General features: G+C 44.2%; 3 protein-coding genes across 6 annotated transcripts; all 3 read left to right on the top strand.

Annotated features, from left to right (window-relative positions):
• Window positions 1-41,264: 41,264 nt before the first annotated feature.
• On the top strand, window positions 41,265-54,514 carry LOC138677313 (2-acylglycerol O-acyltransferase 2-B-like). The gene is made up of 6 exons (XM_069767354.1): window positions 41,265-41,532; window positions 48,790-48,968; window positions 49,290-49,494; window positions 49,644-49,818; window positions 49,895-50,094; window positions 52,543-54,514. Exons 1-6 carry the CDS (start codon window positions 41,382-41,384, stop codon window positions 52,695-52,697), a joined length of 1,065 nt encoding a protein of 354 aa, XP_069623455.1. The 5' UTR covers window positions 41,265-41,381; the 3' UTR covers window positions 52,698-54,514.
• Window positions 54,515-60,110: 5,596 nt separating this feature from the next.
• On the top strand, window positions 60,111-107,881 carry LOC138677312 (diacylglycerol O-acyltransferase 2-like). Of its 4 annotated transcripts, XM_069767352.1 has the most exons (10): window positions 60,111-60,244; window positions 70,563-70,639; window positions 75,348-75,484; window positions 83,630-83,725; window positions 84,132-84,239; window positions 84,910-84,980; window positions 85,928-86,132; window positions 89,673-89,847; window positions 91,597-91,799; window positions 106,955-107,881. In XM_069767352.1, the coding sequence occupies exons 4-10, from the start codon at window positions 83,653-83,655 to the stop codon at window positions 107,107-107,109; spliced, it is 990 nt and encodes a 329-aa protein (XP_069623453.1). In that variant the 5' UTR covers window positions 60,111-60,244; window positions 70,563-70,639; window positions 75,348-75,484; window positions 83,630-83,652; the 3' UTR covers window positions 107,110-107,881. The 4 variants fall into 4 exon arrangements, with proteins under 4 accessions (XP_069623453.1, XP_069623452.1, XP_069623454.1 ...); XM_069767351.1 differs by lacking the exon at window positions 75,348-75,484; XM_069767353.1 differs by lacking the exons at window positions 70,563-70,639; window positions 75,348-75,484 and having other exon boundaries at window positions 60,124-60,244.
• A 1,029-nt stretch (window positions 107,882-108,910) lies between these two features.
• LOC138674686 (uncharacterized) lies at window positions 108,911-111,102 on the top strand. Its single transcript, XM_069762502.1, has 3 exons — window positions 108,911-108,964; window positions 110,030-110,298; window positions 110,568-111,102. Exons 1-3 carry the CDS (start codon window positions 108,911-108,913, stop codon window positions 111,100-111,102), a joined length of 858 nt encoding a protein of 285 aa, XP_069618603.1.
• Window positions 111,103-128,747: the final 17,645 nt, after the last annotated feature.

The following is a 128,747-nucleotide window of genomic DNA, read 5'->3' as shown; positions in this document are numbered from 1 at the left end:
TATCCACAGTGTCCCATAATAACAGTGATATCCACAGTGCCCCCATAATAACAGCGATATCCACAGTGCCCCCATAATAACAGTGATTTCCACAGTGTCCCCATAATAACAGTGATATCCACAGTGCCCCATAATAACAGTGATATCCACAGTGCCCCATAATAACAGTGATATCCACAGTGCCCCCATAATAACAGTGATATCCACAGTGCCCCATAATAACAGCGATATCCACAGTGCCCCCATAATAACAGTGATATCCACAGTGCCCCCATAATAACAGTGATATCCACAGTGCCCCATAATAACAGTGATATCCACAGTGCCCCATAATAACAGTGATACCCACAGTGTCTCCATAATAACAGTGATATCCACAGTGCCCCATAATAACAGCGATATCCACAGTGTCCCATAATAACAGTGATATCCACAGTGTCCCATAATAACAGTGATATCCACAGTGCCCCATAATAACAGCGATATCCACAGTGCCCCCATAATAACAGTGATATCCACAGTGCCCCATAATAACAGTGATATGCACAGTGCCCCCATAATAACAGTGATATCCACAGTGCCCCCATAATAACAGTGATATCCACAGTGTCCCCATAATAACAGTGATATCCACAGTGCCCCATAATAACAGTGATATCCACAGTGTCCCCATAATAACAGTGATATCCACAGTGCCCCATAACAACAGTGATATCCACAGTGCCCCATAACAACAGTGATATCCACAGTGCCCCCATAATAACAGTGATATCCACAGTGCCCCATAATAACAGTGATATCCACAGTGCCCCCATAATAACAGTGATATCCACAGTGCCCCATAATAACAGTGATATGCACAGTGCCCCCATAATAACAGTGATATCCACAGTGCCCCCATAATAACAGTGATATCCACAGTGTCCCCATAATAACAGTGATATCCACAGTGCCCCATAATAACAGTGATATCCACAGTGCCCCATAACAACAGTGATATCCACAGTGCCCCCATAATAACAGTGATATCCACAGTGCCCCATAATAACAGTGATATCCACAGTGCCCCCATAATAACAGTGATATCCACAGTGCCCCATAATAACAGTGATATGCACAGTGCCCCCATAATAACAGTGATATCCACAGTGCCCCCATAATAACAGTGATATCCACAGTGTCCCCATAATAACAGTGATATCCACAGTGCCCCATAATAACAGTGATATCCACAGTGCCCCATAACAACAGTGATATCCACAGTGCCCCCATAATAACAGTGATACCCACAGTGCCCCCATAATAACAGTGATATCCACAGTGCCCCATAATAACAGTGATATCCACAGTGCCCCATAACAACAGTGATATCCACAGTGCCCCCATAATAACAGTGATATCCACAGTGTCCCCATAATAACAGCGATATCCACAGTGCCCCCATAATAACAGTGATATCCACAGTGCCCCATAATAACAGTGATATCCACAGTGCCCCCATAATAACAGTGATATCCACAGTGCCCCCATAATAACAGTGATATCCACAGTGCCCCCATAATAACAGTGATATCCACAGTGCCCCATAATAACAGTGATATCCACAGTGCCCCCATAATAACAGCGATATCCACAGTGCCCCATAATAACAGTGATATGCACAGTGCCCCCATAATAACAGTGATATCCACAGTGCCCCCATAATAACAGTGATATCCACAGTGCCCCATAATAACAGTGATATCCACAGTGCCCCATAATAACAGTGATATCCACAGTGCCCCATAACAACAGTGATATCCACAGTGCCCCCATAATAACAGTGATATCCACAGTGTCCCCATAATAACAGCGATATCCACAGTGCCCCCATAATAACAGTGATATCCACAGTGCCCCCATAATAACAGTGATATCCACAGTGTCCCCATAATAACAGTGATATCCACAGTGCCCCATAATAACAGTGATATCCACAGTGCCCCATAATAACAGTGATATCCACAGTGCCCCATAACAACAGTGATATCCACAGTGCCCCCATAATAACAGTGATATCCACAGTGTCCCCATAATAACAGCGATATCCACAGTGCCCCCATAATAACAGTGATATCCACAGTGCCCCCATAATAACAGTGATATCCACAGTGCCCCCATAATAACAGCGATATCCACAGTGCCCCATAATAACAGTGATATCCACAGTGTCCCCATAATAACAGTGATATCCACAGTGCCCCCATAATAACAGTGATATCCACAGTGCCCCATAATAACAGTGATATCCACAGTGCCCCCATAATAACAGTGATATCCACAGTGCCCCCATAATAACAGTGATATCCACAGTGCCCCCATAATAACAGCGATATCCACAGTGCCCCCATAATAACAGTGATATCCACAGTGCCCCCATAATAACAGTGATATCCACAGTGTCCCCATAATAACAGTGATATCCACAGTGTCCCCATAATAACAGTGATATCCACAGTGCCCCCATAATAACAGTGATATCCACAGTGTCCCCATAATAACAGTGATATCCACAGTGCCCCCATAACAGTGATATCCACAGTGCCCCCATAACAACAGCGATATCCACAGTGTCCCCATAACAACAGTGATATCCACAGTGCCCCCATAACAACAGCGATATCCACAGTGCCCCCATAATAACAGTGATATCCACAGTGCCCCATAACAACAGCGATACCCACAGTGCCCCCATAACAACAGCGATACCCACAGTGCCCCCATAACAACAGTGATATCCACAGTGCCTCCATAATAACAGCGATATCCACAGTGCCCCATAATAACAGCGATATCCACAGTGCCCCCATAACAACAGTGATATCCACAGTGTCCCCATAATAACAGTGATATCCACAGTGTCTCCATAATAACAGCGATATCCACAGTGCCCCCATAATAACAGCGATATCCACAGTGCCCCCATAATAACAGTGATATCCACAGTGTCCCCATAATAACAGTGATATCCACAGTGTCCCCATAATAACAGCGATATCCACAGTGCCCCCATAATAACAGTGATATCCACAGTGCCCCCATAATAACAGTGATATCCACAGTGCCCCCATAATAACAGTGATATCCACAGTGCCCCATAATAACAGCGATACCCACAGTGCCCCCATAACAACAGTGATATCCACAGTGCCCCCATAACAACAGCGATATCCACAGTGTCCCCATAACAACAGTGATATCCACAGTGCCCCCATAACAACAGCGATATCCACAGTGTCCCCATAACAACAGTGATATCCACAGTGCCCCCATAATAACAGCGATATCCACAGTGTCCCCATAACAACAGTGATATCCACAGTGCCCCCATAATAACAGCGATATCCACAGTGTCCCCATAACAACAGCGATATCCACAGTGTCCCCATAACAACAGTGATATCCACAGTGCCCCCATAATAACAGTGATATCCACAGTGTCCCCATAATAACAGTGATATCCACAGTGCCCCCATAATAACAGTGATATCCACAGTGTCTCCATAATAACAGCGATATCCACAGTGTCCCCATAATAACAGCGATATCCACAGTGTCCCCATAATAACAGCGATATCCACAGTGCCCCCATAATAACAGCGATATCCACAGTGTCCCCATAATAACAGTGATATCCACAGTGCCCCCATAATAACAGTGATATCCACAGTGCCCCCATAATAACAGTGATATCCACAGTGCCCCATAATAACAGTGATATCCACAGTGCCCCCATAATAACAGTGACATCCACAGTGTCCCCATAATAACAGCGATATCCACAGTGTCCCCATAATAACAGTGATATCCACAGTGCCCCCATAATAACAGCGATATCCACAGTGTCCCCATAATAACAGCGATATCCACAGTGCCCCCATAATAACAGCGATATCCACAGTGTCCCCATAATAACAGTGATATCCACAGTGCCCCCATAATAACAGTGATATCCACAGTGCCCCATAATAACAGTGATATCCACAGTGCCCCCATAATAACAGTGATATCCACAGTGCCCCATAATAACAGTGATATCCACAGTGTCCCCATAATAACAGTGATATCCACAGTGTCCCCATAATAACAGTGATATCCACAGTGTCCCCATAATAACAGAGATATCCACAGTGCCCCCATAATAACAGTGATATCCACAGTGCCTCCATAATAACAGCGATATCCACAGTGCCCCATAATAACAGTGATATGCACAGTGCCCCCATAATAACAGTGATATCCACAGTGCCCCCATAATAACAGTGATATCCACAGTGCCCCATAATAACAGTGATATCCACAGTGCCCCATAATAACAGTGATATCCACAGTGCCCCATAACAACAGTGATATCCACAGTGCCCCCATAATAACAGCGATATCCACAGTGCCCCCATAATAACAGTGATATCCACAGTGCCCCATAATAACAGTGATATCCACAGTGCCCCATAATAACAGTGATATCCACAGTGCCCCATAACAACAGTGATATCCACAGTGTCCCCATAATAACAGTGATATCCACAGTGCCCCATAATAACAGCGATACCCACAGTGCCCCCATAACAACAGTGATATCCACAGTGCCCCCATAACAACAGCGATATCCACAGTGTCCCCATAACAACAGTGATATCCACAGTGCCCCCATAACAACAGCGATATCCACAGTGTCCCCATAATAACAGGGATATCCACAGTGTCCCATAATAACAGCGATATCCACAGTGTCCCCATAACAACAGTGATATCCACAGTGCCCCCATAATAACAGCGATATCCACAGTGTCCCCATAACAACAGCGATATCCACAGTGTCCCCATAACAACAGTGATATCCACAGTGCCCCCATAATAACAGTGATATCCACAGTGTCCCCATAATAACAGTGATATCCACAGTGCCCCCATAATAACAGTGATATCCACAGTGTCTCCATAATAACAGCGATATCCACAGTGTCCCCATAATAACAGTGATATCCACAGTGCCCCCATAATAACAGCGATATCCACAGTGTCCCCATAATAACAGCGATATCCACAGTGCCCCCATAATAACAGCGATATCCACAGTGTCCCCATAATAACAGTGATATCCACAGTGCCCCCATAATAACAGTGATATCCACAGTGCCCCATAATAACAGTGATATCCACAGTGCCCCATAATAACAGCGATATCCACAGTGCCCCATAATAACAGTGATATGGACAGTGCCCCCATAATAACAGTGATATCCACAGTGCCCCCATAATAACAGTGATATCCACAGTGCCCCATAATAACAGTGATATCCACAGTGCCCCATAATAACAGTGATATCCACAGTGTCCCCATAACAGCGATATCCATAGTGCCCCATAATAACAGTGATATCCACAGTGCCCCATAACAACAGTGATATCCACAGTGCCCCCATAATAACAGTGATATCCACAGTGTCCCCATAATAACAGCGATATCCACAGTGCCCCCATAATAACAGTGATATCCACAGTGTCCCCATAACAACAGTGATATCCACAGTGCCCCCATAATAACAGTGATATCCACAGTGCCCCCATAATAACAGTGATATCCACAGTGCCCCCATAATAACAGTGATATCCACAGTGCCCCATAATAACAGTGATATCCACAGTGCCCCATAATAACAGCGATATCCACAGTGCCCCATAATAACAGTGATATGCACAGTGCCCCCATAATAACAGTGATATCCACAGTGCCCCATAATAACAGTGATATCCACAGTGCCCCCATAATAACAGTGATATCCACAGTGTCCCCATAATAACAGTGATATCCACAGTGTCCCCATAATAACAGTGATATCCACAGTGCCCCCATAACAACAGTGATATCCACAGTGCCCCCATAATAACAGTGATATCCACAGTGTCCCCATAATAACAGTGATATCCACAGTGTCCCCATAATAACAGTGATATCCACAGTGCCCCCATAACAACAGTGATATCCACAGTGCCCCCATAATAACAGCGATATCCACAGTGCCCCCATAATAACAGTGATATCCACAGTGCCCCATAATAACAGTGATATCCACAGTGTCCCCATAATAACAGTGATATCCACAGTGCCCCATAATAACAGTGATATCCACAGTGCCCCCATAATAACAGTGATATCCACAGTGCCCCCATAACAGCGATATCCACAGTGCCCCCATAATAACAGTGATATCCACAGTGCCCCCATAATAACAGTGATATCCACAGTGTCCCCATAATAACAGTGATATCCACAGTGCCCCCATAACAGTGATATCCACAGTGCCCCCATAACAACAGCGATATCCACAGTGTCCCCATAATAACAGTGATATCCACAGTGCCCCCATAATAACAGTGATATCCACAGTGCCCCCATAATAACAGCGATATCCACAGTGTCCCCATAATAACAGTGATATCCACAGTGTCCCCATAATAACAGTGATATCCACAGTGCCCCCATAATAACAGCGATATCCACAGTGTCCCCATAATAACAGCGATATCCACAGTGTCCCCATAATAACAGTGATATCCACAGTGCCCCCATAATAACAGTGCTATCCACAGTGCCCCATAATAACAGTGCTATCCACAGTGTCCCCATAATAACAGCGATATCCACAGTGTCCCCATAATAACAGCGATATCCACAGTGTCCCCATAATAACAGTGATATCCACAGTGCCCCCATAATAACAGTGCTATCCACAGTGCCCCATAATAACAGTGATATCCACAGTGCCCCCATAATAACAGCGATATCCACAGTGTCCCCATAATAACAGCGATATCCACAGTGTCCCCATAATAACAGTGATATCCACAGTGCCCCCATAATAACAGTGATATCCACAGTGTCCCCATAATAACAGTGATATCCACAGTGCCCCATAATAACAGTGATATCCACAGTGCCCCCATAATAACAGTGATATCCACAGTGCCCCCATAATAACAGTGATATCCACAGTGTCTCCATAATAACAGTGATATCCACAGTGTCCCCATAATAACAGTGATATCCACAGTGCCCCCATAATAACAGTGATATCCACAGTGCCCCCATAATAACAGTGATATCCACAGTGTTCCCATAATAACAGTGATATCCACAGTGCCCCCATAATAACAGCGATATCCACAGTGCCCCCATAATAACAGTGATATCCACAGTGCCCCCATAATAACAGCGATATCCACAGTGCCCCCATAATAACAGCGATATCCACAGTGCCCCCATAATAACAGTGATATCCACAGTGCCCCCATAATAACAGCGATATCCACAGTGCCCCCATAATAACAGTGATATCCACAGTGTCACCATAATAACAGCGATATCCACAGTGCCCCCATAATAACAGTGATATCCACAGTGCCCCCATAATAACAGTGATATCCACAGTGCCCCATAATAACAGTGATATCCACAGTGCCCCATAATAACAGTGATATCCACAGTGCCCCCATAATAACAGTGATATCCACAGTGTCCCCATAATAACAGTGATATCCACAGTGCCCCCATAATAACAGTGATATCCACAGTGCCCCCATAATAACAGTGATATCCACAGTGCCCCATAATAACAGTGATATCCACAGTGCCCCCATAATAACAGTGATATCCACAGTGTCCCCATAATAACAGTGATATCCACAGTGCCCCCATAATAACAGTGATATCCACAGTGCCCCCATAATAACAGCGATATCCACAGTGTCCCCATAATAACAGTGATATCCACAGTGCCCCCATAATAACAGCGATATCCACAGTGCCCCCATAATAACAGTGATATCCACAGTGCCCCCATAATAACAGCGATATCCACAGTGCCCCCATAATAACAGTGATATCCACAGTGTCACCATAATAACAGCGATATCCACAGTGCCCCCATAATAACAGTGATATCCACAGTGCCCCCATAATAACAGTGATATCCACAGTGCCCCCATAATAACAGTGATATCCACAGTGCCCCCATAATAACAGTGATATCCACAGTGTCACCATAATAACAGCGATATCCACAGTGCCCCCATAATAACAGTGATATCCACAGTGCCCCCATAATAACAGTGATATCCACAGTGCCCCCATAATAACAGTGATATCCACAGTGCCCCCATAATAACAGTGATATCCACAGTGTCCCATAATAACAGTGATATCCACAGTGTCCCCATAATAACAGTGATATCCACAGTGCCCCCATAACAGTGATATCCACAGTGCCCCCATAATAACAGTGATATCCACAGTGCCCCCATAATAACAGTGATATCCACAGTGTCCCCATAATAACAGTGATATCCACAGTGCCCCCATAACAGTGATATCCACAGTGCCCCCATAATAACAGTGATATCCACAGTGTCCCCATAATAACAGTGATATCCACAGTGCCCCCATAACAGTGATATCCACAGTGCCCCCATAATAACAGTGATATCCACAGTGCCCCATAATAACAGTGATATCCACAGTGTCCCCATAATAACAGTGATATCCACAGTGTCCCCATAATAACAGTGATATCCACAGTGCCCCCATAACAGTGATATCCACAGTGCCCCATAATAACAGTGATATCCACAGTGTCCCCATAATAACAGTGATATCCACAGTGCCCCCATAACAGTGATATCCACAGTGCCCCATAATAACAGTGATATCCACAGTGCCCCCATAATAACAGTGATATCCACAGTGTCCCCATAATAACAGTGATATCCACAGTGTCCCCATAATAACAGCGATATCCACAGTGCCCCCATAACAGTGATATCCACAGTGCCCCCATAATAACAGCGATATCCACAGTGCCTCCATAATAACAGTGATATCCACAGTGCCCCCATAATAACAGTGATATCCACAGTGCCCCCATAATAACAGTGATATCCACAGTGCCCCATAATAACAGTGATATCCACAGTGCCCCCATAATAACAGTGATATCCACAGTGCCCCCATAATAACAGTGATATCCACAGTGCCCCCATAATAACAGCGATATCCACAGTGCCCCCATAATAACAGTGATATCCACAGTGTCCCCATAATAACAGTGATATCCACAGTGCCCCATAATAACAGTGATATCCACAGTGCCCCCATAATAACAGTGATATCCACAGTGCCCCCATAACAGTGATATCCACAGTGCCCCATAATAACAGTGATATCCACAGTGCCCCCATAATAACAGTGATATCCACAGTGTCCCCATAATAACAGTGATATCCACAGTGCCCCATAATAACAGTGATATCCACAGTGTCCCCATAATAACAGTGATATCCACAGTGCCCCCATAACAGTGATATCCACAGTGCCCCATAATAACAGTGATATCCACAGTGCCCCCATAATAACAGTGATATCCACAGTGTCCCCATAATAACAGTGATATCCACAGTGTCCCCATAATAACAGCGATATCCACAGTGCCCCCATAACAGTGATATCCACAGTGCCCCCATAATAACAGCGATATCCACAGTGCCTCCATAATAACAGTGATATCCACAGTGCCCCCATAATAACAGTGATATCCACAGTGCCCCCATAATAACAGTGATATCCACAGTGCCCCATAATAACAGTGATATCCACAGTGCCCCCATAATAACAGTGATATCCACAGTGCCCCCATAATAACAGTGATATCCACAGTGCCCCCATAATAACAGCGATATCCACAGTGCCCCCATAATAACAGTGATATCCACAGTGTCCCCATAATAACAGTGATATCCACAGTGTCCCCATAACAACAGTGATATCCACAGTGCCCCCATAATAACAGCGATATCCACAGTGCCCCCATAATAACAGTGATATCCACAGTGCCCCCATAATAACAGCGATATCCACAGTGCCCCCATAATAACAGTGATATCCACAGTGCCCCCATAATAACAGTGATATCCACAGTGTCTCCATAATAACAGCAATATCCACAGTGTCCCCATAATAACAGCGATATCCACAGTGTCCCCATAATAACAGCGATATCCACAGTGCCCCCATAATAACAGTGATATCCACAGTGCCCCCATAATAACAGTGATATCCACAGTGTCTCCATAATAACAGTGATATCCACAGTGCCCCCATAATAACAGTGATATCCACAGTGCCCCCATAATAACAGCGATATCCACAGTGCCCCCATAATAACAGTGATATCCACAGTGTCCCCATAATAACAGTGATATCCACAGTGCCCCCATAATAACAGTGATATCCACAGTGCCCCATAATAACAGTGATATCCACAGTGTCCCCATAATAACAGTGATATCCACAGTGCCCCCATAATAACAGTGATATCCACAGTGCCCCCATAACAACAGCGATATCCACAGTGCCCCCATAATAACAGTGATATCCACAGTGCCCCATAATAACAGTGATATCCACAGTGCCCCCATAATAACAGTGATATCCACAGTGCCCCCATAATAACAGTGATATCCACAGTGCCCCCATAACAACAGCGATATCCACAGTGTCCCCATAATAACAGCGATATCCACAGTGCCCCATAATAACAGTGATATCCACAGTGTCCCCATAATAACAGTGATATCCACAGTGTCCCCATAATAACAGTGATATCCACAGTGCCCCATAATAACAGCGATATCCACAGTGCCCCCATAATAACAGCGATATCCACAGTGCCTCCATAATAACAGTGATATCCACAGTGCCCCCATAATAACAGTGATATCCACAGTGCCCCCATAATAACAGTGATATCCACAGTGTCCCCATAATAACAGTGATATCCACAGTGCCCCCATAATAACAGCGATATCCACAGTGCCCCCATAATAACAGTGATATCCACAGTGCCCCCATAATAACAGTGATATCCACAGTGTCCCCATAATAACAGTGATATCCACAGTGCCCCATAATAACAGTGATATCCACAGTGCCCCATAATAACAGTGATATCCACAGTGCCCCATAATAACAGTGATATCCACAGTGCCCCCATAATAACAGTGATATCCACAGTGCCCCCATAACAACAGCGATATCCACAGTGTCCCCATAATAACAGCGATATCCACAGTGCCCCATAATAACAGTGATATCCACAGTGTCCCCATAATAACAGTGATATCCACAGTGTCCCCATAATAACAGTGATATCCACAGTGCCCCATAATAACAGCGATATCCACAGTGCCCCCATAATAACAGCGATATCCACAGTGCCTCCATAATAACAGTGATATCCACAGTGCCCCCATAATAACAGTGATATCCACAGTGCCCCCATAATAACAGTGATATCCACAGTGCCCCCATAACAACAGCGATATCCACAGTGTCCCCATAATAACAGCGATATCCACAGTGCCCCATAATAACAGTGATATCCACAGTGTCCCCATAATAACAGTGATATCCACAGTGTCCCCATAATAACAGTGATATCCACAGTGCCCCATAATAACAGCGATATCCACAGTGCCCCCATAATAACAGCGATATCCACAGTGCCTCCATAATAACAGTGATATCCACAGTGCCCCCATAATAACAGTGATATCCACAGTGCCCCCATAATAACAGTGATATCCACAGTGTCCCCATAATAACAGTGATATCCACAGTGCCCCCATAATAACAGCGATATCCACAGTGCCCCCATAATAACAGTGATATCCACAGTGCCCCCATAATAACAGTGATATCCACAGTGTCCCCATAATAACAGTGATATCCACAGTGCCCCATAATAACAGTGATATCCACAGTGCCCCATAATAACAGTGATATCCACAGTGCCCCATAATAACAGTGATATCCACAGTGCCCCCATAATAACAGTGATATCCACAGTGCCCCCATAACAACAGCGATATCCACAGTGTCCCCATAATAACAGCGATATCCACAGTGCCCCATAATAACAGTGATATCCACAGTGTCCCCATAATAACAGTGATATCCACAGTGTCCCCATAATAACAGTGATATCCACAGTGCCCCATAATAACAGCGATATCCACAGTGCCCCCATAATAACAGCGATATCCACAGTGCCTCCATAATAACAGTGATATCCACAGTGCCCCCATAATAATACTGACATTGTCTCTGCCGTCTGCGCTCGCGGTGACGTATAACGTGATATTAGTCTCCATACACAGATGTAGCTGACTGACTTTATTCTGTGACTGATCTGTTTGAGCTTTATAATGTTCTAGTGCTGCCTGCAGTCCCATGTAAAGTGTGATTGTGCTGTCATTATTTGATGTGACACATCTGTAGATCGGAGCTCTATCTCTCTCCCACGCTCGCTGCTATTTTTTGCATCATCGCTTCATGACTTCCTTTCTATTTAACTTTGCTCTCACTGCATTCCCTCCCCTCCCCTCTCACTGCACCCCCTCCCCTCTCACTGCACCCCATCCCCTCTCACTGCACCCCCTCCCCTCCCCTCTCACTGCATTCCCTCCCATCCCCTCTCACTACACCCCATCCCCTCTCACTGCACCCCATCCCCTCCCACTGCACCCCATCCCCTCTCACTGCACCCCCTCCCATCCCCTCTCATTGCACCCCCTCCCCTCTCACTGCACCCCCTCCCCTCCCCTCTCACTGCACCCCCTCCCATCCCCTCTCACTGCATTCCCCTCCCCTCTCACTGCACCCCATCCCCTCTCACTGCACCCCATCCCCTCTCACTGCACCCCATCCCCTCTCACTGCACCCCTCCCTTCTGCTGTCACTGCACCCCCTCCCTTCTCACTGCACCCCCTCCCATCCCCTCTCACTGCATTCCCCTCCCATCCCCTCTCACTGCATTCCCTCCCATCCCCTCTCACTACACCCCATCCCCTCTCACTGCACCCCCTCCCCTCCCCTCTCACTGCATTCCCTCCCATCCCCTCTCACTACACCCCATCCCCTCTCACTGCACCCCATCCCCTCCCACTGCACCCCCTCCCATCCCCTCTCATTGCACCCCATCCCCTCTCACTGCACCCCCTCCCATCCCCTCTCATTGCACCCCCTCCCCTCTCACTGCACCCCATCCCCTCTCACTGCACCCCATCCCCTCTCACTGCACCCCTCCCTTCTGCTGTCACTGCACCCCCTCCCTTCTCACTGCACCCCCTCCCATCCCCTCTCACTGCATTCCCCTCCCATCCCCTCTCACTGCATTCCCTCCCATCCCCTCTCACTACACCCCATCCCCTCTCACTGCACCCCATCCCCTCTCACTGCACCCCATCCCCTCTCACTGCACCCCCTCCCCTCCCCTCTCACTGCATTCCCTCCCATCCCCTCTCACTACACCCCATCCCCTCTCACTGCACCCCTCCCTTCTGCTGTCACTGCACCCCCTCCCTTCTCACTGCACCCCCTCCCATCCCCTCTCACTGCATTCCCCTCCCATCCCCTCTCACTGCATTCCCTCCCATCCCCTCTCACTACACCCCATCCCCTCTCACTGCACCCCATCCCCTCTCACTGCACCCCCTCCCCTCCCCTCTCACTGCATTCCCTCCCATCCCCTCTCACTACACCCCATCCCCTCTCACTGCACCCCATCCCCTCCCACTGCACCCCATCCCCTCTCACTGCACCCCCTCCCATCCCCTCTCATTGCACCCCCTCCCCTCTCACTGCACCCCCTCCCCTCCCCTCTCACTGCACCCCCTCCCATCCCCTCTCACTGCATTCCCCTCCCCTCTCACTGCACCCCATCCCCTCTCACTGCACCCCTCCCTTCTGCTGTCACTGCACCCCCTCCCTTCTCACTGCACCCCCTCCCATCCCCTCTCACTGCATTCCCCTCCCATCCCCTCTCACTGCATTCCCTCCCATCCCCTCTCACTACACCCCATCCCCTCTCACTGCACCCCATCCCCTCTCACTGCACCCCATCCCCTCTCACTGCACCCCTCCCTTCTGCTGTCACTGCATTCCCTCCCATCCCCTCTCACTGCACCCCCTCCCCTCCATAGTGGTGCTATTTAGGCATCATGTAGTAGTATTTAGTCATAGTATGGTTTTTTTTCAGTCACTGTTTGGTGGTACTATATGTCATTGGATTGTGACATTATTTTGTCACTATTTAGTGGTTTTATTTGGTCTGTAGTGCACACAGTACGACAGATAGGCAGGGACCACAGAAAGTTCAACATTCCAAAAAACTCACATAAACAGGTAAGCGATATCTTCTGGTTTGCAGCCGGGTCCTCCAAACAGTCCGTGTTTCAACCCGTTGCCGAGGGCAATGGCACCGCTGTAACTCCTGGGTGCGTCAGCTGCTATGTAGTCCCTGGCTCTGTGTTAGCTCCACCCAGGCCTGGGTTGCACAGAGCCTCCTGCTCTGCAGCTTGCAAAAACCAAACTGACACACCCAAGACAAACCTGGGAGATTAATTGGGAATCGTGGACATAGAGCCACTTCCAAAACCTGGAGTGTAGGGAGGGATTAACCCCACTACCAAACATGCAGATCCCTCCTAAAATCTGACTTGGTTAACTACTTTGACTAAATCCACACTCACACGGTATGGCTTCATTCGTCCACTTTCCTGAAGCTCGGTGACAATATCATGCTGGATTACAGAGATTCCGCCGGGTAGTCCCGACAGGGCCGCCATCAGGGCATTACTGCCCTGACTGGCGTATGGGGCCTGGTGGGCAGAGGGGGTCCGCATCGGGCCCCATCTCATCTGCTCACCGGGCCCCTACTGGCAGGTTAGACCGGGCCCTTAACGGCGCTGCGGCAACACTATTGCACCCGCACATCAATAGTTAACAGCTGCAAGCCAATCGGAGACTGGCAGCTGATGTCAGCCACAGCACGCACATTGCCGGCGTCTGATGTCAGTGTCAGTCGCCGGCAAGTGCGTGCTTCAGCTGAGTGGAGGGAGCTGGGGGCAGAATGCTGGAGACACTGGGGTCAGAATGCTGGAGAAACGGGGCGGGGGGCAGAATGCTGGACACACTGGGGGTAGAATGCTGGAGACACTGGGGCAGAATTCTGGAGACACTGGGACAGAATGCTGGAGGCACTGGGGCAGAATGCTGGAGACACTGGGGGCAGAATGCTGGAGACACGGGGGGCAGAATGCTGGAGACACTGGGGCAGAATGCTGGATACACTGGGACAGAATGTTGGAGGCACTGGGGGCAGAATGCTGGAGACACTGGGGGCAGAATGCTGGACACACTGGGGCAGAATGCTGGAGACACTGGGGGCAGAATGCTGGAGACACTGGGGCAGAATGCTGGAGGCACTGGGGGCAGAATGCTGGAGACACTGGGGGCAGAATGCTGGACACACTGGGGGCAGAATGCTGGAGACACTGGGGCAGAATGCTGGAGACACTGGGGGCAGAATGCTGGACACACTGGGGCAGAATGCTGGAGACACTGGGGGCAGAATGCTGGAGACACTGGGGGCAGAATGCTGGAGACACTGGGGGCAGAATGCTGGAGACACTGGGGGAAGAATGCTGGACACACTGGGGGCAGAATGCTGGAGACACTGGGGGCAGAATGCTGGAGACACTGGGGGCAGAATGCTGGAGACACTGGGGGCAGAATGCTGGAGACACTGGGGGCAGAATGCTGGAGGCACTGGGGGTAGAATGCTGGACGCACTGGGGCAGAATGCTGGAGACACTGGGGGCAGAATGCTGGACACACTGGGGGCAGAATGCTGGACACACTGGGGGCAGAATGCTGGACACACTGGGGGCAGAATGCTGGAGACATTGGGGGCAGAATGCTGGACACACTGGGGGAAGAATGCTGGACACACTGGGGGCAGAATGCTGGACACACTGGGGGCAGAATGCTGGACACACTGGGGGCAGAATGCTGGACACACTGGGGGCAGAATGCTGGACACACTGGGGGCAGAATTCTGGAGCACTGGGGGCAGAATGCTGGAAACACTGGAGGCAGAATGCTGGAGACACTGGGGGCAGAATGCTGGAGACACTGGGGGCTGAATCCTGGACACACTGGGGGAAGAATGCTGGACACACTGGGGGCAGAATGCTGGACACACTGGGGGCAAAATGCTGGAGACACTGGGGGCAGAATGCTGGACACACTGGGGGCAGAATTCTGGAGCACTGGGGGCAGAATGCTGGACACACTGGGGGCAGAATTCTGGAGCACTGGGGGCAGAATGCTGGAAACACTGGAGGCAGAATGCTGGAGACACTGGGGGCAGAATGCTGGAGACACTCAGGGTAGAATGCTGGAGACACTGGGGGCAGAATGCTGGAGACACTCAGGGTAGAATGCTGGAGACATTGGGGGCAGAATGCTGTACACACTGGGGCAGGACTGGAGACAGGTGGGGGCAAGAATGGAGATACGTGGCAGAATGATAGACATGGGGGCAGGATTGGATCATGGAGCAGGATGGATACGATGGAGACAGATAGGGCAGGATGGGGAGATATGGGGCAGAATGGATACTCATGAGGGCAGGATGGGAGAACATATGGCTGACGCCAGGAATGAGACACACAGGGCCCAGGAAGGGGAATATTATTACCATAGGGGCTAATTAAGGCTCGGTTCACACTGCGTTAGTGTGACCCGTTTAATGGACTACGTTACACCGCAGCATAACGCGGTGTAACATAGTCCGTTAACACCGCCATTACTTTCAATGGCACAATGGGCGTGCGCTAGTGATGTGCCATCATCGAGTGACGGACCCAAGACACAGACTGCAGCGTTTCCGAGTCCATCACTGCTAGTGCAGATGGAGCTAGCAGATGCTCCATCTGCGCTAGCGCAGTGCCAAAGTCGGCACTTGCATTAGTGCAGTCCATTTAACGGATTTGTTGAACGGACTGCACTACGCAAGTGTGAACCTAGCCTAAGCAGTCATGTATTCATTTTATTTTTTGAGGATACTGTTTTAAATGGGGGGGTCCTGTTACTGTGTAGAGTGACACTATATCGCCTTTTTTTCTTCATGTGGTGTAATGTAGAAGTTGGGAAAAATTAAGTAATGTATTCTGCAAGCGGAGCTTGAGATAACTGTGTTATTTCCTGCAGAGACGAGCTCTGGCTGGAAAAAGTGATGGCGGTCTGTGCTGGATGAAAGATGAAAAACAAAGATGAAGGACTTCACCTAGAGACGTCACTGGTGAGTCAGTGTGTTGCCTATACATTGACACTATACACTGTACACTATATACAGAGCTCCTCTGTATAATGTCACCAGTGATCACTATTACCTGTACACAGACGCTGCATACTAAGTACAGATCTCCTGTGCATAATGGCACTTATGGTGATAGTATTGTGTTTTTTTTATTACTGATTAGTATTGCAGTATTAGGTCATTAAGTGGTGGTAATATGTGGTCTGCACATGGTGTTGTGGTATTTTTTTCCCTGTATGTGATATTATTCGATCACTGTGGTGGTAATATGGTGTCTGGACATGGTGCGGTTGTATTTGTTCGCTGTATGTGATATTATTGGTCATTTTAATAATTGAAAAATAAATAAAAATATACCTAAATTGTATTGCATATTTTAACAAATATTTAGTAGTTTACAGTAGAGTAGGGCCTGGTGAAAAGTGTCTACCGTGTTATGGTGGCGGCTTAAAATTTTTTTGGCCAAATCAAAAGCTGCCGGCTATATGTGTGATCTAGTGATGGGAACTGTCAATGTGTGATAGGTGAGAAGTGGAGATTTTCCAAGAGAGAGCGGTGGGACTGTGGACAGTTCGAGGGGTGGAGGCGGGGCTGGGGTGGAGCCTGGGCGGAGTCTCATGGGGGCCCCACAATTTCTAGTGGCAGCCCTGAGTCCCGAGAATACATCTGTATTCTCTTACACTAATTTCCGAGTCTCTCGTCGCTGCTGTTTGAGAGGGTGTCTCCTATCTTTACCTCTCTCTTGGCCTCTGTCCGGGCAGAGTCCCCAGATGAATTGTTTGGAGTGGCATCAGTAAACATACACTCCCGATCCTTCCAGACTTTTAACAGATTGATATGATACAACTGTTCGGGTTTTTTTTTTCCCGGGCTGGTAAACTCGGTAGTTCACCTTCCCAACCTTGTCCCAAATCTCATACGACCCTTGCCACTTGGCCATAAGCTTGCTTTCGGTGGTGGGCACCAAGACTAAAACCCGATCTTTTTTAAAGGAGCGTACCGTGGCCTTTTTATTATATACGTGGCCCTGCGCTGCCTGAGCCTCCACCAAATGCTCCTTTATGATAGGCATCACCGCTTCGCTCTGGCCCTACATACTAGCCACGCGCTCAATGACACTATTATGTGGCGTAGGTTCCCGCCTCCACATCTCTTTTGACGCTCAGGACACGTCTCACAAAACCTCAGTACCTCGGCATAAATCCAAGGCCCAAAGAACCGTTGTAAAATAGGTGCTTGTGTCTTTTTAACCCCTAAGTGCCCACCCAACATGTGTGTGTGAGCCATTTCGAGCACCGCCCGACGGTAGGATCGGGGCACTTCCAGCTGTTCCACTACTTGTCAACCCTATAAAGTAACTCCTGGTTGGCCGCTATGCGTGGAAAAAATGCCACCGCGCCCGAATGTTGTGCCACCCCATTTACCTCTATCACCCTTTCCCGTGCCCGGGCCGGAGTGGGATCCTGGAGCTGAGCTGTCCCAAAATTCCCCATTGTCACATCCAGCTCTGGAATTGTCATGGTCTTCTCAACCTCTCCTGCCATCACTTCTAGTAGAAACCTATCGGGTTCACACTTTTTCCCTATGGGCTCTGACCTTACTGACCCCAGTAGAGGGTCATGTCCCTTTCCCCGGCTCCTGGTCTGGCTGGCCACGGTCTGATAACCGCAGTGGAGCAGAGTCTCATATGGAGTCCTGAGTGGCCATATACCACTCGATCAGGCTAACCACCTGGTCTAGGGTGCCCGATTCCCCTTGCCCCTTTAAATACTGTATAGCTGCTGGCCGAGTTATCACCAGCCAATTGACCACCACCATCTGGGAACAAGTCAAAGTCTCAGGTTGGAGTACCATAATTTTTTTTACTAGCTGCAGCAAGTTATATACCTGAAACCTGGCCTCCACAAAGGACCACGGAAACACTTGTTGAGCCCGTACATATGTGTTATCCCCGTACATATGTGTTATCCTAGTCGGGCAAGGATCTCAACTTTCTGTTTCCCATAGTCCAGGGCATAATCCCGACTGAGGTCAAAATAGGCCTTCTGGGCATCTCCCATCAGGAATGGGGCCACCATTTCAGCCCACTGGGAAATTGTCAAACTTTCCCGCTTTGGTCATGATATGGTGGTCTTGCTAAGGCTTCTTTCACACTTCAGTTGTTTGGCGTCAGTCACTTCCGACATAGTGACGGATCGACGGATCCGTCACAATTGTTGAGAAAACGGTTCTAACGGATCCGGTTTTTTGACGGATCCGTTTCTTGGGGGCTGTCTGGGAAAAGTATCTACTTTTTTGTGCATGCGCAATTGAAAAAGCGGATTGGGGTGATGGATCTGCTGAAATGACGGTCGCGACGGATCCGTCACCCATAGGCGGCCATTCTATGGAATGGCGGACGCGACGGATCCGTCGCGATCCGCCATTTTGGCGTTGACAAAAAACATTATAATGTCGGTCTATGTCTAGATGACGTCTGCCAAATTTCGACGGAACCGTCGCATGGCTGATGGAACGGACGACCATCCGTCACAATCCGTCGCTAATGCAAGTCTATGGGAAAATAACGGATCCGTCAAAAAAAATGACGGATCCGTTATTTGAGGAAAATGGCGGTTTTAGACTGACGCCAAACAACTGAAGTGTGAAAGAGGCCTAAGACACCTTGTAGTGCTACTACAAAAAGAGAAAAGTGCCTTAAAAAAAATAAACCCCGCCAATGATGAATCGTACCTTTCATATTGTGGCATCTCATAGGTACTATGTAAATCTGATTGCTGACCATGATATGGTGCAGTCATTGAGCAACTATATAGTCACTGTATGGTAGTACTATGTAGTTATGGTACTGCGGTATTATTGCATGGTCACTGTATGGGGGTACTATGCGATCATGGTATTGTAATGTTATTGCTTGGTCACTGGTGGTACTATGTGGTCATGGTATTGCGGTGTTATTAGTTGGTCACTGTATGGTGGTACTATGGGATCATGGTATTGCAGTGTTATTGCTTAGTCATTGTTCGGTGGTACTATGTGATCATGGTAAAGTGGTGTTATTGCTTTGTCATTGTATGGTGGTTCTATGTGGTCACGGTATTGTGGTGTTATTAGTTGGTCACTGTATGGTGGTACTATGTGATCATGGTAATGTGGTGTTATTGCTTGGTCACTGTTTGGTGGTACTATGTGGTCACGGTATTGCAGTGTTATTAGTTGGTCACTGTATGATGGTACTATGTGATCATGGTAATGTGGTGTTATTGCTTGGTCACTGGTGGTACTATGTGGTCATGGTATTGCGGTGTTATTAGTTGGTCACTGTATGGTGGTACTATGTAATCATGGTATTGCATGGTAATGGTTATTTTGGTACTCTGCGGTTATAATAATTGGACGTGGTAAGGTAGTGACATTCTGGATACTTATGAATAAGCATAGACCCAGATATATAAGGTGTATGGGAAGTAACAACACCAGTGGGCGCATGTGAACCACACACTCTAGAAAACTCGCTCCATACAAATGTGTGAAAAAACTGGAGGAAAAGGAGCTTACGAGTGAACATACAACATTTTAATTAGTATGCATATTATAATGACACCTAGTGATGCAAAAGGTATAAGAAGCAGCACAACAAAGATAGACTAAATACCAGCCATGAGTCATCCCATCAGCCCTGAAAGAGTAACAAATAGGTTTAACGGGTTGAAAAATGAGGTACAACCATATAAAGTGAAAATGAATATGAAAGCCAGGTGGACCTGCTAGTGTGTGATTGCTATGAAGGATAAGCCTCTTACTCGACAGGTGAGGGAGGATTCAGGCTGATACAAGGCCAAGAAAAAGACTGCAACGCGCGTTTCGCATGTGTTGTACGTTGCTTTTTCAAAGGGATGACTGTGGGTAGTCAGAAAGGACCATAATATCCCCCGGCCGCCGGGTCACGTGTGTAACTGTCAGTGAACAGCAGCACTATGTTGGGCGCATGATCACTGCACCTACTGCACCCGATAAGAGCACCTTGGCAGTCATGCCCAAATGCGCATGCACAGGAGAGCGTGCGACACAAAGCTCCCGCTCATGCGCAGTGGACATAGAGACGCCGAGATGGCAGCCAAGTCACAACAGGGTGGCTCTCATGGAGAGGAGAAACTTAGGGACTCATTCAAGCCATTGGAGGTCATTGTGCCAAAGTGACGATCCACTTAGTTTCGAACTGAGCAAGAAGGTTTTTATCGTCTCCCCCCCGAATGCCAGTGTGAACGGCATCAATGCCTCTGACCATGAAAAATCTTGCATCACAGTCATGATGGGTCTTGTAGTGCCAGGGGATCGTTTTGAGCTTAGACAGATCATCCACTGTCTTGACTGGTTATCAAAAATGGGGGGACCCCACACCGTTTTTTTTAAATTATTTAAATAATTAAAAAAGGTCAAGGTCAAGATAATGTCTGGAAAACCAACAAGAATTTCAGTGAGAGCTGCTCGTAGGATTGCTAGAGAGGTAAATCAGAAACCCCACTTGACTGCAAAATAACTTCAGAAAGATTTAGCAGACTCTGGAGTTGTGGTACATTGTTCTACTGTTCAGAGACACCCGTAGAAATATGGCTTTCATGGAAGAGTCATCAGAAGAAAACCTCTCCTGCATCCTCACCACAATGATCAAAGGTATGTGTGGAGAAAAAAGGGAAAAGAATTTTAGGAAAAGAACATCTCACCAACCATTGACATGGGGGTGGGTGGATCAATCATCCTTTGTGGTTGTGTTGCAGCAAATGGCATGGGGAACATTCCATGAGTAGAGGGAAGAATGGATTCAACAAGACTTCAACAAATTCTTGATGCAAACATAACACCATCTGTAAAAAAAAAAAGCTGAAGATGAAAAGAGGATGGCTTCTACAAATGGATAATGATCCTAAACCCATGTCAAAATCCACAATAGACTACCAGAAAAGGCGCAAGCTGAAGGTTTTACAATGGCCCTCACAGTCCCCTGATCTGAACATCATTGAAAATCTGTGGTTAGACCTCAAAATAGCAGAGGATGCAACAGGAATCTCACAACTGGAAGAATTATTCAAGGAAGAATGGATGAAAATGCCTCAAACAAGAATTGAAAGACTTTTGTGTGGGTACAAAAAGTGTTTACAAGCTTTGATACTTTCAAAAGGGGGTGCTACTAGGTACTAACCATGCAGGGTGCCCAAACTTTTACATCAGGCCATTTTCGTTTCTGTAATTTTTAAAAATGTAAAAGATATATATATATCTATATGTGTATATGGTCATGGTTTAGCAGTATTATTTACTATACAGTGGCATTATTTAGCAGTATTATTTCACCATATAGGGGTCATATTTAGTTTTAATTGGAGGTACTTTGTACTCATGGTATAGAGGTATTACTTGGTTGCTATATGAATGTATTATTTATTGGTAAACACGGATTCATGTTTCAGATAGAGTTAATTATTTATTGATAGGGCGTATGTGGGTAATATACGGGACACTGATGAGCACCCCGCTCTTTTTCAGCAGTCTCATAAAGCTTTGTGATCTCACATTCTAGTGCACAGCTTACAAGACAGGGACCCGCTCTGCTGCCTGACATCGATCCTAAAGTGCTGTTTGTCCACTGATTATCCCAAGGGCAGGAGCTAATGGACGGTTCCATCACATGAGGATTACCATGGATTTGACACATTATAATGCAGATGATCTTCCACTGACCCTGACAAAGCCGCAGCTAAACTGTGATATTCACTCACACGGACACGGGAAAAACAAAAAGGAAAAAGAGACCCGGAAATAAAGGAACTTACTGATGAAAATGTGCACATGTCAGATCCAGACCTGAGATCCACTAACAAAAAGAGGAATGATACTCTCAGGAAAATCGGTAACACAAAAGTGTAAAAGAGTATTATTACAGATATATTCCTGTATATACAAGCAGTATTATAGGAGTTATATTCTTGTATATAGGGGCAGTATTATTATCGTAGTTATATTCTTGTACATAGGGGGCAGTATTATAGTAGTTATATTCTTGTACATAGGGGGCAGTATTATAGTAGTTATATTCTTGTACATAGGGGCAGTATTATTATCGTAGTTATATTCTTGTACATAGGAGCAGTATTATAGTAGTTATATTCTTGTACATAGGAGCAGTATTATAGTAGTTATATTCTTGTACATAGGGGCAGTATTATTATCGTAGTTATATTCTTGTACATAGGGGGCAGTATTATAGTAGTTATATTCTTGTACATAGGGGGCAGTATTATAGTAGTTATATTCTTGTTCATAGGGGGCAGTATTATAGTAGTTATATTCTTGTACATAAGGGCAGTATTATAGTAGTTATATTCTTGTACATAGGGGCAGTATTATAGTAGTTATATTCTTGTTCATAGGGGGCTGTATTATAGTAGTTATATTCTTGTACATAAGGGCAGTATTATAGTAGTTATATTCTTGTACATAGGGGCAGTATTATAGTAGTTATATTCTTGTACATAAGGGCAGTATTATAGTAGTTATATTCTTGTACATAAGGGCAGTATTATAGTAGTTATATTCTTGTACATAGGGGCAGTATTATAGTAGTTATATTCTTGTTCATAGGGGGCAGTATTATAGTAGTTATATTCTTGTACATAAGGGCAGTATTATAGTAGTTATATTCTTGTACATAGGGGCAGTATTATAGTAGTTATATTCTTGTACATAAGGGCAGTATTATAGTAGTTATATTCTTGTACATAGGGGCAGTATTATAGTAGTTATATTCTTGTACATAGGGGCAGTATTATAGTAGTTATATTCTTGTACATAGGGGGCAGTATTATAGTAGTTATATTCTTGCACATAGGGGGCAGTATTATAGTAGTTATATTCTTGTACATAGGGGCAGTATTATAGCAGTTATATTCTTGTATATAGGGGCAGTATTATAGTAGGTATATTCTTGTACATAGGAGCAGTATTATAGTAGTTATATTCTTGTACATAATAAATAATAATAATAATCTTTATTTTTATATAGCGCTAACATATTCCGCAGCGCTTTACAGTTTGCACACATTATCATCGCTGTCCCCGATTGGGCTCACAATCTAGAATTCCTATCAGTATGTCTTTGGAATGTGGGAGGAAACCGGAGAACCCGGAGGAAACCCACGCAAACACGGAGAGAACATACAAACTCTTTGCAGATGTTGTCCTGGGTGGGATTAGAACCCAGGACCCCAGCGCTGCAAGGCTGCTGTGCTAACCACTGCGCCACCGTGCCGCCCGTCTTGTACATAGGAGCAGTATTATAGTAGTTATATTCTCGTACATAGAGGCAGTATTATAGTAGTTATATTCTTGTACATAGGGAGCAGTATTATAGTAGTTATATTCTTGTACATAGGGGCAGTATTATAGTAGTTATATTCTTGTACATAGGGGCAGTATTATAGTAGTTATATTCTTGGACATAGGAGCAGTATTATAGTAGTTATATTCTTGTACATAGGGGCAGTATTATAGTAGTTATATTCTTGTACATAGGGGCAGTATTATAGTAGTTATATTCTTGTACATAGGAGCAGTTTTATAGTAATTATATTCTTGGACATAGGAGCAGTATTATAGTAGTTATATTCTGGTACATAGGAGCAGTATTATAGTAGTTATATTCTTGTACATAGGGGCAGTATTATAGTAGTTATATTCTTGTACATAGGAGCAGTATTATAGTAGTTATATTCTTGGACATAGGAGCAGTATTATAGTAGTTATATTCTTGGACATAGAAGCAGTATTATAGTAGTTATATTCTGGTACATAGGGGCAGTATTATAGTAGTTATATTCTTGTACATAGGGGCAGTATTATAGTAGTTATATTCTGGTACATAGGGGCAGTATTATAGTAGTTATATTCTTGGACATAGAAGCAGTATTATAGCAGTTATATTCTGGTACATAGGAACAGCATTATAGTAGTTATATTCTTGGACATAGGGGCAGTATTATAGTAGTTATATTCTGGTACATATGAACAGCATTTTACTAGTTACATTCTTGTACATAGGGGCAGTATTATAGTAGTTATATTCTTGCACATAGGGGGCATTATTATAGTAGTTATATTCTTGTACATAGTGGGCAGTAATATAGTAGTTATATTCTTGTACATAGGAGCAGCATTATAGTAGTTATATTCTTGTACATAGGAGCAGCATTATAGTAGATATATTCTTGTACATAGGAGCAGTATTATAGTAGTTATATTCTTGTACATAGGGGCAGTATTATAGTAGCTATATTCTTGTACATAGGGGCAGTATTATAGTAGCTATATTCTTGTACATAGGGGCAGTATTATAGTAGTTATATTCTTGTACATAGGAGCAGTATTATAGTAGTTATATTCTTGTACATAGGGGCAGTATTATAGTAGCTATATTCTTGTACATAGGGGCAGTATTATAGTAGTTATATTCTTGTACAAAGGAGCAATATTGTAGTAGTTATATTCTTGTACATAGGGGCAGTATTATAGTAGTTATATTTTTGTACATAGGGGACAGTATTATAGTAGTTATATTCTTGTACATAGGGGCAATATTATAGTAGCTATATTCTTGTACATAGGGGCAGTATTATAGTAGTTATATTCTTGCACATAGGAGAAGTATTATAGCAGTTATATTCTTGGACATAGGGGCAGTATTATAGTAGTTATATGCTTGTACATGGGGCAGTATTATAGTAGTTATATTCTTGTACATAGGGGCAGTATTATAGTAGTTATATTCTTGTACATAGAGGCAGTATTATAACAGTTATATTCTTGTACATAGGGAACAGTATTATAGTAGTTATATTCTTGTACATAGGGGCAGTATTATAGTAGTTATATTCTTGTACATAGGGGACAGTATTATAGTAGTTATATTCTTGTACATAGGGGCAGTATTATAGTAGTTATATGCTTGTACATGGGGCAGTATTATAGTAGTTATATTCTTGTACATAGGGGCAGTATTATAGTAGTTATATTCTTGTACATAGAGGCAGTATTATAACAGTTATATTCTTGTACATAGGGAACAGTATTATAGTAGTTATATTCTTGTACATAGGGGCAGTATTATAGTAGTTATATTCTTGTACATAGGGGGCAGTATTATAGTAGTTATATTCTTGTACATAGGGGCAGTATTATGCTAGTTATATTCTTGTACATAGAGGACAGTATTATAGTCGTTATATTCTTGTACATAGGGGCAGTATTATAGTAGTTATATTCTTGTACAAAGGAGCAATATTGTAGTAGTTATATTCTTGTACATAGGGGCAGTATTATAGTAGTTATATTTTTGTACATAGGGGACAGTATTATAGTAGTTATATTCTTGTACATAGGGGCAATATTATAGTAGCTATATTCTTGTACATAGGGGCAGTATTATAGTAGTTATATTCTTGCACATAGGAGAAGTATTATAGCAGTTATATTCTTGGACATAGGGGCAGTATTATAGTAGTTATATGCTTGTACATGGGGCAGTATTATAGTAGTTATATTCTTGTACATAGGAGCAGTATTATAGTAGTTATATTCTTGTACATAGGAGCAGTATTATAGTAGTTATATTCTTGTACATAGGAGCAGTATTATAGTAGTTATATTCTTGTACATAGGAGCAGTATTATAGTAGTTATATTCTTGTACATAGGGGCAGTATTATAGTAGTTATATTCTTGTACATAGGAGCAGTATTATAGTAGTTATATTCTTGTACATAGGAGCAGTATTATAGTAGTTATATTCTTGTACATAGGAGCAGTATTATAGTAGTTATATTCTTGTACATAGGGGCAGTATTATAGTAGTTACATTCTTGTACATAGGAGCAGTATTATAGTAGTTATATTCTTGTACATAGGGGCAGTATTATAGTAGTTATATTCTTGTACATAGAGGCAGTATTATAACAGTTATATTCTTGTACATAGGGAACAGTATTATAGTAGTTATATTCTTGTACATAGGGGCAGTATTATAGTAGTTATATTCTTGTACATAGGGGACAGTGTTATAGTAGTTATATTCTTGTACATAGGGGCAGTATTATAGTAGTTATATGCTTGTACATGGGGCAGTATTATAGTAGTTATATTCTTGTACATAGGGGCAGTATTATAGTAGTTATATTCTTGTACATAGAGGCAGTATTATAACAGTTATATTCTTGTACATAGGGAACAGTATTATAGTAGTTATATTCTTGTACATAGGGGCAGTATTATAGTAGTTATATTCTTGTACATAGGGGGCAGTATTATAGTAGTTATATTCTTGTACATAGGGGCAGTATTATGCTAGTTATATTCTTGTACATAGAGGACAGTATTATAGTCGTTATATTCTTGTACATAGGAGCAGTATTATAGCAGTTATATTCTTGTACATAGGGGGTAGTATTATAGCAGTTATATTCTTGTACATAGGGGCAGTATTATAGTAGTTATATTCTAGTACATAGGAGCAGTATTATAGTAGTTATATTCTTGTACATAGGAGCAGTATTATAGTAGTTATATTCTTGTACATAGGGGCAGTATTATAGTAGTTATATACTTGTACATAGGGGGTAGTATTATAGTAGCTAATTGTTTGTAAAGTACCAGTCAAAATTTTAGACACAAATAATCTTGCAATATTTTCCTTATTCCTTTTGGAATGTACACATTGTAGAATCAATCTGAAGGCAGTAAAATTAGGAAGGATCACATAAGACGACAAGCAGTAAAGAAACAAGTGTGAAAAAAATACAGAATTTGTGTTAAATCTCGGATTCCTCACCGGACTCCCTTTTACTGTAATGATAGTTTTAGACCTCCCTGTTATTTTTTCTAGCACCTTCATCAGGTCTTCACCTGGAATGACTTCCAACAGTCCTGTATGCGTTCCATGAGGTTCCTTGAACTTGCTGGCTGCTTTGCCTTCTTTTTGCATCCAACCCACCCCAGACCATCTAGTTTGGGTTTAGGTTGGTTGATTATGGAGGCCATATTATCTGACGCAGCCTTTATCCCTCTCCTCGTTGGTCACACATCCCCGATATACCCCAGAGACAAGTTTTGGGTCATGGTCCTGTTGCAACACAAATGATGGTGTCACTAAGCGCAGACCAGATGGGATGACATGTAGTTGCAGAACGCTGTGGTCACCATGCTGGGTAAGTGTACACCTCCACGTCCACTTTCATGGTGGGCCCCACACATGTAGGAACCATCCGCTCATCTTTTCTGTGTTTCAATAAGACATAACTGTTGGTACCAGAAATCTCAATTTTTGTCTCATCAGAGCTCAGTACAGATTTCCACTGATCTGACGTGCAGTCTTTGTGTTAGCCAAAAAAGACACGGTGTTTTCTTTGTGGCAATTCAACCAAAAACATCGCTTCTTGCATTCCTCTCGGGACAGTTGATGTTGAGACGCCTCTGCTACTTGATGATTGTGCATTTATAAGGATTGTCCTCTGAAGTGCTGTCAATTTGTCAATAAGACTTGTATTTGATGAACTTATCCTCTGCAGCAGAGGTAATTATTGGTTTCACTTTTCTGGGGTGGTCCCCATGAGAACCAGTTTCTTCATAGCAATTCATTGTTTCATGATTGTACCTGTGGACACCTTCAAGGTTCTACCAATTTTCTGAATTGACTGGCCACCGTCTTTTTTAAAGTAATGGTGGATTGTCATTTTTCTTTACTTAGCTGAGTGGTTCTTGCTGCACTTTGGCTTAGAACAATTGTGGAATATGGCATAGCACTGTATGGAGCTGTGAACCAATACTGCCTCTGCAAAACACACCCGATGATCAAGTGCAATTTCCAGTGATTCTACAAATGACGAGGCGACCTGTTCTTTGGAAATTATTCCATGTGATGACCTGATGAAGGTGCTGGAGAGAAAGCCAAGGGGTGTGACGTGTCATCAGAGTAATAGGGGGTAACGCATATTCTGCTTTGTTTCTTTACTTCTTGCTTCCATATTTGTTCCTTTGTGACTTTGCCGCCTTCAGTCTGAATCTACAATGTGCACATTCCAATAAGAACAAGGGAAGCCATTGCATGATCTGGCGAGTCCAGACCTTTAACTGGTACTGAAGATTGAAAGCTATATTATAATTGTACCAGTACATAATAAAAAAAAATACTCAGTTTAGTTCTTTCTTTTATTTTGGGCTACATTGATTTTCTTTCCTTTGTTCGTCTGAAGCAGAGTTTATTTTTAATCATGACGATTTGTAATCTTACGCTCTGATGGATTCCTGTGAGTCATACTTGAATGTTACTTACATATAATTACGGACACATTTCTCAAGACGAAAAAAAAAAAGAGTAATTCGCTCCTTGTTTCCTGCTGATTTTGTAGGATTACTGTATAGTCCGTCATATGAGTAACCACTTGTATCCTAAAGTTGATAATGATTATTGTTATCATATCTAGGTTGTAAAACTGAAACAGAAACTGCTGTGTAGGAGGCTTAAAACTGGACTTAAAGCTGCTGCAAGGGTGAGGTTGTGGAAGACAGTTTCATTTCACGGGTCAAACACTATGACAAGACTGAGCACAGCATCGAGACACAAGGTAGTTATACTGCATCAGCGTGGTGTCTCCCAGGGAAAGATTTCAAAGCAGACTGGAGTTTCAACATGAGGCCGTTCAACCTTTTTTTTAAGGAAACACCAAAATATGGGCAACTCTGAGAACCGTAGATGCAAGTGTCGGCCAAGGAAACGTAGAAAGGCATATCAGGATTCCTTACCTTCAAAATCAGAAGATGTCCAGCAGTGCCATCAGTTCAGAACTGGTAGCAACCAGTGGTTCCCAGTTACAGTCATCTACTGTTCGAAGAAGTCTAGTCAGAAGCGGTCATCATGGAAGAATTGGACCCAAAAAGGAGTAACTACGACGTGGAAACAAAGCCAAGAGATAGTAACCCCTTCACCACTTTGGGTTTTTCTGTTCTTGAGTTTTTGTTTTTTTTTGCTCCCCTTCTTCCCAAAGCAAACACTTTTGTTTTATTTTTTTGTCAATATGGCCATGTGAGGGCTTGTTTTTTTATGGGATGAGCTGTACGTTTGAACAATACGTTTGGTTTGGCCATATAAAGTACTACAAAATGGTTAAATAAAACCAAAGTCGGGTGAAATTGCAATTAATGTTCATGCTCACTAAATGCTAAAAAAAAGTACATGTTCACTAAATGCTAAAACCGACCTGCCGTTATGATTCTTCAAGTCAGTATGAGTTTGCAGATACCAAACATGTCCCAGGCTCGAGATCATAAGAGGCGCCCTTTGCTGGTTGTCCTCATATGAACTCGAGCCAGGGAGCTTTCTAGGAAAGTTCCCACGATCTAGGAACAACCAGCAGAGGGCGCCTCACCGCAAATGCAGGTAAATATAGGTCAATGACCTACTTTACCTACATTCACCGGGGTTTTGCAGACATGAGCAACGTTGCATTAGCAAAGCTCGTGGCTTCAAAATATTTTAACCCCTTCAGATGGATTTACATCGTTGGACGTTACAGATCTGCGGAAGGTAAGGATATTGTTGTTTTATTATGTTTTTTTTTGTTACAGATCGAGGGTCTTCAGTGATTGGATTGGGCGTTCAATAAAATATTACAACAACCTTTGTTTTTATTTCATTAAAATAATTTTTAATAATGTGTTTGTGTATTTTTTTTAACCCTTTACTACTATTGGATTAATAATGGATAGGTGTCATAATTGACGCCTCTCCATTATTAATATGGCTTAATGTCACTTTACAATAGCAAGGTGGCATTAACCCTTCATTACCCCATATCCCACCGCTACACGGGAATGGGAAGAGTGGCCTAGTGCCAGAATAGGCGCATCTTCCAGATGTGCCTTTTCTGGGGTGGCTGGGGGCAGATGTTTTTAGCCAGGGGGGGGGGGCAATAACCGTGGACCCTCTCCAGGCTATTAATATCTGCCCTCAGTCACTGGCTTTACCACTCTGGCGGAGAAAATTGTGCGGGAGCCCACGCCAATTTTTTCCGCCATTTAACCCCTTAATTTACTAGCTAGAACGGCCAAATTTTGCATATACACACTACTAACATTAGTAGTGTGGAATATGCCAAAAAAATGGTGATATGAGATGGTTTACTGTATGTAAACCAGGTCTCATATCATGTCGGGTTTAGGAAGAAGAAAGCAGAAGCCGACAATTGAATTACCGGCTTTTTGCTATCTCGCGCTGGAAGAAATATTAATATATATACATATATGTGTCTACTGATATATATATATAGACAGTATATATGTTTTTTTTTTTTTTTACACATGGATCCCTTGTATAGCCCTAAGTTGGTTTTGCAAGCCTGCGATAAAAACACGCAGTACGGATGCCATACGGATTACATACGGAGGATGCCATGCACAAAATACGCTGACACACCCTGGCTACGGAGGAGCTACGGACCACTATTTTCGGGACTTTTCAGCGTATTACGGCTGTAATATACGGACCGTATTTTCATACGCTGAGTGTGACGCCTTAAAATGAAGGAGAAGTGCTTCTTCTCGGTGCCAGAGTAGGAGCAATCAGACGCTGCGGTCTTCTGGCTCCACACTGTTGCGGTAACCCATGACAGCAGCACAGCCATTTATGTGAAGGAGTTTCAAAGTTTGTACAGTAGCACAGCCAGTTATGTGAAGGTTTTGCACAGACTATACAGCAGCACAGCCAGTTATATGAAGGAGTTACACAGACTGTGCAGATTCAGAATGGTAAGAAAATTGATAAATATTGCACTTAGGAAGCAAAAAATTCAGTACAAAGAAGAACATATCTTTGAAAGAAGAACTCAACCTTTGAAGGAGAACCCACAGATGCAATTCTCTTCACCATGCATCTAAAAATTACCATTAACATACCAGCTGGCTTGTCAAGGTAAGGAGGCTTATTCGCCGTGCAATGCTCCTCTGGGAAATATAATATGCAAATTGCCTCTTATGAGAAAAAGAGGACTTAAACTCTATAGCGCCACCTGTTGGAAGTAGTGATCCTACAAGTCACAATCAACCCTTTGACGAGTCGTGCAACATTACTTAGGATAAAAGCCAAATCAGTATCTCAATTGTCTGCGAATTGAGATACTGATTTGGCTTCTATCCTAAGTCATATTGCGCGACTCGTTAAATTAAAGGGTTGATTGTGACTTGTAGGATCGCTACTTCCAACAGGTGGCGCTATAGAGTTTAAGTCCTCTTTTTCTCATAAGAGGCAATTTGCATATTAGATTGTAGACGTCATGTTTTCTAATATTAAGTTACATGACTGCTATTTGGTTTGAGTATACTCCGCAGCTTTATAGCACTGAAAGTACAGGACAAGCCCCTGTACAATCTCTCATTCCCTTTCCTTTAAACTCAGTTCCCATCCTCAAAAAATAGCAGGGAAATAAGTTTTGCAAAATTGCTTAATTGCTGGCAGCTTTGGCCCGGCCAGGGGCCCATATACTGGTCTGTCTGTGTCCGCCTCTAACGTAAGCCCATAATCTGGGTGTAAAAGCAGACGAAGGAAAGAGTCTGGAAGTTTGGAAATGTAAGCGGGTGATGAAATGAAGTTCATGGCACCAAGGCGCTGTGATGAAACAAGTAATACTGAAAACAATGGAGCAATACTGAACCGCAGAGAGAGTCTGGTTCCTGCAGATGGTGACACACAAGCTGATGCCTGCTCTAACATAAGCGTCAATCAACCTCTGGCATTTCACAAACTAACACATGCTGACCTAGAATCTTCAAGGTGCGATCATGTGGGCGGCGGAGGTGGGGGGCGATATTTCCTGATTACGGGGGACCGCCGTATTGCCCGGTGGGGAGGGGTCTCATGACCTAAAAATGTTATCTTGCTAGAGACTGATTCTGGGCCTCTGTACAGTCAGAGCAGATCATGCGGACTACCCGGGTTATATCATTTCTTCTCTCAGGTGAACTTATACTAGGCATTATCACTTTCTAAGAAGTCATTATGTGTATATTCTTGTATGTAGAGATATGGAGCATGCTGGTATAACCTGGGCATCTCCTGTATGTAATTACATATGTACAGCTGGTATAACCTGGGCATCTCCTGTATATAATTATATAATTACATATCTACAGCTGGTATAACCTGGGCATCTCCTGTATATAATTATATATGAACAGCCGGTATAACCTGGGCATCTCCTGTATATAATTATATATGTACAGCCGGTATAACCTGGGTATCTCCTGTATATAATTATATATGTACAGCCGGTATAACCTGGGTATCTCCTGTATGTAATTACATATGTACAGCTGGTATAACCTGGGCATCTCCTGTATATAATTATATAATTACATATCTACAGCTGGTATAACCTGGGCATCTCCTGTATATAATTATATATGAACAGCTGGTATAACCTGGGCATCTCCTGTATATAATTATATATGTACAGCCGGTATAACCTGGGCATCTCCTGTATATAATTATATATGTACAGCCGGTATAACCTGGGTATCTCCTGCATATAATTATATATGTACAGCTGGTATAACCTGAGCATCTCCTGTATATGATTTATATATGTACAGCTGATATAACCTGGGGATCTCCTGTAAATAATTATATCTGTACAGCTGGTATAACCTGGGCATCTCTTATATATAATTATATATGTACAGCTGGTATAACTTGGGCATCTTATGTACATAATTATATATGCACAGCTGGTGTAACCTGGGTGTCTTCTGTATATAGTTATATATGTACAGCCGGTATAACCTGGGTATCTTCTATATAGAGATATACAGTTGTGCTCAAAAGTTTACATACCCCAGCAGAATTTTTGGTTTCTTTGTCTTTTTTCTAAGAATATGAATGATAACACCAAAACTTTTTCTCCACTTGTGGTTAGTGGTTGGGTGAAGCCATTTATTGTCAGACTACTGTGTTTTCTCTTTTTCCATCATAATGACCCTAATCAAAAGTTCACATACCCCATTTCTTAATACCGTGTATTGCCCCCTCTAACATCAATGACAACTTGAAGTCTTTTGTGGTAGTTGTGGATGAGGTTCTTTATTTTCTCAGATGGTAAAGCTGCCCACTCTTCCTGGCAAAGAGCCTCCAGTTCCTGTAAATTCCTGGGCTGTCTAACATGAACTGTGCGCTTGAGATCTCCCCAGAGTGGCTCAATGATATTGAGGTCAGGAGACTGAGATGGCCACTCCAGAAGCTTCACTTTGTTCTGCTGTAGCCAATGACAGGTTGACTTGGCCTTGTGTTTTGGATCGTTGTCATGTTGGAACGTCCAAGTACGTCCCATGTGCAGCTTCTGGGCTGATGAGTGCAAATTTACCTCCAGTATTTGCTAATAAGGTGCTGCATTCATCTTTCCTTCAACTTTGACTAAGTTTCCTGTGCTTTTGTAACTCATACATCCCCAAAACATCAACAATCCACATCCGTGCTTTACAGTAGGAATGGTGTTCCTTTCATCATAGGCCTTGTTGGCTTCTCTCCAAATGTAACGTTTATGGTTGTGGCCAAAAAGTTAAATTTTGGTCTCTTCACTCCAAATTACCTTATTCCAGAAGTTTTGAGGCTTGTCTCTGTGCTGTTTTGTGTCTTGTAGGTGAGATACTTTGAGGCATTTGCGCAGTAATGTCTTTCATCTGGCGACTCGACCATGCAGCTCAGTTTTCTTCAAGCGACTACTTTTCAGAGTCCTGTATTCCAGCTGATGTTATTTGTGTGTGGGTTTTTCTTTGCATCCTGAACAATTTTCTTGGCAGTTGTGGACGACATTTTTATTGGTCTACCTGACCATAGTTTTGTTTTTACAGAGCCCCTGGTTTTCCATTTGATAATCACAGTGTGAACGCTGCTGACTGGCATTATCAAATCCTCGGATATCTTTTTGTATCCCTTTCCTGTTTTATACAGTTCAACTACCTTTTCCTGTAGATCCATTGACAATTCTTTTGCTTTCCCCATGACTCACAATCCAGAAACGACAGTGGCTGGCTGGATGAAAGATGGAAGAGTCTATCTGTATCCCAGAAACTCACTCAGCTTTTATGCACACACACTGATTATAAGCAAACAGGTCACAGGTGAGGATGTTACCTTTAGTAGCCATTCAAACCCATTTCTGTCAACGTCTGTGCATGTTATCAGGCCAATATCACCAGGGTATGTGATCAGGGTCATTTGGATGTTTCGGGTTGTCATTATGATTTAAAAAGAGAGAACACAGTAGGTTGACAATAAATGGCTTCATCCAACCACTAACCATGAGTGGAGAAAAAGGTTTGGTGTTGTCATTCATATTGTCTAAAAAAAAGGCCAAGAAAGCAAAAATTCTGCTGGGGTATGTAAACTTTTGAGCACACCTGCATATGCACAGCCTTTTTCAAGCACATTGGTCATTACCTTAGAGGCACGTCACCCAGGTATGCTTTTGCCTGTTGTGGCTTTTCGTTTTTTTCTCTTTAGATAATAGATAAATAATAGACAGATAATAGATAGATAGATAATAGATAAATAGATAATAGACAGATGATAGATAATAGATTGATAAATGATAGATTGATGATATTGGATAGATATTCACACTCTTTTTCTTTCACAGTAGATCTTCTCTCAAGATCGGTGTCGTCCTGGATGGTCTTTCAGTGGCCAGAATCCATCCATGTGCATGATGGAGAGCCGGTTGTTCTTCGATGTTCTTTTACCCTTCCTGTGTCTCCTCCGTCTGCGGCCTCCTTCTTGTGGTCTTGGAAGGATGTCATTATCTATGAGTTTATGAATATAGAGGGGGCCAAGGAGAACAACATAACACATCTGGGTGACCCTCGTGTGTCCCTCAAAACTGATTTATCGGGAAGAAGCCTCCTGACTATTGATGATGTAACTCCTGAGGACAGCGCCCTTTATATCTGTGCGGTGACCATTCACAGTCCTCTTCCAATAATCAGCAGGAGGGGTAACGGGACCCTAGTCAAAGTGAAGAAAAGTCCCATCACAGGTGGGTGTCATTGTAGCATTTGTACTTTGTGATGGAGGACATCTAGTATGATCTTCCAACCTGGTCTGTCAACTTCTCTAATTCCTTCCATAGCTCAACACCACCATCAACGGTGAGCATGGTAATGCTGGCATCCCTTGTGATCTAAGGCAGTAAAAAAGTTCATGGTTACTTTGCTGATCGTCTAGGGTAGTAGAAACATTAAAATACTTGTCAAAGAATTACAACTTTGCTGCTTATGCCCACTTTAGGTGGTTTCCCCTACATTTTTTTTTCTTTTTTTTTTACCAAACTCAAACCACTAACCATGGTGTCAGATTGTGTTGGCTAGATCAATGAAGATGTTTTTTGGTTGAATTAAGTACGAACTTCTGTTCATTTGAAAGTCACAGATTGAAGACTCCTTGTTCCCCAGTATCTTCCAAACACCAACACGACCACCAACAATGAACATTTGTGTGGTCTTCAGACACCCCAAAACCGCTACCTCTGTGATATCTAACTTAACGCTCCAGGGATCACCAGTCTCTCGCCTCCTCTTCAGTTCCTCCACACGTTAAAGGATTAAAGACCTTTGGTTATTTGACCCTGATGTCACCAAAGATCCTTTTACCCTTCCAACCTTTGAAACTGTGCAGATATAGGACAACCTTTATCAGTGCAGTTTCTGTTTTTTAGGATTGGTAGCCAAGGGACTAACTAGCCCACTAACCTTGCAGAACTACAGCACCTCAAAGGCTGTCCTATTGGGAATGAGGACTCTGGGCAATTGCCCAGTTTGTTTCCCTGTCTGCCCTTGAGTAGTGGGAGCACTGGACCTTTTAAGGTTGCCAACTTCGCATTGGTGATCCAGAGTAATATCCTCAGGAAAAATCATGCTGGTGGTGACTACTCTGGATCATGAATGAATGGATTGTCTACTGGCTATAGCAGAGTCTGGTGGGAGAACTGGAATGCCAGTGGATGTCACCTTCTCATTGGATGTCTAGAGTAATGATGTTCAGAAAAATCATTCCGGTTGTGTTGTCGTGACTACTTTTGATCATCGATGAATGGAACATCTACTGGCCATGGCAGGGTCTAGCGGGAGAACTTGACCTCCAGTGGATGCCAACTTCTTATTGATGATCTAGAGCAGTGTTTCCCAATCTCCAGTTCTCCCGGACCCCACGGGTCATGTTTTCAGGATTTCCATAGTGTTGCACAGGTGAGACAATTCCTGATGCCTTGATGATACTTCCACTACTTATGCAATACTAAGGAAATCCTGAAAACATGACCCATGGGGTCCGTGAGGACTGGAGTTTGGGAAACATTGATCTAGAGTAATGACCATCAAAAAAATCATTCTAGTTGTGACTACTCTGGATCATCAATGAATGGAACATCTACTGGCCATGGCAGGGTCTAATGGAAGCAATGGACCTCCACTGTGTGCCAATTTTGAATTGGTGGTTTAGAGTAATCACTTCCTGAGATATCACCACTGGTAGTGTCCACTCTCGATCACAGATGAATGGAACCAGGCATCTTCTGATCCAGCCCGATTCTAGTGTGAGCCCTGGACCTCCAATAGCCATTAGTGATCCAGAATAGACATCTCCAGAACAGTTACCTACTGACTGCACAAACAGGTGCTACACATTGGCATATTTGATCCTCTGGTATCAAATAGACCTCTTGAAAAAGATGACCCTAACTGGTTAAAAGTGTCCCGATTCTGGTTGTTTTTCCGGAAATATCCTCCAAAATATACAACGGGGCTTGGGTTTAGCCAGGTATGTGTTTGTGTATGCCTATATGCCATCCTCTTCTGATATGCACCCATCACACACAATGGAGGGTACCGGGCTACATGCCAGTCACGGCTGATTGAATGCATTAGGCTGGCACAAGCCTTTCCTGTTGATCTGACCCCGGGTGGCATGATGAGAGATGATTCTCTAATAACTTGTTTATGAGGCTGAATTATACGAAAAAAGACATGTAGAGTGCAAAACACGAATATAACATAAAAATTCTGGTATTAACACATTAACGTTCACCATCTTGGCATTAGAGAAAGTTCCTATAATGTTAAGGAGGATACAAACTTGGGCTTCCTCCTAAAAGATGTGATGGAATTAAAGAAACATCACCAACTTTATGAGGAGCTCCCCCTACGACCCCTTGTAAATTGTGAAAAAAAAATAGAAGAGGATTGACGGGACAGAATTGCACAATTGTGTTCCAGCTTTCTCTGAGAGTATTTACTGCGAGAGGGGATAGTGAGCTGCTTCTTCAAAAGTCTGGATCACTAGAAAAAAAGTGAGAAAAGAGAATATGGGTGTTCTATTTACCTGTCACCCCTCACCCCAATAACCATCGTCACCCGTGTCTGTAGATAGAAGCATGTAATATACAGTCATAGCCCAAAGTGTTGGCACCCTTTAAGTTGCTCCAGAAAATGAAGTATTTCTTCCAGAAAATTATTGCAATTACACATATTTTGTTATACACACGTTTATTTTTTGGTGTGTATTGGAGCAACACAAAAAAACTGAGAAAAAAAGGCAAATTGGACATAATTTCACACAAAACTACAAAAATGGGCCTACAAAATTGTTGGCTCCTTTCAAAAACTGGGGGTAAACAACTTTGTTTCAAGCATGTCATGCTTGTACAAACTCACCTGTGGCAAGTAACAAGTGTGGGCAATATGAAAATCACACCTGAAACCAGATAGAAAGGGGAGAAGTTGACTCAATCTTTGCATTGTGAGTCTGTGTGTGACACGCTAAGCATGGAGAACAGAAAGAGGAGAAGAGAACTGTCTGAGGACTTGAGAACCAAAATTGTTGAAAATATCAACAATCTCAAGGTTACAAGTCCGTCTCCAGAGATCTTGATGTTTCTTTGTCCATTTGTGTGCACTATAATCAAGAAGTTTCCAACCCATGGCACTACAGCTAATCTCCGTGGAGTTGGACGTCAGAGAGTAATTGATGTAAGGTTGCAACAGAGGATAGTCCGGATGGTGGATAATCAAGCTCCAAAGAAATTCAAGCTGTTCTGCACATTCAGGGTGCATGAGTGTCAGCGCAAGCTATCAGTCGACATTTGCATGAAATTAAATGCTATGGTGGGAGACCCAGGAGGACATCACTGCTGATGTTGGACTGCAGTTTGCCAAAATATAGATGAGTAAGCCAAAATCCTTCTGGGAAAGTGTCTTGAGGACAGATGAGACCAAGATTGAGCTTTTTTATTAAATAACATCATTGTGCTGTTTAGCGGAAATGGAATGAGGCCTACAAAATACACAGTACCTACAGTGAAAAATAGTGGAGGTTCAAAAATGTTTTGGGGTTGTTTTGCTGCCTCTCACCCTAGGTTCCTTGACTGTGTGCAATACATCATAAGATCTGAAGATTGTCAAAGGATTTTTGGTCGCAATGTAGTGCCCAGTATCAGAAAGCTAGATCATGTATCTTCCAGCAGGACAATGACCCCAAACATACTTCAAGAAGCCCCCAGAAATGGACGAGAAAAGTGCTGTAGAGTTCCAATACACACAAAGGAAATAAACATGTGTATAAGAAAATATGAGTGAATGCACTAATTTTCTGGGAGAAATACTCCATTTTCTAGAACAATTTCAAGGGTGCCAACACTTTTGGCCATGACTGTGTCATGAATACTTTAATTACTGATCTCTCATTTTAGGTTCCTCATCATCTCACCTGGAGAATTCTACCTTTCCATCACCGGACCCCACTGTAACATCACTCCCTGCCCCCATCTGTCTCATTCTCTTTCCCACCTTTGTGTTCTTTGTCACATGTATAGTCGGGGGCAGCTGGATTTATGTGAACTTTGGGTTGTACTAAAAAAAAACCGAAAAAAAACCTTCCACCGTTACTGAATTTTTTTTTTACATTTTATTTCATTCCCAGTTTCCATTACTCTTTTCTTTGCTGATGTTTTTAGTTTGATGTAAAAAAAAATGGTCTATAGAAACAATTAGCAAAAAGGCCAGTGCTGCTGACAAATCTTCTGTCAATATTTTGACTGTTCAGGCCATTAACACAGGTCATAATAACCACAAAACAGCTGCTGCATTCCCTGCCTCAGCTTTTATTCAGGCTCTAACATTCCTCTCTGATTGGCTGGGCTGTACCATGTGATGCAATAGCTGCAAGGCTTTACAGAGAAGCTCTTCCAGCCTCTCACAAGCTTTTTCTGGCAGATGTCATCTTCTGTAATGGGTAAAATGGAGGCCGTTTTGGGCAATTTGCCCAAATTCATCAGATTCTCCAAAATTCGACCAAATTGAATTTGCGTAAAATTTTTGGGCTCATCTCTTTTAGATACCAAATACTTCTACTAGGTATTAATGAGCGTTTTGGACCCATAGCCATCATAGGACTTCATGTCTAAGCAAGGACACATATTTCGAAAATGTATTTTAAAAAAAAAGGTGGCGCTCTCCCATCACAGTACACTTAATATGTACTTCCCAAGTCCCCTCCTGAAAAAAGGAAAGCGGCAAATGTCCTCCGAGCCACCAGAGCCTACTGGCTATCGCTTCTGGAAATTTTCCATTTTTAGCCAAAAAGTGGGGTGGAAAACGGGTTTTGGATGGGACAAGGAAGAGGGTGAGGGCCGTACATTTTTATTTATGGAATTAGCGCTCGTTCGGTTGAGAATTATGCCCCATCGGCCCTTTGTGGCTCCATGCTGGATTGTCGAGGCCTCCGGAGTAGTAGAAGTTTCCTGTACACATTATTTCATGACCTTTTCTGTTACTTTCTTCCTTGTGAGTCTGTGCAATCTCTTACATACTTTCTGTCTGCACTTATCCCTCCGTTGGCTCGGCCTCGTCTCCTTCTTTATATCTTGTGCCAATCGTTTCTCAAACCCTCACTGATGGCCGCAGCCAATGCGGCGGTGGTGTCGGGAGGAGGTGACCTTGCTGTCTTTGGCCCTTGGGGAGTGGTGCTCAGCTATATACTGGCAGGATGAGACTGCTCGTCCTCTCTGATTCCTCCTCCATTGCTCCCTGTGGTCTCCTCATCATGTGGATCCAGTTTGCTCCTCTACATGTTCCCCTGGACCGGAGGCTGCAGACGGCGGCGGTGCTGCAGTGGACCTTCTCCTTCCTGGCTCTGGGTGAGTTCTCCATCACACGGCTCCTCTGCTCATCCCTGAATTGTGCTGTAGTCACATCCAGAGCTGCATTCACAATTCTCCACTGGGGTCTGAGGAGGGGCACGCCGGTAACAGCAATGCATTATGGGTCTAAAATTATCTAATGTCCATTACAGAGTGGCCCATCCTGAACATCGGGATATCTCACGCTAAGATAACGCCAGACCTGCTATATACAGAAGAACGGACAGCGCCACCGACCACAGCGCACGCTCTGCTCTCTCACATCTCTTTCATTTTTCATACTCTCTCATTCTATCACAATTCTCTTATCTCTATCCCTCCCTTCATCTCTTCTCTCTCATCTCTATCCCTTACTTTCCCTCATCTCCATCCCTCTCTTCTTTATTATCTATCCCTCTTTTTCTCTCTCCTCTCTCACTTATATCCCTTTCTCTCTCATCTTTATCCCTCTCTTTCATCTATATCCCTCTCTTCTTTCTCATCCCTATCTCTCTCATCTCTATCTCTCTTCTTTCACCTCTATCCCTCTCATCTTTATCCCTCTCTTCTCTATCCCTCTCTTTCATCTCTATCCCTCTCATCTCTATCTCTTTCTTCTCTCTCATCTCTATCCCTCTCTTTTCTCTCACCTCTATCCCTCTCTCTTCTCTCATCTCTATCCCTCTCTTCTCTCTCACCTCTATACCTCAATTCAATTCAATTCAATTCAAATGAGCTTTATTGGCAGGACTAAGTACATGTTAGCATTGCCAAAGCATATGGTAAAAATACGGGGGTGGGGGAGGGGGGCATATAGAGGTCCAGGGTATATCAGACTCCTTTTAGAGGATAGGGGATGTTTCCAGGGTGGGGTACAGGAGTCCATGACATATCAGGCTCCTATTAGTCTGTGGCAGGCACTGACATATTCCGCTGCTACGGCCACTGCACTTTCCTCTTCCCCCAGTATTATCGGCAGTTTCTCTTCCTCCTCCTTGGAGGTGAAGTCTGGGAGGAGATCAGTCTCTTGAAGTGAGTGTCCCTCACTGCGAAGTATTTGGGGCACCTCAGCAGGAAGTGGGCCTCATCCTCCACGGCCTCCTGGGGGCACTGCTGGCAGAGTCTGCTCTCTCGGGGCTTCCTCTCTATTTCTCTCATCTCTATCCCTCTCTTCTCTCTCACCTCCATCCCTCTCTTCTCTCTCACCTCTATCCCTCTCTTCTCTCTCACCTCTATCCCTCTCTTCTCTCTCATCTCTATCCCTCTCTTCTCTCTCACCTCTATCCCTCTCTTCTCTCTCACCTCTATATCTCTTCTCTCTCACCTCTATCTCTCTCTTCTCTTTCACTTCTCTCACCTCCATCCCTCTCTTCTCTCTCACCTCTATCCCTCTCTTCTCTCTCATGTCACTCTCTGATATCTAACTTATGTCACGCTCACTTCTCTCCTCTCTTTTCATATCCCTCTCATACACTTACTCTCTACCTCATTCTTCATCTCTCTTAGCCCTCCATCTATATCTTTTATCTCTTTCATCTCTTTCTCTCTGACATCTGTGTAATCTCTCTCTGCCTCTTTTCTTCACATCTGCCCCATCTTACTCTATCTCACTTTTTTCTCTCTCTGTCCTTTTTTCTTTCTTTCCCTTGCTCTCGTGGCTCACTGTCATCTTTCTCCACATCCCTCTTTCTTCCTCCTTTTCCCTCCCTTATGTCTCTCTCTCTTGTATCCCTCCATCAGTCTCACTGTGTCTTGTTCTCACGTCTCATCTCTTTTTTACATCTCCTCTCTCCGTCTCTCACTCACTCTCATTTCTTTTTCTCATCCCTCCTTTGTGTGACTCCCTTCCTTTCATGTCTCACTCATTCTCCCATCCTTCTCTTTCTCATCCTATCCTCCACAATATCTCAATTTCATCCCCTTGTTCGTCTCGCTCATCTCTCACTTTCGCTCTCATCTCTCTTCTCTCATCTCTAGCCCTCTCTTCTTTCACCTCTATCCCTCTTTCTCTCTCATCTTTATCCCTCTCTTGTCTATCCCTCTCTTTCATCTCTATCCCTCTCTTCTCTCTCACTTCTCTCATCTCTATCCCTCTCTTTTCTCTCACCTTTATCCTTCTCTTCTCTCATCTCTATCTCTCTCTTCTCTCTCACCTCCATTCCTCTCTTCTCTATCTCTCTCATCTCTATCTCTCTCTTCTCTCACCTCTTCACTCTCACCTCTATCCCTCTCCTCTCTCATCTCTAGCTCTCTTCTCTCATCTCTATCCCTCTCTTCTCTCTCATCTCCATCCCTCTCCTCTCTCATCTCTATCTCTCTCTAATCTCTATCTCTCTTCTCTCATCTTTATCCCTCACATCTCTCTCATCTCTATCCCTCTTCTCCCTCTTCTCTCTCACCTCTATCCCTCTCTTCTATCATCTCTATCCCTCTCTTCTCTTTCACCTCCTTCTTTTCTTTCACCTCTATCCCTCTCATCTCCATCCCTCTCTTCTCTCTCATCTCTCTCTCACCTCTATATCTCTCTTCTCTCTCATCTCCATCCCTCTCTTCTCTCTCACCTCTATATCTCTCTTCTCTCTCATCTCTCTCCCTCTCTTCTTTCATCTCTATCCCTCTTCTCTCTCACCTCTCGCTCTATTTTCTCATCTCTATCCCTCTCTTCTCTCTCATCTCTATCTCTCTCATCTCTATCCCTCTTCTCCCTCTTCTCTCTCACCTCTATCCCTCTCTTCTATCATCTCTATCCCTCTCTTCTCTCTCACCTCTTTCTTTTCTTTCACCTCTATCCCTCTCATCTCCATCCCTCTCTTCTCTCTCATCTCTCTCTCACCTCTATATCTCTCTTCTCTCTCATCTCTCTCCCTCTCTTCTTTCATCTCTATCCCTCTTCTCTCTCACCTCTCGCTCTATTTTCTCATCTCTATCCCTCACTTCTCTTTCATCTCTATCCCTCTCACCTCTATCCCTCTCTTCTCTCATCTCTATCTCTCTCACCTCTATCCCTCTCTCTCATCTCTATCCCTCTCTTCTCTCTCATCTCTATCCCTCTCTTTTCTCTCACCTCTATCTCTCTCTTCTCTCTCATCTCACTCTCTGATATCTAACTTATGTCACGCTCACTTCTCTCCTCTCTTTTCATATCCCTCTCATACACTTACTCTCTACCTCATTCTTCATCTCTCTTAGCCCTCCATCTATATCTTTTATCTCTTTCATCTCTTTCTCTCTGACATCTGTGTAATCTCTGCCTCTTTTCTTCACATCTGCCCCATCTTACTCTATCTCACTCTTTTTTTCTCTCTCTGTCCTTTTTTCTTTCTTTCCCTTGCTCTCGTTGCTCACTGTCATCTTTCTCCACATCCCTCTTTCTTCCTCCTTTTCCCTCCCTTATGTCTCTCTCTCTCTTGTATCCCTCCATCAGTCTCACTGTGTCTTGTTCTCACGTCTCATCTCTTTTTTTACATCTCCTCTCTCCGTCTCTCACTCTCTCTCATTTCTTTTTCTCATCCCTCCTTTGTGAGACTCCCTTCCTTTCATGTCTCACTTATTCTCCCATCCTTCTTTTTCTCATCCTATCCTCCAAAATATCTCAATTTCATCCTCTTGTTCGTCTCGCTCATCTCTCACTTTCGCTCTCATCTCTCTTCTCTCATCTCTAGCCCTCTCTTCTTTCACCTCTATCCCTCTTTCTCTCTCATCTTTATCCCTCTCTTGTCTATCCCTCTCTTTCATCTCTATCCCTCTCTTCTCTCTCACTTCTCTCATCTCTATCCCTCTCTTTTCTCTCACCTTTATCCTTCTCTTCTCTCATCTCTATCTCTCTCTTCTCTCTCACCTTTATCCTTCTCTTCTCTCATCTCTATCTCTCTCTTCTCTCTCACCTCCATTCCTCTCTTCTCTATCTCTCTCACCTCTATCCCTCTCCTCTCTCATCTCTATCTCTCTCTCATCTCTATCCCTCTCTCTTCTCTCATCTCTTCTCTCTCACCTCTATCCCTCTCCTCTCTCATCTCTAGCTCTCTTCTCTCATCTCTATCCCTCTCTTCTCTCTCATCTCCATCCCTCTTCTCTCTCACCTCTATCCCTCTCCTCTCTCATCTCTATCTCTCTCTAATCTCTATCTCTCTTATCTCATCTTTATCCCTCTTTTCTCTCATCTCTTCTTTCTCACCTCTATCCCTCTCTTCTCTCATCTCTAGCTCTCTTCTCTCATCTCTATCCCTCACATCTCTCTCATTTCTATCCCTCTTCTCTCTCACTTCTATCCCTCTCTTCTATCATCTCTATCCCTCTCTTCTCTCTCACCTCTTTCTTTTCTTTCACCTCTATCCCTCTCATCTCCATCCCTCTCTTCTCTCTCATCTCTCTCTCACCTCTATATCTCTCTTCTCTATCATCTCTATCTCTCTCATCTCTATCCCTCTCTTCTTTCATCTCTATCCCTCTCTTCTCTCATCTCTATCTCTCATCTCTCTCCCTCTCTTCTTTCATCTCTATCCCGATTCTCTCTCACCTCTCGCTCTATTTTCTCATCTCTATCCCTCTTTTCTCTTACCTCTATCCCTCTCTTCTCTCTCATCTCTATCACTCTCACCTCTATCCCTCTCCTTTCTCATCTCTCTCTCATCTCTATCCCTCTCTCTTCTCTCATCTCTTCTCTCTCAAATTCAAATTCAAATGAGCTTTATTGGCAGGACTAAGTACATGTTAGCATTGCCAAAGCATATGGTAAAAATACGGGGGTGGGGGAGGGGGGGCATATAGAGGTCCAGGGAATATCAAATTCCTTTTAGAGGATAGGGGATGTTTCCAGGGTGGTCTCACCTCTATCCCTCTCCTCTCTCATCTCTAGCTCTCTTCTCTCATCTCTATCCCTCTCTTCTCTCATCTCTATCTCTCATCTCTATCCCTCTCTTTTCTCTCACCTTTATTCTTCTCTTCTCTCATTTCTATCCCTCTCTTCTCTCACCTTTATCCTTCTCTTCTGTCATCTCTATCTCTCTCTTCTCTCTCACCTCCATTCTTCTCTTCTCTGTCTCTCTCACCTCTATCCCTCTCCTCTCTCATCTCTATCTCTCTTCTCTCATCTCTATCCCTCTCCTCTCTCATCTCTATCTCTCTCTAATCTCTATCTCTCTTCTCTCATCTTTATCCCTCTTTTCTCTCATCTCTTCTTTCTCACCTCTATCCCTCTCTTCTCTCATCTCTATCCCTCACATCTCTCTCATCTCCATCCCTCTTCTCTCTCACCTCTATCCCTCTCTTCTCTCTCACCTCTTTTTTTTCTTTCACCTCTATCCCTCTCATCTCCATCCCTTTCTTCTCTCTCATCTCTCTTTCACCTCTATATCTCTCTTCTCTCTCATCTCTATCTCTCTCATCTCTATCCCTCTATTCTTTCATCTCTATCCCTCTTCTCTCTCACCTCTCGCTCTATTTTCTCATCTCTATCCCTCTCTTCTCTCTCACCTCTATCCCTCTCCTTTCTCATCTCTCTCTCATCTCTATCCCTCTCTCTTCTCTCATCTCTTCTCTCTCACCTCTATCCCTCTCCTTTCTCATCTCTCTCTCATCTCTATCTCTCTCTCTTCTCTCATCTGTTCTCTCTCACCTCTATCCCTCTCCTCTCTCATCTCTAGCTCTCTTCTCTCATCTCTATCCCTCTCTTCTCTCATCTCTATCTCTCATCTCTATCCCTCTCCTCTCTCATTTCTATCTCTCTCTCATCTCTTCTCTCTCACCTCTATCCCTCTCCTCTCTCATCTCTATCTCTCTCTAATCTCTATCTCTCTTCTCTCATCTTTATCCCTCTCTTTTCTCTCATCTCTTCTTTCTCACCTCTATCCCTCTCTTCTCTCATCTCTAGCTCTCTTCTCTCATCTCTATCCCTCACATCTCTCTCATTTCTATCCCTCTTCTCTCTCACTTCTATCCCTCTCTTCTATCATCTCTATCCCTCTCTTCTCTCTCACCTCTTTCTTTTCTTTCACCTCTATCCCTCTCATCTCCATCCCTCTCTTCTCTCTCATCTCTCTCTCACCTCTATATCTCTCTTCTCTCTCATCTCTCTCCCTCTCTTCTTTCATCTCTATCCCTCTTCTCTCTCAGCTCTCGCTCTATTTTGTCATCTCTATCCCTCACTTTTCTTTCACCTCTATCCCTCTCTCATCTCTATCTCTCTCACCTCTATCCCTCTCTTCTCTCATCTCTATCTCTCTCACCTCTATCCCTCTCTTCTCTCATCTCTATCTCTCTCACCTCTATCCCTCTCTCTCATCTCTATCCCTCTCTTCTCTCTCACCTCTATATCTCTTCTCTCACCTCTATCTCTCTCTTCTCTCTCATGTCACTCTCTGATATCTAACTTATGTCACGCTCACTTCTCTCCTCTCTCTTTTCATATCCCTCTCATACACTTACTCTCTACATCATTCTTCATTTCTCTTAGCCCTCCATCTATATCACTTTTCCTCACTCTCTCTTTTATCTTTCATCTCTTTCTCTCTGACATCTGTGTAATCTCTCTCTGTCTCTTTTCTTCACATCTGCCCCATCTTACTCTATCTCACTCTTTTTCTCTCTCTGTGTCCTTTTTTCTTTCTTTCCCTTGCTCTCGTGGCTCACTGTCATCTTTCTCCACATCCCCCTTTCTTCCTCCTTTTCCCTCCCTTATGTCTCTCTCTCTTGTATCCCTCCATCAGTCTCACTGTGTCTTGTTCTCACGTCTCATCTTTTTTTACATCTCCGTCTCTCACTCACTCTCATTTCTTTTTCTCATCCCTCCTTTGTGTGACTCCCTTCCTTTCATGTCTCACTCATTCTCCCATCCTTCTCTTTCTCATCCTATCCTCCACAATATCTCGCTTTCATCCTCTTGTTCGTCTCGCTCATCTCTCACTTTCGCTCTCATCTCTATCGGTATCTCTTTCTCTCATTCCTCAGTTTTCTTTTCCACATCTCACAATTTCTGTCATCATTTCTTTATTTCCCCATGTCTTTATTTCTTCTTTCTCTTTTTCATCCTGCTTTCATCAATCCTTCTCATCGCTCTCACCCTTCTGTGATGCCTCTCTTTTTTACCTGCAGTACCCCTCCTGCCCTCATGGAGTGCTGGTAAAATATTATTCCCACAATCTACAGCAGGCGCTCTCCTCCAGTTGTGTGCAGCACATTAATGAGACCCTTGGGTTGTTCTCCTTTGCTCTGTATATGTGTGGTGGATGCAGACACCGGGCGGTGGGCGCCTCTTATGTCTTCTCTCCTGCTTTTCAGCGCAGTGCTGTCTGGTCCTCTATGTCCTCCTGGTCTGCTCCCAGTACTGGGCACTGGCCGTCCTCTACTCTGCGTGGCTGTACATAGACTGGGACACCCCATCCACCGGCGGCCGGAGGTCGGAGTGGGTGCGGAGCTGGACGGTGTGGAAGTATTTTGCCAATTACTTCCCTATCAAAGTAAGAAAATAGCTGTGGATATTTCCATTATTAAGTAAAAATCAGCACATATATCAGATATCTGAGTATTGCTCAGACACGTTCCATTTGGTGGAGATATCAGGGTGGTCCTTGTAGCTTCTTCTACGAGGGTTTGGTGACCACGTGACAAAACACAACCTCTGTAGCACTTCAAATGTCACTTCCTGTCTCCAGTTTCCGTAGGAAGAGCTGCTCTGGAGCACAGACTGCTGCTCTAACATGTGAAAATGTTGACAACACTTCATCTACAAGGAATAACTAACATTCGTCTGACTTTCTTCTCTGCGACCTGTCTTACAGCTGGTCCGGACAGCCCCTCTCGACCCTGGTCACAATTATATCTTTGGATTCCACCCTCACGGTGTTCTTGTGGTTGGAGCTTTTGGAAATTTTTGCACTGAAGGAACAGGATTTTCCAGTCTGTTCCCGGGCCTCACTCCACATCTCCTCATGCTGCCAGCCTGGTTCCGAGTGCCGTTTTTTCGGGAGTATATCATGAGTGGGAGTAAGTAAAGAACCGCAGTCATCTGCAGCCCCCCGATCATCTCATCTCATATCTGCCGCCAATCCCCGTCCATCTCAACCTCCTCCGATATCTTTCTCTCTCTTCGCTGTCTCTTGAGGTTGTTTCTCTACATTTCACCAACTTTTTAGGTCTCGTGTCCTCTGACAAGAGAAGCGCCTCCTACCTCCTCTCAAAGAAGGGTGGTGGGCAAGCTTTGGTCATAGCAGTTGGGGGTCCTCCTGAAGCTCTTGATGCGAAACCTGGAAAACTGACCCTACAAATCCTGAAGAGAACGGGTTTCATTAAGCTGGCCTTGACCCATGGGTGAGACACCACGGCCATTACTTTAGAGGGTCATCCTTGTGTTTCGCGTACTCATACCCCTTGTTTTTTTATACAGGGCTCATCTGGTTCCGGTTTTATCCTTCGGAGAGAATAACCTCTACTATCAGGTCAGCAATCCTCGGGGGTCTCTGCTGCGAAGCACCCAAGAAAAACTGCAAAGAATTATGGGACTAGCGATACCCCTGTTCCATGGCCGAGGGGTGTTCCAGTACAGCTTGGGGCTACTTCCCCACAGGAGACCAGTCTATACAGTGGGTAAGCGGCACATTTACCTCTCCTTACCGGAAAAGGTCCAGTTATCAATGAGATCTTGCCTGAGATCCAAAACCCATCACTGTTCTAGAACTGCAGAGATCCATAGTATGTTGTTCTGGAATGTCAGCATGGTATTTTGAGTGTCCCACTGGCACCTGTACCCAGAAATTAATGTGACACCATATGTCTCCCGCATACCATATATAAATACTATGCTGCCATGTATGCCCTAAAAAGTACCGTACATGCTCCGAGAGATAACTACTGTGCTGCGATATGTGCCCCAGAAATAGATATTGTGCTCTCATATGTGTCCCAGAGATAAATACTGTACCACTATGTGCCCCAGGTAAATACTGTGCCAGTCACCAACCAGAAAATAACTACGGTAAATATTCAGACAAACAAACCCTAAAATTTTAGGATCTGTTTGGATGTCTACATTTATAGTTAGGTCCATATATATTTGGACAGAGACAACATTTTTCTAATTTTGGTTACAGACATTACCACAATGAATTCTAGACAAAACAATTCAGATGCAGTTGAAGTTCAGACTTTCAGCTTTCATTTGAGGGTATTCACATTAAAATTGGATGAAGGGTTTAGGAGTTTCAGCTCCTTAGCATGCGCCATCCTGTTTTTAAAGGGACCAAAAGTAATTGGACAATTGACTCCAAGGCTATTTTATGGATAGGTGTGGGCAATCCCTTCATTATGTCATTCTCAATTAAGCAGATAAAAGGTCTGGAGTTGATTTGAGGTGTAGTGCTGCATTTGGAAGGTTTTGATGTGAAGTAAACATGCGGTCAAAGGAGCTCTCCATGCAGGTGAAACAAGCCATCCTTAAGCTGCGAAAACAGAAAAAAACCCATCCGAGAAATTGGTACAATATTAGGAGTGGCAAAATCTACAGTTTGGTACATCCTGAGAATAAAGAAAGAAAGCACTGGTGAACTCATCAATGCAAAAAGAACCTGGGCGCCCACAGAAGACAACAGTGGTGGATGATCGCAGAATAATCTCCATGGTGAAGAGAAACCCCTTCACAACAGCCGACCAAGTGACCAACACTCTCCAGGAGGTCGGCGTATCAATATCCAAATCTACCATAAAGAGAAGACTGCATGAAAGTAAATACAGAGGGTTCACTGCACGGTGCAGCCACTCATAAGCATCAAGAATAAAAAGGCTAGACTGGACTATGCTAAAAAACATCTAAAAAAGCCAGCACAGTTCGGGAAGAACATTATTTGGACAGATTAAACCAAGATCAATATCTACCAGAATGATGGAAAGAGAAAAGTATGGCGAAGGCGTGGTACAGCTCATGGTCCAAAGCATAGCACATCATCTGTAAAACACGGCGGAGGCAGTGTGATGGCTTGGGCATGCATGGCTGCCAGTGGCACTGGGTCACTAGTGTTTATTGATGATGTGACACAGGACAGAAGCAGCCGAATGAATTCTGAGGTATTCAGAGCCATACTGTGTGCTCAGATCCAGCCAAATGCAGCCAAACTGATTGGTCGTCGTTTCATACTACAGATGGACAATGACCCAAAACATAAAGCCAAAGCAACCCAGGAGTTTATTAAAGCAAAGAAGTGGAATATTCTACAATGGACAAGTCAGTCACCTGATCTCAACCCAATTGAGCAGCATTTCACTTGTTAAAAACTAAACTTCAGACAGAAAGGCCACAAACAAACAGCAACAGAAAACCACTGTAGTGTAGGCCTGGCAGAGCATCAAAAAGGAGGAAACACAGCGTCTGGTGATGTCCATGAGTTCAAGACTTCAGGCAGTCATTGCCAACAAAGGGTTTTCAACCAAGTACTAAAAATGAACATTTTATTTAAAATTATTGAATCTGTCCAATTACTTTTGGTCCCTTTAAAAACAGGGTGGCACATGTTAAGGAGCTGAAACGCCTAAACCCTTCTTCCAATTTTAATGTGGATACCCTCAAATGAAAGCTGAAAGTCTGAATTTCAACTGCATCTGAATTGTTTTGTTTAAAATTCATTGTGGTAATGTCTATAAATAAAATTAGAAAAATGTTGTCTCTGTCCAAATATATATGGACCTAACTGTATTTTTGGGTCCAGTCACAGTGTATAGGCATATGGCGGAACAGTAGTTATCTGAAGGCCCATATGGCAGCACATTTTCACATATGTGGCTGATAGTACAATTGTCCCAGTATCCTCTGGTCATTCGTGAAGCCAAACCGTGAGTTGCACTGTTACAGAAGTTGTGTTTTTTTTTTTTAAATAAGGACCTGGCTGGCTTTCAATCTCCTCCTGCCCTCCTCCCACAGATCTTGTGAGAGCTGTTGCTCTGTTTCAGTGTAAAAGGGCAGCTTGGTTTAGCTGGTGGTTTGGTCTCAGCTTATGAGTATTTCTAGCTCTGCTCATATCTCCTCATTACTTCTCTCTCTTTCAGTGGGGTCTCCTATCCCGGTGGTGAAGAACCCTTCTCCTTCTCCCGAAGACATCTTGTCCCTCCATGCTCTCTATGTACAAAAGCTGAAGGAACTTTTTGAGACCCACAAGATAAAATATGGAATTGAACAAGATCGTCAACTCGTGCTCCTTTGAGACACCAATGAAGATCACAAGATGATACATAAATATTATGGAGTGAATCTATGAAGGGGAGATACTTGGAAGATCCCAACGTTTACTTTTCTAGAAGAAGACTATTCTTCAGTTAAGATGATAACCAATAACTGTTGTCTGGAAGCCAAGAGCTTTTATCTCAAAGTCTCTCGTTAAAACTCTTGTCTAGAAGTCTCTCAAGAATTTTTGTCTGGAACTCTAATTTTCAACTAGAAGTCTCACAAGACCTCTCCTCTGAGTTTCTGAAGACCTCTCATTCAGAAGACTCTCAAGAACTCGTGTCTAGAACTTGTCAAGATCTTTCTTCTAGAAGTCTCTCACGAACTCTGGTCTAGAACTCAAGAATTCTTATCTAGAAGTCTGTCAAGACCTTTCCTCTGAGATTGTCAAGACCTCCCATCTAAAAGTCTGTGAAGAACTCTTGCCTAGAACTTAAAAACTATCATCTAGAAGTTTCTCAAGACCTCTCATCTGAGCTTGCCAAGACCGTTCATATAGAAGTCTCTCATGAACTCTTGTCCTAGAACTCAAGAACTCTCAATGAGAAGTTTTCAAGACCTCTCCTCTGAGCTTATGTTGATCACAAAGAGATAGACAAGGAAACAAGGAGTTAAAAAACATGTGTGAAACAAGCCAGAATATGTGTTATACCTTAGATTCCTCACAGTACTCCTTTTACTATGATGTCAGCTTTACACCCCCTTGACCTTGACTCGAGCAGCTTCATCAGGTCTCACCTGGAATGGCTTCAAATGGACAGGTATGCCTTGTCCAGAGTTCATTTGGGAAATCAACAGCCTTCAGAAAGTGGTAGTGACCTTCAGGTGGGTTTGGCAGAGGCAGTGTTGGGTTCACAGGTACATATAGTCCTGAGTGCTATTCCACAACTGTTCTAAGCCCGAATACGGAAAGAACCACTCAACAAAGTAAATAGAAATTACCGTCCATTGTAATATGGAGATCAGTCAATCCAGAAAATGGCAAGAACCTTAAAAGTATCAAAAGTGCTGTCACGAAAACTCTCAATTATGATGATGAAACTGGTCTTTATGAGGAGCACCCCAGGAAAGGAAGACCAAGAACTTATCTAAGTTCATCGGTTACTAGCCTTAGAATCCACAAATTGACAGCACCTCAGATAACAGCCCTCCTAAATGATGCACAGACACAGCATGCTGCAATGACATACCGGCCCACCTGGTTTGCCCTTAGTTGGACTATCACTTATGTTGTTAAAGGACATTGACCTAAAACACCTAGAGGACATGTAATGGTGAGGTGACCAAGGAGGAGAGGGATGGAAGCTGCCTCGGAGGACATGGCCTCCACCGTCACCCAACCTCAGTCCAAGTGAGGTAGTTTGGGATGAGTCGGAGGCCGAAAGAAGGCAAAGTAGAAACATCTGAGAACTTCTTCAGGACTGTCTTAGGCCGTTCAGGGTGACTGATGAAGCTGTTGGAGAGAATGACAGTGGGGGTGTAAAGCGGTCATCAGGGACCTAAGATATAACACACATTCAGGTTTGTTTCACCTGTGTTTCTTTACTCTTTGGGGTTTTGCTGTCCGAATCTGCTAAGGAAATTAATGAACTCTTCCTGGGAGTGTAACTCTAAGGGTGCCCAGGTAGTGTTGGCACCAGAACGCCTGAGTGGGTCCAAAAGAAGCCACTAAAGAAGTAAGAAGAATCAACTTATTTTTTTAATGTTTTTTTTTTTTGGGGGTTAATTCTTGTAAATAAATAAAAAAAAAAAGATATTTTTCAGTGGTGACGAAAATAAAGCGTCGCAGAAGCAATAGTCAGATGTGTTTGTGAATTTTTTAATTTTTAGTTTTATAATTGTCGTCACATTAAGGGTCTGTTCACATTAACCAGAACGACCGCCGATAGGTGACTATCTACCGGTCTCGTAGTGGCCCCATTTACACAAGCCGGTCGCTCTGAACGCTCTCTTACATCGCTCAGTGTGCATTGGTTGCTTTTGTTCTCGGCAGCACGAGTCCTGTTTACACAGGACGATGCGCTGCCGAGGACGATGCAGCTCAGAAGATCATTTTACCCCCAAATCGAGAGTTTTGCCTGTTCATCGGGTGCTTTGGAAGGTTATCGTGAAACGCTGGATTCTCTTTTGGTGAGAATGGCTCTTTAAACAGAGCGTTAGGGCAAAATGTTCTTCACGTAATCTGGGGCCAGAGGTAAGAATCGATCAAGGGGAAGGACGACGATGAAGGACACCAGCAAAATACAAAGTGCAGGAGGCGAGATAGGAAAGGAGTCAAATCAATGGAAACTCAGTAGTGATGAGCGAGCGTGCTCCTATGAAGTGTTATCTGAGCATGCTCGTGTCTTAATCGAGTAAAAGTATATGGCTGTATGTCTGTTAGATAGAAACAACACATGCAGGCATTGCCTGTAATCTTCTTATCTGTGCGCGCTGGCTCATCACTAAAACTCAGCCGTTGGGTCAAGGTCGGGGCAAAAGGATAATTTTCGCAGGTCGTAGGAGTACAGTCAATGTCCAATGCGACTATGACATAAGAGACAGGAAGAAATGATAGCCCTTCAGCTCTACGGCAGGTTTCTGGCCTCCTTGGGCTCACACTGGGACTTCTGCTTATCTTGGCTCAACCTACTGCCTCAGTCAAGACGAGCAGCCTCAACACTGACCGAAGCAAAGGGACAAACACAGATTTCTACTAAGGAAGTATCTGCAGGGTATTCAGGAGAGAGAATGTCGTTGGAGAACCCAGTATAGTGGTCCCTTCCCATTTTTTAGTGCTGCCTACATGTGATATGGAGATGGTGTAATTTTCATATAGTTCTCAAATAATACGACCATAGCTAATAATTAACCACAATTGTGCCAAAGTGACAATATCACATGATGCCCAAATAACATCCCCACAAAAAAATGAATCTACAATGCACAAAAATAAAACTAAAATTCAGTCATCAAATAATACCGCCACACAATGCACAAATAATCCTAGATAGCGTTAACAAAATAATACCCCCATATCATCGACAATTGTAAAGTGCTGCGCAATAGGTTAGCGCTATATAAATAAAAAATGTCATTAAAAATTATTAGCACTGTGCAAATAACACCAAAATAGTAATTACATAATACCGTAATGCAATGCATAAATGGCACTGTCTGAATAACAGTAACACACGTTTTACCAGCATATAATGAATTAATAACACTGACAAAATATTAATAAAAACAATAAATAAATTATACCGCCATACAGTGCACAAAAACCACCATCCAAATAATGCTGGAAAATAGTAAAGACATAATGATGCCATATAATGCAGAAGCACTGTACAAATAATACCAAAACAGTAATTAAATAATACTGTAATACAATGCGTTATACACTGTGTTCCAAATTATTATGCAGATGATATTTTTCTCGGATTTTCCTAAATGGTCGGTGCAAATCACAGTCAGTCTAATAAAAGTCATCGCCCGTTAGATTATACATCGAATTATTTATTGAAGAAACCTCCCAATGATAACAGTATAATCTCCAAAATGAATAAAACCTCACACTGCACTGTTCCAAATTATTAGGCACAGTAGAATTTCTATACATTTGATGTAAAGAACTGAAAAGTCTCATTTGTGGAATTTGCAGCATTAGGAGGTCACATTCACTGAACAAAAAAGCTATTTAACTCCAAAACATCCTAACAGGCCAAGTTACAGGTTAACATAGGACCCTTCTTTGATATCACCTTCACAATTCTCGCATCCATTGAACTTGTGAGTTTTTGGAGAGTTTCTGCTTGTATTTCATCCCTCCCAGAGCCGCTGTTTTGATGTGAACGGCCTCCCACCCTCATAGATCTTTTGCTTGATGATACTCCAAAGGTTCTCTGTAAGGTTGAGGTCAGGTGAAGATGGTGGCCGCACCATGAGTTTATCTCCTTTTATGCCCATAGCAGCCAATGACTCAGAGGTTTCTTTGCAGCATGAATTGGGGCATTGTCATGCATGAAGATGATTTTGCTCCTGAAGGCACGTTTCTGCTTTTTAGACCATGGAAGAAAGTTGTCAGTCAGAAACTCTAAATACTTTGCAGAGGTCATTTTCACACCTTCAGGAACCGTAAAGGGCCCTACCAGCTGTTTCCCCGTGATTCCGGCCCAAAACATGACTCCTCCACCTCCTTGCTGACATCGCAGCCTTGTTGGGACATGGTGGCCATCCACCAACCATCCACTACTCCATCCATCTGGACCATCCAGGGTTGCTCGACACTCATCAGTAAACAAGACTGTTTGGAAATTAGTGTTCATGTATGTCTGGGCCCACTGCAACCATTTCTGCTCATGAACACTGTTTAGGGGTGGCTGAATATTAGGTTTATGCACCACAGCAAGCCTTTGAAGGATCCTACACCTTGAGGTTCAAGGGACTCCAGAGGCACGAGCAGCTTCAAATAACTGTTTGCTGCTTTGTAATGGTATTTTGGCAGCTGCTCTCTTAATCCAATGAACCTGCCTGGCAGAAACCTTCCTCATTATGCCTTTATCTGCATGAACTCTGTCTGTGCTCTGTTTGTCACAAATCTCTTCACAGTATGATGATCACAAAGTTTTTGTGAAGTATCTAATTTTTTCATCCCTTGACCAAGGCATTGCACTATTTAACGCTTTTCGGCAGCAGAGATATCTTTCTTATTTCCCATAATGCTTGAAACCTTTGGCCTGCCTAATAATGTGGAACATCATTTTTAAGTAGTTTTCCTTTAATTAGAATCACCTGGAAAACTAATTATCACATATGTTTAAGATTGATTTCAGTGATCCATTGATCCCTGAGACACAAACCATCCACGAGTTTATTTTAAAAACCAAACAATTACATCTTTGACACTTAAAGCCAATTTGCATAATAATTTGGAACACAGTGTAAGGACTGACCAAATAATAGTGAAATATAGTAATCGAATTTTAATACCGTATATTGAATAAGGCTGGTTTCACATTTGTGGTTTTTTTTTTTGCGTTTTTGCGGTAAAAAAGGCAAAAAAGCATGCGTTTTCCCCCCCTATATTTAGCATTAAAAACGCATGCATTTTTTTGCATGCGTTTTGACGCGTTTTTGCAACGCATGCGTGGTGTTGCAGAAATGCAACATGTAGTAATTTTTGCGGCTTTTTTTTGCCGCAAAAAAACGCATGCGTTTTTTCGCGGCAAAAAAACCTATTGATGTCTATGTAAACGCATGCGTTTTTAAGCACATGCGTTTGTTTGCGTTAAAAACGCTTGCGTTTTTTTTTAAATAAGCAGAAAACACACTAATATGCCACCCCCCACCATAAAGGTGATAAAGGGATCCTAACCCTAAAGGGATCCTAACCCTAACCCTAACCCTAAAGGGATCCTAACCCTAACCCTAAAGGGATCCTAACCCTATCCCTATCCCTAACCCTACCCCTAACCCTAACCCTAAAGGGATCCTAACCCTACCCCTAACCCTAACCCTAAAGGGATCCTATCCCTACCCCTAACCCTAAGGGTTAGGATCCCTTTAGGCTTAGGGTTAGGGGTAGGGTTAGGGTTAGGATCCCTTTAGGGTTAGGGTTATGATCCCTACCCCTAACCCTACCCCTAACCCTAAAGGGATCCTAACCCTAACCCTAAAGGGATTAGGGTTAGGGGTAGGGTTAGGTTTAGGATCCCTTTAGGCTTAGGGTTAGGGGTAGGGTTAGGGTTAGGGTTATGATCCCTACCCCTAACCCTAACCCTACCCCTAACCCTAACTATTTCTGTTTATAGTGGGTTTTTTACTTTATTTTGATGATTGGCAGCTGTCACACTTTTCTCAGCATGCGTTTAAAAAACGCAAATGCATGAAAAAACGCATGTAAACGCGTCAAAACGCCGCATTTTTTTCACCACATGCAAAAACGCATGCGTAAAAAAAAACGCAGCGTTTGCACGCATTTACATGCGTTCTTTCACCATGCGTTTTTTTAAAAAACGCATGCGTTTTGAAACGCAAGTGTGAAACCAGCCTTACACTGTCAAAATAATACTAAAAACAATAATTAAATAATGCCACCATACAATGCACATAAACACTGTCCAATTAATTCTAGAAAACAGTAAGCAAATAATACCACTGTCCATATAATACTAAACAATAGCAATAAAAAATATAATTACCCAGTTTACTATAAATAATAGTAAAAACAGTAATGAGATAATACCACATCATAATGCACTCATAGCACTGTCCAAATAATACTAAGAAAAGTAATAAAATAATACTGCCATACAATGCACTATTAGCACTACTCAAATAATACTAAACAACGGTAATCATAAAATACCGCCAAACAATGCAAACATAGCAGTGTCCAAATAATACTGAAAAGCAGTAACAAAATAACACTGCCATGCAATGCACAAACAGCACTACGCAAGTAATACTAAGCTACTGTAATTAAACGACACCGCCAAACAATGCACAAATATCAATTTCCAAATATAAAAAAATAGTACTGTACAATATAACACTGAAAAACAGCCACCCAAGAATGCCGCCATAAAATGCACAAATAATGCTAAAAACAATAAAGAAATAATACTGCCATGTATTGCGCACATAATACTAAAAACAAATAATACCGCCATACAATGCACAAATAAGTAAAAAAAAGTCAAAACAATCATTAAATAGTGTCACCATATAGTGCACAAATAGCAGTATCTAATTGCTGCAAAAAAGTAAAAAAAATAATACCGCCATACAATGCACAAAAGCACCGTTTAAGTAAAAAAAAGCTAAATAGTAATTATTAAATAGTGCCGCCAAACAAGGCACAATATAGAATGATAGATAGTATAAAATGCTCTTCCATTGTGATTGTAGAATTTAGGGCCCTGCAGTGGATCCCTGCGGTAATCTGTGTTATAATACTGCGGTGATCACCAGGGAGCAGACGGCCAAAGATTATATGAGCCGGGCAGAGTTCAACAGTGCAGCCTTTAAATCCATAGAAAACATCAGAGGACAAAAATGAAAACTGTGGCCCAAGGAGGAAGATAAAGGATCAACTCCAAGACTACCTGGGTCTTAAAGGGCCACCGACCCTAAAAATGGTCAAATCACAGAAGTGAGCAGCCATTCAATAAAACGACATAGCTGATAACAGAGAAATACAGATTGTATGCAAATACATGGAAAAATGAGAGAAACAGTAGTGTCCCTTTAAATTGCTGGGAACAGATCCTCTGGGTCATGCATGATTGGCAGCAGCGGTCTACAAGCAATAGTGACCAACAGAGACTCTCTGGCAGATAATGAGTTAAATATGAGATATATAGAGGGTTAAATCTCAGGGTGTTCCCGGGCACAGTCCTTGTGTTGCATCAGTAACATGAGCAAAGTTCAGCGCATCCGATAGTGAGAGAGCGACGGACGCCGCAGGGCACCGTACACACTCAGCGCTGCCGTACATCACATCATGCAGGACGCAGGGCACCGGGGGCACTGACACGGGCACAGGTGAGAGGGCGGCTGGGAGATACAGAAAGGACCGGGCAACCGGCACCAACGAGAGAGGAGGTGGCGACCGACGCAGGTGATGTCTGTATATACAGGTGATAATAATTGTGTACAGGTGATGTCTGTATATACAGGTGATAATGATTGTATACAGGTGATGTCTGTATATACAGGTGATAATAATTGTGTACAGGTGATGTCTGTATATACAGGTGATAATGATTGTATACAGGTGATGTCTGTATATACAGGTGATAATGATTGTATACAGGTGATGTCTGTATATACAGGTGATAATAATTGTATACAGGTGATGTCTGTATATACAGGTGATAATAATTGTGTACAGGTGATGTCTGTATATACAGGTGATAATGATTGTATACAGGTGATGTCTGTATATACAGGTGATAATAATTGTGTACAGGTGACGTCTGTATATACAGGTGTTAATAATTGTATACAGGTGATGTCTGTATATACAGGTGATAATAATTGTGTACAGGTGATGTCTGTGTATACAGGTGATAATCACTGTGTCCAGGTGACGTCTGTATATACAAGTGATAATAATTGTATACAGGTGATGTCTGTATATACAGGTGATAACTGTGTACAGGTGATGTCTGTATATACAGGTGATAATAATTGTGTACAGGTGATGTCTGTATATACAGGTGATAATCACTGTGTACAGGTGACGTCTGTATATACAGGTGATAATAATTGTATACAGGTGACGTCTGTATATACAGGTGATAATCACTGTGTACAGGTGACGTCTGTATATACAGGTGATAATAATTGTATACAGGTGATGTCTGTATATACAGGTGATAATCACTGTGTACAGGTGATGTCTGTATATACAGGTGATAATGATTGTATACAGGTGATGTCTGTATATACAGGTGATAATGATTGTATACAGGTGATGTCTGTATATACAGGTGATAATGATTGCATACAGGTGATGTCTGTATATACAGGTGATAATAATTGTGTACAGGTGATGTCTGTATATACAGGTGATAATAATTGTGTACAGGTGATGTCTGTATATACAGGTGATAATAATTGTATACAGGTGATGTCTGTATATACAGGTGATAATAATTGTATACAGGTGATGTCTGTATATACAGGTGATAATCACCGTGTACAGGTGATGTCTGTATATACAGGTGATAATGATTGTATACAGGTGATGTCTGTATATACAGGTGATAACTGTGTACAGGTGATGTCTGTATATACAGGTGATAACTGTGTACAGATGATGTCTGTATATACAGGTGATAATCACCGTGTACAGGTGATGTCTGTATATACAGGTGATAATCACCGTGTACAGGTGACGTCTGTATATACAGGTGATAATCACCGTGTACTGTTGACGTCTGTATATACAGGTGATAATGATTGTATACAGGTGATGTCTGTATATACAGGTGATAATGATTGTATACAGGTGATGTCTGTATATACAGGTGATAATGATTGTATACAGGTGATGTCTGTATATACAGGTGATAATGATTGTATACAGGTGATGTCTGTATATACAGGTGATAATGATTGTATACAAGTGATGTCTGTATATACAGGTGATAATGATTGTATACAGGTGATGTCTGTATATACAGGTGATAACTGTGTACAGGTGACGTCTGTATATACAGGTGATAATCACTGTGTACAGGTGACGTCTGTATATACAGGTGACAATCACTGTGTACAGGTGATGTCTGTATATACAGGTGATAATCACCGTGTCCAGGTGATGTCTGTATATACAGGTGGTAATCACTGTGTACAGGTGACGTCTGTATATACAGGTGATAATCACCGTGTACAGGTGACGTCTGTATATACAGGTGATAATGATTGTATACAGGTGATGTCTGTATATACAGGTGATAACTGTGTACAGGTGACGTCTGTATATACAGGTGATAATCACCGTGTCCAGGTGATGTCTGTATATACAGGTGATAATGATTGTATACAGGTGATGTCTGTATATACAGGTGATAATGATTGTATACAGGTGATGTCTGTATATACAGGTGATAATGATTGTATACAGGTGATGTCTGTATATACAGGTGATAATGATTGTATACAGGTGATGTCTGTATATACAGATGATAATAATTGTGTACAGGTGATGTCTGTATATACAGGTGATAATCACTGTGCACAGGTGTGTACGGGCAGCACGGTGGCTCAGTGGTTAGCACTGCAGCCTTGCAGCGCTGAAGTCCTGGGTTCAAACCCCACCAAGGACAATATCTGCAAAGAGTTTGTATGTTCTCTCCGTGTTTGCATGGGTTTCCTCCGGGCACTCCGGTTTCCTCCCACATTCCAAAGACATACTGATAGGGAATGTAAATTGTGAGCCCCATCAGGGACAGTGATGATAATGTGTGCAAAATGTAAAGCGCTGCGGAATATGTTAGCGCTATATAAAAATAAAGATTATTATTATTACAGGTGACGTCTGTATATACAGATGATAATGATTGTGTCCAGGTGATGTCTGTATATACAGGTGATAATAATTGTGTACAGGTGATGTCTGTATATACAGGTGATAATAATTGTATACAGGTGATGTCTGTATATACAGGTGATAATAATTGTATACAGGTGATGTCTGTATATACAGGTGATAATAATTGTATACAGGTGATGTCTGTATATACAGGTGATAATCACTGTGTACAGGTGACGTCTGTATATACAGGTGATAATAATTGTATACAGGTGATGTCTGTGTATACAGGTGATAATAACTGTGTACAGGTGATGTCTGTATATACAGTCATGGCCAAAAGTATTTCAAAAACCTGACCTGCACATCCAAACATAGACTAAGTGTGAACAGGTGCTGAACCCAGAGTCGCCAACTCGTATATAGTTAAGTAAATAGGGCAGCACACTGCAGCGCCAAAACATGCAAACTTGAAAACACAAAATTTGAACTGCATTACTGCACTAGAAATATGAAAAATGAGAGCTTTTAGCGCATAAAAATGGCCAATTTTATGTGTACCTCGTAGCCACTTTACGGCATCTCTCTTATACGAGGTCCTACGCTTGACCTACCTCGCTGAGAATAAACGTCTCCATCTGAATGGGTACATGTGAAACCTCTTCTTGGACTCAAATTCTCTCTCTCTGTGGAGGGGTATTGGACCTACTATAATTAAAACACCTGAAGCTAGGAGGCGGGGAGTGCACGATCAGAAGGCTAGAGAATACATTTCAAAAACCTGACCTGCACATCCAAACATAGACTAAGTGTGAACAGGTGCTGAACCCAGAGTCGCCAACTCGTATATAGTTAAGTAAATAGGGCAGCACACTGCAGCGCCAAAACATGCAAACTTGAAAACACAAAATTTGAACTGCATTACTGCACTAGAAATATGAAAAATGAGAGCTTTTAGCGCATAAAAATGGCCAATTTTATGTGTACCTCGTAGCCACTTTACGGCATCTCTCTTATACGAGGTCCTACGCTTGACCTACCTCGCTGAGAATAAACGTCTCCATCTGAATGGGTACATGTGAAACCTCTTCTTGGACTCAAATTCTCTCTCTCTGTGGAGGGGTATTGGACCTACTATAATTAAAACACCTGAAGCTAGGAGGCGGGGAGTGCACGATCAGAAGGCTAGAGAATACATTTCAAAAACCTGACCTGCACATCCAAACATAGACTAAGTGTGAACAGGTGCTGAACCCAGAGTCGCCAACTCGTATATAGTTAAGTAAATAGGGCAGCACACTGCAGCGCCAAAACATGCAAACTTGAAAACACAAAATTTGAACTGCATTACTGCACTAGAAATATGAAAAATGAGAGCTTTTAGCGCATAAAAATGGCCAATTTTATGTGTACCTCGTAGCCACTTTACGGCATCTCTCTTATACGAGGTCCTACGCTTGACCTACCTCGCTGAGAATAAACGTCTCCATCTGAATGGGTACATGTGAAAATGTTTTTGAAATGTATTCTCTAGCCTTCTGATCGTGCACTCCCCGCCTCCTAGCTTCAGGTGTTTTAATTATAGTAGGTCCAATACCCCTCCACAGAGAGAGAGAATTTGAGTCCAAGAAGAGGTTTCACATGTACCCATTCAGATGGAGACGTTTATTCTCAGCGAGGTAGGTCAAGCGTAGGACCTCGTATAAGAGAGATGCCGTAAAGTGGCTACGAGGTACACATAAAATTGGCCATTTTTATGCGCTAAAAGCTCTCATTTTTCATATTTCTAGTGCAGTAATGCAGTTCAAATTTTGTGTTTTCAAGTTTGCATGTTTTGGCGCTGCAGTGTGCTGCCCTATTTACTTAACTATATACGAGTTGGCGACTCTGGGTTCAGCACCTGTTCACACTTAGTCTATGTTTGGATGTGCAGGTCAGGTTTTTGAAATGTATTCTCTAGCCTTCTGATCGTGCACTCCCCGCCTCCTAGCTTCAGGTGTTTTAATTATAGTAGGTCCAATACCCCTCCACAGAGAGAGAGAATTTGAGTCCAAGAAGAGGTTTCACATATACCCATTCAGATGGAGACGTTTATTCTCAGCGAGGTAGGTCAAGCGTAGGACCTCGTATAAGAGAGATGCCGTAAAGTGGCTACGAGGTACACATAAAATTGGCCATTTTTATGCGCTAAAAGCTCTCATTTTTCATATTTCTAGTGCAGTAATGCAGTTCAAATTTTGTGTTTTCAAGTTTGCATGTTTTGGCGCTGCAGTGTGCTGCCCTATTTACTTAACTATATACGAGTTGGCGACTCTGGGTTCAGCACCTGTTCACACTTAGTCTATGTTTGGATGTGCAGGTCAGGTTTTTGAAATGTATTCTCTAGCCTTCTGATCGTGCACTCCCCGCCTCCTAGCTTCAGGTGTTTTAATTATAGTAGGTCCAATACCCCTCCACAGAGAGAGAGAATTTGAGTCCAAGAAGAGGTTTCACATGTACCCATTCAGATGGAGACGTTTATTCTCAGCGAGGTAGGTCAAGCGTAGGACCTCGTATAAGAGAGATGCCGTAAAGTGGCTACGAGGTACACATAAAATTGGCCATTTTTATGCGCTAAAAGCTCTCATTTTTCATATTTCTAGTGCAGTAATGCAGTTCAAATTTTGTGTTTTCAAGTTTGCATGTTTTGGCGCTGCAGTGTGCTGCCCTATTTACTTAACTATATACGAGTTGGCGACTCTGGGTTCAGCACCTGTTCACACTTAGTCTATGTTTGGATGTGCAGGTCAGGTTTTTGAAATGTATTCTCTAGCCTTCTGATCGTGCACTCCCCGCCTCCTAGCTTCAGGTGTTTTAATTATAGTAGGTCCAATACCCCTCCACAGAGAGAGAGAATTTGAGTCCAAGAAGAGGTTTCACATGTACCCATTCAGATGGAGACGTTTATTCTCAGCGAGGTAGGTCAAGCGTAGGACCTCGTATAAGAGAGATGCCGTAAAGTGGCTACGAGGTACACATAAAATTGGCCATTTTTATGCGCTAAAAGCTCTCATTTTTCATATTTCTAGTGCAGTAATGCAGTTCAAATTTTGTGTTTTCAAGTTTGCATGTTTTGGCGCTGCAGTGTGCTGCCCTATTTACTTAACTATGGCCAAAAGTATTGACACCCCTGCAATTGTCAGATAATACTCCGTTTCTTCCTGAAAATGATTGCAAACACAAATTATTTGGTATTATTATCTTCATTTAATTTGTCTTAAATGAAAAAACACAAAAGAGAATGAAGCAAAAAGCAAAACATTGATCATTTCACACAAAACTCCAAAAATGGGCCAGACAAAAGTATTGGCACCCTCAGCCTAATACTTGGTTGCACAACCTTTAGCCAAAATAACTGCGACCAACCGCTTCCGGTAACCATCAATGAGTTTCTTACAATGCTCTGCTGGAATTTTAGACCATTGTTGTTTGGCAAACTGCTCCAGGTCCCTGACATTTGAAGGCTGCCTTCTACAAACTGCCATTTTTAGATCTCTCCACAGGTGATCTATGGGATTCAGGTGTGGACTCATTGCTGGCCACCTTAGAAGTCTCCAGTGCTTTCTCTCAAACCATTTTCTAGTGCTTTTTGAAGTGTGTTTTGGGTCATTGTCCTGCTGGAAGACCCATGACCTCTGAGGGAGACCCGGCTTTCTCACACTGGACCCTACATTATGCTGCAAAATGTGTTGGTAGTCTTCAGACTTCATAATGCCATGCACACGGTCAAGCAGTCCAGTGCCAGAGGCAGCAAAGCAACCCCAAAACATCAGGGAACCTCCGCCATGTTTGACTGTAGGGACCGTGTTCTTTTCTTTGAATGCCTCTTTTTTCTCCTGTAAACTCTATGTTGATGCCTTTGCCCAAAAAGCTCTACTTTTGTCTCATCTGACCAGAGAACATTCTTCCAAAACGTTTTAGGCTTTTTCAGGTAAGTTTTGGCAAACTCCAGCCTGGCTTTTTTTTGTCTCGGGGTAAGAAGTGGGTTCCTGGGTCTCCTTCCATACAGTCCCTTTTCATTCAGATGCCGACGGATAGTACGGGTTGACACTGTTGTACCCTCGGACTGCAGGGCAGCTTGAACTTGTTTGGATGTTAGTCGAGGTTCTTTATCCAATATCCGCACAATCTTGCGTTGAAATCTCTTGTCAATTTTTCTTTTCCGTCCACATCTAGGGAGGTTAGCCACAGTGCCATGGGCTTTACACTTCTTGATGACACTGCGCACGGTACACACAGGAACATTCAGGTCTTTGGAGATGGACTTGTAGCCTTGAGATTGCTCATGCTTCCTCACAATTTGGTTTCTCAAGTCCTCAGACAGTTCTTTGGTCTTCTTTCTTTTCTCCATGCTCAATGTGGTACACACAAGGACACAGGACAGAGGTTGAGTCAACTTTAATCCATGTCAACTGGCTGCAAGTGTGAGTTAGTTATTGCCAACACCTGTTAGGTGCCACAGGTAAGTTACAGGTGCTGTTAATTACACAAATTAGAGAAGCATCACATGATTTTTCCAACAGTGCCAATACTTTTCTCCAGCCCCTTTTTTATGTTTAGTGTGCAATTATATCCAGTTTGGCTTTAGGACAATTCTTTATGTGTTTTTTCATTTAAGACAAATTAAATGAAGATAATAATAACAAAGAATTTGTGTTTGCAATCATTTTCAGGAAGAAACTGAGTATTATCTGACAGAATTGCAGGGGTGTCAATACTTTTGGCCATGACTGTACAGGTGATAATCACTGTGTACAGGTGATGTCTGTATATACAGGTGATAACTGTGTAAAGGTGATGTCTTTATATATAGGTGATAATAATTGTATACAAATGATGTCTGTATATACAGGCAATAATAATTGTGTCCAGGTGATGTCTGTATATACAGGTAATAATAACTGTGTACAGACAATGTCCGTATATACAGGTGATAATCACTGTGTACAGGTGACGTCTGTATATACAGGTGATAATCACTGTATACAGGTTATGTCTGTATATACAGGTGATAATAATTGTGCACAGGTGATGTCTGTATATACAGGTGATAATCACTGTGTACAGGTGATGTCTGTATATACAGCTGATAATTGCATACAAGTGATGTCTGTATATACAGGTGATAATAATTATGTACAGGTGATGTCTGTATATACAGGTGATAATAATTGTATACAAATGATGTCTGTATATACAGGTGATAATAATTGCATACAAGTGATATCTGTATACAAAGGTGATAATAATTGTGTTCAGGTGATGTCTGTATATACAGGTGATAATAACTGTGTACAGGTGATGTCTGTATACACAGGTCACCCAATCATCCTGATCAGCAGACACAAAGCATCTCAAATAAGTCTCCAGAGTCTGATTAGTTCGCTCGGTCTGGCCATTTGTCTGAGGATGAAATACTAAGCGGTCAGTATTAAAACCCTTCCAAAAAATATCCACAGCAGATGATACAAAAAAATTCCACAGCATGTGTGCCACAGAAACAAAAACCAGACACTTATCTTTGCTGAATTGGCAGCAAGGCAGGGGGAACCAGACAAAGATCCAAAACCTCCCTGAACCATGGACAACTGGCAAGGACTAATTAATCCTGCACACCTAAATACCCCAGTCAGAACTGCAATCAGCAGATACACCTGACCAGGACAGCAACTCAGGGACAACTGCATTACCACCTACAACCACCAGAGGGAACCCAAAAGCAGAATTCACAACAATAATCACTGTGTCCAGGTGATGTCTGTATATACAGGTGATAATCACTGTGTACAGGTGATGTCTGTATATACAGGTGATAATAACTGTGTACAGATAATGTCTGTATATACAGGTAATAATAACTGTGTACAGATAATGTCTGTATATACAGGTGATAATCACTGTGTACAGGTGACGACTGTATATACAGGTGATAATCACTGTGTACAGGTGACGACTGTATATACAGGCGATAATCACTATGTCCAGGTGATGTCTGTATATACAGGTGATAATCACTGTGTACAGGTGATGTCTGTATATATAGGTGATAATAACCATGTACAGGTGATGTTTGTATATACAGGTGATAATCACTGTGTACAGGTGACGTCTGTATATACAGGTGATAATCACTGTGTACAGGTGATGTCTGTATATACAGGTAATAATCACCGTGTACAGGTGACGTCTGTATATACAGGTGATAATCACTGTGTACAGGTGACCTCTGTATATACAGGTGATAATCACTGTATACAGGTGATGTCTGTATATACAGGTGATAATCACCGTGTACAGGTGACGTCTGTATATACAGGTGTGTTGTGAATTCTGCTCTTGGGCTCCCTCCGGTGGTTATGAGTGGTAGTGCTGCTGTCTTTGGATCGCAGCATTTATCAGGTGTATCCACTTTTTGCAATTTGGGCTGGGCTATTTAGTCCTGCCTTATCCTTTAGTCAGTGCCAGTTGTCCATTGTTTTTGGAGGATTCACATCCATACCTGGTCTCTCCTGTTTGTTGTTCATTTCTACAAAGATAAGTTCTGGCTTTGTTTTTGCTATCCACCTGCTGTGGACCTTATAGTTCTGTGCATTTTCATGTTTTGTCTTGTCCAGCTTTGTCTGTGAAGGATTTTTTGCAGCCAAGCTGTGTCTCTGGAGATGCAGATATACCCTCCATGTCTTTAGTCAGATGTGGAGATTTGTATGTTCTGTGGTGGATATTTTCTAGAGTTTTAATACTGACCGCATAGTACTCTGTCCTATCCTTTCTTTTTAGTTAGAATGGCCTCCTATGCTAAATCCTGATTTCAAGTCTGCGTATGTTATTTCCCTCTCCTCTCACAGTCTATATTTGTGGGGGGCTGTCTATCCTTTGGGGATTTTCTCTGAGGCAAGATAGTTTTCCCGTTTCTGTCTTTAGGGGAAGTTAGTTCTTAGGCTGTGTCGAGGGGTCTAGGGAGTGTTTGGTACTCCCCACGGCTACTTCTAATTGCGGTGCTAAGTTCCGGGTTTGCGGTCAGTACAGGTACCACCTTCTCCAGAGTACATCTCATGCTGCTCCTAGGCCACCAGATCATAACACAGGTGATAATCACTGTGTACAGGTGATGTTTGTATATACAGGTGATAATCACTGTATACAGGTGATGTCTGTATACACAGGTGATAATAACTGTGTACAGATAATGTCTGTATATACAGGTGATAATCACTGTGTACAGGTGACGTCTGTATATACAGGTGATAATCACTGTGTACAGGTGACGTCTGTATAAACAGGTGATAATCACTGTGTACAGGTGATGACTGTATATACAGGTGATAATAACTGTGTACAGATAATGTCTGTATATACAGGTGATAATCACTGTGTACAGGTGACATCTGAATATGCTGGTGATAATTAGAGTTGAGCGAATTTGTTCGGGTTCTATTGTATTTGGCAAGCTATAGCGCTTGCCGAATAATCTGAGAGGGAACCCGGCTTCCTTGATCGTGCCAGCAACTGCATGTGTCTATCCATGCATGGGTTGTGTCTGACACAGCCGCGACACATGCAGCTGAGGTGCGGATCAGCTGATCGGCCGGCACAATCCAGGAAGCCGAGTTCCCTCTCCAGCTTATTTGGCAAGCGCTATAGCTTGCCGAAGAAGAGGGAACCCAAACAAATTCGCTCAACTCTAATGATAATCACTGTGTACAGGTGATAATCACCGTGTACAACTAATTTCTATAAATATAAGTGATGTGTCTTTATGCAGTGCCTTATATATCTTTGTAGGTGATATCCGCTGCGTATGGTTAAGGTGGGTGAGGTTGGCCAGCTTCGTTGACCAAAAGGCGTCTTTTCATGTCCAGGTAACACAACCAAACTGATATTCTATTCTATTCTATGATTCTATGATATGACGTAGAATTAATTTAGTTTTATCTTACATACTATTTAGTATGCGAGTGACGGAATATAACGACCCAACAGGGGGACAGAAAGCAGAAAGCACAACACATCCACAACGGGATGGAAATGGGGAGAGAAAGGCCCTACCGACAGAGAATGAGGGATGAACACTTCCTGAGCTCAAACCTGAGCCTGTCCCTGCACTCCCCTAATGCCCTAAGTGGGTCCTTCCCTCCGCCGCTTCACAAACCTCATCTTTCGCTGTCACCTCGCACTGCTCTGGCTAGTGCAATGGTTGGCAGGGGCGCTAGCCTCACCACTGCAGATGGTACAATACAGGAGACATTGAAAACATGAGATAGACAAGGAAAACACATCAAACTTAGCTTAACAACTTTCTCTGCTGCAAAGCACCGCACACCTGAAGAAAGGCACCTGGACTAACTCCACGAAATCAGCTGATTCACCACTGCAGCCAGAGAGCTACTTACTCCAGGCTTGGTCAACATAGATTGCTCCATCACAGACAGTCAGCTGATGCATCAGGTGACTATTTAAAAGATGGTGGGAGTGGTCACCACCCACTTCAGCTGACCCAGCAACTCTGAAATTGCAGTACACTGCCAGCAAGGGAAACTGACATTAACCCCACATGGCCTGAAAGGAAAAAAAGCTACATTTAAATCATAGTGGAACCAGAGCTGCCACGCATCCAAAAATGGATCGAGACAGTGTCCTCATTTCAATGAGGGGCCTCAGGACCCTTAACACCGGACCTCACCGGAAACGACGTACGATGAGGATGCCTCGATCCACTAGTGTTCACCTTTGCAGTAACCTGATCTTCATGTTTACGGCAAACACAGCCTAATGGAGATGGCAAAAACGTAGGCTCCGGAGGAGGAGGAACAAATCTCCAGAGCGCTGACCTGTGGAATACGTTGTGAACATGCACTACTGGGGGAATCTCCAGCTGGAAAGTCCCCAGGCTGAGAATGGGCGACACCCGATATGGCCAGATCACCCTAGAACTCCAGGTCCCAGAAACATACTTCCACATAATGTTTTGGTGGACACCCACATGTACTCATTCACACTCAGGTCTGGACCTACACGTTTATTTCCACGCATGTGTTTTCCAAAGGATGGTGAACTCTTTGAGGAACCGACAGCAGAAGCGTCCCCCTGTGTCACTAAACTCTTATCCTCACTACATACAGAAGGAACCACCACCCTCCCCTGACCCCTCTTCCTAAGAGGACTCTGAGACTCAGGGTTTACTTGTGGTGAGGGTTGAGACTTTCCCCTACTCCCTGGCAGCACCTCAACTGCCCCCACTGGAGAAGAAGGGGTAGGTTGGAGAATGACGGCAGAGATCGTAGCTCCCAGGCAGCAGTCCTTACACGACTGGACCCAGCTGACTACTTCCCTGGACTGCCAATTAATGACCGTGTTGTGTCTTTTCAACAAGGAAGGCTTAAGAAGATGGAAGTTGGCGTACCCTCTAAGACGTTGCACGACAGGGACTCTTCATGACGAGTGCCTATATGCAGGTTTATATTATCTATGACTTCGGCCACCCTCCCCTGTCTAAGGTGGACAATCAATTGCCTGAAAACGAATGGGTCTCGCCAGCGTCCTACCCATCAGACCATGGGTCTGAACAAAGAGAGAATCCGCCAAATTGACTCCAGCTCCACTATCCACAAGCACCTGTACAGTATTAGTAACCCCGCCAACCACCACTTCAGCTGGAATGGTACACTGAGACGAAAATATACACACCCTGGTTGCCTCCACATGACCAGGGATATGTGGCTTTGGAGATGAAGTACCAACTTGGTGTGAGACGGGCAGACATTAATATAACGACCTCTAAGACCACAGTAGAAACATGCCCCCATCCCACGGTGAACCTCAGGCAACCCTGTTTGAGAAGAGATTCCTCCCACCTGCATAGGTTCGTCCGTCTGCACCAGTGTGTCCACCTCCCTAAAAAGGACAACAGGGGGCAGATTCAATGCATGTCTCTCCCTGAGATGTCTATCCATCCATATAGCAAGGGCCATGGTGGCTTCCAATGACCCAGGAGTTGCAAACTGCACCAGAGTATCATGTAGCCTAGCTGACCGACCCTGACAGAAATGACTCCTAAGAGCAGGGTCGTTCCACTGCGTGTCAGTGGCCCACCTCCTAAACTCTTAGCAGTAATCCTCAGCAAGCCGGTCTCAGCAGCCAGGGAGACGCCATCAGAATCCCCATACACGAGAACCAGTGCCACAAAAAACTCATCCACGGACCGCAAAGATGGTTAATCGGCCAGCAGAGTGAAAGCCCAGGATTGGGGATAACCCTTGAGAAGGGAGACTATAATCCCCACATGCTATTCCTCACTCCCTGAAGAACGAGGGCAGAGCCTGAAATATAGCTTACAGGCCTCCTTAAAAAACAACAATTTTTCTCCCTCCAGAGAACCTGTCAGGGAGAGATATCTTAGGTTCCTGTTGAGCCTGGACAAGAGCCCAGAACCAGAACCACCTGACACCGCAGCTCCTTAACCTCATCTGTGAGGGTCTGGATCAGCTGAGCAAAAGTCTGTGCTTGAGTCATCGGTTCACTGGAAAAAAGTACTGGTCGGTGATAATGTCGCAGAATGTAACGACCCAACAGGGGGTCAGAAAGCGGACAGAACAATGCACACACAATGGGATGGAAATGGGGAGAGGAAGGCCCTACCGATAGGGAATTAGTGATGAACACCTCCTGATTTGCACCCTGAGCCTGTCCCTGCACACCCCTAACACCGTAAGCGGGTCCTTGCCCCTACTGCCATCAGGAACCTCATCCCTCACTGTCACCTAGCACTGCCCTGGCTAGTGCAATGGCTGGCAAGGGCGCTAGCCTTACCACTGCAGATGGTACAACCGGGGACAGTGACAAACATGAGACAGACAAGGAGAAAACACCAAACTTAGCTTAACAACTTTCTCTGCTGCAAAGCACCGCACAACTGAAGAAAGGCACCTGGTCTAACTCCATGAAACCAGCTGATTCACCACTGCAGCCATAGAGCTCCTTACTCCAGGCTTGGTCAACATAGATTGCTCTATCATCGACAGTCAACTGATGCATCAAGTGACTATTTAAAGGATGGTGGGAGTGGTCACCACCCACATCAGCTGACTCAGCAACTCTGCAATTGCAGTATACTGCCAGCAAGGGAAACTGACATTAACCCCTTTTGGCCTGAAAGGAAAAAAGCTACATTTAAATCATAGTGGAAGCAGAACTGCCACGCATCCAAAAATGGATCGCGACAATGCGCTTGTTAGAAATGTAAGGTGTAATTGCATCCTTCAAGATATTCCCTTCGAATGAAGTTGGGTGAATAGAATAATTTACTAATGTCTGAATTTTGGTCAAGGTGACTCTTGTGAAGATCTGATGAAATGTAAAACCACCGATCTGATTATTAAGTGATATATAAAGGGGAAATGGAAGGTGCTCGTAGCCATCATCATCACTTATCAAACCTGGGCAGATGCCATTCCCCACTCATCTTCTTGGACAACATATTCTACATTTGTCATGCCACGTTTAGGGAAACCATACTGCCCATGGCTGTAGAGGACCTATGCACACCAGAGGTTTGCCCTAGATGTAACTACATTGACAGAGAGATGGTCAGGTTTAAATTCATGGGACACACAGCCCATCTAACTACATATGGTGGCCACATATAGGAAAAAACACATACCCAAGATCTTCTCTCATCTAACTCTTAGACCTCACCTATTTAAGTCTGGTTAGGCTATCTGGCAGCCATCAGAGGATCCACATCTTTCTAACATGTGGAGGTACTAGAGAAATCCCAAAGCAATCTTTCCAAAGATCTGCAATCCACTTTGGCCTTCACAGTTGTATGGATATACTACGATTTGAGATAAAAAGCACTGACCTGGGAAGGAAGTCTGGGTGGTTGAGACCTCAGATGATTAGTCCCTTTGAGGGCTCCCTATGATTTGGTCCCTGGGATATTATATTCCACCTCCAATGAATAGCTGTTTATTTGATAGCTGATGAAAGCAATTACTTATCGTTTCAGGAATGTGGAGCGCCCCCAGACACAGGGCCACGAGTTCTCAGTACCGGGCCTCTCTGGTTCGGTTCTGAGGCTGTCACGGTGGCTAGACCCGGTCCGCGACCCTGCTAAGGAGCGTCCAATAAAGGTGGTGCAGTCTGTCAGCGGTTCGTGACGCCACCTGTGGTGTTCGGTCAGGGTGACCGACGCTGCTGTGGGGTCCGCTGGGGTGATGGAATGACAGCTGGATGGTATACCTTCCCACAGGTGAAGTATGTCCCCAGGGCTTCCCAGTAAGGTGGATGGTAATGGTGAAGGGTGCAGTCAATAACGAGGACACAGGGTTGCAGTCTCTTTACCTCTTCACTGAAGACTTCAGGATCCTCAATCCAGAGCACGCTTAACAGGGCTATCTGAGACTGGCCGGTCCGATGGGCACATCCAGAGTTCCCTTCGCAGATGGAAATTGTTGCCTACCACTAGCGCCTGTGTGTTGTAGTCCTACCCTGCTGAGCATTCGGAATAGTCCTCACAACTTCTGTTCTCGTTCGTTCGTTCTCTACAGCTCTCTCTCTCTTTTGTTCCAGATGTTACTAGTTTCTCGTCCTCCAGGAATGTTATGGCTAGGACGCACCCGTATGACGGGAAGGCCTGGAGGTCTTCGGGGACCCTAGAGACGCCCCTCTCCACGCGTTGCCCCCTATGTCTTCGTAGGTGTAGTAAGGTAGACAGCCAACCTATGATTAACTGTCCTGCGGAGTTCAAAGTACGTCCTAGAGTCAGTTACTCCCGCGGTGTTGCGGCCACCGGCTACGCGCCTCAGTAGGATGTTGCCTCGGTCTCACGGCACGACTCCTACTGGTACTCCTTTGTGCTTGATTTCATTTACACTGTTCCACAATATCCTTCCCTTCGTGTCTCTCTCTTGAATACCGCCGCGGGGTGTGCAGGCGTGGTTCCGTTACGTTCTGTTCTGTTCGCTAGGTACCTGCCAGGTTCCCACGCCTGACAGGCACCCCCTGAATCTTCTCCCTGCAACACCCCCTGCCACGGGATGTTGCCTGAATCCAACCCAGTCAGCTTCTGACTAACTTCCCATCCAACCCCTAGTTTTACCAGTGTGAGGAGTGGCCCAATAAATAAAGCCTTTTTCTCCCCCTAGTGGCCGGAGTGTGAAGTGTAATGTGTTCTGGTGATACCTGGTCAGGAGAACTCCTTTAGTGCCATCAGACGTACCATCACTCCCCTTAGTGGCAGAGCGTCATACTGCAACGATCAGGTCTCTGGGGCGCTGCAAATGTTTTACAGATAGATAGAAAACCCAACACAAATCCCACATCCACGAACACATCCAAAAATGAGTAACGTAAGGAGGGTTTATGTCTCCTCACTCTGTCAGAGAACAGAAGCGCTATGTTTTCTTATAACAGGGTACAAGAGTTATAAACCAGTGTCAGGTGGAGAGTTTTTCCTATAGAACCCTTTCTTCTAAAATTTTAGGTCATAAACCCATCATTCTTTATCATTATATGCTATTGAGTCATTTCCTCCTGGTGGTTCCTTGTTGTGAATTCTGTGGCAGAGTTCACTCCTGTGGTCACAAGTGGTACTTCGGCTGATTCTCTCTGGGAGCTTCCGTTTGTGGAGGAAAGTGGTACTGCAGCTTCAGAGTTTCCTCCCTCAGGTGATCTGGTGAGGTCGTTAGCTGCTTGTCTACTTAACTCCACCTGATGCTTTGATCCATGCTTCCTGTCAATGTTCCAGTGTTGGACTTGTGTTTCTCTGGATCATTCCTGTGGCCTGCTGCTCTGCATAGCTAAGTGCTTCTTTGCTATTTGTTGCTATTTTTTCTGTCCAGCTTGTCTATTTGTTTTGCTGGAAGCTCTGGGACGCAAAGGGTGTACCTCCGTGCCGTTAGTTCGGTACGGAGGGTCTTTTTGCCCCCTTTGCGTGGCTTTCTTTAGGGTTTTGTGTAGACCGCAAAGTTATCTTTCCTATCCTCGTTCTGTCTAGAATATCGGGCCTCACTTTGCTGAATCTATTTCATCCCTACGTTTGTCTTTTCATCTTACTCACAGTCATTATATGTGGGGGGCTGCCTTTTCCTTTGGGGTATTTCTCTGAGGCAAGGTAGGCTTATTTTTCTATCTTCAGGCTAGTTAGTTTCTCAGGCTGTGCCGAGTTGCATAGGGAGCGTTAGGCGCAATCCACAGCTGCCTCTAGTTGTGTTTGGAGAGGATCAGGAATTGCGGTCTACAGAGTTTCCACGTCTCAGAGCTCGTTCTATTATTTTGGGTTATTATCAGATCACTGTATGTGCTCTCACCTCCATGTCCATTGTGATACTGAATTGCCTATCATAACAGTACAGGAAGTCAAAAGTACTAATGATTCTCAATAGAGGGAAAAAAGAAGTTCTGAGACCATTTTTTTTCCTTTGCACTGTGATTTGTCTTTTTTTTCCCCTAGACATTTGGGTGGTTCAGGACACAGGTGTTACAATGGACATTAAAGGTCTGTCTTCATGTGTAGATCAGCTCACGGCAAGAGTTCAAGATATTCAAAATTTTGTGGTTCAGAATTCTTTGTTAGAACCGAGAATTCCTATTCCAGATTTGTTTTTTGGAGATAGAACTAAATTTCTGAGTTTCAAGAATAATTGTAAACTGTTTCTGGCTTTGAAACCTCGCTCCTCTGGTGACCCAGCGCAACTGGTTAGGATCGTCATTTCTTTTTTGCGTGGCGACCCTCAGGACTGGGCATTTTCTCTTGCATCAGGAGATCCTGCATTAAGTAATATCGATGCGTTTTTCCTGGCGCTCGGATTGCTGTACGATGAGCCTAATTCAGTAGATCAGGCAGAAAAAAATTTGCTGGCTCTTTGTCAGGCTCAGGATGAGATAGAGCTATATTGCCAGAAATTTAGAAAATGGTCCGTGCTCACTCAATGGAATGAATCTGCGCTTGCAGCCATTTTCAGAAAGGGTCTCTCTGAAGCCATTAAGGATGTCATGGTGGGATTTCCTATGCCTGCTGGTCTGAATGAGTCTATGTCTTTGGCCATTCAGATCGGTCGACGCTTGCGTGAGCGTAAATCTGTGTACCATTTGGCGGTATTACCTGAGATTAAACCTGAGCCTATGCAGTGCGATAGGACTTTGACCAGAGTTGAACGGCAAGAACACAGACGTCTGAATGGGCTGTGTTTCTACTGTGGTGATTCCACTCATGCCATCTCTGATTGTCCTAAGCGCACTAAGCGGTTCGCTAGGTCTGCCACCATTGGTACAGTACAGTCAAAATTTCTTCTGTCCGTTACCTTGATATGCTCCTTGTCGTCGTATTCTGTCATGGCGTTTGTGGATTCAGGCGCTGCCCTGAATTTGATGGACTTGGAATATGCTAAACGTTGTGGGTTTTTCTTGGAGCCCTTGCAGTGTCCTATTCCATTGAGAGGAATTGATGCTACACCTTTGGCCAAGAATAAGCCTCAGTACTGGACCCAGCTGACCATGTGCATGGCTCCTGCACATCAGGAGGTTATTCGCTTTCTGGTGTTGCATAATCTGCATGATGTGGTCGTGTTGGGGTTGCCATGGCTACAAGCCCATAATCCAGTATTGGATTGTAATTCCATGTTGGTGTCCAGCTGGGGTTGTCAGGGGGTACATGGTGATAGAACCAATCGAGAAAAAGACATGTTGTATGGGAGATCAACAGGACTCAATAGTGACTAGATATCAAAAATATATATTTTATTTTAATTTTAATTAAGCAGTCTAACAAGCACAAGACACAATTAAAAACAATTAAAAGCACAAAACATGCCCATAATGACAAGGAATACAGACATAGCCCACAGAAAAAAGTATAAAGTATATGGCACCTGAGGAGGCTGAGACAACAGTGAGAGCGTACCCTCCAAAAAAGGGGAATCAGAGTGGTACATACATATATCTAAAGAATATAAATATACAATAATTCAACCATACTAAATATCCGTCCTAGTTACAAGATAGACTAGCACCACATACGGACATACGGAGATATGGAAGACTGATGACTAATAAGCAATAAGGGCGAAAACTGCCAACATACTGTCCCCCAGAGAAAAAATTATTATATGTATTTATAAGGACCACTATAGGTTAGGTAAGCTATATATAAGGGGATTCAGGATTTTTTCTATAGGTTATATTTCTTTGGGTGGTGCCCTCCATTGTTTTCTTTACAAGGGGTACATGGTGATGTTCCATTTCTGTCAATTTCGTCATCCACCCCTTCTGAGGTTCCAGAGTTCTTGTCTGATTACCGGGATGTATTTGATGAGCCCAAGTCCGATGCCCTGCCTCCGCATAGGGATTGTGATTGTGCTATCAATTTGATTCCTGGTAGTAAATTCCCAAAAGGTCGACTGTTTAATTTATCCGTGCCTGAGCACACCGCTATGCGCAGTTATGTGAAGGAATCCCTGGAGAAGGGGCATATTCGCCCGTCATCGTCGCCATTAGGAGCAGGGTTCTTTTTTGTAGCCAAGAAGGATGGTTCGCTGAGACCGTGTATAGATTACCGCCTTCTTAATAAGATCACTGTTAAATTTCAGTATCCCTTGCCATTGTTATCTGATTTGTTTGCTTGGATTAAGGGGGCTAGTTGGTTCACTAAGATAGATCTTCGTGGTGCGTATAATCTGGTGAGAATCATGCAAGGCGATGAATAGAAAACTGCATTTAATACGCCCGAGGGTCATTTTGAGTATCTAGTGATGCCGTTCGGACTTGCCAATGCTCCATCAGTGTTTCAATCCTTTATGCATGACATCTTCCGAGAGTACCTGGATAAATTCCTGATTGTGTACTTGGATGACATTTTGATCTTCTCGGATGATTGGGAGTCTCATGTGAAGCAGGTCAGAACGGTTTTTCAGGTCCTGCGTGCTAATTCTAATCCTAATAATAATTAGGATTATTTAGTCTAGAAAAAAGACGACTGAGGGGCGATCTAATAACCATGTATAAGTATATAAGGGGACAATACAAATATCTCGCTGAGGATCTGTTTATACCAAGGAAGGTGACGGGCACAAGGGGGCATTCTTTGCGTCTGGAGGAGAGAAGGTTTTTCCACCAACATAGAAGAGGATTCTTTACTGTTAGGGCAGTGAGAATCTGGAATTGCTTGCCTGAGGAGGTGGTGATGGCGAACTCAGTCGAGGGGTTCAAGAGAGGCCTGGATGTCTTCCTGGAGCAGAACAATATTGTATCATACAATTATTAGGTTCTGTAGAAGGACGTAGATCTGGGGATTTATTATGATGGAATATAGGCTGAACTGGATGGACAAATGTCTTTTTTCGGCCTTACTAACTATGTTACTATGTTACTATGTAATTCTTTGTTTGTGAAGGGATCAAAGTGTCTCTTTGGTGTGCAGAAGGTTTCATTTTTGGGGTTCATCTTTTCCCCTTCTACTATCGAGATGGATCCGGTTAAGGTCCAAGCCATCCATGATTGGACTCAGCCGACATCTCTGAAAAGTCTGCAAAAGTTCCTGGGCTTTGCTAATTTTTATCGTCGCTTCATCTGCAATTTTTCTAGTGTTGCCAAACCATTGACCGATTTGACCAAGAAGGGTGCTGATTTGGTCAATTGGTCTTCTGCTGCTGTGGAGCTTTCCAAGAGTTAAAGCGTCATTTTTCTTCTGCCCCTGTGTTGTGTCAACCAGATGTTTCTCTTCCGTTCCAGGTCGAGGTTGATGCTTCTGAGATTGGAGCAGGGGCTGTTTTGTCACAGAGAGGTTCTGGTTGCTCAGTGATGAAACCATGCGCTTTCTTTTCCAGGAAGTTTTCGCCTGCTGAGCGAAATTATGATGTGGGCAACCGAGAGTTGCTGGCCATGAAGTGGGCATTCGAGGAGCGGCGTCTTTGGCTTGAAGGAGCTAAGCATCGCGTGGTGGTATTGACTGATCATAAGAACTTGACTTATCTCGAGTCTGCCAAGCGCTTGAATCCTAGACAAGCTCGTTGGTCGTTGTTTTTTGCCCGTTTTGACTTTGTGATTTCGTACCTTCCGGGCTCTAAAAATGTGAAGGCGGATGCTCTGTCTAGGAGTTTTGTGCCCGACTCTCCGGGTTTATCTGAGCCGGCGGGTATCCTCAAGGAAGGAGTAATTGTGTCTGCCATCTCCCCTGATTTGTGGCGGGTGCTGCAAAAATTTCAGGCTAATAAACCTGATCGTTGCCCAGCGGAGAAACTGTTTGTCCCTGATAGGTGGACGAATAGAGTTATCTCTGAACTTCATTGTTCGGTGTTGGCTGGTCATCCTGGAATCTTTGGTACCAGAGAGTTAGTGGCTAGATCCTTTTGGTGGCCCTCTCTGTCGCGGGATGTGCGTACTTTTGTGCAGTCCTGTGGGATTTGTGCTCGGGCTAAGCCCTGCTGTTCTCGTGCCAGTGGGTTGCTTTTGCCCTTGCCGGTCCCGAAGAGGCCTTGGACACATATCTCTATGGATTTTATTTCTGACCTTCCCGTTTCTCAAAAGATGTCAGTCATTTGGGTGGTCTGTGATCGCTTTTCTAAGATGGTCCATTTGGTACCCTTGTCTAAATTGCCTTCCTCCTCTGATTTGGTGCCTTTGTTCTTCCAGCATGTGGTTCGTTTGCATGGCATTCCAGAGAATATTGTTTATGATAGAGGTTCCCAGTTTGTTTCGAGGTTTTGGCGAGCCTTTTGTGGTAGGATGGGCATTGACTTGTCTTTTTCCTCGGCTTTCCATCCTCAGACTAATGGCCAGACCGAACGAACCAATCAGACCTTGGAAACATATCTGAGATGCTTTGTTTCTGCTGATCAGGATGACTGGGTGTCCTTTTTGCCTTTGGCTGAGTTCGCCCTTAATAATCGGGCCAGCTCGGCTACCTTGGTTTCGCCGTTTTTCTGCAATTCTGGGTTCCATCCTCGTTTCTCTTCAGGACAAGTTGAGTCTTCGGACTGTCCTGGTGTGGATACTGTGGTGGACAGGTTGCAGCAGATTTGGACTCATGTAGTGGACAATTTGACCTTGTCCCAGGAGAAGGCTCAACTTTTCGCTAATCGCAGACGCCGTGTGGGTCCCCGACTTCGTGTTGGGGATCTGGTTTGGTTATCTTCTCGTCATATTCCTATGAAGGTTTCCTCTCCTAAGTTTAAACCTCGTTTTATTGGTCCGTATAGGATTTCTGAGGTTCTTAATCCTGTGTCTTTTCGTCTGACCCTTCCAGATTCTTTTTCCATACATAACGTATTCCATAGGTCATTGTTGCGGAGATACGTGGCACCTATGGTCCCATCTGTTGAGCCTCCTCCCCCGGTTTTGGTGGAGGGGGAATTGGAGTATATTGTGGAGAAGATTTTGGATTCTCGTGTTTCAAGACGGAAACTCCAGTATTTGGTTAAATGGAAGGGTTATGCTCAGGAAGATAATTCCTGGGTTTTTGCCTCTGATTTCCATGCTCCCGATCTTGTTCGTGCCTTTCATGTGGCTCATCCTGGTCGGCCTGGGGGCTCTGGTGAGGGTTCGGTGACCCCTCCTCAAGGGGGGGGGTACTGTTTTGAATTCTGTGGCAGAGTTCACTCCTGTGGTCACAAGTGGTACTTCGGCTGATTCTCTCTGGGAGCTTCCGTTTGTGGAGGAAAGTGGTACTGCAGCTTCTGAGTTTCCTCCCTCAGGTGATCTGGTGAGGTCGTTAGCTGCTTCTCTACTTAACTCCACCTGATGCTTTGATCCATGCTTTCTGTCAATGTTCCAGTGTTGGACTTGTGTTTCTCTGGATCATTCCTGTGGCCTGCTGCTCTGCATAGCTAAGTGCTTCTTTGCTATTTGTTGCTATTTTTTCTGTCCAGCTTGTCTATTTGTTTTGCTGGAAGCTCTGGGACGCAAAGGGTGTACCTCCGTGCCGTTAGTTCGGTACGGAGGGTCTTTTTGCCCCCTTTGCGTGGTTTTCTTTAGGGTTTTGTGTAGACCGCAAAGTTATCTTTCCTATCCTCGTTCTGTCTAGAATATCGGGCCTCACTTTGCTGAATCTATTTCATCCCTACGTTTGTCTTTTCATCTTACTCACAGTCATTATATGTGGGGGGCTGCCTTTTCCTTTGGGGTATTTCTCTGAGGCAAGGTAGGCTTATTTTCTATCTTCAGGCTAGTTAGTTTCTCAGGCTGTGCCGAGTTGCATAGGGAGCGTTAGGCGCAATCCACAGCTGCCTCTAGTTGTGTTTGGAGAGGATCAGGAATTGCGGTCTACAGAGTTTCCACGTCTCAGAGCTCGTTCTATTATTTTGGGTTATTGTCAGATCACTGTATGTGCTCTGATCGATATGTACATTGTGTTACTGAATTGCCTATCATAACAGTTCCTCCCACTTCTGAGCATCTTCTATCAACTGAAACCAATTATGAAAGTGCAAACACTCCAATATATCTGAGGAATTTTCCAATATGGAACCAGTCACTACAAAAAATAATCATGAGTCCTTCATCCGTTAGTAACATCCATGTAGGTAGCAGAGTTGGCCAGATCTATCAACTCTCCGGTTGGGTCTTAAGTCTATGTAGATCTCAAGCTGTATACTATCTTCGAAATAAGATATACAACGCTCATTTCCCTTGACTCCAATACTTATGTGGTTGAAGGGAAAATATCAGTTCAAGTCTGATTAGTAGCCTCACCTATGGCAGCCCAAGTAGGGTTACAAATGCCAATGATAAAGCGATGAGAGTCTAAAGGGTGGGAGGAAGAGGTGTAGAGCAAGAAGACCATTATTCCTGAGATCCATGGCTGATCCATCTTCCTAAATGTGGGCAACCAAAGTTATGGCTTGTGCTTCCATCGGCAGGTCATACAAGTACGAGGCCCAGGATGGATGACTCCGTGAGAAAGCGTGTCCTTTCCATTAGCGTTTTCCAGTGGGTGTTGACGTTTCTTCTGATGGGTGAGTGGAAGGGAAATTAGAGTTAATAACACTGTGTTTATCAGTCTGGAATATTCACTGGACATGACCACAGTCTAACCTAGAAATGATCCCAGACTGATCTGAACATACATTGCATGCATGGATTATTGTGAGGTGTGCAAACGAGACGTAATAAGCCTCTTTTCTGGGCAACGCTATGCTTTCAAGACCTCAATCTCTCCAGAGGTTGGTGCTACTGTGGGAACTACATCTCCACTAATGCCTCAAATTATGTCAAAGGACAAGTTACTGCACCCTACAAGATCAACACACTCCTCCACATCTGTGGTCCGATTTTCCAGGATCTTTTTCGATAGTAGATGTTATAGGTACAGATACTTTCGTGTCACATTAGTCTTTACAAATGTATTTTGTCTCCTTTCAGGGACATTTTTCACCATCTTCTTAGTGTACTTGGTGTTCACCTCCTTCTGGATAATACCTGTGGTGTATTTCTCCTGGCTGCTAATCGATTGGGACACTCCAGTGAAAGGTATGGACTAATTAAACTTTACCACGTGGACTGAATTTTTACAAAATCTCACAGAAAATTAAATACCATGAGCATCTTAGGAAAGAATGAAAAAATGATTAATTAGGATCATCACTAATTCCTCAAACTGGAATTGTGGCAATAAGAAGGACCCAAATTTTATCGTAAACCTATCCAATTTTCAGTCTAAATGATCAAGGCTTCACTATCTTCAGGGGTTTCTGGAACCAACACTAAACTCTATGATGGGACACAACAGCCTAACATCACCACAGAACATAGGAAACCATAGGAATGTGTCATGTGATCTCCAAAATTTTTGTTAGATCCAGTGTTGGACTTGGGCTCCTTAGGCTACCAGAGATGATAATGAGGACCTAACCTCCATCCAAACAGAACATGTGTATAGATATTGTAAGTCCACCAATAGGCTATATGAGATCATTTAATAAGATAAAGACCCTAGAGGTAAATGACTGGTGCCAAAGACACCTCCAAAAGGAGTAGTGTTCTGCTGGACCTTTGAGGTCCATTATCATGTCTGTGCCACTGGATGATCCTCTGTCATTTTAATGGGCCAGTTCAATCTCGATAACATCCAGCATTGAGAAAAACATTATTTTGGACCATTTTTTTGCATTTCTCTATTCTACATTGTCTTTCCCGACAGGTGGTCGTAGAATAGAATGGGTGAGGAGATGGACAATCTGGAAGCATTTCAGAGATTACTTCCCCATAAAGGTAACCTCAATACTACACACAATGCAGCAAATCTAATATTTTGTATATCATTTTGGCATATTTCAAGTAGTATCATCATTAGATGCTGCCAAGAAGGGATCTCCTCTTGGTGAGGAAGGAGTTTCTCCTCAACGTCCTGTGTTCTGTTTTGTTTATGATCTTGGCGATTGCCTTCATCCATTTCGTTGGAGGTCTTCCTCTTTCACCTGTGCCTTCATCTCTTCTGATCTGGATCATCTTTCTCGATGACTTGGGTCTTCTTTTTCTGCTGTACATCCAAAATTAAGAGCGAACTTCATTCTGTCCGTATGTGTTTCGAGCTAAATTCAACAACGTCAATCTTCATTTCCACAGTTTTGTGTTTTTTATTCCGCCTGTTATCTGATCTCAAAACTTTTTCAAGGTCAAAAGTAATCTCCTTACACAATACATACCCGGAGCCAATCAGTCGATGTTGGCAGAGAAGACCGATATGGGCTGCCATTATTTTTTGTGCATTGACCAGAGAATGGAATGGACGACCACATGGTTGGTTGTCATGAGTCCTCCAGCGCTGGAGACCCTCATTCTTAGCATGTCTTCACTCCTAGAAGGGGTTTTGGGCAGAGAAGTCCCTGTGTTTTGCTCATAAGGGGTCATCATGACACTTCTATTAGAGCACCAGGATATACTGAAAAATTAGTCGGTCCAAGTCAACGCTTGATCCAATCATTTCTGGCAAAATTAAGCAAAGCTGTGGCCGGGATATCCTTTGTCCAGGCCAAAGATTACCTTTGATGTTCTAGCCTTTTATCTATCATTGCAAAAGCAAATAGGCTTTTTGCCACCCTATCTGCCACCTTTCCCACACCGGTTTCCCCCCATTAGACTACAGTTTCTAGTATGATGTTTTAACTTATCGGCTCATTTATGCTTTTATGGCGCTTTGTGGTTTTGTACCCTAACAGCTCGTTCAGGCAGCTCCGCTTAGCCCCGACAAGAACTACGTGCTTGGGTGTCACCCCCACGGAATCTTCTCAGCTTCGTCCTTCTGTAACTTTGCTACTGAGGCCACCGGTTTCTCTGAGATGTATCCGGGAGTCCGCCCATGGCTGGCTGTTCTGGCCGGGCTCTTCAGGATGCCTATATACCGTGACTACATCATGTCGGCAGGTGAGAAGCCCGGAGGTGCCAAGAACTAAATCTACCAGCCCTGTACGGCTTCGCCTGCTCTCTGTAGCAATGTTTCAACTGTGTTTTTGCACTGAAAGTGGATCCATTGCTTTAACTTTTATATCATAAATGAACAGCGCACATATAAATAACAAACTGTGTAATAAATCTCATCAGGGAGATCTGCTGCCTCCTGCGGGAAAGAGAGGAGAGGAAGGAAAGGAGAGGAGAAGAAAGGAAGGGAAGGAGAGGAAGGAAAGGAGAGGAGAGGAAGGGAAGGAAAGGAGAGGAAGGATAGGAGAGGAAGGACAAGAGAGGAGAGAAAGAGGAAAGAAAGGAGAGGAGACAAAGGAGAAGAGAGAAAGGAGAGGAAGGAATGGAGAGGAGAGGAAGGAAAGGAGAGAAAGGAGAGGAGAGAAAGGAGAGGGGAGGAAGGAAAGGAGAGAAGAGGAAGGAAAGGAGAGGAGAGGAAGGGAAGGAGAGCAAGGAAAGGAGAGGAGCAGAAGGGAAGGAGAGGAGAGGAAGGGAAGGAGAGGAAGGAAAGGAGAGGCGAGGAAGGGAAGGAGAGGAGAAGAATGGAAGGAGAGGAGAGGAAGGGAAGGAGAGGAAGGAAAGGAGAGGAAAGAAAGGAGAAGAAGGAAAGGAGAGAAAGGAAAGGAGAGGAGAGAAAGGAAAGGAGAGGAGAGAAAGAAGAGGAGAGGAAGGAAAGGAGAGGAGGGAAAGGAGAGGAGAGAAAGGAAAGGAGAGGAGAGGAAGATAAGGAGAAGGAGAGGAGAGAAAGGAGAGGGGAGGAGAGGAATGGAAGGAAAGGAAGGAGAGGAAGGAAAGGAAGGAAAGGAGAGGAAGGAAAGGAGAGGAAGGGAAGGAAAGGAAGGAAAGGAGAGGAATGAAAGGAGAGGAGAGGAAGGGAAAGAGAGGAGAGAAAGGGAAGGAGAGGAGAGAAAGGAGAGGAGAGAATGGAAAGGAGAGGAGAGGTAGGAGAGGAAGGAAAGGAAAGAAAGGAGAGGAAGCAAAGGAGAGGAGAGAAAGGAGAGAATGGAAAGGAGAGTAGAGGAAGAAGATGAGAGAAAGGAAAGGAGAGGAAGGAAAGGAGAAGAGAGAAAAGAAAGGAATGAAAGGAGAGAAAGGAAAGGAGGGGAGAGGAAGGAAAGGAGAGGAGAAGAAGGAAAGGAGAGGAGAGTGAGGAGAGGAGAGGAAGGAAAGGAGAGGAAGGAAAGGAGAGGAAGGAAAGGAGAGGAGAAGAAGGAAAGGAGAGGAGAGGAAGGAAAGGAGATGAAGGAAAGGAAGGAAAGGAGAGGAAGGAAAGGAAAGGAGAGGAGAAGGGAAGGAGGGGAAAGGAAAGGAGAGGAAGGAGAGGCGAGAAATGAAAGGAGAGGAGAAAAATAAAAGGAGAGGAGAGAAAGGAGAAGAGAGGAAGGAGAGGAGAGGAAGGAACAGGGAGAAAGGAAAGGGGGAGCAAGCGCCAGATACAGACATACAGATGGGGAGGAGCTAGAGGCAGATGCAGACATACAGAGGGGGAGGAGCTAGAGGCAGATACAGACATGCAGAGGGGGAGGAGCTACAGACATACAGAGGGAGAGGAGCTAGAGGCAGGTACAGACATACAGAGGAGGAGGAGCTACAGTCAGATACAGACATACAGAGGGGGAGGAGCTACAGTCAGATACAGACATACAGAGGGGAAGGAGCTAGAGGCAGATACAGACATACAGAGGGGGAGGAGCTAGAGGCAGATACAGACATACAGAGGGGGAGGACCTAGAGGCAGATACAGACATACAGAGGGGAGGAGCTAGAGGCAGATACAGACATACAGAGGGGGAGGAGCTGAAGGCAGATGCAGACATACAGAGGGAGGAGCTAGAGGCAGACACAGACATACAGAGGGGGAAGAGCTAGAGGCAGATACAGACATACAGAGGGGAGGAGCTAGAGGCAGATACAGACATACAGAGGGGGAGGAGCTGAAGGCAGATGCAGACATACAGAGGGAGGAGCTAGAGGCAGACACAGACATACAGAGGGGGAGGAGCGAGAGGCAGATACAGGCATACAGAGGGGGAGGAGCTAGAGGCAGACACATACATACAGAGGGGGAGGAGTTAGAGGCACATACAGACATACAGAGGGAGAGGAGCTAGAGGCAGATACAGACATACAGAGGGGGAGGAGCTGAAGGCAGATACAGACATACAGAGGGAGGAGCTAGAGGCAGACACAGACATACAGAGGGGGAGGAGCTAGAGGCAGATACAGACATACAGAGGGAGGAGCTAGAGGCAGATACAGACATACAGAGGGGGAGGAGCTAGAGGCAGATACAGACATACAGAGGGGAGGAGCTAGAGGCAGATACAGACATACAGAGGAAGGAGCTAGAGGCAGACACAGACATACAGAGGGGGAGGAGCTAGAGGCAGATACAGACATACAGAGGGGGAGGAGCTAGAGGCAGATACAGACATACAGAGGGAGGAGCTAGAGGCAGACACAGACATACAGAGGGGGAGGAGCTAGAGGCAGATACAGATATACAGAGGGGAGGAGCTAGAGGCAGATACAGACATACAGAGGGGAGGAGCTACAGTCAGACACAGACATACAGAGGGGAGGAGCTACAGTCAGACACAGGTCTTCCACTGCAAGTTCACCTGAGCTGATGATTACAGTTCTCCCTGGAATTTCCTGAGCACCAACTATCCTCTCCGATCACAGTAATGGGAAAGACAATGCATTTTAGCAGTGAAATGAGAGCTTGGACTATGAACGCTCCGTCCAGGAGGGGCCGGCGATTCCTCTGATAAGTTACACACTCTCTTATCTCCATGTGCACTATTGATTTATGGAATACGGCCGGGGTCACACTGCAGTAAATGTATGGAAATTGGGTCACACAATGTTCTCCGTATGGTCGTCCATGTGCAATGCGATGATGTGATTTTCTCGCACCTACGTGTCCCTATGACATCCGTACGGCTTTACATTTCTCACTGGCTTTTCCCCATTGAACTTAACGGCTGACTGGGCTGAAATGACGAAAATGTGAGCGTATTTCTCACACGTCACACTGATGGTCCGTGTGGTGTCCGAGTTTTTCTCGCAGCCATAAGCTTGTATTGGCCGAGTCTCGGTGATAATCGCAGCATGCGAATACGCCTGAGAAAATAAACGGTGATGTGCGCTGCCCCATAGATTAACACTGGGCCGAGTGGGCGATATTTTCTCACATAGTGCTCGCCCGTATTCTACAGTAGTGTGACCGCGGCCCAAGTATATAAAACCACGGTTACTCTTTAAGGTTCAATTTCCAATAAAAGCCAAATTGTATAGTGAAGTCCCGTGAATGAACACCAGGTGGCGATCTATTGTTATGGGTGCAGTTTGGGCACTATTTTAGGCAGGAGCGGCATGTACCGCAGTGCGCCTATACCTTACACACAGCCTGCGCCATTCCTTCTGTAATAAGCATGCTATAAGGGTTGTGGTCTCTTCTAGGCTCCATCACTCTCCATCCTCTGCCCCTCTTCTCTCACCCAGGAACCATCCCTGTAAGTAAAGACAGCCTTCGATACCTGCTGTCCTGCTGCGGCACCGGAAACGCGGTCTTCATCGTGGTTGGAGGGGCGGCCGAGTCCCTGCAGAGCAGTCCAGGGGAGCATACAGTGACCCTGAGCAACCGGAAGGGCTTCGTAAGACTTGCCCTGGAAAATGGGTAGGTCCGAAGAAGAATTCCAGGGTGGCGGGTGGCCAAAAATACAAAAACAACACCGCTCTAATTAATAGATATCGTTAAAGGGGTAGACCGCTTTGGAAATCCCTTTTTGCCTGCAGGATTCCCCAATGATCAACTGATCACACGGTTTCCTGCTGCAGCGACCTCCAGTAATGGAGAAACCAGGCAGCAACTGTGAGATTCCCCTACAGCACCCCCACTGGAGAAATAAAGTATTACACAGTCCGCCAGGCCCCTCCAGAACGAGAGACGTTCTTTAATTTGCAAGAAAAGAATTCTCGGTAGATCACAAAAATCAAGATCCCTGCTTAGATCCCTCTTTATCGACTCAGTAATCGTTGGAAGTACAAACAAACATTACACTCTTACATATGGTGCCGCGGGAACGTTTTATAAATGTGGAAAAAAATGCTGCAAAGAAAGAAGCTTCTGGCATGTAACATAGCTAACAAGCCAGTGTAAGGAGACTTATAGGCCATGGTAAGCTCCTTTGAAGAGACTATTTGCATATTGAATTTCCCAGAGAGGAAAACTTAAGTTCTAACACTAAGTTCTGGAATCGGCGATCCTTAAAGTCAATATCAACCCTTTAACGAGCCTTGTCACGTGACTTAGAATGAAAGCCAAAGCAGAATCTCAGTTTGCAGACACGTGTTTCGGGATGTTTGCCCTTCATCAGTGCAATGCAAGAGATCTGATTTTCCTGAATGTGAGGACTCTGAGGGGTAACATCTCTCTTTGGGGAGAGTGGCATGCCTGACATGTCAGTGTAAGGAGACTTATAGGCCATGCAATGCTTCTCTAGGACATTAAATTACGTAAAAAGCCTCTTCAGAGTGGAAGAGGACTTGAATTCTGACACCACCTTTTGGAAGTAGCAATCCTAAAAGTCAATAACGACCCTTTAACGAGCCTTGCCACATGACCAGAATCTTAATTTAGCAGACACATGTTTCGAGGCATTTGCCACTCATCAGTGCAAAGCAAAAGATCGGAGTTGGCTGAGTGAGAGGTCTCTGACTGGTCATGGGGGAGACGTTTCACCTTGTGGAGCGTGACATCCTAGTGTAAGGAGACTTATATGCCGTGTAAGGAGACTTATAGGCCATGCAATTCTTCTCTAGGAAAGTAAATTATGCAAATAGCCTCTTCAGAGAACTGTGACACCATCTTTTGTAAGTAGAGATCCGCTAAGTCAATAATTTAAACTTTAACGAGCCTTGCCATATGACTTTTGGAGAAGTGTCAAACCAGAATCTCTAATTGCAGACACTTATTGCGGGATGTTTGCCCCTCATCAGAGCAAAGCAAGAGGTCTGATTTATCAGAATGAGAGGCCTGTGACTGGGATCTAAGGGGTAACGTGTCTCCTCTAAGTCTCCTTACACTGGCATGTGACACCTTACCCCTTAGGCCTCAGTTCTTCCAGGCACTAGTCACTGGCACACAGTTTTTGGAGGCACACAGTAGTTTTTTTTCTAGAAAGTTGTAAATTGAGTTTCATGAAGAATGTTCTTCTGTATTGACTGCAGAATGAGGTAACTGAGGATCCCTCGGTGAGCTTCTAACTCTCTTATCTGTCTTTTCCTGGTTTCCTTTCAGCTGATATATGGCCACATCTAATATTCCCCGGGAGTGCGCAGCCCTGTAATATATATGATATAATGAGGTGCTGCTTTTCGTCATGGGCGATCCTCTGGTGACCCGCGATGCCTTTTCTTCTTTCAGGGCGGACCTGGTTCCCGTCTATTCCTTCGGAGAGAACGACCTCTATGAACAAGTGCGCTTGTCCCCCGGTTCCTGGGGGTGGAAGCTTCAGCTCCTGTTCCAGAAACATGTGGGATTTGCCCCCTGTCTATTTAAAGGGACAGCAGTGTTTGGGGAGGCGAGCTGGGGTCTCAATCCGTTCCCGCGCCCCCTGACCTCTGTGGGTGAGTATCAGCCGGTGATTAGAGAACATGATAAAGATGAAGCCCCCTGACACCAGCACACTCCTAACCACCCCCATAATGTCCTCCACCTATTACCTGACTGCTGTACATTGTGTCTGGGTGAGATGCTCTGCAGTGGCCGCTGTACATTATGTCTGGGTGGGATGCTCTGCAGTGGCCGCTGTACATTATGTCTGGGTGAGATGCTCTGCAGTGGCCGCTGTATATTGTATCTGGGTGAGATGATCTGCAGTGGCCGCTGTACATTATGTCTGGGTGAGATGCTCTGCAGTGGCCGCTGTACATTGTATCTGGGTGAGATGCTCTGCAGTGGCCGCTGTATATTGTATCTGGGTGAGATGATCTGCAGTGGCCGCTGTACATTATGTCTGGGTGAGATGCTCTGCAGTGGCCGTTGTACATTGTATCTGGGTGAGATGCTCTGCAGTGGCCGCTGTACATTATGTCTGGGTGAGATGCTCTGCAGTGGCCGCTGTACATTGTATCTGGATGAGATGATCTGCAGTGGCCGCTGTACATTATGTCTGGGTGAGACGCTCTGCAGTGGCCGCTGTACATTGTATCTGGGTGAGATGCTCTGCAGTGGCCGCTGTACATTGTATCTGGGTGAGATGCTCTGCAGTGGCCGCAGTACATTGTATCTGGGTGAGATGCTCTGCAGTGGCCGCTGTACATTATGTCTGGGTGAGATGCTCTGCAGTGGCCGCTGTATATTGTATCTGGGTGAGATGCTCTGCAGTGGCCGCTGTATATTGTATCTGGGTGAGACGCTCTGCAGTGGCCGCTGTACATTATGTCTGGGTGAGATGCTCTGCAGTGGCTGCTGTACATTATGTCTGGGTGAGATGCTCTGCAGTGGCCGCTGTACATTGTATCTGGGTGAGATGCTCTGCAGTGGCCGCTGTACATTATGTCTGGGTGAGATGCTCTGCAGTGGCCGCTGTACATTGTATCTGGGTGAGATGCTCTGCAGTGGCCTCTGTACATTATGTCTGGGTGAGATGCTCTGCATTGGTCTCTGTACATTGTGTCTGGGTGAGATGCTCTGCAGTGGCCACTGTACATTATGTCTGGGTGGGATGCTCTGCAGTGGCCGCTGTACATTATGTCTGGGTGGGATGCTCTGCAGTGGCCGCTGTACATTGTGTCTGGGTGAAATGCTCTGCAGTGGCCGCTGTATATTATGTCTGGGTGAGATGCTCTGCAGTGGCATCTGTACATTATGTCTGGGTGAGATGCTCTGCAGTGGCCGCTGTACATTATGTCTGGGTGAGACGCTCTGCAGTGGCCGCTGTACATTATGTCTGGGTGAGATGCTCTGCAGTGGCCGCTGTACATTGTGTCTGGGTGAGATGCTCTGCAGTAGCCGCTGTACATTATGTCTGGGTGAGATGCTCTGCAGTGGCTGCTGTACATTATGTCTGGGTGAGATGCTCTGCAGTGGCCACTGTATATTATGTCTGGGTGAGATGCTCTGCAGTGGCCGCTGTACATTATGTCTGGGTGAGATGCTCTGCAGTGGCCACTGTATATTATGTCTGGGTGAGATGCTCTGCAGTGGCCGCTGTACATTATGTCTGGGTGAGATGCTCTGCAGTGGCCGCTGTACATTATGTCTGGGTGAGATGCTCTGCAGTGGCCGCTGTACATTATGTCTGGGTGAGATGCTCTGCAGTGGCCACTGTATATTATGTCTGGGTGAGATGCTCTGCAGTGGCCGCTGTACATTATGTCTGGGTGAGATGCTCTGCAGTGGCCGCTGTACATTGTGTCTGGGTGAGATGCTCTGCAGTGGCCTCTGTACATTATGTCTGGGTGAGATGCTCTGCAGTGGCCGCTGTACATTATGTCTGGGTGAGATGCTCTGCAGTGGCCACTGTATATTATGTCTGGGTGAGATGCTCTGCAGTGGCCGCTGTACATTGTGTCTGGGTGAGATGCTCTGCAGTGGCCGCTGTACATTATGCCTGGGTGTGATGCTCTGCAGTGGCTGCTGTACATTATGTCTGGGTGAGATGCTCTGCAGTGGCCGCTGTATATTGTATCTGGGTGAGATGCTCTGCAGTGGCCACTGTATATTATGTCTGGGTGAGATGGTCTGCAGTGGCCACTGTATATTATGTCTGGGTGAGATGCTCTGCAGTGGCCGCTGTACATTATGTCTGGGTGAGATGCTCTGCAGTGGCCGCTGTACATTATGTCTGGGTGAGATGCTCTGCAGTGGCCACTGTATATTATGTCTGGGTGAGATGCTCTGCAGTGGCCGCTGTACATTATGTCTGGGTGAGATGCTCTGCAGTGGCCATTGTATATTATGTCTGTGTGAGATGCTCTGCAGTGGCCGCTCTAAATTATGTCTGGGTGAGATGCTCTGCAGTGGCCGCTGTACATTGTATCTGGGTGAGATGCTCTGCAGTGGCTGCTGTACATTATGTCTGGGTGAGATGCTCTGCAGTGGCCGCTGTACATTGTGTCTGGGTGAGATGCTCTGCAGTGGCCGCTGTACAGTACGTCTGGGTGAGATGCTCTGCAGTGGCCGCTGTACAGTACGTCTGGGTGAGATGCTCTGCAGTGGCCGCTGTACAGTACGTCTGGGTGAGATGCTCTGCAGTGGCCGCTGTACATTGTGTCTGGGTGAGATGCTCTGCAGTGGCCACTGTATATTATGTCTGGGTGAGATGCTCTGCAGTGGGTGCTGTACATTATGTCTGGGTGAGATGCTCTGCAGTGGCCGCTGTACATTATGTCTGGGTGAGATGCTCTGCAGTGGCCACTGTATATTATGTCTGGGTGAGATGCTCTGCAGTGGGTGCTGTATATTATGTCTGGGTGAGATGCTCTGCAGTGGGTGCTGTACATTATGTCTGGGTGAGATGCTCTGCAGTGGCCGCTGTACATTATGTCTGGTTGAGACGCTCTGCAGTGGCCGCTGTACATTATGTCTGGGTGAGATGCTCTGCAGTGGCCGCTGAACATTATGTCTGGGTGAGATGCTCTGCAGTGGCTGCTGTACATTATGTCTGGGTGAGATGCTCTGCAGTGGCCACTGTACATTATGTCTGGGTGAGATGCTCTGCAGTGGCCGCTGTACATTATGTCTGGGTGAGATGCTCTGCAGAGGCTGCTGTACATTATGTCTGGGTGAGATGCTCTGCAGTGGCCGCTGAACATTATGTCTGGGTGAGATGCTCTGCAGTGGCTGCTGTACATTATGTCTGGGTGAGATGCTCTGCAGTGGCCGCTGAACATTATGTCTGGGTGAGATGCTCTGCAGTGGCTGCTGTACATTATGTCTGGGTGAGATGCTCTGCAGTGGCCACTGTACATTATGTCTGGGTGAGACGCTCTGCAGTGGCCGCTGTACATTATGTCTGGGTGAGATGCTCTGCAGTGGCCGCTGTACATTATGTCTGGGTGAGATGCTCTGCAGTGGCCGCTGTACATTGTGTCTGGGTGAGATGCTCTGCAGTGGCCTCTGTACATTATGTCTGGGTGAGATGCTCTGCAGTGGCCGCTGTACATTATGCCTGGGTGAGATGCTCTGCAGTGGCCGCTGTACATTATGTCTGGGTGAGATGCTCTGCAGTGGCCGCTGTACATTGTATCTGGGTGAGATGCTCTGCAGTGGCCGCTGTACATTATGTCTGGGTGAGATGCTCTGCAGTGGCCACTGTACATTATGTCTGGGTGAGACGCTCTGCAGTGGCCGCTGTACATTATGTCTGGGTGAGACGCTCTGCAGTGGCCGCTGTACATTGTATCTGGGTGAGATGCTCTGCAGTGGCCGCTGTACATTATGTCTGGGTGAGATGCTCTGCAGTGGCCACTGTACATTATGTCTGGGTGAGACGCTCTGCAGTGGCCGCTGTACATTATGTCTGGGTGAGACGCTCTGCAGTGGCCGCTGTACATTATGTCTGGGTGAGATGCTCTGCAGTGGCCGCTGTACATTATGTCTGGGTGAGATGCTCTGCAGTGGCCGCTGAACATTATGTCTGGGTGAGATGCTCTGCAGTGGCCGCTGTACATTATGTCTGGGTGAGATGCTCTGCAGTGGCCACTGTACATTATGTCTGGGTGAGACGCTCTGCAGTGGCCGCTGTACATTTTGTCTGGGTGAGACGCTCTGCAGTGGCCGCTGTACATTATGTCTGGGTGAGATGCTCTGCAGTGGCCGCTGTATATTGTATCTGGGTGAGATGCTCTGCAGTGGCCTCTGTACATTGTGTGTGGGTGAGATGCTCTGCAGTGGCCGCTGTATATTGTATCTGGGTGAGATGCTCTGCTGTGGCTGCTGTACATTATGTCTGGGTGAGATGCTCTGCAGTGGCCGCTGTACATTATGTCTGGGTGAGATGCTCTGCAGTGGCCGCTGTACATTGTATCTGGGTGAGATGCTCTGCAGTGGCCGCTGTACATTATGTCTGGGTGAGACGCTCTGCAGTGGCCGCTGTACATTATGTCTGGGTGAGACGCTCTGCAGTGGCCGCTGTACATTATGTCTGGGTGAGATGCTCTGCAGTGGCTGCTGTACATTATGTCTGGGTGAGATGCTCTGCAGTGGCCGCTGAACATTATGTCTTGGTGAGATGCTCTGCAGTGGCTGCTGTACATTATGTCTGGGTGAGATGCTCTGCAGTGGCCACTGTACATTATGTCTGGGTGAGACGCTCTGCAGTGGCCGCTGTACATTATGTCTGGGTGAGACGCTCTGCAGTGGCCGCTGTACATTATGTCTGGGTGAGATGATCTGCAGTGGCTGCTGTACATTATGTCTGGGTGAGACGCTCTGCAGTGGCCGCTGTACATTGTATCTGGGTGAGACGCTCTGCAGTGGCCTCTGTACATTATGTCTGGGTGAGATGCTCTGCAGTGGCCGCTGTACATTATGTCTGGGTGAGACGCTCTGCAGTGGCCGCTGTACATTATGTCTGGGTGAGATGCTCTGCAGTGGCCGCTGTACATTGTATCTGGGTGAGATGCTCTGCAGTGGCCGCTGTATATTGTATCTGGGTGAGACGCTCTGCAGTGGCCGCTGTACATTATGTCTGGGTGAGACGCTCTGCAGTGGCCGCTGTACATTATGTCTGGGTGAGATGCTCTGCAGTGGCCGCTGTACATTGTATCTGGGTGAGATGCTCTGCAGTGGCCTCTGTACATTATGTCTGGGTGAGATGCTCTGCAGTGGCTGCTGTACATTGTATCTGGGTGAGATGCTCTGCAGTGGCCGCTGTATATTGTGACTGGGTGAGATGCTCTGCAGTGGCCGCTGTACATTATGTCTGGGTGAGATGCTCTGCAGTGGCTGCTGTACAATATGTCTGGGTGAGATGCTCTGCAGTGGCCGCAGTACATTGTATCTGGGTGAGATGCTCTGCAGTGACCGCTGTTCATTATGTCTGGGTGAGATGCTCTGCACTGGCTGCTGTACATTGTATCTGGGTGAGATGCTCTGCAGTGACCGCTGTTCATTATGTCTGGGTGAGATGCTCTGCAGTGGCCGCTGTATATTGTGACTGGTTGAGATGCTCTGCAGTGGCCGCTGTATATTGTGACTGGTTGAGATGCTCTGCAGTGGCCGCTGTACATTGTATCTGGGTGAGATGCTCTGCAGTGGCCGCTGTATATTGTATCTGGGTGAGACGCTCTGCAGTGGCCGCTGTACATTATGTCTGGGTGAGACGCTCTGCAGTGGCCGCTGTACATTATGTCTGGGTGAGATGCTCTGCAGTGGCCGCTGTACATTGTATCTGGGTGAGATGCTCTGCAGTGGCCTCTGTACATTATGTCTGGGTGAGATGCTCTGCAGTGGCTGCTGTACATTGTATCTGGGTGAGATGCTCTGCAGTGGCCGCTGTATATTGTGACTGGGTGAGATGCTCTGCAGTGGCTGCTGTACAATATGTCTGGGTGAGATGCTCTGCACTGGCTGCTGTACATTGTATCTGGGTGAGATGCTCTGCAGTGACCGCTGTTCATTATGTCTGGGTGAGATGCTCTGCAGTGGCCGCTGTATATTGTGACTGGTTGAGACGCTCTGCAGTGGCCGCTGTATATTGTGACTGGTTGAGATGCTCTGCAGTGGCCGCTGTATATTGTATCTGGGTGAGATGCTCTGCAGTGGCTGCTGTACATTATGTCTGGGTGAGATGCTCTGCAGTGGCCGCTGTATATTGTATCTGGGTGAGATGCTCTGCTGTGGCTGCTGTACATTATGTCTGGGTGAGATGCTCTGCAGTGGCCGCTGTACATTGTATCTGGGTGAGATGCTCTGCAGGGGGTGTAATTCTAGGTTATGGTAACATTAGATGCAGATTCTGTGTCATCCGGTTACAGAGATACTGAGAACACAGAGAGATATAGAGCACAGAGCCATGGAGAGCGGGGAGAGGAGAGAGGGGGCACCACAGCCGGGCAGAGGAGGGGGCACAGGAAGAAAAGGAAAGAGCACAAAGAGAACAGCACAGAGGACACAGAGGATGAGGAGAAGGAGAGGGCAGCGAGAGACGGAGGGGGAGAAAATCTGTTATAATGAGAGGGGGACAGATGGAATATACAGACACCGGAGAAAAGGGAGAGAACATGATCATAATAATGAGGGTCCACAAAAATAGGGAGTGGGAGTGTTATCTGTATAGGAGGTGGGGGGCAAGAGGAGCATAGGATTACCCAAAATGATCTTAAAGGGATTCTAATTCTATTAGTCTTTACCAATATTACTAATAATGTTCAGCATGAGAACATTACACTATAATACATTCTACCATAATACTGCCCACTGTATACAAGAATATAACTACTATAATACTGCCCCTATGTACAAGAATATAACTACTATAATACTGCCCCTATGTACAAGAATATAACTACTATAATACTGCCCCTATGTACAAGAATATAACTACTATAATACTGCTCCTATGTACAAGAATATAACTACTATAATACTGCTCCTATGTACATGAATATAACTACTAAAATACTGCTCCTATGTACAAGAATATAACTACTATAATACTGCCCCTATGTACAAGAATATAACTACTATAATACTGCTCCTATGTACAAGAATATAACTACTATAATACTGCTCCTATGTACATGAATATAACTACTATAATACTGCTCCTATGTACAAGAACATAACTACTATAATACTGCTCCTATGTACAAGAATATAACTACTATAATACTGCCCTATGTACAAGAATATAACTACTGTAATACTGCTCCCATATACAAGAATATAACTACTATAATACTGCTCCTATGTACAAGAATTTAACTACTATAATACTGCTCCTATGTACAAGAATATAACTACTATAATACTGCTCCTATATACAAGAATATAACTACTATAATACTGCTCCTATGTACAAGAATATAACTACTATAATACTGCTCCTATGTAAAAGAATATAACTACTATAATACTGCTCCTATGTACAAGAATATAACTACTATAATACTGCTCCTATGTACAAGAATATAACTACTATAATACTGCCCCTATGTACAAGAATATAACTACTATAATACTGCTCCTATGTACAAGAATATAACTACTATAATACTGCCTCTATGTACAAGAATATAACTACTATAATACTGCCCCTATGTACAAGAATATAACTACTATAATACTGCTCCTATGTACAAGAATATAACTACTATAATACTGCCCCTTTGTACAAGAATATAACTACTATAATACTGCTCCTATTTACAAAAATATAACTACTATAATACTGCTCCTATGTACAAGAATATATCTACTATAATACTGCTCCTATGTACAAGAACATAACTACTATAATACTGCCCCTATGTACAAGAATATAACTGCTATAATACTGCTCCTATGTACAAGAATCTAACTACTATAATACTGCTCCTATGTACAAGAATATAACTACTATAATACTGCTCCTATATACAAGAATATAACTACTATAATACTGCTCCTATGTACAAGAATATAACTGCTATAATACTGCTCCTATGTACAAGAATATAACTACTATAATACTGCTCCTATGTACAAGATTATAACTGCTGTTGTGAATTCTGTGGCTGAGTTCACTTCTGTGGTCACAAGTGGTATTGCAGTCTCTGGGCTTCCTCCCTCAGGTGTTTTGGTGAGCTCGTTGGCTGCCTTGCTATTTAGCTCCACCTGAGTCTGTCTTCCTTGCTCCTTGTCAATGTTCCAGTGTTGGATCTGAGCTACTGCATCTTTCCTTGGGCCTGCTGCTCTGCTAGATAAGTGCTTCTAGTTTGTTTTCTGTTTTTTCTGTCCAGCTTGTTATTATCTTTTGCTGGAAGCTCTGAGAAGCAGAGGGGTGCACCGCCGTGCTGTTAGTTCGGCACGGTGGGTCTTTTTGCCCCTTTGCGTGGTTTTCGTTTAGGGTTTTTTGTAGACTGCATAGTTCTCTTTGCTATCCTCGCTCTGTCTAGAATATCGGGCCTCACTTTGCTGAATCTATTTCATTCCTACGTTTGTCTTTTCATCTTGCTAACAGTCATTATATGTGGGGGGCTGCCTATTCCTTTGGGGTATTTCTCTGAGGTAAGTCAGGCTTGTATTTCTATCTTCAGGCTAGTCAGCTCCTCAGGCAGTGCCGAGTTGCATAGGTAGTGATAGGCGCAATCCACTGCTGCTTATAGTTGTGTGAGGATAGATCAGGTACTGCAGTCTACAGAGATTCCACGTCTCAGAGCTCGTCCTATTGTTTTTGGTTATTGCCAGATCTCTGTATGTGCGCTGATTACTGCACGCTGTGTTGCCTGATTGCCAGTTATAACAGTACAAGGAGCCTTTCAATGATTTCCAATAGAGGGAAAAAAGAAATCCTGACATCATTTTTTTTTCTTAGCTCTGTCTTCAGTCTTTTTTTTCCCCTAGACATTAGAGTGCTTCAGGACACAGCTGTGGACATGGATATTCAGGCTCTGTGCTCCTCAATGGATAATCTCGTTGTAAATGTACAAAAGATTCAAGATACTATTGATCAGAAATCGATGCTAGAACCAAGAATTCCGATTCCTGATTTGTTTTTTGGTGACAGAACTAAGTTCCTGAGCTTCAGAAATAATTGTAAGCTATTTTTGGCCTTGAAACCTCATTCTTCTGGTAATCCTATTCAACAGGTTTTGATTATTATTTCTTTTTTGCGCGGCGACCCACAGGACTGGGCGTTTTCTCTTGCACCAGGAGATTCTGCATTGAGTAATGTTGATGCATTTTTCCAGGCGCTGGGATTGCTTTACGATGAGCCTAATTCAGTGGATCAAGCTGAGAAAAATCTGCTGGCTTTATGCCAGGGTCAGGATGATGTAGAAGTATATTGTCAGAAATTTAGAAAATGGTCAGTACTCACTCTGTGGAATGAATCTGCACTAGCGGCTTTGTTCAGAAAGGGTCTCTCTGAAGCTCTTAAGGATGTAATGGTGGGATTTCCTATGCCTGCTGGTTTGAATGAGTCTATGTCCTTGGCCATTCAGATCGGTCGTCGCTTGCGCGAGCGTAAATCTGTGCACCATCTGGCGGTATTGTCTGAGAGTAAGCCTGAGCCTATGCAGTGCGACAGGACTATGACTAAAGTAGAACGGCACGAACACAGACGTCTGAACAGACTGTGTTTCTATTGTGGTGATTCTACTCATGCTATTTCTAATTGTCCTAAACGCACTAGGCGGTTCGATAGCTCTGCCGTTATTGGTACTGTACAGTCCAAATTCCTTTTGTCCATTACCTTAATGTGCTCTTTGTCATCATATTCTGTCATGGCGTTTGTGGATTCAGGCGCTGCCCTGAATCTGATGGATTTGGATTATGCTAAACGTTGTGGATTTTTCTTGGAGCCTTTGCGGTGTCCTATTCCGTTGAGAGGAATTGATGCTACACCTCTGGCCAAGAATAAGCCTCAGTACTGGGCCCAGCTGACCATGTGCATGGCTCCTGCACATCAGGAAGTTATTCGCTTTTTGGTACTGCATAATTTGCATGATGTGGTCGTGTTGGGGTTGCCATGGCTACAAACCCATAATCCAGTATTGGATTGGAACTCTATGTCGGTAACCAGCTGGGGTTGTCAGGGAGTACATGGTGATGTTCCATTTTTGTCTATTTCGTCATCCATTCCTTCTGACATCCCAGAGTTCTTGTCGGACTTTCAGGATGTATTTGAAGAGTCCAAGTCTGATGCCCTTCCTCCGCATAGGAATTGTGATTGTGCTATCGATTTGATTCCTGGTAGTAAATTCCCTAAGGGTCGTTTATTTAATTTGTCCGTACCTGAACACACCGCTATGCGCAGTTATGTGAAGGAGTCCCTGGAGAAGGGACATATTCGCCCATCGTCGTCACCATTGGGAGCAGGGTTCTTTTTTGTAGCCAAGAAGGATGGTTCGCTAAGACCGTGTATTGATTACCGCCTTCTTAATAAGATCACTGTTAAGTTTCAGTATCCCTTGCCATTGATTTCTGACTTGTTTGCTCGGATTAAGGGGGCTAGTTGGTTTACTAAGATTGATCTTCGTGGTGCGTATAATCTGGTGAGAATCAGGCAGGGAGATGAATGGAAAACGGCATTTAATACGCCCGAGGGTCATTTTGAGTATCTGGTGATGCCGTTCGGACTTGCCAATGCTCCATCTGTTTTTCAGTCTTTTATGCATGACATTTTCCGTGAGTATCTGGATAAATTCTTGATTGTTTACTTGGATGACATTTTGATCTTCTCAGATGATTGGGAGTCTCATGTGAAGCAAGTCAGAATGGTTTTCCAGGTACTGCGTGCTAATTCCTTGTTCGTGAAGGGATCAAAGTGTCTCTTCGGTGTGCAGAAAGTTTCATTTTTGGGGTTCATCTTTTCCCCTTCTACTATCGAGATGGATCCGGTTAAGGTTCAGGCCATCCAGGATTGGACTCAGCCGACATCTCTAAAAAGTTTGCAGAAATTCCTGGGCTTTGCTAATTTTTATCGTCGCTTCATCTGTAATTTTTCTAGCATTGCCAGACCATTGACCGATTTGACCAAGAAGGGTGCTGATTTGGTTAATTGGTCTTCTGCTGCCGTGGAAGCTTTTCAGGAGTTGAAGCGTCGTTTTTGCTGTGCCCCTGTGTTGTGTCAACCTGATGTTTCTCTTCCGTTCCAGGTCGAGGTTGATGCTTCTGAGATTGGTGCAGGGGCGGTTTTGTCACAGAGAGGTTCTGGTTGCTCAGTGTTCAAACCATGTGCTTTCTTTTCCAGGAAATTTTCTGCTGCTGAGCGTAATTATGATGTGGGCAACCGAGAGTTGCTGGCCATGAAGTGGGCATTCGAGGAGTGGCGTCATTGGCTTGAGGGTGCTAAGCATCGCGTGGTGGTTTTGACTGATCATAAGAACCTTACTTATCTTGAGTCTGCCAAGCGCTTGAATCCTAGACAGGCCCGTTGGTCGTTGTTTTTTGCTCGTTTTGATTTTGTGATTTCATACCTTCCGGGCTCTAAAAATGTGAAGGCGGATGCTCTGTCTAGGAGTTTTGTGCCCGACTCTCCGGGGTTATCTGAGCCGGCGAGTATCCTCAAGGAAGGAGTCATTGTGTCTGCCATCTCCCCTGATTTGCGGAGAGTGTTGCAGAAATTTCAGGCTAATAAACCTGATCGTTGTCCGGCCGAGAAACTGTTCGTCCCTGATAGGTGGACTAGTAAAGTTATCTCTGAACTTCATTGTTCGGTGCTGGCCGGTCATCCAGGAATCTTTGGTACCAGGGAGTTGGTTGCTAGATCCTTCTGGTGGCCATCTCTGTCACGGGATGTGCGTGCTTTTGTGCAGTCCTGTGGAATTTGTGCTAGGGCTAAGCCCTGCTGTTCACGTGCCAGTGGGTTGCTTTTGCCCTTGCCGGTCCCGAAGAGGCCTTGGACACATATTTCGATGGATTTCATTTCTGACCTTCCCGTTTCTCAAAAGATGTCTGTCATTTGGGTAGTTTGTGATCGCTTTTCTAAAATGGTCCATCTGGTGCCCTTGGTTAAATTGCCTTCCTCCTCTGATTTGGTGCCTTTGTTCTTCCAGCATGTGGTTCGTTTACATGGCATTCCTGAGAATATTGTTTCTGACAGAGGTTCCCAGTTTGTCTCGAGGTTCTGGCGAGCCTTTTGTGGTAGGATGGGCATTGACCTATCTTTTTCCTCGGCCTTCCATCCTCAGACTAATGGCCAGACCGAACGAACCAATCAGACCTTGGAAACATATCTGAGATGTTTTGTTTCCGCTGACCAGGATGATTGGGTGTCATTTTTGCCGTTGGCTGAGTTCGCCCTTAATAATCGGGCCAGCTCGGCTACCTTGGTCTCTCCATTTTTCTGCAATTCTGGGTTCCATCCTCGTTTCTCTTCAGGACAGGTTGAGTCTTCGGACTGTCCTGGTGTGGATAATGTGGTGGACAGGTTGCAGCAGATCTGGACTCAGGTAGTGGACAATTTGACCTTGTCCCAGGAGAAGGCTCAGCTTTTCGCTAATCGCAGACGCCGTGTGGGACCCCGACTTCGTGTTGGGGATCTGGTTTGGTTATCTTCTCGTCATATACCTATGAAGGTTTCCTCTCCTAAATTTAAACCTCGTTTTATTGGTCCGTATAGGATTTCTGAGATTCTCAATCCGGTGTCTTTTCGTCTGACCCTCCCAGACTCCTTTTCCATACATAATGTATTCCATAGGTCGTTGTTGAGGAGATACGTGGCACCTATGGTTCCATCTGTGGAGCCTCCTGCCCCTGTTTTGGTGGAGGGGGAATTGGAGTATATTGTGGAGAAGATTTTGGATTCTCGTGTCTCTAGACGGAAACTCCAGTATCTGGTCAAATGGAAGGGTTATGCTCAGGAAGATAATTCCTGGGTTTTTGCCTCTGATGTCCATGCCCCAGATCTTGTTCGTGCCTTTCATGTGGCTCATCCTGGTCGGCCTGGGGGTTCTGGTGAGGGTTCGGTGACCCCTCCTCAAGGGGGGGGTACTGTTGTGAATTCTGTGGCTGAGTTCACTTCTGTGGTCACAAGTGGTATTGCAGTCTCTGGGCTTCCTCCCTCAGGTGTTTTGGTGAGCTCGTTGGCTGCCTTGCTATTTAGCTCCACCTGAGTCTGTCTTCCTTGCTCCTTGTCAATGTTCCAGTGTTGGATCTGAGCTACTGCATCTTTCCTTGGGCCTGCTGCTCTGCTAGATAAGTGCTTCTAGTTTGTTTTCTGTTTTTTCTGTCCAGCTTGTTATTATCTTTTGCTGGAAGCTCTGAGAAGCAAAGGGGTGCACCGCCGTGCTGTTAGTTCGGCACGGTGGGTCTTTTTGCCCCTTTGCGTGGTTTTCGTTTTAGGGTTTTTTGTAGACTGCATAGTTCTCTTTGCTATCCTCGCTCTGTCTAGAATATCGGGCCTCACTTTGCTGAATCTATTTCATTCCTACGTTTGTCTTTTCATCTTGCTAACAGTCATTATATGTGGGGGGCTGCCTATTCCTTTGGGGTATTTCTCTGAGGTAAGTCAGGCTTGTATTTCTATCTTCAGGCTAGTCAGCTCCTCAGGCAGTGCCGAGTTGCATAGGTAGTGGATAGGCGCAATCCACTGCTGCTTCCAGTTGTGTGAGGATAGTTCAGGTACTGCAGTCTACAGAGATTCCACGTCTCAGAGCTCGTCCTATTGTTTTGGGTTATTGCCAGATCTCTGTATGTGCGCTGATTACTGCACGCTGTGTTGCCTGATTGCCAGCTATAACAAACTGCTATAATAGTGCTCCTATGTACAAGAATATAACTACTATAATACTGCTCCTATGTACAAGAATATAACTACTATAATACTGCTCCTATGTACAAGAATATAACTACTATAATACTGCTCCTATGTACAAGAACATAACTACTATAATACTGCCCCCTATGTACAAGGATATAACTACTATAATACTGCTCCTATGTACAAGAATATAACTACTATAATACTGCCCCCTATGTACAAGAATATAACTACTATAATACTGCTCCTATGTACAAGAATATAACTACTATAATACTGCTCCTATGTACAAGAATATAACTACTATAATACTGCTCCTATGTACAAGAATATAACTACTATAATACTGCTCCTATGTACAAGAACATAACTACTATAATACTGCCCCCTATGTACAAGGATATAACTACTATAATACTGCTCCTATGTACAAGAATATAACTACTATAATACTGCCCCCTATGTACAAGAATATAACTACTATAATACTGCTCCTATGTCCAAGAATATAACTACTATAATACTGCCCCTATGTACAAGAATATAACTACTATAATACTGCTCATATGTACAAGAATATAACTACTATAATACTGCCCCCTATGTACAAGAATATAACTACTATAATACTGCCCCTATGTACAAGAATATAACTACTATAATACTGCCCCTATGTACAAGAATATAACTACTATAATACTGCTCCTATGTACAAGAATATAACTACTATAATACTGCCCCTATGTACAAGAATATAACTACTATAATACTGCTCATATGTACAAGAATATAACTACTATAATACTGCCCCTATGTACAAGAATATAATTACTATAATACTGCTCCTATGTACAAGAATATAACTACTATAATACTGCCCCTATGTACAAGAATATAACTACTATAATACTGCCTCCTATGTACAAGAATATAATTACTATAATACTGCTCCTATGTACAAGAATATAACTACTATAATACTGCCCCTATGTACAATAATATAACTACTATAATACTGCTCCTATGTACAAGAATATAACTACTATAATACTGCTCCTATGTACAAGAATATAACTACTATAATACTGCCCCTATGTACAAGAATATAACTACTATAATACTGCCCCTATGTACAAGAATATAACTACTATAATACTGCTCCTATGTACAAGAATATAACTACTATAATACTGCCCCTATGTACAAGAATATAACTACTATAATACTGCCTCCTATGTACAAGAATATAATTACTATAATACTGCTCCTATGTACAAGAATATAACTAGTATAATACTGCCCCCTATATTGTAGAATATGTACTTGAATTAACCCTTTGTTTTATTAACCTTCTCAATTTCATTACAGTCGGAAAACCGATCCGAGTCCCGCACTGTCCGGTCCCGTCGGAGAGTGAAGTGGATCAGTATCACGCACTGTACATAGAGGGGCTGAAGGAACTGTTTAATGAGTACAAGATCTCTTGTGGACTTTCCGCATCTGACAATCTTAAAGTCATCTGACTTTTCAACTTTTTGGATTGGAAGAAAATAACGAAAATTTGTAAAATGGACATGAAATGTAAACACGGAGATCAGGAGGACGCCTTTTACCAGGACTGTAGGTTGAGAAATAAGAGTAGTGGTCCAGCTTCTTCTAGACTTTCTACCAAGCTGTGAGATTTTCCTGCATTTTCTTGTAAGTGTGAAACCATAAAAAGATGGGAGTGATTGATTCCGAGACCGGTCCTGACCTTATCTAAAGACTGGTAAGAAATGAAGCCCAGGAACAAGTTCAATCGTACGAGTGGTCCTCCCGGGAATGTTGTAGGTCTACACAGAACTTCTCCATACAGTTTGCGCCACCCTTCTCATGGACCCAGCACGTTCTAAAGGAATTAAACACCAATCATTTTTTTAGAACCCTCGTATTTCAAGGAGGACTTTATAAAAAAAAACCTCAAGTTGTCCAGTTGAAAGCTTCTTTCAGACATCAAAATCTTCCTAATTGTGTCTTAATGTGGAGAATTCCTTGAAATTAGCATATTTCAGATCTGGTTTTCCATTTTAAATTAGTTAAAAATGTTAAAAAGATGGAGAATAATTTTTTTCATGGTCATTTTCCTGTTTAACAAAATTTTATCAGGTTGAATGTAGACAAGAACCATCTTTGTAAGTCTTCAAGGAAGGTTTGTCATCAGCTCAAAAGTGATTAATTTTTTATCCTATTTTATTAGCGTTGTTCTCCTGAGTATTCTGTTTTTTGTTTTTTCTAAATAAACCATACGGTTCCAGAGATATTGGCCTTTTTATTTAGTCCTACTTTTTATGGCAAGGAGTGTGTGACTCCCCCTATTATCTGTAGGCGTGTCTTCAGGTTATCTAAAGTTGAGGCAGATAGTATCCTTCCCAAACCTTAACTGGAAAATGCTGAAGATCCAGTTTGAAAATCTCAAGACTCCAATCGCAAAAAAACAGAGAGGAGTTAGTCAATTTTTTCTTCAACGTAATTTCACAACATGAAAGCATAAGCCTCAGAGTCCAGGCCAAGACTTTCATCTTCTTTAGGTTTAGGTGGCCAAGTCAACTTTGATTGAACTTCGAAGACATCAAACCATTCTTTCTGACATATTCTCCTCTTCTTCTGAAACCTTATCACAAATGGTTACTTTTTTAAGTCATATTTGACGGAAAAAAATCAAGATATCAATAAGGTCAGTTTTGGTCTTTGGAGATGATTCTACCTGGGTCTACCATCAGGGCAGTCTCTAGTCAGAAATCCAAGATGATGAGTTAGAAAAAAGGACCACACTCAACTTTGAGCTGCCCACTTATATAGTCAATCAGTATACATACACACAGGCCCTATTTGAAATATATCACGTGGTCCTTTAATTTCAGTCAACAATTAGTCATTTGTCTCAAGGGTGTCTCGAAATATATGATATGAACCTAAGAAGAATCTTCCAAATCATATTATTCTCATTTCTATTCCTTCCAGATTTAGTCACCATGAATGGTAAAGGAAATAATATGATCTTTATGATTCCGGATTAAGAACTAATCCCTCTGCCTAAAACTTGAACCCTCATGAGGAATTGGATGGAAGTGGGACATGTCATGTGTGAGGTAGCTTAGGGGACCTCAGCTTTGTTAGCTCAGGCTGCCTGAAGTTGAGTCAGGTAGTGGTCTTCCCAAACCTTGACTCCATCGTGAAATCATTTTGAAGAACAAAATTGACTACCTCCCCTCTGTTTTTGGTGATCAAAGTCTTGAGATGTCTTGACTGGACCTTCAATGTGTCCCAAACCTTGACTGGGACACGATGAAGGTCCAGTCAAAACATCTCAAGACTTCAATCACCAAAAACAGAAAGGAGGTAGTCAATTTTGTTCTTCAGCATGATTTCACAATGGAGGCCTGGTCAAGACCTACTTCTAACTTGGTTTTGGTGGCCAAGTCAACTTTAGTCAAGATCCACTAAGATACCAACCCATTCTTTTCCGCGTACACTTCCCTTTCTTGGAGTGACAACAAGGCTTGGTAACCCAATTTACCTATATGTTGTAACATTTTTGGCCAAAATTATCATAGGAGGTTTTGCTAAATAGACTACATCTCTATATAACACAGGCTTGTTTTAGGTCCCACTCACAAGTGTCAAAAAGAAGAGATCAGAAAAATAATGGATTTGTAGGACTGACCAAAGTCTATTTTTATGGGATTCTTACTATCTTTGTTCTGAGACTAGAAGAAAACATTGTAGTTAAAAGGAGAAAAACTTTGTAAGCAAATCAAGGGAAGTTGTCAAGGCCTTTAAAGAAGGGCTGATGGTGGATAAAAAAACAAGGATCAGTCAGGATTAAAGGCCAACAATGATAAAGCGTGAAGTTTGATAAGGGAGCAAAGGTGAGGAGGACACATCTAAGGGTGAAGGCTGAGAGATTGTGAGGTTTATTGGTAGAATTTTCCGAGATGGATCATAGGTAACGTAAGAATTTTTTTTCTAGAGAGACCAAATTAGTTATTTCTCCCTTTTAAATTCCAACCTATAAGATATCCCATCAAGGTCATTTCAAGATTTGTCGCGTCTTGGTACAAAGATTAAAAAGCGCTAAAGAGGTTGTTTGGTATAGAAATAAAAACAATGTTACAGCATGGAAATAAAAAAAATGGAGGTAATTGCACGTTCTGTGGCCCCCCGTAGACGAACTGGAGGTCTGCACTAGGTCCGGAAGTGATTCCTGATCTGTTTAGACGTAGAGTCCAGTTATATAGCAAGGTTCAGTAGGTCAGAAGACTCACGGTAGTAATGTAGCAGAGTCCAGAGATGTAGCAGAGTCCAGAAATGTAGCAGAATCCAGAGATGTAGCAGAGTCCAGAAATGTAGCAGAATCCAGAGATGTAGCAGGGTTGCGTATGTCAGAGGGCTTGCTATGAAAAGGTAGCAAAGAGCAGCGCTAGGTATGTCACTGGCTATACAGAAGAGTCCAGCAATGTAGAAGAGTCCTGCAATGTAGAAGGGTCCAGCAATGTAGAAGGGTCCAGCAATGTAGCAGAGTCCAGCAATGTAGAAGGGTCCAGCAAAGTAGCAGAGTCCAGCAAAGTAGAAGAGTCCAGCAAAGTAGAAGAGTCCAGCAAAGTAGAAGAGTCCAGCAATGTAGAAGAGTCCAGCAATGTAGAAGAGTCCAGGAATGTAGCGGAGCCAGCAATGTAGCAGAGTCCAGCAATGTAGCAGCATCCAGCAATGTAGCGGAGCCAGCAATGTAGCAGAGTCCAGCGTTGTAGCAGAGTCCAGCAATGTAGAAGAGTCTAGCAATGTAGAAGAGTCCAGCAATGTAGCGGAGCCAGCAATGTAGCAGAGTCCAGCAATGTAGCGGAGCCAGCAATGTAGCAGAGTCCAGCAATGTAGCAGCATCCAGCAATGTAGCGGAGCCAGCAATGTAGCGGAGCCAGCAATGTAGCAGAGTCCAGCAATGTAGAAGAGTCCAGCAATGTAGCGGAGCCAGCAATGTAGCAGAGTCCAGCAATGTAGCAGCATCCAGCAATGTACCAGAGTCCAGCAATGTAGCAGAGTCCAGCAATGTAGCAGAGTCCAGCAAGGTAGAAGGGTCCAGCAATGTAGAAGGGTCCAGCAATGTAGAAGGGTCCAGCAATGTAGCAGAGTCCAGCAATGTAGAAGGGTCCAGCAATGTAGCAGAGTCCAGCAATGTAGCAGAGTCCAGCAAGGTAGAAGAGTCCAGCAAGGTAGAAGAGTCCAGCAAGGTAGAAGAGTCCAGCAATGTAGAAGAGTCCAGCAATGTAGAAGGGTCCAGCAATATAGCAGAGTCCAGCAATGTAGCAGAGTCCAGCAAGGTAGAGGAGTCCAGCAAGGTAGAAGAGTCCAGCAAGGTAGAAGAGTCCAGCAAGGTAGAAGAGTCCAGCAAGGTAGAAGAGTCCAGCAAGGTAGAAGAGTCCAGAAAGGTAGAAGAGTCCAGCAAAGTAGCAGAGCAGCGTCTGTCCAGAGGTACACACTGACAAGTCACAGCAGAGATCAATCCTTCATTTGCCACGCAATATGGCATTTGTAGTCCAAAAGCAAACGATTAAAAAAACTCCATGTAAAAAACCCGTCTTTAGGGTATGTTTACACTCTGCATTTATTTCCTGCACTAAAACCACATCGGTTGACTGGAAAAATGCAGCGTTCAATACATGTGTTTTTTATGCATTTTTTTGTCATTTTATATACCATGAGGCTCAAAAAAAAACACTAGACATTTTGTAATTAAAAATCTCCTTTGTTTTGCTGTTACTCGAAAATGCTGCAATTTTTTTTGGCATGAAAAAACAGCAATTGAAGAAACGTGGCATGTGAACGACCCCTTAGGCAGGTTTGTCAGTGTGATGGCCTCAACATTTGGACCTTGTGTATTCTTAGTGAGCCACATTGACCGTACCACTGAACAGGGTTAGAAAGCGTTAGCTAGGGTGGCCGACCAGGTGACCTGATGAATGTCACCAGGAGGGGGCGGTCTATGCCTCCGTCTAGCCTAAGTTCCTTGAACACTAGGAATGATGAGCAGGATCCCCTATTCTGCTCTAAACCACCTGTGAGAAATCATCAACTTTTTCACCCTGGGCAACCAACCAATCTGAAATTAAATTTTTATTGCCTTAGACCATCAGGGATAATTAGCTCAATACCTGACCCAGTCCATACTAGACCACCAGGGATCATTAGCCGAATACCTGACCCAGACCATACTAGACCACCAGGGATGGTGAGCTCAATACCTGATCTAGGCTATACTAGACCACCATGGTTAGCTCAAAACCTGACCTAGACTATACTAGACCACCAGGGATCGTTAGCTCAATACCTGATCTAGACTATACTAGACTACCAGGGATGGTGAGCTCAATACCTGATCTAGACCATACTAGACCACCAGGGATGGTGAGCTCAATACCTGATCTAGACTATACAAGACCACCAGGGATGGTGAGCTCAATACCTGATCTAGACTATACTAGACCACCAGGGATGGTGAGCTCAATACCTGATCTAGACCATACTAGACCACCCGGGATGGTGAGCTCAATACCTGATCTAGACTATACTAGACCACCAGGGATGGTGAGCTCAATACCTGAACCAGACCATACTAGACCACCAGGGATGTGAGCTCAATACCTGATCTAGACTATACTAGACCACCAGGGATGGTGAGCTCAATACCTGATCTAGACCATACAAGACCACCAAGGATGGTGAGCTCAATACCTGATCTAGACTATATTAGACCACCAGGGATGGTGAGCTCAATACCTGATCTAGACCATACTAGACCACCAGTGATGGTGAGCTCATTACCTGATCTAGACCATACAAGACCACCAGGGATTTTGAGCTCAATACCTGATCTAGACCATACTAGACCACCAGGGATGGTGAGCTCAATACCTGAACCAGACCATACTAGACCACCAGGGATGGTGAGCTCATTACCTGATCTAGACCATACTAGACCACCAGGGATGGTGAGCTCAATACCTGATCTAGACCATACTAGACCACCAGGGATGGTGAGCTCAATACCTGAACCAGACCATACTAGACCACCAGGGATGGTGAGCTCAATACCTGATCTAGACTATACTAGACCACCAGGGATGGTGAGCTCAATACCTGATCTAGACTATACTAGACCACCAGGGATGGTGAGCTCAATACCTGATCTAGACCATACTAGACCACCAGGGATGGTGAGCTCAATACCTGATCTAGACTATACTAGACCACCAGGGATGGTGAGCTCAATACCTGATCTAGACTATACTAGACCACCAGGGATGGTGAGCTCAATACCTGATCTAGACTATACTAGACCACCAGGGATGGTGAGCTCAATACCTGAACCAGACCATACTAGACCACCAGGGATGTGAGCTCAATACCTGATCTAGACTATACTAGACCACCAGGGATGGTGAGCTCAATACCTGATCTAGACTATACTAGACCACCAGGGATGGTGAGCTCAATACCTGATCTAGACTATATTAGACCACCAGGGATGGTGAGCTCAATACCTGATCTAAACCATACTAGACCACCAGTGATGGTGAGCTCATTACCTGATCTAGACCATACAAGACCACCAGGGATGGTGAGCTCAATACCTGATCTAGACCATACTAGACCACCAGGGATGGTGAGCTCAATACCTGAACCAGACCATACTCGACCACCAGGGATGGTGAGCTCATTACCTGATCTAGACCATACTAGACCACCAGGGATGGTGAGCTCAATACCTGATCTAGACCATACTAGACCACCAGGGATGGTGAGCTCAATACCTGAACCAGACCATACTCGACCACCAGGGATGGTGAGCTCATTACCTGATCTAGACCATACTAGACCACCAGGGATGGTGAGCTCAACACCTGATCTAGACCATACTAGACCACCAGGGATGGTGAGCTCAATACCTGAACCAGACCATACTAGACCACAAGGGATGGTGAGCTCAATACCTGATCTAGACTATACTAGACCACCAGGGATGGTGAGCTCAATACCTGATCTAGACTATACTAGACCACCAGGGATGGTGAGCTCAATACATGATCTAGACCATACTAGACCACCAGGGATGGTGAGCTCAATACCTGATCTAGACTATACTAGACCACCAGGGATGGTGAGCTCAATACCTGATCTAGACTATACTAGACCACCAGGGATGGTGAGCTCAATACCTGATCTAGACCATACTAGACCACCAGGGATGGTGAGCTCAATACCTGATCTAGACCATACTAGACCACCAGGGATGGTGAGCTCAATACCTGATCTAGACTATACTAGACCACCAGGGATGGTGAGCTCAATACCTGATCTAGACCATACTAGACCACCAGGGATGGTGAGCTCAATACCTGATCTAGACTATACTAGACCACCAGGGATGGTGAGCTCAATACCTGAACCAGACCATACTAGACCACCCGGGATGGTGAGCTCAATACCTGATCTAGACTATACTAGACCACCAGGGATGGTGAGCTCAATACCTGAACCAGGCCATACTAGACCACCAGGGATGTGAGCTCAATACCTGATCTAGACTATACTAGACCACCAGGGATGGTGAGCTCAATAACTGATCTAGACTATACTAGACCACCAGGGATGGTGAGCTCAATACCTGATCTAGACCATACTAGACCACCAAGGATGGTGAGCTCAATACCTGATCTAGACTATATTAGACCACCAGGGATGGTGAGCTGAATACCTGATCTAGACCATACTAGACCACCAGTGATGGTGAGCTCATTACCTGATCTAGACCATACAAGACCACCAGGGATGGTGAGCTCAATACCTGATCTAGACCATACTAGACCACCAGGGATGGTGAGCTCAATACCTGAACCAGACCATACTAGACCACCAGGGATGGTGAGCTCAATACCTGATCTAGACTATACTAGACCACCAGGGATGGTGAGCTCAATACCTGATCTAGACTATACTAGACCACCAGGGATGGTGAGCTCAATACCTGATCTAGACCATACTAGACCACCAGGGATGGTGAGCTCAATACCTGATCTAGACTATACTAGACCACCAGGGATGGTGAGCTCAATACCTGATCTAGACTATACTTGACCACCAGGGATAGTGAGCTCAATACCTGATCTAGACTATACTAGACCACCAGAGATGGTGAGCTCAATACCTGAACCAGACCATACTAGACCACCCGGGATGGTGAGCTCAATACCTGATCTAGACTATACTAGACCACCAGGGATGGTGAGCTCAATACCTGAACCAGACCATACTAGACCACCAGGGATGTGAGCTCAACACCTGATCTAGACTATACTAGACCACCAAGGATGGTGAGCTCAATACCTGATCTAGACTATACTAGACCACCAGGGATGGTGAGCTCAATTCCTGATCTAGACCATACTAGACCACCAAGGATGGTGAGCTCAATACCTGATCTAGACTATATTAGACCACCAGGGATGGTGAGCTCAATACCTGATCTAGACCATACTAGACCACCAGTGATGGTGAGCTCATTACCTGATCTAGACCATACAAGACCACCAGGGATGGTGAGCTCAATACCTGATCTAGACCATACTAGACCACCAGGGATGGTGAGCTCAATACCTGAACCAGACCATACTAGACCACCAGGGATGGTGAGCTCAATACCTGATCTAGACTATACTAGACCACCAGGGATGGTGAGCTCAATACCTGATCTAGACCATACTAGACCACCAGGGATGGTGAGCTCAATACCTGAACCAGACCATACTAGACCACCAGGGATGGTGAGCTCAATACCTGATCTAGACTATACTAGACCACCAGGGATGGTGAGCTCAATACCTGATCTAGACTATACTAGACCACCAGGGATGGTGAGCTCAATACCTGATCTAGACCATACTAGACCACCAGGGATGGTGAGCTCAATACCTGATCTAGACTATACTAGACCACCAGGGATGGTGAGCTCAATACCTGATCTAGACTATACTAGACCACCAGGGATGGTGAGCTCAATACCTGATCTAGACCATACTAGACCACCAGGGATGGTGAGCTCAATACCTGATCTAGACCATACTAGACCACCAGGGATGGTGAGCTCAATACCTGATCTAGACTATACTAGACCACCAGGGATGCTTAGCTCAATGTCTGTCCCAGACCTTACTAGACCACCAGGGATGCTTAGCTCAATACCTGACCCAGTCTGTACTAGGCCACCAGAGATGCTTAGCTCAATACCTGACCCAGTCTGTACTAGGCCACCAGGGATGCTTAGCTCAATACCTGACCCAGTCTGTACTAGGCCACCAGGGATGCTTAGCCTAATACCTGACCCAGTCCGTACTAGACCACCAGGGGTGCTTTTTAACTCCTTCGTTGCTCCCCTAATTATGATTACACATCAAGTTATTGCCCTAGGCCACCAAGGATGTTTGCCAATTACTTTCCCAGACAAGCAGGGCCTCTGTCCATAATTAAACTTTGCTCCAAGAATGATTGAAATGTATCTCATTACCACACTAGACCGCCAGGGAAGCATCAGTAACCCTTTAATGTCCTGGGACACCAGAGATATTGATATAAGTCCCTTAATTGACCTAGACCACTAGAAATGTTGTGATTAACCCTTTAATCACACTAGACAGCCAGGGACAATTACATTTACCAATTACTACCCAAGAACAGCAGGACTTCTGACCTTAACTGGTTACTTTCCTAAGATATTAACATTAAACCAACAGATATGTTCACAATTTTTTTTACTTTACCAGACCACCAGGGATGCGGACATTAATTGCTTTTCAGCCCTAGACCACCAGGGATTTTGGCAGTGATGACCAAATGTCCTGGTATTGAGATCTATTGGAGACCATGAAGGGTGTTGGTATTAACCTTGATTTCCTGGGATAATAGAAGGTCTGGACTGTGTAAGGACTATATGACTGACTACAGATGGTCCTGTACGCTGATCCTACCCTGCGCTGACCCTCGGGGTACTGCTACCAGCCGGTGACCCTGTACGGGGTGATCAGTGTATAGGGAGATGCGGGTGAAAGGTGCGGCCATTACTCATTCATAAGATTCAGTTTCCAAATTCATTATTGAAAAGTGGAAAGAGACTCAGACGAATCAGGTGTCGTATTCCGAGGAAGGAGCCGAGTGCCAGGAATTAACACGTCTTCTGCCAGCGAGGCTCACACTACCTGTCCTGTGCCTGCGAGGCTCACACTGGCCACCCAGTGCTAGTGAGGCTCACACTACCTGCCCGGTGCCAGCGAGGCTCATACTGCCTGCCTAATGCCAGGGAGGCTCACACTGCCTGCCCGGTGTCAGCGAGGCTCATACTGCCTGCCTAATGCCAGAGAGGCTCACACTGCCTGCCCGATGCCAGCGAGGCTAATACTGCCTGCCCGGTGCCAGCGAGGCTCATACTGCCTGCCTAATGCCAGCGAGGCTCACACTGCCTGCTCGGTGCCAGCGAGGCTCATACTGCCTGCCCAGTGCTAGTGAGGCTCACACTACCTGCCCAGTGCCAGCGAGGCTCATACTGCCTGCCTAATGCCAGCGAGGCTCACACTGCCTGCCTAATGCCAGCGAGGCTCACACTGCCTGCCTGATGCCAGCGAGGCTCACACTACCTGCCCGGTGCCAGCGAGGCTCACACTGCCTGCCTAATGCCAGCGAGGCTCACACTGCCTGCCTGATGCCAGCGAGGCTCACACTGCCTGCCTGATGCCAGCGAGGCTCACACTACCTGCCCGGTGCCAGCGAGGCTCACACTGCCTGCCTGAGGCCAGCAAGGCTCACACTGCCTGCCTGATGCCAGCGAGGCTCACACTGCCTGCCTGATGACAGCGAGGCTCACACTGCCCGCCTGATGCCAGCGAGGTTCACACTGCCCGCCCAATGCCAGCGAGGCTCAAACTACCTGCCCGGTGCCAGCGAGGCTCACACTGCCTGTCCTGTGCCTGCGAGGCTCACACTGCCTACCTGGTGCCAATGAGACTCACACTGACCACTCGGTGCCAATGAGGCTCACACTGCCCACCTGGTTACCAGGAAGTCTCACACTTCCCATCGGTGTTCGGTGCCAGAGAGGTTCACAGTGCATGCCGAGTGAAAGTGAAGCTCACACTGCCTGCACGATGTCAGAGTGGCGCATACTGCCAGCCTAGGCCCAGTGCCAGAGAGGCTTACACTGCCTGCTCAGGTCTGGTGCCAGAGAGGCTCACAGTGCCTGCCGAGTGCAAGTGAGGCTCACATTATCTGCACGATGCCAGGGAGGCTCATACTGCCAGCATAGGCGCAGTGCCAGCATGGCACACACTGCCCACTCGGGCCTGGTGCCAGAGAGGCTCACACTGCCCACCCGATGCAAGTGAGGCTCACACTGCCTGTCCCCTGCCAGTGAGGCTCACACTGCCTGCCCGATGCCAACAAGGCTCACATTGTCCACCCGATGCCAGCAAGGCTCACACTGCCTGCCCTGTGCCAGTGAGACTCACACTGCCCACGCGATGTCAGCAAGACTCACATTGCCCGCCTGGTGCCAGCAAGGCTAACACTGACATTGCAGTGGATCGCTGCATATAGCTTGGTACTGTATGATCGTGGTACTGGTTTTATATTCATGTACTGATGATGGTTTCGGTGCTGTATTCAAGTTCTCATGACAGTTCCAGTGCTGTATTCCTGTACTAATGATGGTTCTGGTGCTGTATTCCTGTAATGATGGTGGTTCTGATTCTTTATGCAGATGTACTAATCCTTGATTTGGTAAATTTGACAATAGATTATTATAGGGTCAGTGTGCTGACCTTAGCAGCCATGGACAACACAAAGTGGGTAACTAAAGCCCTCATACACTTTACCTGTTATCTGAATGTTGGTTTGGCAAATTGTTCGGCAAACAGATAACTTGCCCAACTCTCCCCTACACAGAAGCGCTAGCTCTTCTGTGCTCTCTATGAGGGAGCTGCTGTCGATCATCTCTGGTAGTATCGGTAGCTCCAAATTGGACATGATTGATCCTTATCTATCCTGTGAATCCTCTGTCAGGAGCTCTCGTACACATTAGACTGTTGGCTGAACCCGTCAATATCAGTGGTTTTGGCCGACATTGGTCTAATTTCCAAAGTAAAGAGTGACAACCGTGGCTTCTTTTTAATTGTACACATTCGTTATTCCAAATCCATGTTAAAATATCGTATCATATCAACAGAAGCAGCGTGAATGATGACGCGTTTTGAGGAGTTATCGGTCTTAGTCAAAATTAAAGGACTCTAAAGTGCTAATTAGTGTTGAGCGATACCGTCTGATACTTGAAAGTATCGGTATCGGATAGTATCGGCCGATACCCGAAAAATATCGGATATCGCCGATACCGATATCCGATACCAATACAAGTCAATGGGACATCAAGTATCGGAAGGTATTCTCATGGTTCCCAGGGTCTGAAGGAGAGGAAACTCTCCTTCAGGCCCTGGGATCCATAGGGATGTGTAAAATAAAGAATTAAAATAAAAAATATTGATATGCTCACCTCTCCGGCGGCCCCTGGACTTCACACTGCTAACCGGGAGGCTTCTTTGTTTAAAAAGCGCGCCTTTCGGACCTGTGAATGACGTCCCGGCTTCTGATTGGTCGCGTGCCGCCCATGTGACCGGCACGCGACCAATCAGAGGCCGCGACGTCATTCGCAGGTCCTCAATTCCTAGAATTAGCAGTTTTGTGAATGAGAATGACGTCGCGGCTTCTGATTGGCCGCGTGCCGGTCACATGGGCGGCACGCGACCAATCAGAAGCCGGGACGTCATTCACAGGTCCGAAAGGCGCGCTTTTTAAACAAAGAAGCCTCCCGGATAGCAGCGTGAAGTCCAGGGGCCGCCGGAGAGGTGAGCATATCAATATTTTTTATTTTAATTCTTTATTTTCCACATCCCTATTGATTCGATACCGATACCCGATATCACAAAAATATCGGATCTCGGTATCGGAATTCCGATACCGCAAATATCGGCCGATACCCGATACTTGCGGTATCGGAATGCTCAACACTAGTGCTAATATGTAGTTCTGAAAAATGTTCAATCACGTCATAGGTGTTGGAATAAAGAATGTGCGCATTGTCAAGGTGCCACAGTCATCACTTTTTACATTGGAATTTACACTCAGAGGAGCTGTCAAGTTGACCATGTGTGATAAATCGTCTCACTTGGCTGCACATAGAGGTAGACACCGGAATGCTGTGTCTTTAAATCTTCCACTGGTTTATTAAAGGTGTTGCATAAACCAGTGCAGTATTAGCAAAACAAACCCAGACTCCCTGGCATAACGGGAAAACAAAAAACATAACGCATGGCACAGTCAGTGTTTCTGCAGGTATCGGCCCGCTCGGGAACAAACAACAAAAGTTCAGCTTTCCTTATCATGAAAACACAGCCCTGGAGCTTACATCTCCAGACACCCCCCTACTGAATGAGCCAGAAGGCTGTGTATTTATCATCAGGACTCCACCCACTCTATTGCTGTTCACTCAACTCAACCTAGCCCTAAACATGGCCAATTAACCCCTCTCAGCACTTAGTATGCTGGAGCGTTTTCCTAGGTTCATATCACTGAAGCTAACAACCTCAGTGATACATATCACCTCTCCAGCACTTTGCCAGTGACTTTGTCACACGTGCCTTTGGAGATATGAGATAAGCAATAATTGTAGAGCACAACTGCATAGGTGAGCCCGTACTTCCATGACTAGTCTAATGTGGATGAGGGCCTTAAGTATTATTTAAAGGGTATGGATACTTTTAGTCTTACTTACCTGTATGTGACCACTTAAAGTACCTAGGGCATCATAGATGTCAAATATGGCCCTGACTGGAACATCTAGAAGAATTAGGAAGCACCCAGATATTGGGGATCTAGAAAGCTTTGGGCAGTATGAGGAAGGTGTTAACGATTAAGATAGAATTGTGATATGCCAGTAAGGAGTAGGATTCAGTCATCTATGAATCCGAAGATGACATCGATGGAGGTCTGTGGTGCTCTGAGTGATTTCAGTGGAGCTCCGAGAGTGAGCCCAAAGTTGAATCCAATTAATGGAGGTTCTGGCTCATAGACTCCCAATGAGGTCAATTTCCAGTTACGAATTTAGATGATTTTCCCCTATAAAAATGTTTTTCTTTTTCTGAACTTGTCATACGTTTGTCATGTTCTCTACCATTATGTCTCGTGTTTGACATATTCTCACTGGAAGGTATTTTAAAGCCACTTGAGTATGTAGACATTTCTTTACTGTCAAGGTCAGGGGGCGTAGAGCGAGGGACAGAATTTGGCAGAGACATGAGAAGAGTGACAAGTTCCAGATAATCTTAGTGACAGTGATTTCTCTGAATCAGAAAAAGTGACATGGGTGCCCATCAGGGGAGACTCTAGTGACTGATCTATAATTGGCCTTAGTGAGGTCTAAGCATGTAACAGAATTATGGAATCATAGAACGGTAGAGTTGGAAGGGACCTCCTGGGTCATCTGGTCCAACCCCCTGCTCAATGCAGGATTCACTAAACAATCTCAGACAGATGTCTGTCCAGCCTCTGTTTGAAGACTTCCATGGAAGTAGAACTCACCACCTCTCGTGGCCGCCTGTTCCACTCATTGATCACCCTCACTGTCAAAAAGTTTTTTCTAATATCTAATCTGTATCTTCTCCCTTTCAGCTTCATTCTATTGCTTCTCGTGTTTCCATGTGCAAACGAGAATAATGGTGATCTCTCTACACTGGGACATCCCTTCAGATATTTGTAGACAGCTTAAAGTGTTCTTTTTTGCAAGCTAAACATTCCCAGATTCTTTAACCGTTCCTCGTAGGTCATACTTTGCAGTCTGCTCACCATCCTGCTCGCTCTTCTCTGAACTTTCTCCAGTTTTTCCATTTCTTTTTTAAAATGTGTGGGCACAGTATTCAAGATGTGGCCTGACTAAGGAGGAGTAGAGTGGGATAATTACTTCACGTGATCTAGACTCTATTCTTCTCTTAATATATCCCATAATACAATATTGTGTCCCATGAAATCAAAAAGCTTCCAATGCATGGAGATGCAATATTTGGATAATATTAACACCACTGATGAACGTATACTCACATGGTGCCCAGTGTAATGATTCCAAAAAAATATGTCCAGAGTCTGGACTCACTAGAGAATGTTCTGGTAGACCAGAGAGGAGACAAAGCCATCATTACGCTTGAGAAAATCAACTGGTTCTCGACTGGTTCTTGAATCACAACTATTAATTATCGCTTTGGTGGCTTCAATGGAAAACTATGCTGAATGGAGATGAAGTCTTTCTTGATGTACCATCTTCCACTGTTATGAGGTTTTTGAAGGGTTTAAGCTCACTCTTTACGACTCGCACTCCAGTTACCACCATGTTACTACAGTGTCATTGAACACTAGACAGATTTTACAAGGCCTGAGAGCCCAAATCATGAAAAGTGTCCCCAAGTGTTATTTTCACTTCTCAATCACCCCTCAGAACAATTGATTATAGTCACGGGACCTATTTGAGAAGATAACATTTTGCAGAATGTTGTTTTCACCACCAGCACAAAGCAACTTTGGTTATGGCCCCATCAAGCTCATGTTCCTGTGGTCTCTAATGTAAGCAAATAAGTGTCTCGTGTATCTATCCTAGCTTTTTTCCTCGACTGGTTGCTTCTTTCAAGTTCCTGGACTCTAGTTCTTGTCTACAAACTGTTTCTGAATCTAACTTTTTCCTTGATTCTGCATTGTCTCTGTTGTCCATGACAACCTCTCCCCCCTCATAATAAGTGAGCATGTCATGAGGCCTACACAGACCTCTGACCTGCTCACGTTAGTCCACATTGCTCAATCGTTTATAGTTCCTTGTACAGTGGCAGGGGTAGGATGGCCTGGGGAGCCTATGGTTCTTCTTGTCGAGACATTCCATCAGTGTTCTGGTGTTGGCTTCCCCGCTTGAATTGGATGGAGAGGCTGTAGGGTTGTAAGGACAAGCTCCACCGCAGCAATCTTCCATTGTCCCCTGATACGCGGTTCAGCCATGTGAGGGGGTTGTGGTCTGTAACAATTGTAAAGTCTCTGCCATACAAGTATGGCTGCAATTTTTTTAGCGCCCATATGATGGCAAGGCACTCCTTTTCAATAGGGGCAACTTCCCGATCCAGTAGTTTCCGACTGGCAAAAGCAACAGGATGTTCTTCTCCGGCGGCGTTCACTTGGCTAAGTACTGCCCCAATCCCAAAGGTGGATGAATCTATCTGCACGAGGAACCTGCGCTTATAATCAGGGGCAGCCAAGACAGGAGCAGTGATGAGGGCTGTCTTTAATGCTGAAAAGGCATGCTCGCATGCAGTCCCCACATCACATTCCTAGGCATGTTCTTGCGGGTCAGGTCGGTTAGGGGTTTTGCCAAGGTACTGAAGTTAGAAACAAATTTTCAATAGTAACCAGCAGTTCCTAAAAATGCAATACCTGCTTTTTAGTCTGGGGTCTACACCAGTTGCTAATGGCTTCCACCTTGGCAGGCTCAAGCCTTAGGGTCCCACCCCCTACTCTATGCCCGAGGTACTGCACCTCAGCCATCCCTATTTGGCATTTATCAGAGCAAATGGTCAGTCCTGCAGCAAGGATACAGTCTAGCACTATGCCCAAGTGTTTAAGATGTTCCTCCCAGGTGGTGCTAAAAATGGCAATGTCATCTAAGTAAGCACAGGCAAAGTCCTGACATTGTTGTAACAGTTGATCTACCAGTCTCTGGAAAGTAGCGGGGGCATTTTTCATCCCAAAGGGCATTCCCAGGAACTCAAAAAGCCCAAATGGAGTAATGAAGGCTGAGCGCACCCGTGCCTCCTCCGTTAGGGGTATCTGCCAGTACCCCTTGCTCAAGTCTAACGTGGTCACAAATTGGGCACTTGCCAGACGATCCAATAGATCATCAATCCTGGGCATGGGGTAAGCATCACTCTTGGTGGCATCATTTAATCGTTTGTAATCAATGCAGAATCGTGTTGTACCATCCTTCTTGGGTACCAGGACAACAGGAGAGGCCCAAGAACTGTAAGATGGCTGAACAACTCCCAGTCGTTTCATCTCCTCCAGTTCGCTCTTTATCAAAGCCTTGAACAGCCTCTGGAACCCGGTAGGCAGCCTGCTCGATGGGGCGTTGTCCGGCGGTTTCCACATGGTGGCTGGTGAAAGTAGTCTTCCCCGGCTTTGACGAGAAAGCAGTAGCCATCGGCCTTAGTACGGCGAAAATATCGTCCTTTTGTATATCCTATAAATGGGAGTCCAGGGGCACGTGTTCCAGTGATCCTCCTGCTTGGGCGATCTGGAGAACATCGGAGAGATACTCGTTGGCGGCGGTATCACTAGAGGGGTGGTAGACGGCTAAAACAGGCAGAGATCGGTCGTGGTAGTCTTTCAGAAGGTTAATGTGGATGGTTTTCTGTCGTCGACCACTAGCGTCCAGAGCAATAACATAGTTAGTGTCATTAATTTTCTTGACAACCTGAAAGGGCCTTCCCACACTGCTTGAAGCTTGTTGGAAGGGGAAGCAATAATCATGAGCACTTGTTGTCCTTCCATAAATTCCCAGGTCCTGGCATTACGGTCATACCAGATTTTTTGTCTGGACTGGGCCATTCGCTGATGTTCTTTAGCCAAGGTAGCTAGCTGGGCAAGATGGTCTCTGAACTCTAGAACATAGGGAATGATGGGCATTCCGGTGTCTAAGATATCTCCCTCCAAATGTTCTTTCAGAAGAGTGAGAGGTCCACAGACCTTCCGGCTAAACAGGTGGGCCAGAGGACCTATGATGTCGACAGCTACACGTTGAAATGGTTCTTCAATCATGGGCAGGGATTGTAGGGGTACCTTATGTTGAGCTCCTGGATGCCGCATTCGCTGGCACACATCGCAGATGCGGCAATAATGGGCTACCGACTGCGAGATGCCAGGCCAATAAAAACTTTGGGTGAGTCTCTTTTTAGTCCTTTTCCTCCCTTGATGCCCAGCCAAGGGAATGTCATGGGCCAGTTGGAGTAGCTGTGCCCTGTACTTCTGAGGGACAATGAGTTGCCTGGTCGTTGCATCAGGGTTGTCCCTGTCACTGACCTTTGCTACACGATAATAAACGTTTTCTTGAGTGAAGCCATCCCCATTATCTCCCATGTGCCCAGTTTCTGCCCTTAGCCTAAGGGCTGCTAAGGTAGTGTCCCCCTCTATTTCTCTCCTAAACTCCTCTCTATCCCAAGACTCTCCCAATGTAGTAGCAGCGAACGTATTTCTCACCAACTCTGATGAAGTTCGTGGTGGTTGCTCCCCGGTGTGGTCCGGATGACATAGTTCTTGAAGGGCATGCAGTCGGGTGACTGCTCCCACAAATTGGCATTGTAACTCTCCAATGTCATTCCCAAGGAGAATATCTGCAGAAAGTCCCATTGATTTCAATAGGGTTTGGGTATGTTCGTTGAACATTGGGATGCTCGTTGAACCGAACCAAACCTTGAAAGGTTTGCTCATCTGTAGGGGCAGCATCATGCTGTGGGGAGACTTTTCTTCAGCAGGGGCAGGAAACCTGGTCAGATTTGATGGTAAAATGGATGGAGCTAATAAAAAAAGGGCCATCTTTGAAAAAAATCTGTGAGAGGCTGCAAAGGACTTGAGACTGAGGTTCACTTAACGACCCTAAACATCCTGCCACAATGGAGAGTTTAGATCAAAGGATATTCATGTGGGTGAATGGTATTGCCACAATCCAGACCCAAAGCTCATTGAGAATCTTTGATAAGCCTTGAAAATTACTCATCACAGACGTCTCCATCCAACATCACTGAGGGAGAGCAAGTGTGCAAAGAGGAAAGGGGAAAAAATGTCAGAGACAGACCCCAAAATACTGCAGCAGTAATTGCAGCAAATGGTGGTCCTGCACAGTATTGTTTCAGGGGGCTGAATATAATAGCAGTTCACAATTGTCAGATTTATATTTAAAAAATAATTAGAAAACCCCGTATAATTTCCTTTCCACTTCTCAAATACTTGTTACCTTGTGTTGGTATCACAGAAAATCCCATAAAATAAATTTAAGTTTGTTCATGTAGCAACATGACAATATGTGGAAATGTTCACAGGGTTTGAATACTTTTTAATACTCATCATTTCCTCCTAAATTCTGAATGGCATTTTCTAAGATGTAAAATGTAATAACTTGTTAACTATCCGTTCTTTAAAAATAGAACACTTAAGATAAGACACTTCCATATCGTATAGCGGCATATAGGAAAGAGTGTGAACATGACAACAGCCAATCACATGGGAGTGTGTACATGACACCCACCAAAAAGAGCCGAACAACAGCAACAATCTGAAAGAAGCAACAAAAATAGAAATCAATGCCACAGTGTCCAGCTGAAATGAGGAGGAGAAAATTAACATATATAGTCTCCAATTTGTTCTTAGGAAAACCTTTAATCTTGCACATAGGAGCAGTATTATAGTAGTTATATTCTTGTACATAGGGGGCAGTATTATAGTAGTTATATTCTTGTATATAGGAGCAGTATAATAGTAGTTATATTCTTGTACATAGGGGGCAGTATTATAATAGTTATATTCTTGTATATAGGAGCAGTATAATAGTAGTTATATTCTTGTACATAGGGGGCAGTATTAATGTAGTTATATTCTTGTACATAGGGGGCAGTATTATAGTAGTTATATTCTTGTACATAGGGGGCAGTATTATAGTAGTTATATTCTTGTACATAGGAGCAGTATTATAGTAGTTATATTCTTGTACATAGGAGCAGTATAATAGTAGTTATATTCTTGTACATAGGAGCAGTATTATAGTAGTTATATTCTTGTACATAGGGGCAGTATAATAGTAGTTATATTCTTGTACATAGGAGCAGTATTATAGTAGTTATATTCTTGTACATAGGAGCAGTATTATAGTAGTTATATTCTTGTACATAGGGGCAGTATTATAGTAGATATAGTCTTGTACATAGTAGCAGTATTATAGTAGTTATATTCTTGTACATAGGAGCAGTATTATAGTAGTTATATTCTTGTACATAGGAGCAGTATTATAGTAGTTATATTCTTGTACATAGGGGCAGTATTATAGTAGTTATATTCTTGTACATAGGAGCAGTATTATAGTAGTTATATTCTTGTACATAGGGGCAGTATAATAGTAGTTATATTCTTGTACATAGGAGCAGTATTATAGTAGTTATATTCTTGTACATAGGAGCAGTATTATAGTAGTTATATTCTTGTATATAGGAGCAGTATAATAGTAGTTATATTCTTGTACATAGGGGCAGCATTACAGTAGTTATATTCTTGTACATAGGAGCAGTATTATAGTAGTTATATTCTTGTACATAGGAGCAGTATTATAGTAGTTATATTCTTGTACATAGGGGCAGTATTATAGTAGTTATATTCTTGTACATAGGAGCAGTATTATAGTAGTTATATTCTTGTACATAGGGGCAGTATTATAGTAGTTATATTCTTGTATATAGGAGCAGTATAATAGTAGTTATATTCTTGTACATAGGGGCAGCATTACAGTAGTTATATTCTTGTACATAGGAGCAGTATTATAGTAGTTATATTCTTGTACATAGGAGCAGTATAATAGTAGTTATATTCTTGTACATAGGGACAGTATTATAGTAGTTATATTCTTGTACATAGGAGCAGTATAATAGTAGTTATATTCTTGTACATAGGGACAGTATTATAGTAGTTATATTCTTGTACATAGGAGCAGTATTATAGTAGTTATATTCTGGTACATAGGGGCAGTATTATTGTAGTTATATTCTTGTACATAGGGTCAGTATTATAGTAGATATAGTCTTGTACATAGGGGCAGTATTATAGTAGTTATATTCTTGAACATAGTAGCAGTATTATAGTAGTTATATTCTTGTACATAGGAGCAGTATTATAGTAGTTATATTCTTGTACATAGGAGCAGTATTATAGTAGTTATATTCTTGTACATAGGAGCAGTATTATAGTAGTTATATTCTTGTACATAGGGGCAGTATAATAGTAGTTATATTCTTGTACATAGGAGCAGTATTATAGTAGTTATATTCTTGTACATAGGAGCAGTATTATAGTAGTTATATTCTTGTACATAGGGGCAGTATTATAGTAGATATAGTCTTGTACATAGTAGCAGTATTATAGTAGTTATATTCTTGTACATAGGAGCAGTATTATAGTAGTTATATTCTTGTACATAGGAGCAGTATTATAGTAGTTATATTCTTGTACATAGGGGCAGTATTATAGTAGTTATATTCTTGTACATAGGAGCAGTATTATAGTAGTTATATTCTTGTACATAGGGGCAGTATTATATTAGATATAGTCTTGTACATAGTAGCAGTATTATAGTAGTTATATTCTTGTACATAGGAGCAGTATTATAGTAGTTATATTCTTGTACATAGGAGCAGTATTATAGTAGTTATATTCTTGTACATAGGGGCAGTATTATAGTAGTTATATTCTTGTACATAGGAGCAGTATTATAGTAGTTATATTCTTGTACATAGGGGCAGTATTATATTAGATATAGTCTTGTACATAGTAGCAGTATTATAGTAGTTATATTCTTGTACATAGGAGCAGTATTATAGTAGTTATATTCTTGTACATAGGGGCAGTAAAATAGTAGTTATATTCTTGTACATAGGAGCAGTATTATAGTAGTTATATTCTTGTACATAGGGGCAGTATTATAGTAGTTATATTCTTGTACATAGGGGCAGTATTATAGTAGATATAGTCTTGTACATAGGGGCAGTATTATAGTAGTTATATTCTTGAACATAGGGGCAGTATTATAGTAGTTATATTCTTGTATATAGGAGCAGTATTATAGTAGATATAGTCTTGTACATAGGGGCAGTATTATAGTAGTTATATTCTTGTACATAGGGGAAGTATAATAGCAGTTATATTCTTGTACATAGGAGCAGTATTATAGTAGTTATATTCTTGTACATAGGGG

The sequence above is a fragment of the Ranitomeya imitator genome, chromosome 4 (assembly GCF_032444005.1).
Source record: "Ranitomeya imitator isolate aRanImi1 chromosome 4, aRanImi1.pri, whole genome shotgun sequence".
Classification (NCBI taxonomy): Eukaryota; Metazoa; Chordata; class Amphibia; order Anura; family Dendrobatidae; genus Ranitomeya; species Ranitomeya imitator.
Note: the sequence above shows the minus strand (reverse complement) of the source record. Positions and strands in the feature narration are given on the sequence as shown.

Excerpts from the sequence above, each read along its gene's own strand:
- LOC138677312 (XM_069767349.1), top strand. Across the intron at positions 84,240-84,909 it reads TTGGGACACTCCAGTGAAAG|GTGGTCGTAGAATAGAATGG; the intron begins GTATGGACTAAT and ends CTTTCCCGACAG. Across the intron at positions 84,981-85,927 it reads GAGATTACTTCCCCATAAAG|CTCGTTCAGGCAGCTCCGCT; the intron begins GTAACCTCAATA and ends GTACCCTAACAG.
- LOC138674686 (XM_069762502.1), top strand. The coding sequence starts at position 108,911 with ATGAAGGTCCAGTCAAAACATCTCAAGACTTCAATCACCAAAAACAGA. Across the intron at positions 108,965-110,029 it reads TCACCAAAAACAGAAAGGAG|GTAGCAAAGAGCAGCGCTAG; the intron begins GTAGTCAATTTT and ends TGCTATGAAAAG. Across the intron at positions 110,299-110,567 it reads AATGTAGCGGAGCCAGCAAT|AAGAGTCCAGCAATGTAGCG; the intron begins GTAGCAGAGTCC and ends CCAGCAATGTAG.
- LOC138677313 (XM_069767354.1), top strand. The coding sequence starts at position 41,382 with ATGAGACTGCTCGTCCTCTCTGATTCCTCCTCCATTGCTCCCTGTGGT. Across the intron at positions 49,819-49,894 it reads AAGCTGGCCTTGACCCATGG|GGCTCATCTGGTTCCGGTTT; the intron begins GTGAGACACCAC and ends TTTTTTATACAG. Across the intron at positions 50,095-52,542 it reads GAGACCAGTCTATACAGTGG|TGGGGTCTCCTATCCCGGTG; the intron begins GTAAGCGGCACA and ends TCTCTCTTTCAG.